Source organism: Vulpes lagopus, chromosome 2 (assembly GCF_018345385.1).
Source record: "Vulpes lagopus strain Blue_001 chromosome 2, ASM1834538v1, whole genome shotgun sequence".
Lineage (NCBI taxonomy): Eukaryota > Metazoa > Chordata > Mammalia > Carnivora > Canidae > Vulpes > Vulpes lagopus.
Window position 1 is genome coordinate 14206884 of NC_054825.1, and position 109382 is coordinate 14316265.

General features: G+C 35.7%; 1 protein-coding gene and 1 pseudogene across 2 annotated transcripts; both read right to left on the reverse strand.

Annotated features, from left to right (window-relative positions):
- Positions 1-43484: 43484 nt before the first annotated feature.
- Positions 43485-99791, reverse strand: CCDC172 (coiled-coil domain containing 172). Of its 2 annotated transcripts, XM_041744773.1 has the most exons (10): positions 99503-99791; positions 98283-98396; positions 97638-97723; positions 75651-75767; positions 74369-74534; positions 65089-65190; positions 64398-64500; positions 45936-46023; positions 45038-45103; positions 43485-44536 (listed from the first exon to the last, which is right to left on the reverse strand). In XM_041744773.1, the coding sequence occupies exons 1-9, from the start codon at positions 99615-99617 to the stop codon at positions 45068-45070; spliced, it is 927 nt and encodes a 308-aa protein (XP_041600707.1). In that variant the 5' UTR covers positions 99618-99791; the 3' UTR covers positions 43485-44536; positions 45038-45067. The 2 variants fall into 2 exon arrangements, with proteins under 2 accessions (XP_041600707.1, XP_041600708.1); XM_041744774.1 differs by lacking the exon at positions 75651-75767.
- On the reverse strand, positions 65245-65366 carry LOC121485998 (annotated as a pseudogene).
- Positions 99792-109382: the final 9591 nt, after the last annotated feature.

Sequence of the window (109382 nt, forward strand, 5' to 3'; positions counted from 1 at the left end):
TTTTATTTGTTAGTGTTCAACTATATTAATGGTTATGAGAACAAATTTACTATATCCACGTATAGCTAAATACACCACTTACATCATGGTACACGCACTTCACAATGAACTTTAATGTAATGAAAACCTGCTTGTTGGCTACTACATTAACTTAGAGCGACTGAATTCACAGATATCCTCAGTCAATTTCTCAATTTTTATATGTTCATCAAAGATGGCTGAAAGTCATTTCTTGATTTTTCTTAGGTCTTTTCCTCTTACCATAACAACATTAGGATTTTAAAGTATTTATGAAGCATTCAGCCCTTTCATACAAATCTTGTTACATTATGAAAGGATCAGACAAAGAAGAGATTATGACCAAGAGTAGTCACAAGTCTTGGGTGCTTTATTTGGTTAAAGTATTTCCTGGAACTGATAGCGGCCAGTCCACCCCAGCACGCAGGCATCCAGACAACCAGTAGTTAGAGAATGGGCCATTCAGCAGCTCTGAGCCGGTGCCTGGCACGCTGAGTGCCCAGCAACTACGCCATGGAAAAGGCATGTTCCAAAAACTTCACCAGTTGCAATTGGTCATTTCCCCAAGAATCAATGTTTTCAGCCACACGTGCAGGATCAGCATGAATAGCATAATCATCAGTAGGTCCTCTCAGAAGACAACCTCTTACTCATGTCTCCATCCCAAGGGTCAAGCATAATGCCTGGAATTTAGCAAGTGCTTAATGAACAGTTTTAAATGAAAAAAATACCAAGATCTACAATGATCACACAGGAACTTTTCCCAAACCACGCCTCTTCCGTGTTTCCACAGCACTTTTCAATGAATCTGCTATAGCAATTGGCATGTCATAGAATGGCTAGGCAGTTACCAATTTGTCTCCTCCCCTAGGCTGAACTGTTCAGAGACAAGGACTGGTTTTTGTAGCATTGATTTTCATTGATCTCACATCATTTGAGGAAATTCTTACTGTAGAGAGAAGATCATTCGGAGGGTGTAAGGCTCATTATACTTGAACAATTATATTTAACAATTGTCAGATAGCTGCTTGCTGAAATCATGGTCGTTCTGCCTGGAAAAAAAAAATGTCAGAGAGAGCAGTTAACAAGAGCGTTTAAAAGTTCATCATGAAACCAAAGCTCCGCTTGTAGGTGCCAGCACACCAAAATGAGGATAAACAGCCAATCAGTTGAATTCTTGATTCAAGAAGAGAGAATAATTCAATTAATTTTGCCCTTGAGATGATAAATTATTTTTAGGATTTTAGTAAGGCCGAGAACCTTTAAAGATGTCATGATGAATATTTCAATATTAATGTCAGAACCCCAAAGAATATGGCTGTAGTTTTAAAGATCACTTTTTCGGCTATTTCTTAATGGATGGCATTTTAAATTATCCAAGATTTCAAGGAGGCCAGGATTTCGTCATGGTCATTTTGGTGAAGCAAAGAAAGAATTTAGTACAAAGACAAATACCTGAGTAATCTCAGCAAACCAAATACTTGTACAGCTACTACATGCCAGGCACAATTCCAGTTTCTCATGCTATATCCATGAATAAAAGACAACAGAGACTCTGCCCTCTTGAATATGACACTTGGGAAGGCAGTCAATAAACACCATATACAAGTAAATTATAGAGTATGGCGGTTTAAGTACTATGGGGGAAAAAAAAGAAAGCAGAATTTGCGATTTGACTGGAGGAGAGGGTTGTTATTAAGTGTGGATGATCCAGGGAGGCCTCACCAAGAAGGTGATGTTTGAACAAAGACTACTGGCGGAGGCAAGGGAGGTAAACTTTGTTACTCTCCAGAAAACAGGTGGTCCCAGGCCTTGAGGTAGGAGTGTGCCTCCTGTTTTTGTGAAAGAGCAAAATGGTCAGTATGACAGGAGCAGAGGAAGGGGAGCAGGAGATGAAGCCACAGTGGCACCTGGGGGCCCGAGTGAGTAAGGTTTAATTGGTCATTGTAACAGCTTCAGCTTTCCCTCTCAGGGAAAAGAGAGCCATTGGAGGGCTCTGAGCAGAGGAGATCTGGTCTGCCTGTGGTTGTAACAGGGTCTTTCTGGCTGCCCTGCTGCCAAGAGACTGAAGTAGGGCAAAGAGAAAAGCAGAGAAACCAGGTAGGAGGCTTTTTCAGTAATTCAGGTGAGAGATGATGGTGGTTTGGACCAAGAAGGTGCCAACAGAGGTGGTGGGAAGTGGACTGGCTCAGGGTAGAGTCTGAAGGTGGAGCCAATAGGGTTTCCTTTCTTACTATGTCTATTCTTCAACTTAGCTCTTGAAGTTGAAGCTCAATGACACAGGGAAGCCCCCAGTGTGTTTTGCAGAGATACAAAAATCTACTCACGTTTTTTTCCCATTTTATTTTTGAGTAACAGATTTTTCTCTCATGAGTATCGTCAGAATAATTCTTATGATGTCTGAAAGGACAAAAAGATTTTAATGAATTTGTTCACAGCTTGATTGGTTTAAGGAATGTAGTTTTTCTGCAAATTTTTAGAAATGTATCCCTGAAACAGATTATGCTTCTGGAGTCTGTCTCTGTAGTAAGACTTTATTTGTATGCACAATTTGTAGTACTTATGCCACTTGTAGGCAGACATAAAACAAGCATCTCATGTGAAAAAATAACCTCTACCAAGGAAATATTATTGTAAACTATTACTCGGTGAACTATAGACTGTAATTAGATAGTCATCACATACTTGTTAAATTATACACAGTAAAAATATACATTGCATCAACACAATTCATTATAATTACAAGTTACTCTAGAAGGCTACTTGAAGTTTCCAAGTAGTACACTTTTCATAATAGTAATGTACTATATTAGAATGGGTATTAAAATTACACTTGAAAAAAAATAACTTAAATTCTCCCACGTTCAGGAAAGAAATTGGAACATATAGAAAAAAATATCACAGTCAAAGAGGCAAGGGAAGGAGAGGTTACAAGGATTTATGTTGGCAGTTCATGTAGGAGACTTCAACACAGTTTGAAAAGGCCTAAATTCTAGAAGTGGATTCTCATAGGATGAATATAGTAGCATGGTGATTTGGGGCCTGGACTTCAGAGCTGGATCTGGGTTCATGGCCAGTCAGGACCTCTTTAGCTGTGCAATTGCTGGCAACTTAACCTCTCTGAGCCTCAGATTCCCTATGCACACTGGTTAAATAGATAAGCCCCATGATCTTACCTGCACTAATTTTATTTTTAATATCAGTAAGTTGGCCTTTTCTCCTTTATCCAACTATTCATTTCCTTCCTTCCCACCCCCCAGCTTCATTAAGGTAAAATTGGCAAATAAAATTGTATATGTTTAAAGTGTACAATGTGATGATATCTGCTATACATACATTGTGGAGTCATTATCACAGTCAAGGGATGTCAGTGTTCTTGGGAAGATGCAGTGAGCATGCTCACAGAGAGCCTGGCCTCCACGAGGCACAGGGCAAACCATAAATAGGAGCTGTAAGAACAATTACTATTTTCTTAAGTCCAACCCAGTCTCCTGTTACGTGCGAGGTGGTACAGGACGAATGTTACTAAGAGAGGCTGGGCGACTTGTCCAAACAAGCCCAGGAGAAAGGCAGGGCTAGAAGGGAGGGTCATTCACAGGTAAGTCTTCCTTCCATGGATGCACAGTGCCAACAGGAAAATCTGTACGTGGACAGCTTGTGTAATTACGAAGGAAGTGTGGGCGCAATAGAAATGAACCACTGGGAGAGAGAGAGTCATGGAAAACAAGCTCATTAGGAAGCATGATGAAGTAGCTGGATACAGTGAGGAGAGGGATGATTGTAGGGTGAGGAAGTCAGGAAGAGGAACAAGTGTGCTCAAGGACAGAGAACAAGAAGGTGACTTGTAGATTAGAGAGCAGAGGGAGGGGACGTGATTTGCTTCACCAGGGAATGAACGTGTTCCTGTGAGGTGCTGGTTCCACGGTCAACAGCATTCCTAACTTTGGTTGCTCTGTCATGGACTCCCACCCAAGGAAAACCAGAGCTTAAGTAGATTAGTGTAAATCCTGCCAAACACATTTTAAAACCAGTCAGATGCTCATTGGTGAAAGGACTTACCATGAGTTTCAGGGCTCCCTACTAACAGTACAGGTGCTTCCCCAGCAGGGGGACTCAGGGCTGTTTCCCCCCTGCAAAGTATTGAGACCACATTTACCTATGTCTCTTTCTACTCTGGCTCCCCTTCCATGACATTTCCCCTTGGGTGGGTGGTGCTGGAGTGGCCGTGGGCATTTCTGGGGCCCGGCTAAGGGAGATTTAGGGAAACACCTTGTAAGTGCCTGACTCTACTGTTTGGTGCTTGACTACTGACAGCTTTCAAGCCTCACCCTAACCTCCTTCCTTTCTGCGCCCCATCTGGTAACCTGATAAGAAAGCCTGAGTCCTCCCTTTTTCTGCTTGAGTGGGAAGTCCAAACAGGGAATCCATGCGCATGCGTGTGGGAACCCTCACCTTGAGCCCTGCCTCCTAAGCCCCATAAACTCCCCCAAGCTGGTGTCCTCTCTCTGGTCCTTTATAGACCAGCGTGGGGGCCTGCCCTGCTTTCCCAGAGATGCATGAAGTAAGTAATATTAGCTCATTTTGTTCTCACAAATACCCTACAAGGTTGATATTTTATTCTGGTAAGAAAGTTGAAGTTACAGAGGTTAAAGAAATAAACCCCAAGGCAATAATGAACATTGAGCTAGGATTTGAATGCAGTAAAACCCCTAAACACCTCACTGTCTCACAGGAGCCTCCCAAATGGTTGAGCCTCCCTGTTCCTCTGTTGTATTTACTTCTTCCTGGCTCTGGCGACACACATCCCATTTTCTAGGTCCCTGAAATAACCTGTTTTGCTTATCTATTTCTATAGATTCCCTGGTTCCATTGCTGGTGGATTTTTCAATGATTTTCCTTATTCTTTAACTACAATTATTCCCCAACATTCTCCTTCTCTCACACACCATAGATTCCTAGATATTTCCACTTGAGAAAAGAGCCTTCCCTCCTATGATGTCACCTTTTGTCTCTATGTGTGAAACTTCCATCCATGCTCATCCTGAAGCTTCTGGTCCCACCATTACCAGCTTTCTTCCGGACCTTCCTAGCTAGGTGTTTTTTTTTTTTTTTTTTTTTTTAATTTTTTTTTTTTTTAACTTTATTTATGATAGTCAGAGAGAGAGAGGCAGAGACACAGGCAGAGGGAGAAACAGGCTCCAAGCACCGGGAGCCCGACGTGGGACTCGATCCCGGGTCTCCCCAGGATGGCGCCCTGGGCCAAAGACAGGCGCCAAACCACTGCGCCACCCAGGGATCCCCTAGCTAGGTGTTTTAAACGAATCATAAAGCCATCCCATCCATGTTCTAAGAAACTCTTCTCTCCTTGGAGCTTTTCTTCTCACCTTCCCTGTTTCTATTGTAGGAACCACTCTTCTTTGATGCTCTCAAGAGCCCTACTGATTCTTCCTCTATGGTGTCTCCTTTGTTCATTTCCTGTGAAACTCACTGTCATGATCCCTGCTCAGGACTTCATCTCTTGCCTGAAATACTGCTCCTCTTTCCCCAGCCATGTGTCCTAGACGTTATTTATAGACCAACCATCTTGAATCCTATCTCTGATCACATTCTCCTCAAATGTCTCTGTCAAATAAAGCTCAAGCTATTTAACTTGGATAAAGGACCTCCTTGTCCTCTCCTGACTTTAGCTTTTGAGCCTTCAAGTCCACGCCCCTCCACACCCATTGCTCCTGTCAATTTCTCTCATCAACTTGCTGAGGTTTTGGTTACTGCTGGTTCTTCCAGCTAGATGGCCCTTCTCCACCCTTCTCTACATGTTAAACACTCCTCACAATTCAAGGCCCAGTAGTGTGACACTATCTTTCCTGAATATTTCTCCTGATTCCCCTCAGTCATGTAAGTTTTCTCCAGTTTCTGAATACCCACCTAACTTGTATTATTTTTATTCTTTGTATAACTTTTAATTTTATTATTCCATTTTTAATTTTTTTCTGTTCACCTTTGTTCCTCCTTTCATCCATTTTCCCACCCTCCACCTCCATAACAACCAAGCTGTTCTGTTATCTATGAACTTGATTTTTTCTTTTTTTCTTGATTCCACATATAAAATAGATCATATGGTATTTGTCTTTCTCTGTAGGTTATTTCACTTAAGCATAATGCCCTCAAGGTCAATCCATGCTGTTGTAAATGGCAAGGTTTCATTCTTTTTTTATGGCTAAAAAGTATGCCACTGTGTGTGTGTGTGTGTGTGTGTGTGTGTGTGTGTGTGTGTGTATGGTGGATATACCACAATTTCTTTATTCATTTATCCACTGGTGGATACTTAGGTTGTTTCCATATCTGGGCTGTTGCAAAAAAATGTAAATAATTATTTTTATCCTTCTTATAACTTAAAAAAATCTCATCTCATGTTATTTTTTCATCCCCATTATTAAATTGTAATGAACTACATTGTAATGTATTAAATTCAAGGCCAAGGATATATTTATATGCTTGTTTTGATACCTGATTAGTACAGTTTTTTCCTAACACACAAATCCGATTGATTTTTTTCCTCTGATTTATCTATGAGATATAGTCCAAACTCATCAGCATGCAATGTGTGGCTTTTTTCACACCACCTCCTTGGGCTTCTCCCACTCCTAGCTCTAAGTGCCCATCAAACAGAACCACTTAGAGCACTGCAACCAGCTCATGGTGCCCATGCTTCTGTACCTTTATTTGAGCAATTTTTGCAACACTGTTACCTTCCCTACTCTGTGGGGTAAAATCCTAAGCTTTCATTCAGATCCACGTAAAGTATTACTCATTCTGTGAAATCATTCTCATCTTTAAATTAGAAATTATCACTTACTCTGGGCTCCCCCATACTTAGACACATCTCTAATTCTTATGATATTACATTTTAATTAGTGACATGTTGGACTGTCTCACCTGACCCCTCATCAAAATTAAGGAAATCAGTACCTCATAATCATCTTTGTGTTCCTCAGTAGCAAGTATAAGGGGGCTGTCACTTGGTGAACACTCAGTACTTCTAGAACAAATACTTGGACAGATGAGTGAAAAATGAAGGAAGGAAGGAAAGAAGCAGTCTCAATATTGAATGGAGTCATCCTGATTTTGCTAAATATATAAAAAATAGAATTCTTGTCAATATTCTAAATTTCTAATATAACTTTAACAACTTATGGAAAAGGAAGCAGCTCTATGAGTGTATTCACTCTATTCTTCATGTTTTCTAGTACATGTAGACTCTTAAATAAGTTAACTACAGGCCTGGTTGTCCATACTCTGAAAGCAAGGATCACCATTATGTATTATTCTCTTTGATATACCAAAATAGGTAGATGCATCCTAATACAACAAATGTATGTATTCCCACAACAAATAGTTCCAAGAATTCAACTTTGGTACTGATGATCATTTATCTCTTATCAGGCTAAATCTTTATTATCTCATTAATTTGCTCAATATTATTTATTTCTGCTTCCATATATCCACAATGTCTAGTTGCCATCTTAATGAATTTAAGTTTTCTGCGGAAAAGATGACCTGGGGGTAACTTGAAGACAATTGGGTTTTCTAGAGACCCAGTACTGGGGCTGTTATAGACGGAATGGTATGGTGCTATTTGAGGTTTATTGAATACATATTCTTAAGCTCCTTATGTGATAAATCACAAAACACATTTTAACTAAAGCACATATTTCCCTCTGGCAGATTTTATATTTAAGCTTTACACGACAGCACATGATATCAAAAAGACAATTCAATTTGACATCTGAAGACAGTTGTGTGAGAAGGCTCTCTGGACACAGAGGGATACATAGAAATAAAGGCTCTGCTTCTGATATGACTGGCCACTATGATCTAGGCCAATAGACACTTTCTGAGTTTAATTTCCTTGTCAATAAATTGAGGAAGTTGAACTTTGTGATCTAAGGTCCTTTGCAGCACTAAAGCAGTCTAAGCTTTGAATTTTAAGGATCACATTCATAGATCATTGAGTAAGCTCATCTTGCGAGGAAAAAAAAAAACAACCTCGTCAAATTTGTCTTCCTCTCTCACAGTAATGCTTTGATCATAAAACTATCCTAAAGTGTGGTTATTCCTTGCCATCTACGCTGACTCAGTTTTTATCATAGTCAGGTGGCATGACTTTTTGGCACCACCTGGAAAGGAGCTCCTCTCTCTTGGAGCAGGACATCATTAAATAATTTTAAGAATGAAGAACGAATGACTTGAATGTCAACTAAAAAAACTCCAAAGACAGCATGTCCTGACGAATAAAGGGATTGATTCAGGTTCAGTCAAACCTGAGACCTTTCGGTGGCATAAGGAAAATTGACACCACTGTTATTTTAAAAGAACAGGGACTAAAATCCGCCCCCCCCCCCCCCCCCCCCCCGCCACTTCCCCAATTGTGAAGAGGATAACAGGAAGCATTAATAGCAAGTGAAATACTTTTAAGCTTCACAATAAGGATGACTCCTGGGCTGGGTCTCTGGAGAAAGAAATAGGACCAGTTGAAAGAACAGGAGAGCTCAATTTAAGGGGGAATTTTCTAATAAGTAGAATGTCCCCAAATAGGAACTCCGTAATTGATGACTTCAATAATATAATTGAGAACCTTATTACAGGGAAAGCACTTTTATCAACAGGATATTAGGGATTTAAATATTGAATCTGCCCTCAAGGAGACTATAGTCTAGTAGAAATCATATGACATGTACATAAAAAAACCCTAAAACCAGGTAGAAGGTAAAATTTATGAACTGAGTAGAAAGGTAATAAATCCAATGTCAGTGGTAATGTTCAAGGAGAGGCTGCATGACTGTTTGGGGTGACGTAAGAGAGATTTATACATCTGGCAGGAAGTTAAACTACGCGACCTTCAAGATCCTTTCCAACAAACACTTTGTGGTTTTATTAGACTGTCACCATAGTAAGGATTTTTTAAAAAACAGGATTGTCTGATTTTTCTGTTTCACTCACATCTCAGATGTTTTTCTTATAGAAATATATCTCTATTGTATGGTATCTTTCCCCAACATTAGTTCTTAAAACAAACATTTTTAATTAATTTACCTAAAATATGTCTGAGAATTCAATCAGCTAGAAAAAGTCATACTTAAAACTATTTCTAAAAGGCAAATACCAACAACTTTTTTTCCAATATAATCATGATGGATTTTTTAAAGGGAAACTTAAGTATTTTATATAATACAAACCAGAAAAATAGGACTAAAGTAAAAATCTTATATGCATTTTAAAATATCCATTCACTCTTCATACTATCTTAGCCTTAAGATTAATTGTTCAGAATCTTATTTCACAGTCACTCAACTTTTATTGACTTCGATATTGACAGACTTGGTACAAGTTATAAAGCCTTATGTGGCGTGATATATAATTAAAATACTTTGTCTCATAACTTATATTAATGGGTGCATGTCAGAGAATGCCAATTTGCCTCTGAGAAGAATGTAAACCCACATTAATTAATTTATTGTGGAAAAGCCTAACAGGGCCATTAACCACTTTGTCTTTGCCTTACATAGTGAAGCACTTGCCGCTACAGGCTGTGGTTAGGAGCCCTGGAGGCTCAGCCAACTCTTCCTTAATGTGACTTCTGTTAATGGTAAATTCATATTCAACTAGCTTACTGGTAAATTTTTCAAAATGTAAGGCCACTGGATCAGATTAATTTTTTTTTAAAAAAAGCATTAGTAAAAGAGTAATTTGATTTCAAAATGATTTTGGTAAGGAAGATTCTCACTGTTGTTCCTAAACACTCATACATAGTTGAATGTTAATGGGTATGGTCCAACCATTTTTAGAGCACTGAGTTATAAATAATTAAGTAGCAGGATCTGGTGTGTTATTTATAGGTCAACGTGCACATACTCTGTTCTTATGCCCAAGGGTGATAAGGCTCTAACAACTAATTTAGCTCCCCAAACTGACAACGAGGCTGCTATACAAACTGGAAAGCAAATTTATTAATGTGTAGGAGAAACATTCACTTTTGAAGAGGAAAGATATTCTGGTGCTTGGTCTCTCCCCCAGGCCAGATCAACAGTGTTGCTGTTGCTTAGTGAACACAACACCTGATCAAGGATAGGCAGTTGAAGGATATTTATGGCTACTTTTACCCGTCTAGAAAATGACGGGTGCTTCTATCTCCACAGTAACAATATCCTTGAGGCCCCTGGTTGGGTACATTTTTTCCCCTAGCTAGTGCTGGACACTCTCTGGCAAATTCTTGCTATTTGGAATCTCTGTGTTTATAGATACCATAAAGATTATTTTCTTTAATATAGCCTTCCATCAAAAGATGATTGAGCATCAATAGAGGTTTAGGTCAATGCAGGGGGTGCTCATTCTAATGCCTACGTGGGCCAGCTAGTCCCATAAACAAGTGAGGTTGATGAGAAGTGAGAGAAGTATTGGAAAATAACCAAATTTACTTTATTTTTTTCTGTATATAGTATGAGCAGGTATATGTGTTATTTTTAGAGATATTTGAAACCTTAAAATAAAAAACATTGAAAAATAGAAATATTTCTTTCTTTTTTAAAAAAATATTTTATTTATTTATTCATGAAAGACACAGGTAGAGAGAGAGGCAGAGACACAGGCAGGGGGAGAAGCAGGCTCTATGCAGGGAGCCCGATGCGGGACTCCATCCCGGGTCTCCCAGAACATGCCCTGGGCTGAAGGTGGCACCGAACCGCTGAGCCACTCGGGCTGCCCGAGAAATAGAAATATTTCATTACTTAGTTCTCTTTCATAATTTGTTACTTCTGGACTTTAAATGAAAACATAATATGTCACCATCAGACCGTGTAAACCTAAACCACAAATCCTTCAACTAGTTGCAATAATTTGATTTACTCGGTTTCATATGCAAAAATGGAGTTTACAAACATTGGTGCTACTTAACATGTATAGATTCTCTTTACACGGTGCTTGGGTCTGGAGATGTGTTTGTTCAGTTCTGGCATCGCAGAACCATTGTATTTAACTTTCAGTTATTGGTTTGCAGTTCAACAGTTTCCGTTTATAGCTCTTGTTTTCATATTATCAATCTCCAATTATAAAGGAAAACTTTCTAATGTTTCAATGTTACTTTATTTTCATAAAGTTTAAAATCAGAGAACCTTTTTGGAATTCCATTTTCAACTCTACAGCTTTGGTAATGTAGCTCAAGCCATGACTTTTCATTTCAGGGAACTGATTTCAGTGCAGGATAATGGGCCAGATTATTCCTTGCAAATTAGTTTCCTAAAGACACAATTTTACTTCAAGTGAGCAAATTGAATCATACATTTGTGTAGCTGATTGTGAATGTCTTTGCAGAGAACTATTCAAAATCGATGGATTCTAGCATCAAAAGGCCAAGATTTTGATCCACTTTTCATTGTTAGAAACTGAGTAGAGTGACAAATGACAGGGAAGTGTCCAAAAATATTAGCGCTCAGCCACATAAGTCCACGTACTGCAACAGGCCACAATAGTATCCATCTAATTTATAAAAAGAAGCCCTGGGATATCTGGATTTTATGCTATGTAACATTATCCAGTTCGCAGTATTAATTATGGCACATTCATGGTATATTACGTTTTAAATTCTTTGGCATAAAGCAATTCCTAGAAATGATGTAATCAGGAGACCTAAATTCTATGTCGTGGGGAATATTCCCTTCTTAAATTTAAATTTTCACATTAACACTGTCCATTTTAAGAGTTGAATCACACTGACTGATTTTGACCAACTGCCCTGCATTTTGCACATTTTCTTACAGACAAAGATCAGTCATTTGCTGAGTCCAATCACAGCCTGTCATCATCTGACACATACAGATTCTTGGCAGTATCACCATTTCAGGGTAGCTGATGATGTTATATTATTTAGATCTGTGCTCTCATCATCTGCAATAAAAAATGCTGCAACCAATTTTACATTTTTTTATACAACTTTTCTGTAAGGGCTAAAATAAAACTTCAAAATTCTGGTCAACAGTAGTTCCAGTAAGATTTCAGTGTACAAATGCTTGTCTCTGTGCAGAACACATAATTTGTGCTTTATTCTGTGATGCTCTTTTATAAACTTGCCATCATTTATAAAGCTTTTGCTGTCTGGGTAATTTTTTCACTTAATATATAACCTCATTTTAGGAGCAATATCAGATATTTTATTGATATTCAAAACAAAAAAAAATTCAAAACAAAAAAAAATTCAAAACAATCGTTGATATTTTGATCCGAGTCTCAGGTTAAGTTTTTCATTTCTCATCTTCTCCATATACCAGTCGTAAATCTTATGATTGTTTCATAATGGTTTCAGATGGTTCATTTCATATTTCACAACCTCTTAAGTTGTGGTTCTTTCAATAGGGACATCTTTTATTTGCAATGTTATATATGGAAGAATCATCTTCATTTCATCAAAGAAAGATGATCTCTTCTATCATATCTGAATCAGGCATCTTTTCCCCACATTCAGTGGAGATAGGCATATAGACAAACAATTCTTTGTTCTAGAAGAAACAGACACATGTGGCAACTGAAATCAACTTCAACATTAGAGAAGCAATAGGCAGTGATGGTGATTTTGGCTAACAAAAGACCAAATGTTCCATCTAACAGAATAGTTGCTGATGCTCCATATAAAAAAGGTAGCTAATTATTTGCATGCAGGAATTATTTGCATGCTGGTATTGCTGTATTGCCAAAATTGATTTTTTTATAGGAGAAGCTGAAAATGATTGACTCAATTAAAAAAAAAAAAAAAGAAACTACAGATCACTGATTGCCAAATCAGTCCCATAGGCAATCAGTATGCAATCTCTGTAATAAAGTATTAAGATATTTCCATAGAATTTTACTTTTCTGAGACTATACCCATCACTGTGATTGGAATGCTATATATTCCCCAACATCTCAAAGATTTGCAAAAAAAAAATATGGATGTCAGCTTTTAGTGTGAATCTCTTATTTTTGTTATCCCAGCAGGTTCTTTCTACTCGTAGGGATGTCAATCACATGGAACTGCATCCCCTGCATCTTCTATCATTGAGAGGATGTCATGTGATGCAGCCTAGCCACAGTTCTGAGATTTATGAATGGGCACATGACCCAAGTCAGTCCAGTCAGAATCCTCTCTGGGTTTTTATTTAAATGTTGAGAAACTCACTTTTCTTGGGGCTCATCACCAGAAAGTACATGAAGTCTGGAATTATATATGATCACTTTTGCTACAATACAAAAAGCATCTACCTCAAAATGATGCCAACATGGAGAAAGATATCAGAGTCAAAAACCTGAAGAAAAGAGATAAATAAATTGGGCATAATATCATTTGAACTGCTGAAGCCAGCCATTTTAAAGCCAGAATTTTCCTTGGTCTTCCTAGTTCACATAAATCAGTATATTTTCTTTTTGGCATAGGCTGGTTTAGGGTGGGAAGGAGTACTGACTATAACAAGCAAGGAGTATTGACTACATCTGACTAGTACAGATAATTAATATTACCCACTATGTCTGAGTTGTTTGGCAAGCTATATGGTCCATATAATCCTAAATTTTCTCCATAATAATGTACTATACTTAATTGTAATCTCTTATTTAGCATCAATTTTATGTACTACATTTGGAAAATTTTATTTGTAAAGAGTGAGAGAGTAAATATTGTAGACATTTTGGGTCAGCTGTACTCTGTAACAACTAACTTAACTCTGCTTTTTTGTGCAAAATCAGCCATAAACCATCCATAAACAAATGAGCCCAGTTATGTTACAATAAAACTTTATTAATGGTACTGAAATGTAAAATTCATGTAAGTTTCACATGTCATGAAATTTTACTCTTCTTTTGATTCTTTTCAGTTGCTTAAAAAATAATTCTTAACTTGTGAGCCATACTTGGCCAGCAGTCTATGGATTGCTGACCTTGTAGTAGACCATAGACTCCATAAAGGTGAGGAGGGAGAGCCTCATCATCAATATGTCCCCAGCACTCAGGGGCAGTGCTCTAACATAGCAACATATCACTAAATATTGAATTTGGGTAAATGAGTACTCAAAGAAAGTCAAGATTATGGAAGATTCAGTTTTCACCAAAAATAATTACACTAAGGCATTTTAAAAACTTAGTAGAAATTATTAAAGACTGAAAGAACCCAAGGAAGGTCAATACTTCTTCCCATTTCTCTGGCCCCTTTTTTGCCCCTCCCTCATCTGTTTACACCCTCCCTCCCAAATTGTCCCAGGAACTCCAACTTTTTCTTCTTCTATTATGTGGACTAATATTTTTTCTTTGCAACTACTCTCCCCAAACTTGCATATTGAAACCAATCAAAATATTCGAATGGACAGAGAGATTTGCCCCACAAGTCAGGGAACAAACCTGCCAGTTCTATTAGTGACATCCTCAACAGGTCATTGGTCTCAGGCAACGCGCTTAAAAACTGATTTTTTTTCACATATAAAATGGAGACAAGTATCACTTATAGAACTAACTCCATACATTTTCTTGAAAGTTTCACATGAATTAGTAAACATATTACTTTGATGTAAACATGTATTTCAAATTCCTAAAAAAAATTTAACAGTTACCAATAAAGATTTTAGTGATTGTTATGATGATCAGTGTTTATAAGGAATTTTATCCTGCCTGCTTAACAAATCAAATTTGTTTTAAAAGGGTCATCATTGGGGATCCCTGGATGGCTCAGCAGTTTGGTGCCTGCCTTCGGCCCAGGGCGTGCTCCTGGAGTTCCAGGATCAAGTCCCACATTGGGCTCCCTGCGTGGGGCCTGCTTCCCTCTCTGCCTGTGTCTCTGCCTCTCTCTCTATCTCTGTCTCTCATGAATAAATAAATAAAATCTTTTTAAAAATAAAATAAAGGGTCGTCATTATAACGAAATTTCTCATCTTAAAATAAAAATAAATTAGGCTTCGCAGGCTTTCTAAGGAAAAATATCAACTACAACAAGGATAACTTTCATACTATATTTTTTAACTGAGAATCTTGTATTCACTGATTTTAAACTATTAATACATGAAAATGAAAAATGACAACATCTGAATTTTAATTGTATTAAAAATAAAAACTCAGCCAGCCTAATCTAAAAAAATATGAAAATTTACACCTTTAGGATGTTATGCTCTTGAAAAATGTGGCTATTTCTAAAGATATTTAATTTTTTTTATTTAAAGATTTTATTTATTCATTCATGATAGACATAGAGTGCGAGAGAGAGAGAGGCAGAGACACAGGCAGAGGGAGAAGCAGGCTCCATGCCAGGAGCCCGATGCAGGACTGATCCCGGGACTCCAGGATTGCGCCCCGAGCCAAAGGCAGGTGCCAAACTGCTGAGCCACCCAGGGATACCCCTTAAAGATATTTTAAAATGATATTTTATGCTAGTGGAATCCTTTTCTCTTTCATTAACCTGAAAGATAAACTTGGACTTTTAGTTAAAGTAAGAATCAAATGAATGAAACAGCAATGTATTGTCAATATGTAACACATTGATCTTAAATAAAAGTATTGTAAAATTTTTTAGTCTTTCATACAATAATAAACAAGTCTCTTTTCTTCAAAATCATCTTTAATGTGTTGCGTAGCTACGGTTGCTAAGATTCTTTCTTTTTGCTTTTTCTTGAAAAATAATATTATGTTACATAGCCTATGGGGCCCTCTTATCTTACCTTAACTTCTGCTATCATAACTACACAAAACTAAAAATCTACACAGACATATCTTTGTTTTAAATAAAGAATGACACATGGAAGTGGTTAGATTTTAAATTATTTTAAATATTTGCATTATCTTTCAAACCATAAATTCTCACAAATGAAACGTCTGGGTTTCTAGTCCAAACTATCCAGTTAATCTGTCCATTTTTGTACTTATTTGTTCATAAAATGTGAAAGTAAAATATAAAATAACTAATTCTAAGCAAATGTGCCTCCATCATTTCAGAACAGGATGAAAACATCTGGTTGCTTTAATACTAAATGGAGTTTAGTATTAACTGGTTTTCTCCCTTCGGCTCTACAAAATCAAGTGTGGACCTAGAATGGAATATTCTTTCTCCTTCTCTATTACTCTAGGAAGTAATATCATCTCCCACAACTGCCAGTGAGGGACTTTTCCAAAAAAGATTTTAGTCTCACTTTTTTTTTTCTCTTTGTAGGGATGGTGTGGGAAAAGAGGTAGTAGAGGAAGGCAGGGAATTAAACCAAGTCCAATCAATTTTTGAAAAAAGATAATGTGTTCTCACCACCTTTCAGCTGTAAGCTCTTAATTGGTAAAAACCAAAGTTTGCTCAAGTTTAGCTTCCCCATTACTTTGTGAGTTCAAAGACAGGACCGGGTTTTACTCATCTTTTTATCTCCAGCACCTCGCATACATGGTGCAAGAGAAGTAGGAAAAGTTTAGCAAGAGTGCTGAAACAATTAACAAATGGATGAAGGGTCAATGGTAAAGATTATCTGTGTAGTCATAGTGATACACTCCTTTGAAAGATAAGTGAAGACAATATTTAATTGGCTAGGACTATAGGGTAAGCCCCCCAAGAGAATAAGAGTACTCATTGTTATTGATTATTTTAAATACAAAAAATAATTATTGGAAGCCATGCAAAAATTTGCATTCATCTATTATGATCTAAAACATTGTGTAGTTCTATGATTGATCACAGGATAGCAGGGATGAAAACAAAATATGATTGAATTAGAAACTAACAAGAATTTTGTACATCAAAGACCATTTTAATCAATTGTTAGAATTTTTGTTCCTCTTGAATTCCTGTTTGCTTTTGACAATATTTTAGAATGAGGCAGGATTAGAATTGCTTTTCACCCAGTAAAGAGTTACATGGAAAAAAATGGCTCATCTTCTATTTTCTGGAGACAAAAGTGAGATTCTACTGAAAGGAGACAGGACAAGAAAAAGCATAATTAACTAACTCATTCTCAATATTCCTGCTCTCCATCCTGGTACTCAAATGGATCTTTTGTTTTAAAATGAACACTTTAGGACACACTGATGAGTTTGACGTTGATCAGTATATGTCCCAAGATTTCCTTGATGGCTTTCCTTTGCATTAAAGAAGTAGATGTCCCTGGGAGGTTTAGCAAATCTGCTCATGTATTTGAAAAAGGCCTTCCAGCATTACTGCTTCACTTAGAGTAATACCATTGATTATTACAGCCACAACATCTGACAATGCTCAGAGATTATCCTTTCAAAAAAGGATCAAGAACTATGTTGCTTAAAAAAAAAAAAAAAAACTATGTTGCTTATGGTAAAGACCAGTTTATCTATTTCACCATTAAATTTTTTTGTATTTCTTAGACAACACAGGACAAAAATCTAATGTGGAGTTACCAATAAAATCCTCACAAGTTAATTTCTCACTGAACTCAGCCCAATTAAAATCCCCAGCCAGTCAGACCACGTAACCAAACACCACAATGGGTAAAGAAACATATCCTGATAATGTTGTTCATATTATGCAGGCAGGAAGCTGCTGCCCACAGAGTCAACAGAATGTAGGAAATTCATGTGTCAGCATGCATGTGTCAGAATGCAAGGAGAGAACAAATCTGGCTTTGACTATGTAGCAACTAAAGCTTTATCTGACAAATTCAAGGATACAATATGTACATCTCAGGAAATGCAATATGGAGTTAACCTGACCTTAGTGAAGACTTAGTATTATTATAATAGTCTACAGTTGGATGTGAATATTCATGTGATCTTAACTATAAAAGGTTTTTACTTAGAGAGTCTACACTAGGGCATAGGCTTCAGAGCAGGGAAACATTAGCAGCAGCCCTTAGAAATGACTATGACTTGGTGATGTCCATTACAGTTCTTGGGAGTCAATCAACAGTGAATACTTCCTCACATGGTCTGTTGCATGATGAGCACTGTATCCGATCTAGTTGGAGACAGTGCAGAGAGGGGCAACAGCAACCCAGTCAGGGGGACAACTTACAAAAATGTCTTGGGAAAGAAGTGATTCACACCATTAAAAATCCAGGTACAATAAACTGATAACATGGCCTCAGTAGCTAACCAAGTTCCTAAAATATAGTCTGGGAGTTTATACAAAGAAACTATAATTCTTTCTGAATTCAGACATTACATGAATTTATTTAAAAACTAAAATGTAGGGGCACCTGGGTGGCTTGGTCAGTTAAGTGCCTCTCTTCAGCTCAGGTCATGATCTCGGGGTCTTGGGATTGAGCCCTGTATCAGACTCCCTGCTCAGGGGGGGAGTTGGCTTCTTCCTCTCCCTCTGCCCCTCCCCACTCTGGGTGAGTGCTCTCTTTCTCAAATAAATCCATAAAATCTTTTTAAAAACCCTAACTTGTATATCTTTTGTTTTTAAAGAAGAAAAGACAAAAACCAATTAAATAATTTTTTTAAAAATGTATCAGACCAGTGAGACAACCCCAGTAGGCTATACCATGTCCCTACAAAAGGGTTTCAAACCTAAAGCCACAGGAAAATTTTGAGAGGCCGCCAAAGAGTCATCAAATAAGAACTTAAGCACCCATATTTAGTGCTTACAAGGTACTCAATTTTTACCATATTTTTGTTCAATAAATGTGAATTACTACAGCATTATTTTATAGCCCACTAGAAAAATGTTGTTCCATGATATTAAATTCACCAGCACAGAGATGCTTTCTGGAATATCAAGCAAGTACTGAGTTCTGAATTTGTGCCAGAACATTACAAACAAAACCACAATTTCTTCAGCTTCACATTAAGAAATCAGATGGTGCCGAGGGAATAAATGTGCATTCTTAAGGGACAATGTCCTCCAAATAAAGGAAGCGCTTGATCCTAACTCAGAGTTAAGAAGTTCTAGAATTATGTCTGCGATTACGCCTATATAATTTACATTGATTACAAGCTGTTTTCTGGGCTACACTAAGGAAGCCTGGTGGGAGTAGGAGGAAACAGGTGGTTAGATAAATAGGACTTTAACTTTCTGACAGGAATCACAAAGAGAATCTCAGCTTTACTCACATGGAGTCAGATGTCAGTGCCTTGTAAAGGAAAAGTATCCAGAAGAGAACTCCCAGGCTCAGGAATATGTCTCTTAGTGGCCAGGACAGTGGCCAGTGATTTTTTTTTTTTCAAATAGAAAGGAGACCAGGAAATCTGGATGAGAACCCAGCACTAGAGATTTATTCACAAGGGGGAAAAAAACAGCTGACAGAAATACAACAATATAATCCACACTTCCCCAATTTGCACAATAGCCTATAGAAGAGTGCAATCCTAAGGTAGAAAAAATAAAATAATTATCTTTGGCTCAGAGCCACCAGCAACAAAACAGACCTCGATGACACAATTATAGTTACGTGCAAATGGCAGATCACCAGATAGGGCTAGCTTCTGACTCAGAGTCTGAGCGAATGAATCAGTTTGTCCTGGTTGGCATTAGGCAGGCAGTCTGTGAACAAAGGAGTTATTTGAACAGCCCTCACGGTTGCCTCCAGCAAATGATGAGGCGGAAAGAATGATGTAGATAACAAAGATTATCACACTGAAGAAGACTGCCATTAAGACTCACCAGGATTTGCATCACTCTAGGCTCACATGCTCCATATTAAAAATCAGAGCCTGTCCAGTGAAGGCAAGGGGACGGTGCCTCACCTGGCTTTAGCTGTGTCTGAGTAAACTCTGAGAATTCACAGCACAATCCTACAGGCTGTTCTATCTGTTGGACCTTTCATTTTTTAACAAGTCTTTTTTTTTTTTTAAACAAGTGAGTCTCTGTAAAGAACTGTGCAGGCACCAGGGTTGTTTTCTGCCAATGGGTATTAAGGAATCCAAATTTAAAATACACAGTACAGTGTACAGATGGGCTCTGGAATGGCCAACTGGAAAATGTTTTCTCCAAGGAACTAAACGATACCAGAACCATTAAAGTATTTCTCAGCCTTACTTGCATATTCAGTTCAGCTGAATTATTCAGAGAGCTTTAAAGCCTTGGCATTAGTTTTGGTTTGCTTATTCGTTTTGTTTGTTCAGCACTTTTTCTCTTTTTTAAAAATATTTTAAATTGAGGTCTATTTCGTGTGATTGGAAGTGGGTGTAATCTGGATTCTGCTAGATTTCACTAATTTATAGCTGAAAAACCAGGCATTCATCCCAGCAGCTGCCATGGATGGATTTGGGGGGAACATGGCAACTCAAGTGTTACTCTGTGGAGTAGAGTGAATGCAGCAGGCGTTTCCCTCAAGGAACTGAATCCAGAAACGGGAAGACAGTGACAGTGAAGATTGAAAGGAAGTGCCTAAGGTGGTGGTTGAAAGTGCCTACAAAGTCATCAAGCTAAAATGATTTACCAACTGGGCTATTGGATTAAGTGTGGCTGATCTCATTGAATCCACGTTGAAAAAAAATCTATCCAGGATTCCTTCAGTGTCAAAGATGGTGAAGGGAATGCATGGCATTGACAACAAAATCTTCCTGAGCCTTCTGTGTATCCTGAGTGCTCAGGGATTAACCACTGTTACCAACTAGAAGCTGAAGGATAATGAGGTTGCTCAGCTCAGAAGTGTAGACAACTTGTGAGATGATGAAAACACCTGCTTCGGGCTTTTAGGCTGTAGAAATTTTAAACTACAATGTGATTAACCATGAGCCTTTAGTCTTTCATCCATTTATATGGATCAAAGGTTGCTTTTATCTTCCTAAATATGTAAATTGGGCTCACAGAATCGAAGCTATACTTGGTTTAATGCTTGCAATAAGAGCCCTTAACAAATAAAATTAATTAAATAGAGGTATATTTAACATTCAATAAAATATACAAGTCTTTGGTGTTCAATGAGGTTTTTTTAAATTGTGATGAAGTGTAAATAACATAAAATCTACCATTTTAACCATTATTGAGTACAGTTCAGTGGCATTAAATACATTCATACTGTTGTGCAGCCATCACCGCTATCCACCCAAAGAACTTCTTAATAAAATAAGGTAAAATAAAACTCTATATACATTAAGCACTAACTACTCTATGGGTGCATGGGTGGTGCAGCTGGTTGAGCATCCAACTTTTTGTTTGTTTCCGTTCATGTTTTGATCTCAGGGCCCTGATTTCAGGGTCATGGGATCAAGCCCCAGACAGAGCCTCATGTCATGCTCATGTCGTGTTCAGTGTGGAGTCTGCTTAAGACTTTCTCCCTCTCCCTGTGCCCCTCCCCACCTCTCTCTCTCTTTCATAAATGAATAAATCTTTAAATACTAACTGCTCTATGTTGTGAAGCATCTTTTTATATGCTCACTTGCCATCTGTATATCTTTTTTGGTGAGACACCTCTTAAGGTTTGACCTATTTTTTGGGGGGGGTTGTTTTCTTATTGTTGAGATATAAGAGTTCTTTGCATATTTTATATATTTATTAGATGTCTTTTGCAAATATTTTCTCCCAGTCTGTGGCCTGCCTTCTCATTCTCTTGACATTGTCTTTTGCAGAGCGGAAGTTTGTAATTTCAGTGAAGTCTAGCTTATCAATTTTTTTCTTGGTTCATTTTTAATATTAATCTACAGGAACTCTTTTTATATTCTAGATACAAGTTCTTTCAGAGTTATGAGCTACAAGTATCTTTCCCAGTCTGTAGCATGTCTTTGTATTTTTTAAATAATTCCTTTTGATGGCAGAAATTTTAAATTTTGATGAAAATCTATTTTTTTTAATGGTTAGAACTTTTCATGCCCTATCCAAAAAATTCTGCCTATCCCAAAATGGCTAAGATATTCACTTATGTTTTCTTTCTATAAGGTTCCATGTTCTCGGTTTAACATTTAGTTCTATAATCTATCTCAAATTAAGTTTTATGTATGTAGTGAGAGAAGGGTGTATTTTTTATATATGGATATCTATTTTTTCCAGCAATATCTGTTTGAAAAGTCTTTCCTTTCTCCCACTGGATTGCTTTGGTACCATGGTAAAAAATCCACAGATCATATATACGTAAGACTCTATTCTGTTCTCTTGATCTATATGTTTATCTTTTTGCCAATACCACAGTGTCTTGATCTAAGCTTTAAGGAGTAAGTCTTGAAATCAGGCATTGTAATTTTACCTGTTGTGCTTATTTTTCAAGATAGTTTCAGATATTCTGGGTCCTTTGTATCTCTATGTAAATTTTAGAATTAGGTTGTGTATTTCTTCACAAAATCCTCCTGGTGTTTTAACAGGGATTTCATTAAGTATATGGACTTATTTGGAATGAACTGACATCCAGATGTTAATAAGCCTTCTAATCCAGGAACATTATCTCTTAGGCATTCTGTAATTTCTCTAAGTAACATTTCATACTTTTCAATATAGAAGTCTTGCATATCTTTTGTAAGATATCTGTATTTTCCAAAGTATTTGATGTTTTTTGATGCATTCATATTTAGTATCATTTGATATTTAATTTAAATTTCTCATTGTTGTATACAGAATACAATTAATTTTTGAATATTGCCTGTGTATCTTATGTTCATGCTAAATTCATTTGTTCTATTATACTTTTGGAAGATTCCATAGTATTTTTTAAATACTCACTGTTATTGTCTGTGAATAATGAGAATTTTACAACTTTTTCCCAACTTAGATATCTTTTGTTTCTTCTTCTTGCCTCAGTGCAGCAGCAAGAACCTTTAGTACACTGTTGAATACAAATGATGAAAACAAACATGCTTGGCCTGTTTCCAATCTCAGGGGAAAGGATTTAACAATTGACCATTAACTATGATGTGAGCTGTAGGTTGTTTTGTAATGCCCTTTACCAAACTGAGGAGGCTGTCATCTATTCCTGGTTTGCCTAGAGGTTTCATCATGATGGAGTATTAAACTTTGCCAAATTCCTTTTCTGCATCCATAATGAGTTTTTCCTTTACTCTGTTAAGTGGTGTATACCATCAGCTTGGTTTTCAAGCGTTATTATTTTTTACGATTTTATTTATTCATGAGAGACACAGAAAGAGAGGCAGAGACATAGGCAGAAGGAGAAGCAGGGTCCCTGCAGGGAGCCTGATGTGGGACTTCATCCCAGGACCCCTGAACTGAAGGCAGACACTCAACCAATGAGCCACCCGGGCATCCCAGGTTTCTTTCTTTCTTTCTTTCTTTTTTTTTTTAAGATTTTATTTTATTTATTCATGAGGCACACACACACACACACACACACAGAGCAGAGACACAGGCAGATGGATAAGCAGGGTCCCTGCAGGGATTCGATCCCCGGTCTCCAGGATTACACCCTGGGCCGAAGGCAGGCGCCAAACCGCTGAGTCACCCAGGGATCCCCTCATGCCGGTTTTCAAGCCTTAAATCAACCTTGTATTTGTGGAATAAGCCCCACTTCACCATGATAAATTATCCTTTGTGTATATTATAGGTTGTTAAAATTTTTGTGTTATGTTCATGAGAGTTATTGATCTATAATTAACTTTTCTTCTAATATCATCATTAGGTCTCAGAGTTATTCTAACCTCACAAAACGAAGTAAGAAGTATTTGTCTCCTGCTTATGAAAGAGTATTGTCTCCACCTTATGAAAGAATTTGTGTAGATTGGTTTTATTTCTTCCTCCAGTGTTCGGCAGAATTCATTAATAAAGATACCTGGGGCTGTAGTTTTCTTTGTAGTAAGACTTTCTTTGTAGTTTTCTTTGTTGATTACAATTTCAACTTATTTAATAGATACAGGGCTATTTAGAATCTTATATAAGTTTTGGTAATTTGTGTTTTTACAAGAAATTTGTCTATGTTGCAAATTAATTGGCATAAAGAAGTTTATAATATTTGCATTATTCTTATAATGTCTACAGAATCTGTAGTGGTGTCCCCTTTTTTATTGCAGATATCAGTAATATTTCCTCTCATTCTTGATTACATTTGTTGGGGTGTATCAATTCTATTTGTCTCTGAAAGTATCAGATTACAGTATCTTTTAAATGTTATTGTACTGTACTGTCTAGATTGCTTTTTTTTTTGCTTAATAGATCATTGAGATTTTCCAAAATTGATGATATAAATATTCCTCAATTTTTAATAGTTGCATAATATGTCCTGGATTCCACCCATATTTAAATCATTTCCAGATTTTTCAAAACTACAAACAATGTTGTATTCTTGTTTAAAGTCATCACACAACTCATGCTATAACCTAGTAGTACTTGCTAGATCATAAACCATGAAATTAAAATGTTCATAGAGTCTCCAAAAACATTGCAATGTAAGAGTATGCCTTTTCATCCTAAATTCACCAATACTGGTAGCATCTTTTTGTTTAATTTTTGCCAATTTCTTAATGAAATTTATCTTATTTTTATTTGCATTATAAATGAGTCTAAGCATCTTTTTTATATGAATAGCAGCCTTTGTATCTTTTTCTATTAATTATTGATATCCCTTGCCCATTTTTCTTTTTTAATTAATTTTTTGAGGTTCTCTCCATGTTATTCATGTTAACACTCCACTTACCACCCATTGCAAACTCATTCTCCCAGTTTTGTGTGTGTAGGTGTCTGTGCATGTGTGTGTTGGGTATTTTTTTTGTGTGTGTGTTGGGTATTTTTTGTGATAAGTGTTAGAAATAGATGAATGTTTATAAGGCATTTGGCACAGTGCAGAGCACATATCCAATGCACAGAACTGTTATTAATCCTGTCATGTGAATGGCTGATGCTAGGAGCCTCCTTTGTTGCTTGTACTACTGACATCCATTAGGAAGCTAAATGCTTCATTTTCTCTACACTTCTGAACTTACATCAGACTCCACCCCCACACACCAGTCATGAAGAACTACTGCTTTCCCACTCCCACATTCTGTAATGAACTAGCTAAATTTAAATCTTCTACAGGAAATTGAGTTTTAATTAATATAATCCAACTCGCACTAAAAACACTGATGCCATTTTTCATGACATGCATCAGAAAATAATTCAAATTCTTATGACTCATCCTTGAGAACGAAATGTCCTCGGACAGTGGAACACAGGTGTAACAGGTGTCGTCAGCCTTGTAGTCTCTGTCTTGTGCTCCCAGATGAGAAATAACATATCCTGGATAAGAAATGAAGAAATGTTGATGTAATTTGCTACATTCCCTGTGCACCTTCTGCCACAGGAAAAGATTTCAATGGACTGTCTTGCTCAGCTTGACCTGACAGGCTTCAATGATATAAACAATTTCTGCAGGTGTTATTTGATAAGACGGGCCCTTTTAAAAAAGAATCACAGGCTCCATGTGAACCTAGATGAAAAAAGTGGTCATGAGGAATGGAGAGAGTGTGAGAACTGACAGTTAAGTACACTTGGAAATAAAGCTTTTCAAGTGAAAGACTCTAATTACTGCTGGATGCTCTAAGAAGTCCTTTACCTTCCTTTGGCCCAGATTAATTAAGCCCAAACCAATTTTCTGTCAGTAGGAAAAGTAGAAAGCTGGGTGAATATTAGCCTTACAGTGATGTGTGCCCTCATGTATTTTATCCCATCTTCAAGCAACTTCATCTGAATTTTTAACAAAAATAATTCATTTGATGACTCATTTATTTGAAAGAGCATCTATTAACCACTTATTAGAAGTTTTTCCCCCACTCTTGTATGTTTTAGCACCTAGCACTGAACCTGGCATAATCACCAATGTTTTTTTAAAAGATCTTTTATTTATTCATTTGAGAGAGAGAGAGAAACAGAGAGACAGACAGAGAGAGCAAGAGCACAAGCAGGGAGGAGTGTCATAGGGAACTCGGAGACAGGAGCAGGAAGCCCGATGCGGGGCTCTATCCCAGGACTCCAGGATCATGAACTGAGCTGAAGGTAGACGCTTAACTGACTAAGCCACCCAGGTGCCCCAAACATTGATGTTTAATAAACATTTAGTTGACAAATAAATTAATGAATGAAACTAGGTGTTGTGCTAGGCAGTATGGATATGTTTTAATCACTGCCTTTCTTGGCAGCATTTGAAACAGATACCCGGGATCCCTGGGTGGCGCAGTGGTTTAGCGCCTGCCTTTGGCCCAGGGCGCGATCCTGGAGACCCGGGATCGAATCCCACACCGGGCTCCCAGTGCATGGAGCCTGTTTCTCCCTCTGCCTATGTCTCTGTCTCTGTCTCTCTCTCTCTGTGACTATCATAAATAAAAAAAAAAAATTTGAGACAGATACCCTTCCTTTCTTCCTTGAAGTTCTGTTCTTATGCTTCCTCAATGTCACAGTCACCTGTTTCTGCTCCTAACTCTGGGCAATCCTTGCTGTTCTTTGTTAGTTCCTCCTCTACTTGCCCGTTACATTTTGGTAGTTCTTCCAGAGTCTGTCATAGGCCTTCTTCTAAGTCTGCTCATTCTCCCCAGATCATTTTATTCATCTCTAAGACTTTAGTTATTGTTTATATGTGGACAAAAAAATCTTTATTTTGAACCCAGGTATCTCTCTTGAGTGACAGATCATATATCTAGTTATCCCTTGGTTTCTCCCCTTAGGTATCATACAGATACCTCATATTCATCAGCATCAAACTGGAACTCATCATTTCCCCTTTACCTCCCTTCCACATGCTTCTGCCTCACAACACACTATCTCAATAAACAGCACTCCCACGCAACCTAGATTTCAAGCCAGAAACCTGGAAGTCATGTTTGAATCTTCTGTCTTCTTCACTTCTTTCTCTCTGTTCTGTGCAACCAATCACAAAGTCCTCTTAATTCTAGGGCTTACATTTCCCCCGAATCTATCTCCTCCTCCCAATCTTCTTTACAATGATTTTGGTCCAAGCTGCTATCAATTTTTACCTTCTCCTACTACAGTAGTCTCCGATCTCCCTGCCTTCAGTCTTATTCCTCTTCAATTTCTTACTCATTCTGTAGTAGAAAAGAATGATTCAGTGTAAATATGGTCAGATTCTTCCCCTTCTTGAAACTTTGTCTTTTGTCCTTAAAATACAATCCAAGCATCTGAAATAGCTTAATAATGCATTCTAGGATCTGGCCTATGCTGTTTCTATACCATATGAGATTCAGTTCCTTGAACACTCATAGTATCACCTTTTACCTGAAGGCTTTCATATAGGCCCTTCCTTCTTCCTGAAACAGTCACCTCCCATCTCCACACCACCCTTCATCATGCTAACTCATTCATTCCTCCATGTCTATTACCATTGTGCTCTTAACACTTGTACCACAAAATTCAACACATACTTTGTAGTTTTTTTTCTTCCTCATTAAAAATAAGCTTTGTTAGTGTGGAGACAATGTGTACTGAACTCTATCATCTTGCTAGCATTAGTGTCATGTCTGGTACATCGTACTCATATATTTGCTGACTAAATGAATGGGATGGGATTCAAACAAAAATAAAACATAGCTCTACCCTCAAAGAGCCAGGAGGAAGAAGGCAAAATGATTAGTTATAACTGAGCCAAAATTATGTGTCATAACATAGGTATATGTAAAAGTTAAATGAGAGTTAAAAGACATCATTTTTGCCTAATAGAGAAGGGTCCAGAAAAGGCTTTATAGAGAAAATGACACTTGAACCAAACCTTGAAGAAAAAGTGGACATTCAGAGTGTTTAGAATATGCAAATCTATTGCTTTAGCTGGTAATGTCCGACATTCATTCTTCCTCCTTGTGCTAACACTCCCACTTTCTTCTGGAGAAATATGCTTCTCTTTTCTCAGTGCATGAGCTTTGCATTCGGTGGACCTCATCCCCTGCCCCACCCCTCAGCCTGGCCTGGCCAATTAGAATCGGAGAGAGTGGTTCAGACCCTCGCACCTTGTCCATGCAGGCCAATGAGAGCCACTTCAGAGACTTGCTAGAACTAGCCGAGGAGGAGCGCACTTTCCAGGGGTATAGATACACGGGCACTAAAAGCCTGAAGCTGCTAGTAGCCGTCTCCGCCAGCATGTGGCCAGAGTTTACCTGAAGATGAAGCTGGAAGAGTGAAAAACAGGCCTAGGGGTGGAGAGAGAGCCAGGTCTAATTATTTTGTTAAAGCCCTTGGGTCCAGCTGTGCGGAAGACCAATACTGGTCTTCCAATTAGTATTCCAGCACTTAACTTACTTAAGAGAGACAGCACACTCCTTTGTTTTGGGGGGGGGGGTTGTTTGTTTGTTTGTTTTTAAGTGAATTTGGGTTGGGTATCTGATCTTTGACAAGTAAAAGTGTCCCAACTTACTCAGCACTTAATAAGTAACTATTAAAATGTGTACAAAAGTAATAGAAAACACAAGACAAGGTTTCAGGTCAAGGGAATAAATAGTAAGTGAAGGAGGAAATTAAGTTTTAGACAGCTTAAAAATGGGGAGAGATCTATATCTATATATCTATATCTGTATCTATATCTATATCTATATCTATATTCATAGATATGTAGATATAGATATATCCAGCATTCATTCTTCCTCCATTACCAGCTAAAGATATATATATCTATATATCTATATATCTATATATCTTTATATAGGCAAGAATTTCATGCCTTTTAAGGCACCTATCTGACGGCTCCTCTTCATCGCTCAAATTGTTATACATAAGAATCATGGCACATAGGAGCACCTGGGTGGCTCAGTGGTTAATCATCTGCCTTTGGCTCAGGGCGTGATCCCAGGATCCTGGGTTCCAGTCCTGCATTGGGCTCCCCTTAGGGAGCCTGCTTCTCCCTCTGCCTATGTCTCTGCCTCTCTCTGTGTGTCTCTCATGAATAAATAAATAAAATCTTTTTAAAAAAGAATCATGGCACATAATATAGGAATGATTCGTCCAGTTTTGTTCAAAGATGGCTATTTATTTTGTTCATGTTGAACAAAAAGATTCAAGGAAGTGGTAAAGAGCTCATTTATTATATCTGTGTTCAGCTATTAGAATCAGTCCTTTAACCAGCCATTATGATGTCATTCTTCTTGACAGGCGCCAGGAAACAATTCCTACTCTTAATGTATAACCAAAAGATTTGCATAATCTGTACTACATTCAAACGGCATACATTATGACTAGAGCGCTGCCAGCTTATGATGACGTGACTTCACTACGTTTTCTGCATGATCAAATTACACATCTGTTGCAGTAGATCTTCTCAACATGTCTTGTATAATTTTAATTTTCCTATACACATGAAACCTCATTTCTGTTTCCTAACAACTCAAACATAGTTCTGTCTTAGACAGACTACTATTGGCACACCATTCTTTTTCTTAATTGGAAATCAAAAACTTATATGCTAAACAATTTATATAAAAAGTATTAGTAGAGTACCAATAGGCTTTTATCTCTCTATAACCCAGGCTCTAAATTAACTTCAGCATTTGCTGAAATGTTCTAATTGAGGTTTATAGGCTTATTGGTAGTGCTCAAAATTGTACTTATATGTGGAGATCCCACTAAATTTAAACCTCATGCTCCATATAATCTTCAGAAGGTAAATAATTATAATATAAGGAAAAAATAGGTATGCCTCACTTTAACTGTTGCCTTGCCTAAATTTCCTATAGTTAGAGTACCCATTGCCCTAAAATATCCCATATTGGGTATAGAAGCTTTAACATAGTGAAAAATAAAGGAAAATTGAAATAAGTTTTTGGCATTTATAAATTGGCTTGATAGATGAGACCTCATGAATTCCCAGTTAAAACAGTTAACTTGCTCCAATGTACATTAAAACAGAGCTTCCAAAGATAAAAACTTATTATATAAAACTTAATAAAGGACTGATCATCTCACTGTTTCTCCATTTCATAGCCCCCAAATTTTTGCCGGTTACTAAATTTTTGCCTGGAAAAAAATAAAGGATATCTCATGATGGAATACCATAGCCTGAATCCTGTAGTCCCATCCATTAAGGCCCCATACCCAATATCCAATATTACTAAAATTACTGATTCCAGCCAGTCAATAATTATAAATGAAATTATTCCTTTTTCTAAAAAAAAGATTTTATTTATCTATTCATGAGACACACACACACACACAAAGAGAGAGAGAAAGAAAGAGAGAGAGAGAGAGAGAGAGAGAGAGAGAGGAGAAGCAGGCTCCACTCGGGAAGCCCAATGTGGGACTCGATCCCGGGACTCTAGGATCACACCCTGGGCTGAAGGTGGGAGCCAAACCGCTGAGCCACCCATATATTAGATTTTTTTAAAGATTTATTTATTTAAGGCAGAGACAGAGATATCAACAGAGAGCATGAGCAGGGAGAAGAGGGAACAGGGAGCCTGACTCAGGGCTCAGTCCCAAGATGCTGAGATCATGACCTGAGCTGAAGGCAGATGCTTTAACCAGCTGAGTCACCCAGGTGCCCCTAAATGAAGTTGTTCCATCCCTTGCTTTGGGTAGTGATTACATGGGTGCTTACCTTTGTCAAAACTTATCAAAATCCACTCAAAATCTGTGCATTTTGAGATGAATTACATCTCAAAAAGTGATTTAAATTTAAAGAAGAAACAACTGCAAAGAAAATGTGTTTCACATAGCCACTATGCTTTTCATGCAAGCCAGAAAGGACTTTTTTTCCTTTAAAAAGAAAAATAAAAGCATGTACTTTTATTGAAGTCATTATAAGCTGATTTACGCGGTCTTGTATTAGCCGATTATTAAATTTTAGGAACTTTGTGAGCCAGCTGTTAAGCTATTGTTATCTTGAAATTTGCCATGGTAGAGGCCTTTACAACACATTACAAATCAGGGCTCCTTCCATCCCCGCAGCCTCAGTGAGCTGGTGTACTAGCACACCACTGTATTTATGATATATATTACAATAAAGGCCTACTTTGCATGCTATGTTTAGAGTTATGGTCAGTAAACAAAGCAAATTTTCCAAAAATACAGTTCTATAAAAGTTATTTGTATTAATGTAGACTATCAATATCTCCTTGCCTGCTCCCCTTTGCTTTCCATCACCTGTGCTCCCAAGTAATAATTTCAATTATTTTGGCTGTTCATTTCTTAATTTGCCTTCATGTCACTAACATGCTTCTGTTGCTTATTTTTTTCAGTTTTGGCACTATCTACTGGTTTCCCACATGAAAGACATGAATTTAGTCTTCTTTCTCACATAACATCTGCCATCATCACAAACACACTTTTTCCTACCTCTATCCTTCCAACATTGTGTTATACTTTGTTATATCAATAGTCAATGTTTACACTAACATGATTATCAAAATATTCACAGCTGAGCTACCTAATATTATGATTAGTATTACTTATCCTTCCTTGCACAACTTTTTGTTTTCTCTGGAGTTAGTAATATTCTTGTGGTTTTATTTGCTTAGTTTTCTATGTGCTTATCACTGACCGAAACTCTATCCCAGTTGCTTAAAATTCCTCTCAATATTTCCAATATAATCAGGTATTGTAGCAATTCCATTTTGGGAACACTTTTCTGGAGGCTATTTTCACTTAGATTTGTTGCTCTTCAGGACTGGTGCACAGCTATGATCCTGGGATTTATCTTCCCCACATCTATAAGATTCTCATTACCTCTCTTGTGAATTGGTAAATCAATTGCTGGATCAGTCATCCAAGTATTGCTGTTGACAAGTTCAAAGCACTCTGACTCCTGATCCCTTAGAAATGACCTATTTTTCACTTTGCAACTTTATCCTTCATATTCTGAGATTTTGTGATGATGTCAGTTGGAGAGCAGGTCTAGTGATTCCACTAGGCCTTTAATGGGTTCTTTCCATCTCAGAACTTAGGTCCTTTAATTCTTGAAAAATTTCCTTGCTTTTTCTGCTCTCTTTCCAAACTCTTATTATACAGATATTGAACAAAATGAACTGATTCTTGATTCTTCTCTTTCTTTCCATTTTTTCTTTTCTTTTCTTTTCTTTTGCTCTGCTTTCTGAGAGATTTCCTCAACTTTAGCTTTTCACTCTTATTTTTTTTCAAAAAGCTCCTGCTAACATTTTAAATTTAATTTGTTTGCACCTCTCTGAAGATATCAATGATTTTTAAAATTTTTTCATCTCCCTACATAATCTCTTCCAAGTTGCTTTTCCCCATATTTATTCAGATAGGTCTTCTTGTTAAAAACATGTCTTGTGGATATTGACTGCTTCTATTTAAAAGTGAGGCTGTAAAACGTTTTAATATTTCTTTGGGGCCTTGCTAGCTCAGTCAATTAAGAGTCTGACTCCTGACTTCAGCTCAGGTCATGATCTCAGGGTTGAGAGATCCAGCCTTGCTTCGGGCTCTGGGCATGGAGCCTGTTTAGGATTCTCTATCTCCCTCTCCCTCTGTTCCTTCCCACCACTGCTCTCTCTCTCTCTCTCTCAAAAAAAAAATTAAATTAAATTAAATTAAATTTCTGGACACATGGGTGGCACGTGTCAACGTGAGTTTCATGCTACGGTTATCTGGCTGGACTGTTTCATTGAAAAATTTCTTTCCTTAAGTCATTTCTGTTGAACTTGTGAAATTCTTCAGAGAAGGATATCCCAGTCTTGTTTGGAGTGGTATGGTTCTCAAACTTGAATGTACATCAGAATCACCTAGACAGCCGGTTAAAACACAGATTGCTGGCTCCACCTATAGAGTTTTTGAGACAGAGCTCTAAAATTTACATTTCTATCAATTTGTATATGATATTGATGCTGCTGGTCTTGGGACCATACTTAAAGGCTTACAACATTTAGAATGTAAGCTTTTCTTAATCTCTCTGTTCATTAATTATACCTTATCCTCAACAGTGCCAGGTACCCTCTGTCCAGAGGCCTTTTATTTTATAGTTTCTAGAAAATAAATCTAAAATCTTCTGCCATAGCTGGGGAAGGGATGTTCCCAGCTTGACTAAGGAATAGGATCTGAGGATCTCAGTTTCCTAAACACATACCTAACCAATCCCTTTGTTTTTAATCCCACCTTCATTTCTACCTTTAGAGGTACATAGTATTTCCAGTTTCCAAGTGTTTTGAGAATTCTTTAGGGGTAAATAAAGATGGTTTTCATCTTTCTATCTGCCATTTTGGGATCCACTTTCTCAAGTTTGCTAAGTCATTTTCCAATCATCCCTCTACTTACAGCTTCCAAAATCATATTACTATCAACTCTTCTATATCATTTTCTCCTTGTCCTTTAGGTTTTCAAAAAAAATCATTTTACTATCATATTAGAGTTTGGGGGAAGAAGGAGAGGTAAAAGTTTGTATTTCATCTGCCACCCGCAATTTGAAGTTAGAAAAATCTTCAGTATCCAACAAATGATATCCCCAGGATAATATCTCAGAATATAAAAACAACAAAAGAAAATTGAATCATCCCCAAAAGTTCTGCTACACTGGTCAGTTCAGTTGTTTCAGACTTGGCAAAAGATGTAAACAATGTGCTTCACAGCCTTAGACTATATCCCTCCTATAGCCAAGTGTGTCATGGGTCTGGGATATAAGCCACACATATGAAATTCTGGTGACTCAAAGCAAGAAATCTAAGTGTATGAACCAGAAAGTTCATCTTTGCATAAAAAGAAAAACACTAAAAATATTAATACCACGCTAAGGTACACTATCTGTTCCATACTGTCTTCTACCCAACAACAGTTAAAATGACTAGGATTCACTGAACATATATACACATCAGAAATATGCTAGTTACTTTATATTCTTTGTCTCATAGAATCTTTATAATAACCTGACACAATGGGTATTATTTTATACTTTTATTACCAGTTAGGTAACTGAATTCCAAGAGAGTTAAGTAACTAGCCCAAGGCCACAAAGGAAGGGCAGAACCAGAATAGGACAGCATATCTGCCTTATTCTAAAGACACTGCATGACCGTCTTGAAATTGGGTGAGTTAAAAGCAAATAAAAATACTTTGAACACAAAACCCAAGTTGCCTTCATAAAGCAATACAGCAACTTAAATTTAAGATTTTTTAAATAGATTTTAACTATATCTTACTTTGTGTATGACCTACACAGCACCCACCAGAGCAAAACTTTAAGAAATAGTCACTAAATTGAAGATAGTTCTAAGTTATTTAATAGCTCTATAAATAATACACAAGAACAAGTTCATTCAAGATTATTATAGACATGTCTGGTAAGTCACTAGACAGATTTCTGCCAAGGTAAATCAACAGGACAGAACACCCTTCAGAAACACACAGAACTTGCTCCTAATCATTACTTTGGAATATTTTCTGTCTTCTTAAATAAAAACAGATTCTATACATTTGAAACAACAAGGTGGTTTTCCTAAAGGATACTTTGAGGGTGGATATTTTTGTTTTAGTTTATAAAGATCACTTTGAAGTTCCATGGTCTTTGGGGAGTCTTCCAAATGAAGATTTTTACCAGATAAGAGAGATTCAGTGAGGGGCTAATGATCACATTTTAAAATCTAAAAAATGGGCATTTATTATCCACAAGTGAAAGTAATCCAGTAAAACAAATAAACAAGATAAAAGTGGGCAACAAGAGTAGAAGTGAAAAACAAGAGAAAAAAATTATAAAAATGTGTTTGGGAGAAACTCAGAAAGGAAAGGCAGAGGCGTTAACAATTAGGATGAGAAGGAAATGAAGAAAAAAATGCTTAGAACTGCCCATGAAATGTCTTTGTTACAGGACTATGGGACCCACTTTGCTGGGAGGAGGAGAAATCACTCAACTACATTATGTTTTTACTTTATTGCAGGGCCAGGAGATGGGCTACAGAATCATAAAAAGCAAATGTCATTAACTAATACTGAATTTTTCATTCAATTTAAAAGGACTTGCTAGGAAACCAAACACAAAATGTGCTGCACAATTCAAAAGACAGCTTAGCTTAGAGAGCACAAATATTTCATTGATGTGCTATGCAGAATAATACCCCCTTCCAAAGAAATCCACCTCCTAATCTCCAAAACATGTGAATATGTAAGTCACATGGCAAAAAGAAACTAAGATTGTGGTTGGAGTGAAGCTGTTAATTAGCTGACTTTGAGATGGGGAGATAAGCCTGGATTGTCTAGGTGGGCCTCAACATTACAAGGCTCCTTATAAGTTGAAGAGGAGGGCAAAAGAGGGAAACCAGGGAGACTGAACAAGAACAACCTGGCTTTTAGTAGGCTGGTTGGAGTAAGATGCAGAAAGGGTCCACATGCCAAGCCCCCAGAAGCTAGAAAAGGCAAAAATCTATAGATTCTACTCTAGAGCCTCCAAAAGTAATGCAGCTCTGATGTCTTGCTTTCAGTCCAGTGAAACCCACACTACACTTCTGACCTTAGAATTGTAAGACAGCAAATGTGTGTTGTTTTAAGCCACCAAATTTGTGGTAATTTGTCAGAGCAACAATGGGAAACTAATGACAAGCCCATGTATATACACTCATCATTAGTCTTATCTTACTCTCTAAAGCAAGCCAGTCAATTGTCACTTAACAGTGTGCAGTGTAAAAATAAAACTGTCATTATTATTTTTGTTTGAAGAAAAATTGACTCCGTTTTTCAGTTTCAAATAAGTATATTCCCAGTTAAACTTAATTAATGAGGTTTAATGAAAACAGAAATCAGAACTGAATTATACATGTATAAGTAAGTAGTCTATTTCGTGCATCATCATCATTGCATAATACTGTTGCAATATGGCCAACTATGCTGTTTTCTACACTCACTGAATGGATTAACCAAACGTCCTCCTCAATGAAGAACTTCCTCCATGGGTTTGTATGTATACATTAATTATTTAATTCTGGTAGTCTGTGATCAGCTATTTTTTCTAGATGCTTTCTCCATTCCTTTTAAAATGTTCCCATAGTAGTGAGTATTCCCAACTTCCCTTTTAACAATATCAAAGTGTGACTGTGAATGGCAAATGGTTGTACTGAGAGCAAATTTGAATTTTGGGGGGGAAAATCACCAGAACAAGAATTTGAGAAAGAAAGAGTTGTGGGTATCTAGTGTTCAAAAGTTAGCATTAGGTTATTTATTTATTCATTTGTTTTGATTTTTATTTAAGTCCCAGTTAGTTAACATGTAGTGTAATATTAATTTCAGGAGAAGTAGGTTGTTTAAATCTTAGCAATCACCTTCTCTCACCAAGATTACTAAAATGATTAGGTGTCAGGCCAATCTATAAAACTTAACCCACTAAGTATGTGAAGTGGAAGTTAATCATATGCATGAAGTCTTCCACATTTACTGGGTACCTGCAATGTGCAAGGCACTTTGATAGAGTTCAAAATCCAAAGATAAATGAAAATTCTTGTCCTCATATAGTTCACAATCCAGAGAAGGCTAACAATTATACCACTGCCAGATACTATACTATAATGCACATTGAGTAAAGGTTCAGTGGGGCACAGATGGCACGCTCCATTTGCTTCATGGTACAAGGAGATACTTGACAGAGAAAGAGATACTTGTGCAATACCTGAAAGAAATGAATATCTGTATTCCAATTACCTCCAAACTTTCTGGGAAGGAGGAAGCAGGGGCCACCACTGGAGAGGTAGCTGAAACATCCCTAGTACCTAGTTAACTGCTTTCTTCATCTATGAAAAGAAAATCACTGTTGCATTTCTAAATCCAGGCAAATTGGTCCCTATGTATTCTGAATTGGGAAAGATGGCATTTATTAGAGAGGATTGAATTTAGGTAGTCCTGGGTTCAAATCTTCCTGGAAATTGTCACTGCATTATCTTGGTATTTTGCTTAGGCTTGCAGCCTCCGGTTTCTTGGCTGTGAAACAACTACCAACATTCCTGTTTTTTAAGATAGTGGTAAAGATTAGAGCTGGTTTATGTAAAGTACCTAGCATGAAAAATCAAAAATGGAATTTGAACTCTAACTCCAGAACACACACAAGTGTTCATGGATCAGGAAAAACACCAAACTCCTCAAGAATCACTGCCAAGTTTTACTGATGCCCCTCAGAAAAATCAGCAAAGTGCAACAAAAACAAAACCATCTCCTATTCATTGAAGAATAATTCTAGCAGCTCTGAGTCTGAATTTTTTTGTCATTCATCATAAACCTTTAACAATCCTCAGAGAGAAGTACAAGTTCTGTAAATAAAAGGGCCACATCTTAGTCACCTTTGGTCCCATATCACAATTATCATGATTTCTTGTTTAGTAGGTATTCATTTTTTACCTTAAAATGTAGTGATATATATATAGTCAATCTGCATGCATGTAAATGGCAGAGATTATATTACTTGGACATTATAATTTAAGAGTTGACAGAAGCACCAAGAATATATCCCTACTCAATAATTTATAAAATATTTTATTTGAGAAAGAGGAAAATATCTTAAAGTAAATCCATTCATTTAAGAAATAAGCTGCATGAGTATATATTATGTGTCAAACACCATTCTATGCAATGGGGAGATAGTGAAAAAGAGAATTTCATGAAGCTTATATTCTAGTCTGAAAGATAGTGAACATGACAACATTTATAAATAAGAAAAATAATAGGATAAGTGCTAAGAGACAAAGCATAAAACAAAGGCCGGAAGTGTCAGGGAAACTACGCGGGGGTGGTAGCCATGCTGTGATGACAAGAGCTCCCAGATTCTGCATATATTTTGCAGGTGGGAACAACAAGATTTGGTGATGGATTGAACACATGAAATACTGTCAAATATTCGACTATTAGGATATTCTTGGAGTCAACAGAGATTCATCCCAATTTCCCTTCATCAACAGCAATGTGCTAGATAATATTTCAATCACTTAATTAATGAAACAACATGAATTCTATAGATGATAAATGATAAAGAGATGGGAATTTTAAAGTAAAGCTCTAAAGAAAACACATATCTGGTGGTAAAGGTGCTTGGCAGATCAATTGCCAAAGATCTTAAGTAGAATGACTTCACTTCATTTGATGAACGAACAATTCACTTCACAATCTTTGAAGACTAATGACAAACTCTAAACAATCAGATTAAGACTCAGAAGTTGTATAAATAATCAGCAATTTGATTTTACACCAATTTTTCAGTGGTCTCAGAGCAAAAGTCTTCTATTTTTTTTAAACTCAAAAATAAAGAAAATGTCTTGATTAAACCAATTAGGTTCTTTTAACACTAGCAAAAGTAGAAACAGCAATATTACTAAAATTTCACTTTTAGAGCCCTAAAACTTTATATTTTCTCTTGGATATATATATATGTGATACTAATTTGAAAATTTGTATCATATTTGAAAATTATATATGGTTCAATTGGAATTTTATAGCTACATAAATGGGGAAGGAGGGAATAAAGGAAGGAAAGAAAAGAGAAAGGAAGGAAGGATCACTTGTTTACAAGGATTTGTCATTCTCAAACTTCCTCCAAGTTTTCTCATCTTGTTCAAAGTGGTACCAAAGAAATCCAGCAGATGGCACTCACACATTTTTCTAAATATGGTGCTGAATAAAAACAGGATTGCTTAAACTTTGTATTTCAGACCAGAAAGACTGAATAAATCATAGTCAGAAGCAAATGCATTTCAAAATTTTCTATTACCATGGAGAAATAATGCTTTTAAGCTACTCTAATGCACATTCATAGCTTGCAAGCAACTTACAATTTTCACTTCCTATTCTAGTAGCCGGTGGAAAGTAAGCATTCAAAGCCATTACCTGCCAATCAACAGCTTGATAATAGAAAGCTGTAAGTAAACATTGAGAGACCCACAAACTTTTTCCATGATGGGATATGGGATCATTATTTTCTTCTGGTTTCCTTTCAATGCTTTTATTGATTGTTCTATAAAGATAGGTTCTGAAATTAGCAAACATTATTACTGCCAATTTTTAGCTAAGTAAACAGGGTCTCAGAAAATAAAAAACAGGGTCTCAGAAAATAAAAAAAAAATGAATAATTCAACCAAGAAATAATCAACAATAAATGAAGTCAACTTCTTTAACTAGAGAAGCAATAATTTATACTTAAATTCTCAATTAATAAATATGAGTTAAATGAACAAGGTAATTCAAGCCATATTTTAGCATACATTTATTGAACACTTCCTAAATGCCAACATTGTTCCAGGCTTTGAGAAAAAAAGTGGTGCATAAGACTAACAATACCCTTGCTCTCATAGAACTTGTGTTTCACGTGGATGGAACTGGAGGGTATTATGCTGAGTGAAATGAGTCAATCAGAGAAGGACAAATATTATATGTTCTCATTCATTTGGGGAATATAAATAATAGTGAAAGGGAATAGAAGGGAAGGGAGAAGAAATGGGTAGGAAATATCAGAAAGGGAGACAGAACATAAAGACTCCTAACTCTGGGAAATGAACTAGGGGTGGTGGAAGGGGAGGAGGGCGTGGGGTGGGGGTGACAGGCACTGAGGGGGGCACTTGACGGAATGAGCACAGGGTGTTATTCTCTATGTTGGCAAATTGAACACCAATAAAAAATAAATTTATTATTTAAAAAAAAGAACTTGCGTTTCAGTGGTTAGAAATAGAAAAAAAAAAAACAACAAACAAGAAATGTATCAGAAATGACAAATAGTATGAAGAGCATTAAACTTGAGTGTGTGATAATGTGACCAAGTAACTACTTTAGATTGACTGCTTAAAGGAGGGCTTCTCAGAGGAAGTGACATCTCGGTTGACACTTGAATGACAGAGCAGGCAGTCTTACAGAGATCAGGAAGAGGAGCGTCCCACGCAGAAGAAACAGTTTCCAAAATGATCCCAAGGCCAGAGCAGAAAAACCAGTGTGGCTGGAGAGGAATTTTCAAGGAGGAGAGTGGCATGATATGAATTTAAGAGGTAGATAAGAACCAGGATAGAAGGAAGGAAGGAAGGAAGGAAGGAAGGAAGGGAGGAAGGAGGGATGGTGGATGGAATAGAAGGGGAACAGAAAGAAATGAACAAGAGCACTAATTTCAGGTAATCAGAGATTCTTTTATATGTTGATCTTTCTGGAAGTTTTCTATTCACAATCCTGTCTTATCAAGTACTGAAAAATGAATATAACTCTTATTATTTGGTATTTTAAGAAGGTGCCATCCCTTAGGTTATCACCTTAAATTATCAATGACCACAGGGTAACACTGAAAAAAATAAATCTGTACAAAATGTAACAAAGTGGGGTGAATTAATTAATTTCAAGAGATATCCAGGAGGTGAATTTTCAGTAACACTTGAGTCTGTTTTGTACCGATTTGCCCTTTACTCCTCATAGAGAGTAAAAGATGCTCTTAATGATTTACATGTACTGATTCATCAGTGTTTTCTGGTACCAAAAGGATGATTTAAATGATTCTCAAAGTTCTCTTATCTTCTAATATTTACCAGTTATATAAGACTTTATTATAAGCATTTTTTCAAAAGCAATGTATTTTTAACGTTGTTGGAAATGAAGCCCAAGGAATTAAACTGTAAATAAGGGGACCCATTGCCCTCTGTGACTTCACACAAAACAGATCATCAATCAAAATCTCAGTTCTTCCTACAAACACTGGAATATATGCTTAGGCTCCAACTAGAATCTCAATAAAGAGCTCTGGTTTTATTGGATAAAATTGATTTTATAAATATAACCTTGATATTTTACAAATTTTAATTGATGACAGATTTTAAAGCTGACATTATACTGACCTTAGGATTACTCCCATATCACCCATTCCCAACCAGAAGCTTCCTTGTCTAAAGTCCACAAAAACTATCAACAACCACCCCATTTGATGGTGATTTGAATTTGCAAATACTTTCTCTCAGCAATCACAAAGCCATATCCAGAAATATTCATTAGTAATTGTATTTGCATCTATTAAATGTAGATTAAGAGGATTTTATTTTAACAAGATTTTATTTACCAACTAATTAGGATGACAATTTATTACAAGTATGAAAATAATTAACTTAGAATTAATAGAGTAGTATAGCTTTTCTAGTTATAAGAAAGAAAATAATTTCTCTCTCCTCCATGGGCCTTGTTTTGCACAGCAACTTACATCAGTCATTGTTATTAATTTCACATTTTTACTTACTCTTTATTTTCCCAGACATTTGAATTCTGGTGCTGTCAATTTCATAAAGGTCTTTTAAAGATAAATGTGCTATGTATCAAAAGCAGTTGTTTAAATAAGCTTTCGGTTCTGACAGCTTTGCTCTTGATAGTTTTCACAGCAGCAGCTAGGAGAGCATTTTACCCTCAGTCATGGCTTTCTTTGTAATGCTTCCTTTCTTTTCCCTCCAGTCAAAGTAAATATGTTCTTACAACCAGCATTATCCTGCAAAAATGTTTCCTCATGTTAATGAATGTGACCATCAGTATAATGAACAACAACAAATAAATAAATGGAATCCCTGTACTCCCTTACAGAATGGGGAAAGTGATCACATTGTTTCCTTCATCTATTGGTCAGTGCTATCTCAGTAATATCTTTTGGTCAAGTGTCAGGAAGGTAAATAAAAAAATAAGGCTTCTTCAGCAGCATGATGATTAGATCATTAGCCAGCCAAGCAAAAACTTAACTTGAAAATATAATGTTTAGAAAGTATAAATGCAATTAACTGTACATTCCCACCTCTGACATTTTCAAGGATAATTTCATCTTCCCCGTTCTTCCATTAAGAAAAAAAAAATTGTTGTCTTAAGATAAAAGGGCCACAAAACTCCAAGACTTAATCCCTGCTTCAGGCTAATGACAAAAAATATTTTTCATTTTTTTTAGTTCACATCGTGAAAAAAATTCCCTTGACAGAAAATGTTCTGAACTAGACTCTGAAAGGCAAATGTATTTGCTTCATTTTGGTTTTTCAGAATGACAAAGGAGAGAAGAGGAGTCAAGAAGAAACATAAAAGTTGACCTAAAAAAGATCTGTTTCAAATATTAAAATATTTTTTAGAACATTGAACAACTTCACATTTCAAATGTTATGCTATAAATAAATATTTGAATGACAGTACACCTTACCCTTGTGCACCCAGGATTAAAAATCATATCCTATTTATTTCTAATCATGTCACTGAACTGCTCCTATCTTCTGGACTGCAGATAAACGACTTATTCATAATAACGTGACACAGTTATGTATGATTTATTGGTATGAAATAGAAAGGGACTTTGTCCTCAGTGTAAGCTGCCCAGTGCAAGGGCCTGACCAGTGCATGGTATCGGCCCATCTGCAGCCAGCCAACTGAATTATCCTTCTCGTAAGAGGGTAGATTTTTCACAGCATAATTTCTACTCTAACATAAATTACCAATAGCAATTGCCTCTGCTTTAAGACACTTCTATATTCTAGTTCATATAATTCTATGACTTCAACCTTATCTTGGACTTTTAACAATCTCATCATGGTTTTTTGGGGTTCAAGGAGAAAAAAGATAGGTAGACAAAATACTCCTCAGTTTTCGTTTCTTTTACAGGAGAAAACACTACTTTTGACAAGACAATGGGTAGCATAGAAATCTTCATAATTGTATATACCTAAAGCTTTTCCTTTTCTTTGATTTTTCCTTCCATTTCAATAATCAGGCCAGAGAAGGAAAAAAGGAATGTCTAGTCTAGTTGTCATGCTCCACATCCTATAATTTTGCTGCTGTTTTTTCCCTAGCCAAGTGGTGCCATTAATCAGCAGGAAAAATATGCAGCAAACTATCTATACATCCTCATATTATCCCCAACGGAGAGCTGAGAATTAGAAAGTTGCTTCTGGGGATCCCTGGGTGGCGCAGCGGTTTGGCGCCTGCCTTTGGCCCAGGGCGCGATCCTGGAGACCCGGGATCGAGTCCCACATCGGGCTCCCGGTGCATGGAGCCTGCTTCTCCCTCTGCCTGTGTCTCTGCCTCTCTCTCTCTCTCTGTGACTATCATAAGTAAATAAAAATTAAAAAAAAAAAAGATTTAGAAAGTTGCTTCTGAAAGAACTTCTGTCACACTAAAGACCTACAGTAGCATGCCTAGCACCTGCAGCATCACTATTACTCTGGGTTAGTTTGAGCCTTGGCTATAACTAAGTATAAGGAAAATTTAGTGAATTATTTGCTTACTGAATGAACATCCATTTAAAAACTGCCTTTCTGTATAGCCAAAGTCTTGCTTCCAGAATAATTATAGTCAGTCTGAGACACATTTTTTACCCAGAAATTTCAGTTATTTTTCCTACTTAAGAGGTTTATAAATACTGTCTTAAAAAAAAAAAAACTAAAAGTGGACCAAATCTACTGCTGATATATTACATTGACAGTGCAGTTTAGTTTAGCACACTGTGATTTCTATTGATTGTTATATTTCCTTTGTTCAGTGAACCTGTTCCTTTGATTACATTGATTCTAGTAGTCCCAGTTATTTTGACTTGTTATCTCATGGGTAGTGATTTAAACGACTCTACTATGTAGTGTTAAATTAATCATACATTTGATTGTTTGAAAGTTAGTTTAAATCTTAGAATATGCATTTTGAAACAATGAAAATACTGAATCTTCCATTTTTTTCTCAAATTCAGTTTATTTGGATCCTGATTCCATTACTGAATATTTAATCCAGATATCCTGTATGATACACATATAAAAAGATAGTTGTATCAATAAAAGTTTATTCTGCATATGTGTCATTATGTGTTATGCAAATATGTGGCAGATCTGTAATTCACATTAATGTTTAGCTACAAAACCAATATCGAACAAAAATTACTGGTAAGTGAAAAAGGCTTTATGTGTAAACTCAATCTGCATATTAATAATAATAATACAAATTTAATAAGTAGATAGTCATGAGACTTAGAATTTAGATAAATGGAATAAAATAAGACAGAACTGAAGTCATGACTAATCCCAATAACCATTTCCTACTCTATATTTGCATATAAAATAGAATGTAATTCCCTGGTACCATTAATTTTTTTCTTCTTAAGCAAAAGTAATTTACTATCAAATATTTAAGAAATCAAAATAAGAAATTACTTCTGAAAATGCAAATTATTTAAACAGATGGCAATTGCTACACATCTCAAAGGAGAGTTTTAAGTTTACTAATTTTTAAAAAATAAGAGTGTAAAACAACATACAAAGAAAGCTATGCCAAAGTAAGCACTGGTCTGGAACTAGACCACCTTACCATCAGTAGAGAGAAGACGTTTAAAACATTTCATAGTTGATGTTAAACTCATTCAACTATAACCACAAAAGAAAACACGATTCTAGCATTTGCACTCAGTACTTTGAAATATGTCCCCAAACAGGTTTTACTCCCCTCCCTAGTCCCAGCTCCCTTGAAAGGCCTTGTTGAACAGTTTCAATGCACTTTTTTAGAAACTAGTAAGAAGTATATACACCTTTCTTCCTAGACAGGATGGTCAATCACAGAAAGCTATATAACGTTGCAAATTTGGTGGGAATACCAAGTTTGATTCAAACATGAGTTGTAGTTGCCATGCTTCAGCGAAAATGAATCCTGAGAGCCCTCAGGAGATTATGTACATCCCCAAATAGATGACTTATTTCATTCCACCAACATCGGCATCAGGAAGAAAACCGGCAGGCACATACGCTGGCCAAGGCTGCAGGCACCTCAGACTTAACTCCACAGACACACCTAGAGAAAAGGGGAGAAAACTGGCTTTTGCAGATGAAAGGCTTCTTTCTGAGTACTTCTGTCAACAGACATCTTATGGTGAGAGAAGGATTAAAATGAAAGTGAACATCTTTTTGGTGGAAATGGCATCGACAAAATTGAGTCAATAATCTGATCATTTCTCCCTCCCAGTGTTTGATTGGACCCAAGGTAAACTGCAACAAAAAATGAACAACATCAGAAAGTACAGATCAGCTTAAGGGTCAGGGGAGATAAGTTGGAGAACACAGTATCTACCTGTGCTTTTTTCTGCCTTTAGAAATAAAATCAAATCCCCATAAGATGCTTTAAAGTTCCAGCAAATAACAAGACAAAAAATTACATTTTTAAAGTGCTAATCTACCAATTCTAGATATCAACAACTTTGAACATTCTGGACCTCAACGTTTTCCACAAAAATCTGTTGTAATGGGTATCGTTTGTCTATCACAAAGATTTGATTCTAAGATGTTTTGATCAAACCTTGGATAGCTTTGGTCAACTCTCCACAAGTTATTTGTTTTCCTGAAGATCTTTCTGTGCCAATGTCTGAAATGAAAAATATAATAATTATTTATGAGGAAAATGAAATTCTTAATGAAGGAGTTCCATAAGGTTTCTGTAAATTTAGCACAATAACTGGGCTTTTCTAAATTTTATTTTTGAAAATTTTAATAAAAAAATACAAATCCTGACATAAGCTATTGGAACATTTTAAACAAAAGATGTTTACAGAAAATAAATATGAAACAAAATGTAATGTACTAAATTAAAATTACATTTTAACATATTTTAAAGCTAGCTATATATGTCTTCCATTAGAATAGAGCATGGCAAATACTGCATTCATTTTATAAACAACCAAAGTAAGAGGTTAAAAGCAATTTAAAGTGCTCCCACACAATCTGAAAATAAGTTTCCAATAATTGAATCCAAAGTTCTTGAGATCATAAAAATCTGTAATAAGAAAGTTTTAGGATCAAATATAATAAAAGTATAATTTATGCCTATCAAAAACAAAAAAGCTTTTAAGCATTATGATAGTTAAACTCCTTCAGTGCATTAATCCTCTAATAACGGTTTCAGTCAAGGGAATGTTGTGAGGTCAGGTTGAATTTTTTTTAACTTAGTTTGAAATTGTACATATTCTCTTTGAATAGAATTTGCTTTATGTAGCACCTAACTCTCAAGGAACTCAAAACACTTCACAGATTTATATCTTGACCTTAGTTTTGTTCATTGTTGCTGTTTTATTTTTTTGTATCTAGTGAGAATCCGTGTGAAAGGCAAACCACTAGTTCAGTGATACATATCTTAGCAAACTCATTCTTGCTAGTAGAGAAAATAATGCTGAGAAATTAAAGAATGAGTGGTGGCTTACCAACTCTAAAACTTCTATTTCTGTTTGGAGAGCTTCACAAGCACTTTGCATGTCATCTTCCTTATAAAGTTGTAATTCTTTTTTAAGTCTATATTAAAGGAAAAATTCACCCTATGAGTTCAGCAATAAACTTTCATAATAATTTTTTAAATTATATGGATAGTGGCAGATTAGCAGATTCTGTCATCAGAATTTTAAGTTAATATTAAAGAACCTGGAAAGAAATTTTAATTCTCTATAATTCTAAAAAGACTGTAAAAATTCTGAAGAAGTACAAAGCTCCCATAAAGAAAATAAGGCAGAGTAAATAAATAATAGACAATTTTATGTTAATTAAAAGAGCAACATGGTTTAGTGGGAAAAATATAGTACTGTCTGAAGAGTTCTGTTTTAGTCCTGGCTCCTAACAAGCTTAAAAACCTTGGCTAAATCAGTTAGCCTCTCTGAACTTCACCTGAAAAATTTTAATTACAAGAAAAAATGACCTCTGAGATTTCTTCTTGAACTAAAATTAAACATCAACTTTACAGTACACATATGTAATTTTAATTTTGGAGTGAGAAAGCAATATCAATATTTCTTCCTTCCAGTTAAATCTTTAATCCTTTGAATATTCAGAAATTTAAATAAATTATGCCTATATTTAATGTAAATAATTGTGAAAAAAACAGTCTTCTATTTCTAGCATTATGACTAACATTCCTTCCAAAAAGAAAAACATAAGCAAAAGCCATGAGCTGTGGTTGGAGAGGTAGAGAGCTAGGGCAGCAAGGAGATGAGGCTGCCTTAAAGGCTAATATCAAGAGCAACATTGATCTCACAAACCTGGGCCAGCTGGGCCAGCCACAAGGTGAAGAGAATAGATTGAACTGGACCTCTGCAGACTCCAACTCTTAAGGAAAGTCTGAAAGGGGTTCTAGGCCACTGGCTTTCCCAGTATACTAGTAGAAACAAAAGAAAATCCTCTCCAAAAGAAAGGATTAACATATTCAGACCTACAGGCCTCTCAGATTAAGAAACCATGAGCTCACATCAGAGATCACCAAGCACCTAAGAAGGCAAGCCACCATAAGTAAAAGTCAGCAGAGACAATAAACAACAGATTATGTCCATAACACACGAAGAACTACAAGTCAATAAGAAAAAGTCAGCACAATGGAAAATGGTCATACACACACACACACACACACACACACACACGCATGCACAAACCTCTACCAGATTATTCACAAAAGATATACACAACTAACAAAAATATGAAAAGGTAGTCAGCTTCATTAATTATCAAGTAAATACAAAAGAAAAACATAATGAAATGATACTACACATCCAGAAGAATAGCTACAATGAAAAACAAGCATTTCCAAGTACTGACGAGGATGTGACTATATGCCCTAGAGGCTGTTCCTTCCCACTGGGTTGCAGAATGCAGATGAGAAGTGTGGCTAACTCCCAATGAACATGTATGTAGTGTGAGCAAGAAATAAACACTCATTGTAAATCACTGACATTTTAGGGTTGTTTGCTTCTAAAGCATAATTTAGTCTAGGCCACAGAACAAAATACAAAAACTAATTAGAGAGTCACCAGGAACTGAGCATTGATGGCCACTAAGCACACCAAAAACAAGAGGCAATAGCCTCCTGATGGAAAAACACCACCATTTATGATATAGCTTTGCCAAAAAATTACAGCCTAAATTTGATCAAACTTCAATTACCAATTCATAAAAAATATATAAAAGTCAAACAAATATTTTTAACCATACAATGGGAATATAATCAACTACATCCAAATCATGGGAAACTCTACAGGATAAAATATATCATTTCCTCACCAAATAAATTACAAGTAAAAAAAAGAAAGAAAGAAGGGGGATTTTCAAGATTTAAAACATTTATCAGTTGATTGTCATGTGTAGACCTTATTTGGAACTTAATTCATGCAAACAAAAAAATGACACCTATACATTGTAAATGTGAACATTGACTGGATATTTGATGATATAAGTTAATTGCTCTTAATTATTTTATTTTATTTTTTTCTTAATTATTTTATCTATAATAATAGATTCTAGGTATGTTTTTTGAAAGTTCTTATTTTTTAAGAGAAACAATAAGATAATGATATATATGATTAGCTTCAAGTAATACGGAGGAAAAACAAATAGAGATATAGATGAAACATGATTGGCCATAAACTAATAACTGTTAAAGTTGAGTGATGAGTACATACAATTCATTATATCTTTCTTTTTTACCTATGTATGTGCATTAAATCATCTATAATAATTCTTTTAAGAAATAGAGTTCAGCAAAGATAGTAGCCATAAAGTTAACATACAAAAACTTGTATTTTCATGCTCAGCAATGAACAATTATAACGTCATTTAAAATAAATACGTTATTTATGAGAGCATCTAAAACTACAAGGTACCTAAAATTAAAACTTACCAAAGATGTAGAATTAAAAAACCAGAAAATTATAAAGTTTTATTAAAAAGTATTTTAAAAGACAAATTGAGATATCCTAAGTTCATAGAGGGGAAGTCTCAGCTTCATGAAGATATAAAGTCTCTCAAAAGTAACTATAATACTAAGTGCAATTGTAACCAAAATCACAACAGATTTTCATGAATATGGTAAGTTGACTCATAGATGTATATAATAACCAAAAGGCCAAATATAGACTCTTGATGAAGACAAAAAAAAAAAAAAAAAAGACAAAGGGGAGTATCCAACCTTGTATCATGACTTATTACAAACTACCAGTAATTAAATAGTTAAAATGGAATAATATGCATTTAGTAGTAATTAAGGCAGTTCTGAGCAGAAATGAACAAATTGCCCAATAAAACAGAATAGATAATAACATATGAATTATATCCATAACATATTATTATTTTTGTTTTTAATAAAAGATGTGATATTTAGATTACTAGAGGAAGAAGAAACCATTCAATAAATGTTGCTGGGACAATTGGTTATCTATGTGCAAAAAAATGAAAATGGATCTTGTTGTACATATAAACGAAATCAATGCCACATAGACTACAGACAAATGTAAAAAGCAAACTTTACAAATTATTAGAGAAAATATAGGACATTATCCTTCTGATCTTAGGTAGGTAAAGAGTTCTTGAAAAAGACACAAAAATGCGAATCCTAATAAGAAATTATTGATAATTTCAACCATAGTAAAAGGAAGAACTCTACTAAAACAGTATAAAGAGTATAAGGAACTCTTAAAAAAAGAAAACAAAAACAAAAAGCTTCATAAATTGGGAGAAGATGTCTTCAACGTGTAACAAACAAAATCCAAAATTATTAAAAAACTAGAAATACAAAACTTCTAGAAATCAATAAAAGACAAATACCCAATCTCATTGCAATAATTACGAGGCATTTTACAAAAAAGGAAACACATGGCCTATTAACAGATGGAAAGAGGCTCAATCACATGGTAGCCAGGGCAATACAGATGAAGATCACAAAATGCCATCATATATCCCTGAGACTGGCAAGAGTTTTAGTAAGTCTAAAAATAGAGTACTGAAGAGGATGGAGTTCAACGGAAATTTTATAATGTACTAATATAAATATAAACTGGCTTAATCATTTTGGAAAAGAATTTATTACCTTGTAAAGTTCAACCATCATATACCTTATACACAGTAATTCTATCAGGCATATAACCTAAACTCTTACACATGTAGCTCAGGATAATCACAAAAGCACTGTTTGCTAAAACAAAAGCTAGAAACAACCCAAATGTACATTAAAAGGGGAAAAACTTGTGATATATTCACACTCAACAACATGGATGAAAACAAAACAAAACAAAACAAAAAAACAACATGGATGAGTTTAGAAACAATCCCAAACAGTATCATACCATTTTTACACAACTCAGAAGTAAACAAAAATAACCAATATGCAGACAGGTCATATACATAAATATATGGCATAAATTTAAATAAATCACAATGTAACAAAGAAAATTATATATAGGAAAATGGACTAAATGCCATATCACAAATGCACACACAAGAAAATGAAACACAACATAGGACAGGAATTACATGAGGAAGGAAGGGTATGGAATAAAAGAGTAGCCCATGTGCAAGTTATTGGTTATAATCTAGTTTAGTTCACAGGTGCTCATTATATTATTATACTTTACAACTTACACGTAGGGAAGAAAGACATAAATTGTAGGGATGGAAGGGGAAACAATACCCTATATATGTGAACTTCACTGTGTTCTGAACTCTTATGAATTTAATAGTAAATAGGAATTCTGAAGGAATGCTCAAGTATGAAAGATAGAACAAGTTATTAATTTTGAGCATTAGATGTTTACACAAGCATAAAAAGCTTTGTAATGGATATTTTTAAAGAGTAAGTGGAAAGTTAAACGGAGAATTACAATGTACTGTGGGGAGCTACACAATATACTTCAGGCTTCATTTGAATATATTTATCTTTTCAAATAAAATGGTAGTGATCTTTCTTCCTACCATACTTTCCATACTTGCTCCTCCCCTTCTCAGTTTAAATGAACTGAAGTTTCCCTAAGATTTTTCATGTCCATCAGAACTGGGCAGTTTACTTTTCCTTTTCAGTTAGCTATCTGTGAGAATGAGAGACTACTGAAATTAAGGAGGGCATTTAGACGGAATTATAGGAAGTATTTCACTATTCAGCATATAATCAAGCTGTAGAATTTAGATCTGCACTTAACGAAAAAATTGCTGTTGCTAGCTTTAAAAGAGGCTAGATAATAATGGTATGAATATTAATACATTTGCAGCTAGCCAAAGCTATATAATGGTAAGCAGATCTCATGCTTCAGTGCATAGACTGATTGCCTACAGGAGTCAAGAAGGACTTCCTTCACCTACTGCACAATAACTCAGGGCAGTTTGCATTGGTTATTGTCACCCTTCTCTGAATCATCAAATAATTACAAGGATGGGCCAATACTGCTAGTTAGTTTTGCAAAACTTATGTTCCATGTATTTTTATGATTTCCTGCACATTCTTTTCAGTTACTTCTAAGTGTTACAGAAAAGCCTTTACTAAAATAATACTCTTTTTAGCTATAGAACTGTATACAAGAACTATTTAAGTAGAAAGAAGGAAAAATTTCACCCAAAGGCCTACTATACATACTCAAATTATATTAAAATTTAGGAATATTCTACTAAAACAACTTACTAAAAGAATATTCTTTTTAGCTATAGAACTGTACACAAGTACTATACCAGTGGAAAGAAGGAAAAATTTCACCCAAAGTCCTAGTACACAAACTCAAATGATACTGAAATTTAGGTATATTTCACTGTGGTCTTTGTTTCCAAATGATGGTGATTATACAACTTTACTTCCCAGTTTTTTTCTTTTGCTTAACATTATCACTTATATTTTTCCCAGTTAATTACACATGCCAATTAATACCATATAAGATAAATACATAGTCCAAGTGGTTACACCAGAGTTAACTTAATCATTCATTTATGGTATAGCAATTAAGTTGTTCCTGTATTTTTCTACCACAAACAATACTTCTATGAATACCTTTGTACATAAAATTTCTTCTGTACTTAGAATTATTTTCCTTAGGATAGAGCTCATAAGTGTAAATTTTAGGTTAAATGGTATAAAAAATTTTTAAGATGCTTACACTGAATTATGTACATTCCAAATATATACAATGTATACTGCCTCAGCAATATATGAATTAACTCTGTACCACGCCCTTGCCAATTTTGGTATTTAAGAATGTCATTAAGAATTTAAGAATGTCTTTCAAAAAATATTTTTAAAGATTTTATTTACTCATTCATGAGAGAGAGAGCAGGGACATAAGCAGAAGGAGAAGCAGCCTCCCTGTGGGGAGCCCGATGAGGGACTCCATCCCAGGAGACTCCATGCCAGGACCCTGGATCATGACCTAAGCCAAAGGTAGATGCTCAACCACTAAGCCATCCAGGTGCCACTGTCTTTCAAAATTTGATAGAAAAATTATATTCAGTGGTTTTACTTTGCATTTAATTGATAAACAGTATAACTGATTTACCGTTTGACTTATTCATCCTCCTATCCCTACTAACTTGCATAGTGTGAGATACAAAGTATGCATTCAATACATGTTGGTTGGATAAATACATGAAATGAGAACTATTGATTTTGTATTTCCTGACTGATTTTTTTTATCAGTTGATTATTTGGTAAGCTGTTATCTTTTGTCATAACTACAATAAATTTCTATATTAATAACTACTATAAATTTCTCCCAGTTTATCATTCCATGATGCTGAACTTTTTTTGACAAGTGGAATTTTAAATCTTTTTTTATAATAAATTTATTTTTTATTGGTGTTCAATTTGCCAACATACAGAATAACACCCAGTGCTCATCCTGTCAAGTGCCCCCCTCAGTGCCTGTCACCCATTCACCCCCACCCCCCGTCCTCCTCCCCTTCCACCACCCCTAGTTCGTTTCCCAGATTTAGGAGTCTTTATGTTCTGTCTCCCTTTCTGATATTTCCCACACACTTCTTCTCCCTTTCCTTATATTCCCTTTCACTATTATTTATATTCCCCAAATGAATGAGAACATATAATGTTTGTCCTTCTCTGATTGACTTACTTCACTCAGCATAATACCCTCCAATTCCATCCACGTTGAAGCAAATGGTGGGTATTTGTCGTTTCTAATGGCTGAGTAATATTCCATTGGATACATAAACCGCATCTTCTTTATCCATTCATCTTTCGATGGACACCGAGGCTCCTTCCACAGTTTGGCTATTGTGGACATTGCTACTAGAAACATTGGGGTGCAGGTGTCCCGGCGTTTCATTGCATCTGAATCTTTGGGGTAAATCCCCAACAGTGCAATTGCTGGGTCATAGGGCAGGTCTATTTTTAACTCTTTGAGGAACCTCCACACTGTTTTCCAGAGTGGCTGCACCATTTCACATTCCCACCAACAGTGTAAGAGGGTTCCCTTTTCTCCGCATCCTCTCCAACATTTGTGGTTTCCTGCCTTGTTAATTTTCCCCATTCTCACTGGTGTGAGGTGGTATCTCATTGTGGTTTTGATTTGTATTTCCCTGATGGCAAGTGATGCAGAGCATTTTCTCATGTGCATGTTGGCCATGTCTATGTCTTCCTCTCTGAGATTTCTGTTCATGTCTTTTGCCCATTTCATGATTGGTTTGTTTGTTTCTTTGGTGTTGAGTTTAAGAAGTTATTTATAGATCTTGGAAACTAGCCCTTTATCTGATACGTTATTTGCAAATATCTTCTCTCATTCTGTAGGTTGTCTTTTAGTTTTGGTGACTGTATCCTTTACTGTGCAAAAGCTTCTTATCTTGATGAAGTCCCAATAGTTGCATTTTTGCTTTTGTTTCTTTTGCCTTCGTGGATGTATCTTGCAAGAAGTTACTGTGGAATTTTAAATCTTATATGTTAAGTGTATTAATTTTATCCTTTTTGGTTTTCTTAATCACACCAGAGGTTTGCTAAGTAGTTCTTTCTACTTTTCACCAGTGTTTTCAAGGCTTGACTTTTATATTCTTCTCTATATTATTTTCTATGAAAATTATTTTAGTGCCATTTAAACACAAATACACTCTTTTTGAAGACATAAAGGTCACTCTCTTTCATATACAATTTACTTTTGAAAGTAAGTTTAAAAGTTGAATGTGTGAAAGCAGAATTCAGTGTTCTAATTATGTCTTCCTTCAGTCCAGGCCACCAGCAGACAGGTCATCACCTTCACAGGTACGTCAGGCTGAATCAGAGAGATCTGCTTAGAAGGAGGTAAAAGAGGGATGGGTCCTGCCAGCATCTCTTTTATTTCAAATCCTGGGTGAGCTGAATTAGGCACCTTCTTTAACAATGTATTTCCTATCATCTCCCTACCCCCATACCAAAAGGGCTTGTTTGTAAAGGTAAACAGATGAAAATGGAAAAAAAATCTGTTTTCTATCAAAGACATGAGTGATTTTTGAAAATGATTACTTTAATATTATATAAAATTATAAAGTTTTAACATGGCCTGTACAATAACATTATTTTGAAGTTTAGGAACATCTACAGATAGTCACATTTACATCAGAATATAATGTTTAAAATAATCAATTGATTCTGTCATCAAAATTTCCCTTGTATTTACTTAGAAGCTTTGTATGTGCCAAAAATTCACAAAACAGGAGATCTCTATTAGCTTGAAGGCTACAAAATCAATGCTATAAAGACACTTCTGTTAGTGAATAAATGATGAAGTTTTACTAGAAAAGATGCAGAGTCAACAGAAATATTCAACAAAACACAGAGCTAAGAATAATGCTGGAATTAAATGGGGATTTCCATATTTTATAAATGTTAAAAAGAGAGAGAGATGGCCTGGATTGGCTACAGGTATATAATTATTTGGCTAGTATTTTCCAGAAACTTTAATGCTGAGGTCTTGCTACACTTACCCATTTTGAGTTCATTCTTGTTGATATACAGAGTGGCAAAATACCTGTGCATTATTTCCTCAGTGTAGCCTGGATAACAATTCCTGTTGCTCTACTAAATAATAATTATTCCAAATAATGTAATAAAAACACTGCCACAGCTATTTAAGGATACATGTATAAAAATGTTTTCAATTATGAAAGTTTAGAAACTCTTATACATCTATCAGCGGGAGAAAGGCTATATCAATATGGGATTTCCATATTATTGGCATTAAAAGAGGATGAAGTTGATCAGCACAAACATGAGAAATGTCTATAATATTTTTCTAGGTAATAAAGTAAATTACAGACCAGTAAGTGTGATCCCATTTTATGCTAAACACATATACAGTGGCATGTTTGTATGTACACACACACAAACACTGAAGAGATGCATGTTAAACACTGAAAAGATACATGTTAAACTTTTAACAATGGTTACACAGGGGGTTTCTGGAGTAAGGTGATAAGAGAGGAGACTTTGATGTTTTATATTTTCATATAGTGTTTGAATTTTGGATTCTGTCAGCATAGCCTAGTTTCATAATTTAAAAACACCTATAAACATTTGGTAAAATAAAAATTATAAATGTGTGTGTATATATATATATATATATATATATATATATATATATATATATATATATCTGTGTATCTTTTAGAGAGGTTGGGAGTGTTTCAATACCATCATGTGTTTATGCTTTCTTATGAATTGAAGGACCATCAATGTGACCTCTACAACCAACTTAACTGGATGACTTTCTCACTGAAAAGGCAACAGCACTGATTTACTACTTCATATTAATGCATTTAGAGTCTCTCAGTAGGAGGTGTGTATTAACTTTTGTGCAGTTTCCATTGCAAATATCTCTTCACAAAACCACACTATCTTCAAAAGTTCAGAAGGAAAATCCCATGTTATTGACTTTGCAGCTTCATTTCTGAAATAAACTTCCTATTGTATTAAACAGGCACAAATACTGGTTATAAAAAATGTAAAAGCATTCTACAAAGAAGTTTCACGGGTAAGGAAAATGCCTGAAATGTTTCAAGTTGTCTGGTATGTCACTATTTGGAGCCAATAAAAAGTCATGATTAAGAACTGTATTTTGGTGACCCTGGTGCTGGGCAATAATAAAAATAATAATAATAGGTGTTGAGAGTTTGAAAGGGTCCAATATATAACACTCTTCCTGAATTCTGCCCAATTGAGAAATAAGGAAAGCAGAAGATATCACATGTACTAGGAATATAAGAGATAGTGGAGAATGTGGCAAGCAAAGGGCTTACTAATATTGAACCCCAGGATTAGCCTAACTTAATACACACCATTACCAGCACAGTTGGATGCCACAGGCTTTCTCTTATGGGTTCCTACCACTGTAAAAGTTAAGGGATAGAGGAGTAGGGAGGAACATACACTCTCTGAGGCAGGCCAGCTTCCAAGGAAATAGGGCAAGGAAAGGGGCTGTGCTTGTCTACCCTTCTAAATTTACCAGTCAGATTGAATCACTTCTCCCCACCTTCCAAAAAGAAAGGAGGGTGTTAGGAAGAGTTGGGAGGGTTAAACGTATAAAGCTTTTTCCACATGGAAAAAAAAATCCGGAGTGGAAAAAGAATTCCATGGGGCTATCCCAGTGATGAAAATATACTACATTTTTGCAAATAACATTGAAAATATGTGAAGGATTTGTATCTTCTTTGTAGTGAAAATTAAATTATATAGAGACTCAATCTCCAGACCAAATATTTATTTGGTGTGCCCTTGACTGTGCTGGATGTGAGATTGATAGAAAAATGAAAAAGAAGTAGAGGGAATTCCCAGTTGAGTGATGCATGTAACTATCATAGAATATGATTACAGAATTATAAACATATGCTCTATGAATACAGAGAAAGGAACAATACAGGAAGCCATCCATAATTTATTACATTAATTTATTCATTTATTTATTTAACACCTACTATATGCCAAGCTCTGTACCAATGTCTTAGAACATGAGTATACAATGGTAAACTGAGTAGACAAGATCTCTTTTCTTGTTGAGCACATGACAGAGACAGACACTAACAAAATAAATCATGTAAGTATGTGATTACAAAATGGAATCTGTGCTATAAAGGAAAAATATGTAGGATGTTATTTTAAAAAATAGTACAATTTAGATCACAGGGTAAGAGAGAGCTTCTTGAGGAAACATTTCAACCAAGATCTAAAAGATAGTATATGTTCCACCTAGGTAGGAGATAGGAAGGCAGAGGGGCTAACAGATCATTTGAAGAGAAAGAAACAGAGACAGAGGTCCTTAAATGTAAAAAATCTTGAAGTTCTTGAGGGAGCAGAATGAAGAGGGGGTCACAGCTGAAAATAACACCAGGGAAGTGGTCAGAAGCCATATCGTGACAGGGCCATTCTAAGGACGTTAGATTTTATTATGTTCATTAGGAAGCCAGTGAATGACTTCAGTGACATGATTCAATTTACAATGGATTGACTGATCCAAGAGTACATGAACAGGGAGAAGAAGAGAGATTGTTACTGTGAGAGAGGTGGTAGCTAGAACTAGGATGTTAGCAATGGGGAGAGAGAATTGGAAGGATTCAAGAAATATTTTGCAGGCAAAAGCAACAAAACTTGGTAATGGATTAGGGTAGGGTGAGAATGACAATATTTGTAAATACATCAAAAATGCCCTCTACATTTTAGATTTGACCCATAAAAACCCATAAAAAATGGCATGTGAGTTGAGCTTTAAGACTAAGTTTTATTTTAGATCATGGAGAAGAAAATGGAGTGAAGTCCTGTGGCATGTTCAGAATTTCATAAATAGTATTCTGATGCACTAGTAGTATAGGATATATGAAAAAAATGCATGAAGATAATGGAAAGACACAGATTATGAAGATCTCTTGGAATTTTCCCATCCAAGTACTAACCAGGCCCAACCCTGCTTAAGTTCTGAGATCAGACAATATTGGGCATGTTCAGGGTGGTTTGGCCTAGAAAAGACCTTTGAACTTCTGATAAAATTTTTATTTTTACTTTTTTGTTTATTTAATCAGGGCAACATCACTTCAGATCTATGTTTATATTAATCTGTTGGGAATTCAGGATTGGAGCTTCTGAAAGAGGGATTTGGGACAAACATTTGAAAATTGTCTATATCTGATAACTAAAACCATTAGAGCATATGAGGTAGCCCATAAAAAAGTACAAAGAAAGAAGATAATCAACCTTTAGGGAGACCTTGCATTTAAAAGACAGGTGTAAAAAATAAATAAATAAAAGACAGGGGTAAGGAGTCCAAGATGGTAGAGGAGTAGAAGACCTTAGTTTTGTCTGGTCCCAGGAATTCAGCTAGATAACAATAAATCATTAAATCATTCTGAACACCTGTGAACTCAACTGGAGTTCTTAGAAAAGAATTGCTGCAACTCTACAAATAGAAAAGTTATCACTTTCTGCAAGTCTTTTAAAATTTTCATTTGTAAGATATAACTGTAAAGTTATATTCTATCCTTTCATTGCATTTAATTTTATTTTTGTATATATATATATAGGTGTATATATATATATATATATATATATATATATATATATATATATATATATATATAAAAGCTTTTCTTTCTTTACAATTTTGGGATTCAGTTTCTTCTAACAAACAGATCAAAATAAACCCAGAATTTAGTGTATTGCTCTGTTCTGTTCACCTGTCTGCTTATATTCCTTCATTTTTTTTTGTCTTTGATTTTAATTTTTACAGCTACATTCTATCCTTTCATTGTATTTATTTATTTTTCATTTGTTTTTATTAAAGCTCTATTTGCCAACATATAGTATAATACCCAGTGCTCATCCTATCAAGTGCCTTCCTCAGTGCCTGACTCCCAGTTACCCCAACCCTCTGCCTACCTCTCCTTCCACAACCCTTTGTTCATTTCCCAGAGTTAGGAGTCTCTCATGGTTTGTCTCCCTCTCTAATTTTCATTGTATTAAATTTTATTTTTGTACATATATAAGTTTTTCTTTCTTTACAATTTTGTGATCTAGTTTTCTAGCAAACAGACCAAATACACACGATCCAGTGTATTGCTCTGTTCTGTTCACCTGTCTTATTATATACTCTCTTTTATTTTTTAAAATTTTATTTTATTTATTTATATTTTAAATTTTTATTTAATTATGATAGTCACACACAGAGAGAGAGAGAGGCAGAGACACAGGCAGAGGGAGAAGCAGGCTCCATGCACCGGGAGCCCGACGTGGGACTCGATCCCGGGTCTCCAGGATTACGCCCTGGTCCAAAGGCAGGTGCCAAACCACTGCACTACCCAGGGATCCCCCTAAAAATTTTATTTAAAAAAATTATTTATTTTTTGCTTCAGGTTGCTTCTGATTTGTTTAGTGTATATTCCTCTGGGGTCATTGTTGCCATTTTAGTATTTTGTTCTCATGTTCATCTATTCTTCTCTGGACAGAATGAAAGATGGAAAAACTTGCCTCAAAAAAAGAGAACAGGCAGTACTGACTGCTAGGGACCTAATCAGTATAGGTACAAGTAAGATGTCAGAACTAGAGTTCAGAAAAAATGATTATAAACATAATACCTGAGCTTGAAAATAAGTATAGAAGACACCAGGGAATCCCATTCTGGAGAAATAAAAGAACTAAAATCTAATCAAATTGAAATTTTAAAAAGGCTATTAATGAGATGCAATAGGAAACAGAGGCTCTAACTGCTAGGATAAATGAGGCAGAAGAGAGAATTAGTAATATAGAAGGCAAAATTATGGAGAATAAAAACCTGAGAAAAAAAGATAAACAACTGCTGAGTCATGAGGGGTGGAATTCGAGAGATAAGTGAAACCATAAAGCAAAACAATATTTGAATGATTGGGATCCGAGAAGAAGAGGAAAGAGAGAGGGGGGCAGATGGTATATTGGAACAAATTATAGCAGAGAACTTCCCTAACTTAAGAAAGGAAACAGGCATTCAAGTTCAGGAGGTACAGAGAACTCCCCTCAAAAATCAATAAAAATAGGTCAACACCTCAACATATAATAGTGAAATGTGCAAATTTCAGAGACAAAGAGAAAAAATTCTGAAATTAGTTCTCATAAGAAGTCTGTAATCTACAAGGGTAGAAACATTAGACTGGCAGCAGACCTACCACAGAGACCTGGAAGGTCAGAAAGGACTGGCATGATATAGTCAGGGTGCTAAATGAGAAAAATATGCATCCAAGAATATTTTATCCAGCAAGGCTGTCATTCAAAATAGAAGGAGAGATAAAAACTTCCAGGACAAACAGAAACTAAAAGAATTTGTGATCACTAAACCAGTCCTTCAAGAAATGCTATAGGGGAAGCTTTAAGTGAAGAAAGATTCCCAAAGTAACATAAACCAGAAAGGAACAGAGACAATATACAGAAACAGTGACTTTATGGATAATACAATGGCACTAAATTCATATCTTTCAATAGTTACTCTGAGTGTAAATGGGCTAAAACCCCAATCAAAAGATAAAGAGTATTAGATAGGATAAAAAAGAAAGTCCCATTGATACGCTGTCTGCAAGAGACTCATTTTAGACCCAAAGACACCTCAAGATTGCAAGTGAGGTGGTGGAAAACCATTCATCATGCTAATAGACATCAAAAGAAAGCTGAGTTAGCAATACTTATATCAGGCAAATTAGATTTCAAACCAAAGACTATAAGAGATGAGGAAGGACACTAAATCATAATTAAAGGGTTATATCATAATCCAACAAGAAAATCTAACAACTGTAAATATTTATGCCCCTGACATGGGAACAGCCAATTATAAAAACCAATTAATAACAAAATTAAAGAAATACATTGATAATAATACAATAATAGGAGCAGACTTTAACACCACACTCACTGCAATAGACATATTATCTAAGCAGAAGATCAATAAGGAAACAAGGACCTTTCATGACACACTGGACCAGATGGATTTCATAGATATATTCAGAGCATTTCATCCTAAAGCAACAGAATATACAGTCTTCTCAAGTGCACATGGTATTCTCCAGAATAGAATCACACACTGGGTCACAAATCAGGTCTCAACTAGTACCAAAAAACTGGGATCATTCCTGCACATTTTCAAATGATAATGCTTTGAAACCTGAACTCAATCATAAGAGGAAATTTGGAAAGAACTCAAATACATGGATATTAAAGAGTATCCTACTAGAGAATGAATGGATCAACCAGGAAATTAAAGAAAAATTAAAGTAATTCATGAAAACAAATGAAAATAAAACACAGCTTTTCAAAACCTTTGGGATACAGCAAAGGTGGTCCTAAGAGGGAAGAATATAGCAATACAAGCCTTTCTCAAGAAACAAGAAAAATCTCAAATACACAAGCTAATGTTACACCTAAAGGAGCTGGAGAAAGAACAGCAAATAAAGCCTAAATCCAGCAAGAGAAGAGAATTAATAAAGATTAGAGCAGAAACCAATGAAATAGAAACCAAAAGAACAGTAGAACAGATCAAACAAACTAGGAGCTATTTCTTTGGAAGAATTAATAAGATCTTACACCAGTCAGAATGGCTAAAATTAACAAGTCAGGAAATAACACATTGGTAAGGATGCAGAAAAGGGGGAGTCTTCTTACACTGTTGGTGAAGATGCAAGCTGATGCAGGCACTCTGGAAAACAGGATAGAGGTTCCTTACAAAGTTGAGAATAGAGTTACCCTACAACCCAGCAATTGCACTATTAAGGATTTACCCCAAAGATACAATGAAGTGATCCGAAGGGACACCTGCACCCCAATATTCATAGCAGCAATGTCCACAATAGTCAAACTATGGAAAGAGCCACAATGTCAACCGACAGTGAATGGATAAAGAAAATGTGGTATATATATAATGGAATACTACTTAGCCATCAAAAAGGAAATCTTGCCATTTGCAATGATGTGAATGGAACTAAAAGGTATTATGCTAAGTGAAACAAGTCAGAGAAAGACAATTACCATACGCTCTCACTCATATGTGGAATTTAAGAAACAAATGAGGATCATAGGGGAAGAGAGGAAAATATAAAACAAGATGAAATCAGAGAAGGAAACAACCATAAGAAACTCTGAACTCTAGGAAACAAACTGAGGGGTTCTGGAAGGGAAGGGTGTTAAAGGATGTGATAACTGGGTATCTGGGTGATGGACATTAAGGAAGGCACTTAATATAATTAGCACTGCGCATTATGTAAGACTGATGAATCATTGAACTCTACCGCTGAAATTAATAATACATTATATGTTTATTAATTACATTTAAATTTTAAAAAAGGTGGAAGAAAAAATGAGAAGTCTGCAAGTCATGAAATGCTCATGGATAATATGAAATAAAAATGCAATCATAAATAATTATATAATTTAATTATATCTAATTATATAGCATTTACTATGTTCCAAGCACTGTTCTAAGGGCTTTATATATTTTAAGTCGTTTAATTTTTACTATACCCTTGTGAGGTAGGTACTATTGTGAACCTCCATTGACAGATGTACAGACTGAGGCATAGACAAGTTAAATTGCTTGTCCAAGGTTACTAACTACTAAATTAGCAGAGCAGGGTTTCAAGGGGTTTATAATCTTAACTTCTATGCTTACTGCCTCTCAAGAACCTGATGTTTATTATTTCTCTCCTCCCTGAACTATATGAAAAAAACTAGATCAGTCATAGTTATACAACTTTCTGGGAGCTTCTTATGAATTAATTCAATCTTTGACTTAAGTGTTAATCATAGCAATATTCTACAAGTTAGCTGTGTTAACATGTTAAGTAATGATCCCATACTCTTTGAAATAGAATCTTTTAAATAAATAAACATCTTGGTATTTATAAATAGGAAAAGATTACCTAAAGCAGAGACTATTAAACCACTGTGAATGTAAGTACTGGTTCTCTACATTAATGGATGGCATCAAGATAGAGTCCAACAAATAATCTGAACATGACAGATTAACTTAAAAAAAAAAAAGACCATAATCATTATGAAAGAATTCCAATAATATAGACAGAATAAAATATGCATAGAATTTTCTAATTATTAAAAGTAGGAACAATAAGCTCAGTGAAATAAACTAATATTAATTTTTTGTAATTGCTTTCTTACTGGTTAAACTTTAATAAAAATAGATGTACAATTATAATAACCTTAAAATAAAACTGGTTCTCAACTGGGGACAATTTTGCGCACCCCTCTCTTCCCAGGGGACATTTGGCAAAGTCTGGAGACATTTTTGGTTGTCAAAGCTGGGGGTGGTAGGTGCTACTGGCATCTAGTAGGTAGAGGCCAGAGATGATGCTAAACGTCTTAAATTGCATAGGACTGCTCTCTTGCAACCAAGAATAACCTGTACCAAAATGTCAAAGTGCCAAGTTTGAGAACTCTGCTATAAAATGGCACATATACCAATACCAGTTAAACCTGAAAATTTAAGAAAAAGGCAACAGATTTCAGTATACATTTGAACACACAGACAGAAAAGAACATTTCAAAACTTAAGGATAAAACCAATATAATTTTGGCCTTCATGATGTTGAATAAATGTCACATTGTTTCTTGCCATCATTAGTTTCTTGTTATTGCACTAATTATAAGGCTTATGGCCCTATTTCCAAAAATCTTTATACTTTGACGTGGTTCTTTATACTTGAAATAACGTCTATGGAACATATCAGTTAGCAAACTAATTTACACATACTAAATAATTTAACGTGGGAACTGGCAAAATACTGGCATTTTATTTGGCATCTGCTAAAATGCAAAAAATGGACAATGTATCTAAACTACTGTTTCTTTCTATTCAAATTTCCTCTGTCACCATCTGTGAAGGAAAAAAACACTCTATAACAGACTTTGTGTGTTTAATTTTAACCCAGGGCAAATTTTTATGACTGAGTGATAAACCCACAAAACTGGAGTTCACATCAGAAGCCCTTACACTACTAACCATAATGATACCAGTGGGCATTATCATTTTTAAAAGTGTAAAAAAATCAATGAGCAGATTGTCATTACAGAAACTCATTCTGCATCACACATATCACCCAAGAGATTGATATTTCATGCTTATAAAACTTAACATAAAATTAAATTGCAAATATTTTCTCACAATCTACTAAAATTATGGCCTAAGGCAATATACTGCTAATATGAAGCATTTGTTCAGCTCTAGTGGACATATTTCTATATGATTTATGTAAGAGAAGGCTTCATTTGCTTCTCATAGATTCAGTAATGAGGGTTCTTTCCTTATATTTAGCCTAGAAAGTGTATGAACTTCTTAGAAATTAAGCCAGCAAATATAGCATTGAATTATTAATAAATAATAGTAAAATTAACAAACTGAAGGTTTTCTCCTTGTGTGTATGACTATGCTGTTTCAAACATCAGCCATTCTTTCATTATCCAAATACATAAAGAGCAGGTCAATATTCTATACAGAAAATACATTTCATTCTTTCAGCACAAAAAGTAATAGATTTCAAGTAAAATAGTAGATTGTGATTCTTTTTCCCTGAAATCTAGAAAGATAAAAAAGAATTTCAATCATTAAAAAAAAAGTTAGGAATAACAGAAAGGAGAGTTGTGAAACCAATACTCTGTCTCAATCTCTTGAGATGTGAGGAACACTGAGTCCATGAGGTAAAACAAAAGATAAAATTGATTTCAGTATTATCAACCCCATGCATTGTGAAACTTACACGTAGCACTTTCTAGGTAGTGAAGCATTTTCTCATTAGCATATTTTGTAATGTACATAGAAGGAATTAATGTCTTTATCTGGAACTTAAAAAAAATCACTACACATTTAGCTTCATGCTGAAATCTGTTTGACAACTTGAAAAATTACCAGATTTTATACAAAAATATAGTAGGAAATACTTACCTTAAGCATTCTGCATCACTTTGAGGCTTTTCATTGATTTTTACTTTTTCTGCCTCTAGGTATTTGGTAGTACAAATGGCTTCATTCTTTTTATCTTCAAAAACTAAACAATTAAAAAAAGTGCTTACAATCTTTAAAAAAATAAACATAAGAGCTAATTAACTTTACTCATTCATAAGAACAATACTCTAATTTTTGATGCTTCATGTAAAATGCCTGCACTCATGATTTTTATTTTTCTACTTTAATATAGCAATTAAAGGCACAAAAAAGATTTTGACAAAATTTATGACATTAAAAATACCAGATCTAATTCTGTTCATTTTAGTGTTTTATCTATCTCTGTTTTTTTTTAAAGATTTTATTTATTCACTTGACAGAAAGATAGTGGGAGCATGAGCACATGCACCCACAGGAAGGGGGAGCAGCTGGCAGAGGGAAAGGGAGAAGCAGACACCTCACTGAGCAAGGAGCCTGATGCCTACTCCATACCAGAATCCTGGGATTCTGACCTGAGCTGAAGGCAGATGCTTAACCAACTGAGCCACCCAGGTGCCCTCCCATTCCTGTTTTACACCAATAATAACACTATATCCCAATAGGTTAGTACAGTTTGAAATAATAATATGATCCTGTTATGTGTATATAATTATATTCATCAGCAAAGTAAACTAGCTCATAAAGATAATACCTTTAAGTTTTCTCTGCACAGTAAGTAATTCTTGTTCTAATTCACTCTTTTGTTTTTGAAGTTCACTTAACTGGCCACTATCATGTTCCATTGACTTCATTTCTAGAAACAAATAGACAAAAAACCCCACATTTTAACCATTTAGGCTTTGCCTTAAATATGTCAGCAATTATTAACTTTTTTGTGTCTGTAATCAAAATTTAAGCAGCACGTGGTCAATTTTAAACTGACAAGAACAGATACTATACTTGATCTTAACCAAAAGGCCAAGAAGCAATTCATATGGTCAATTTTAAGCTCCAACAGGCTTCCCTTGGCCATCTAGAAACTGTCTCTAATGAACGGACCAGGGTTCATTAAACAACAATGGGGTACAAAAGAATGAGTTAATTGATGGTTAGACTACCAAGAGAGAATTCAAAATAATGTAACATCACCAAGTAAAACAAGCTTCCCAATGAGATAATAAGAAAACTATCATTCATAAGTAAAACATATTTAAAATATTTCATAGTACTCAACATATGGCTACAATTCTTCCATAACACTGCTAATATTGCTGCTTCTACCTAGAATATCTTTCCTCTCTTTATCCCCACAACAAACTCTAATTCGTCCTTTAAAGGTCATCTACTAATTTTTCAAAGGTAAACAATAAATTAGAACACAAAATTTATAATACACGACATTAAATAACTAGCTAACTTCCTTAAATTTACAAAGAGCTCATATAAATCAGTAAGAACAAAAATGTAGGAAGATGAACAAAGAATATGAATAGATTAGTCACAGGAAAATAAAAAGAAATTTAAGTGATCAATAAATTCAGAGAAGTAAATTCAATATCATGCAAAATCAAAGAAATATAAATTATATCAACATAACAATAATGTTTTTGCTTGTCAGATGGGCCAAGGTTAAAGTCAGTGATAATGCCCAGATTGTTAGTAGTTTAGGATATTAATTTAGGAAAGCAAGTTCTCTCCTATAGGTCGGTAGGTAAATTGATTAAGTCAGTGCTTTAAGGAGTATAATTTGGCATTAATTCTCTCGATATTTTTGTCGACCTAGCAGTTTCATTAGATTTTACCACGGAAATATAGTCACAAAAGTATAGGGAGATATATATTCGGATAATTAGAGGCCCCTATTGATGGTCATGTAGGTTGTTTCTGATTTTTATTTTGTTTTGTTTTCTTCTGAAATCACCACCAGTCCCTCCACCTGTGAACCATTTCCTATCTTCTCTGGAAACTTTACTTCTCTCTGGAATTTTCAACTCTATTTCTCCATGGGCTCCGACCCATCAGTATTTAATATGTTCAAAAATCTCCCATCTAAGAAACAGAAATGCAAAAAGGACAACACATTCCCCACTAAAAGTCTTCCCCTGACCTCATATTCCCTTGGGTTACTGGACTTTCCCATCCAGAGAAACTTTGTTTCAAGGGCTTCTGGGCACTAATGATCACCATTTCCTCTGCTCCCGCTGCTCAACCCATTACAACATGGCCTCTGTCTTCCTCTCTTCTTATCCCCATCTGTTCCTTCCCCTGAAGATCACCAGAGACCTCTCATGGCTGTGTCTTAGTATTTATGGTTGACAGTTTGGCAACATTTAACTTGCGCTGATCACTCCCTCAAACACGGTGGTGGTCTCCAAGGTGATCTCCATTTCACACAGGTGACCTCCTGCCTACCTTTTACATTCTTCCCTGGCCCTTTTCTTCTTCTTCCTTTGAAAATCCTGGTGTTCCTCAGGGTTCTATTATTTTCTTTCAATACATTTTTCCTGGGTGACTCCCAAATTTAACAGTTTCGGCCCAAATCTCCCTCAGCGCTCTTGACTTACTGATATTTACACTCAGATTTGTCATGTGGCTAATTCCTACCACCCTTAAGTCTGAAGGTCACTTGCTTGGGGAGATCTTCCCTAACTCCTAGTCCAGGTTAAGTTCTCTTATTATATGTTCTCACCTCATTTTACACATCTCCTTTTGAAGCGGTCATTGATTCATAACTCTCTCTCTCTCATACTATTGGAGACAGAGCATTAAACTAAACAAAGTCCTGCCATTACAGAGTTTAAAGTTTCATATGTAAATGTTATGATATACGTAGAGATGGGCTTTGTGAAAGTACAAAGACCAACAGTACCAGGACCATGGAAGTAAATCTATTAAAATAAATGCATATTTCTGGAAGAAAGGATACAAAACAGAGGGCTACAACAGTATTTGTGGTATCAAGAACTTTTTTCCTTATCACTTGTTTTAGAGGAATCATTTACATAAAGTACATGCACTTATAGCATATAATTCTTTGAATTTTGGCTGTCATATACACTCATGAAACCATCACCACAATCAAGAAACCATATATTTCTACCAATCCTGAAAAGTTCCTCAACTTTTTTTGCAATTTATTCATTCTGGTCCAGGCAACCACTGATCAGCTTGTTGTTACTTGCCTGCTTGTTGTCACGTACACTTTGTATTGTATATAATATGTGTTCTTTTGTGTCTAGCTTCTTTTACTTATCATATCATTTTGAGATGCATCCATGTTGTGTGTGAGTAGATTTGTTATTTTTTATCTCTGAGTATTCCACTGCATGGGTACACCAATTTTGTTTACCCATTTACCTCTTAATAGACATTTATGTTCTGTTCCGTTTTTGGCTACTGTGAATAAAGTTACTAAAAACTTAGTGTGGATGTATATTTCAGTTCTCTGGTGTATCTAGTTGTAGAATGGCTGGGTCACCTAGCAAATGTATGTTTAATGTTTTAAGAAACTGAAAAACAATTTCCAAAGTTGTTGTACCATTTATTTTACATTCCCATCATACCTTAAGAATTTCAGACGCTCCACTTTATTGCCAACACTTGATACGACCAGTCTTTTTAATTAAATGCATGTATAGTGATATAACATTGTGGTTTTAATTTGTATTTTCCTGATGACTAGAGATACTGAGTATCTTTTCATATGTTCATTGGTCATTAGTGTATGCCCCTTTGTGAAGTTCAAATCTTTTCCCCCTTTTTAAAAATTTTTTTAAAGATTATTTATTTATTTATTTATTTATTTATTATTTATTTATTTATTTATTTATGACAGACACATAGAGAGAGAGGCAGAGACACAGGCAGAGGGAGAAGCAGGCTCCATGCAGGGAGCCCAACGTGGGACTCGATCCTAGGTCTCCAGGATCACACCCCTGAAGGTGGCACTAAACCTCTGGGCCACCGGGGCTGTCCTTTTCCCCCTTTTAGAGTAAGTTTTGTTGCCTTATTATTAAGTTGTAAGAGTTCATTATAGTCTAGGTAAGAGTACACCAGCAGATATGTGCATGGCAAATATTTTCTCCAAGTTGTGGTTTGTCTTTTGATTTTCTTAATAGTTTTTAAAATTTATTTTAAATCCAATGTATTTTTTTTTTTTTTTTTTACTTTTATGGTTCATGTTTCTGTGTCCCATCTAAGAAATCATTGTGTATCCAAACCAAGATAGCAAATATTTCTTATTATGTTTTCTTCTAGGAGTTCCATGATGTTAGCTTTTATGTTTACATGTATGTCCATTCTGAGTTAATATTTAATATGGTGTGAAGTAAGATTTAGGAATCATTGTTTTGCAATGGATGTCCAATTGTTTTAGCACCATTTACTGAAAAGAATTTCCTTTCCTCACTGAATTGTCTTGTTACTGTTGTTGATAATCAATTGACTTTACATGAGTAAGGCTATTTCTGGACTCTTTCATTTGAATGGTACCTATCTGCCTATTTTTAAGCCAGTGACACATTATCTTGATTACTATAGCTTTTTAGCAAAATTTGAAATCAGGGAGTATAAATCCCTAAATTTTGTTCTTTAAAAAAATTGTTTTGGCTGTTCTAAGTGATTTACATTTCCAGACGAATATTAGAATCAGCTTGTTATGGCTTACTAAAACTTAGTAGGATTTTTACTGAGATTCTGTTAAACCTATGATTTGAAGAGAACTGATCTTCTAACAAAACTGAATTTTCTAATCATGAACTTGGTAGATCTATTTATGTAAGGTTTTCCTTGATTTCTCTCAGTAATTCTCCGTAGTTTGTAGTGTAGAAGTCCATTAGTCTTTTGCTAAATTTGTTTCTATTTTTTTTGATGCTGTTTAAATGGTATTTTTATTCCACTTTTCTATTGTTTGCTGTTAATATATAAAAATTCAACTGTTGTTTTTTTGTGTGGGGTGGGGAGAGAAGGAGAGAGTGGAGAGGGGTGTAAGGGAAAGGGAAAAAGAGAATCTTAAGCAAGCTTCACTCCCAGTGTGGAACCTGATTTCATGACCCTGAGATCAGGATCTGAGTCAAAATCAAGTTGGAGGCTTAACCAACTGAGCCATCCAGGTGCCCCTCAACTGATTTTTAAATATATACATTGTATTCTATAATCTTACTATATTGAATTAATTTTAGTAATTGTTTTATAAATTCCTTATAATTTTCTATGTAAATTATCATGTAACCTGTAAATAGAGGCAAATTTATTTTGTCTCCTTGAAATGTTTAAAATGACTAGGACATCCAGAGTTGTATTGAATGGAAGTGGTAAGAATGGGCATCCTTGGCTTATTCTCAATCCTTTTGGGGAATGCATTTAATATGTTACCATTACATATGATATTGCTATTCAATATTTCACCATTAAGTGTAATATTAGCTGTAAGCTTTTCAAACAGGTTCTTATCTGGTTTCTTATCCCCTCTATTCCTGGTTTCCTGAAAGTCACATAGGGCTGTTTAGATCCATTTGCCAGTCTCTTTTTCCAGTCCTTTATGTTATAGCTGTCATATATGCATACGGTATACATGTATACAAACTGCTTCTGCATACATTATAAATTCCACAAGACAATATATTATTTGCTTAAATTGTCACATGTAGTTTTTAAAGTTAAAAAAAGAGGTATTTATAATTATCTATATATTTGCCATTTCTGTTTAATTCATTCAGCATGATCTGAGTTTCTGTTGTCATTTTTGCTTCTATTTTGAGGACTTCTTTAGCATTTCTTGTCATTCAGGCATGATGGCAATGGATTCCCTTAATTTTTATTTATCTGAAAATGTCTTTATTTTTAACTTCATTTTTTTAAGGATATTTTCACTAGATATAGAAAAATTTTCTTTCAACACTTCCAAGATGTTATTCCACGGTCTTCTTGACTTTATCATTTCTAGTGACAGGTACATAATCATTAGAATTATTGTTCCCCGTTTTCAAAGTTTTCTCTTTCTCTTTGGATTTTTTTAACAGTTTGACTATTATTGAATAGCTAGGCATAGATCTATTTGAACGTATCTTATTTGGGTTTGCTGAACTTCTTGAATCTTCAAATTAATGTCTTTTCAAAAATTTAAGAAATTTTCTGCCATGATTTCTTCAAATATATTTTGACAATTCTCTTTCCTTTCCTTCAGAGATTCCAATTACTTGAATGTTAGACCTTTTAAAATTGTCCCATAGGTCCCTACATTTCTAATTTTTTGTTTCATTTTAACTTTTCTTTTTCAGATTGGACAATTTCTATCAATCTATCTTCATGTTCACTGGCTTTTCTATCAGTTCCATTCTGCTATCAAGCTTATTCAGTGACATTTTTATTTAAGATAATGGATTTTTCAGTTCTAATGTTTTCTTTTTTACGTTTTCTATTTCTCCACTGAGATGACCTATCTTTTCATCTGTTGCAAGTGCATTTTCCTTATCTCACTGAGCATAGCTCAAGAATAACTGCTATAAAGTATTTGATAATTCCAATATTCTAGATCATTAGGGGTTTGGCATCTCATGGTTTTCTTTTGACACTAAGTCACATTTCACTGATTCTTCAGAGGTCAAATAATTTTGGATTGCATCCTGAACCTTGTGAGAATATCATGTTGTGGAGACTTTGGATTTTTTTGATAATAGAATTCTAATGAGTGCTAAGTGGTATCTCATTATGGTTTTGATTTCCATTTCTCTAATGACTAGCATCTTTTCATATGCTTAATGACCATACCTTTGGGGAAATGTTTGTTCAATCCTTTGCCAACTTTTTAATTGAGTTGTTTATTTATTGGCTTTGAGTTATAATTCTTCATATATTCTGCACATTAGGAGCACCTGGCTGGCTCAGTTGGTAGAGCATATGACTCTTGATCTCAGGTTTGTGAGTTCAAGCCCTACTGGTTTAAAAATATTCTGGATATTAATCCCTTATCAAAGATAAGATTTGCAAATATTTTCTTCCATAAAAAACACAACTCATTCTTTTTTGTGATATACAGAAGATCTTAGTTTTAATGATATACAATTGGTCTACTTTTTCTTTTGTTGTCTGTTTTTGGTATCCAAGAAATCACATCTAAACTCAACATGATGAAATGTTTCCTGTATGATTTCTTGTAAGAGCTTTGTTGTTTTACTTCTTAAGACTTTCATCCATTTTTAGCTAATCTTTGTATATTGTGTAAGGTAAGGGCCCAACTTCATTCTTTTGTATGTGGTATTCAGTTTTCCCTGCTCCATTTGTTGAAAAGACTGTCCTTTCCCATTGAATAGTCTTGGGACGCTTATAAAAAAAATCATCTGACCATATACAAAAGGGTTTATATTTGAGCTCTCTGTTCTATCCTGTTTTTCTATATGTCTGTCCTTATCCTAGGACCACACTGTTTGATTACTGCAGCATTTTAGTAAGTTTTGAAATCAAGAAGTGTGAGTCCTCCAACTTTGTTCCACTTTTTCAAGATGGTTTTGGCTCTTTGGGATCCTTTAGGATTTCATATGAACTTTAGGATGGGTCTTTCAGTGCATGAAAAAATGCTGTTGGGATTTTGACAGGGATTACATTGAATCCATACATCATTTTGGGGTAATAATATCATCTTAACAGTACTAAATTTTCCAATCCATGAACATGGAATGTCTTTCCACTTATCTGAGTATTCCTTAATTTCTTTGAGTAATGTTTTATAGAGTTTTCAATGTACAAGTCTTTTACCTCCTCGGGTAAATTTATTCCTAAGTATTCTTTTTGATACTATTGTAAGTGGAATTTAATTTTTTTTTCCTTTTTGGATCACTTATTGCTCATACATAGAAATGCAACTTATTTTTGTGTGTTGATTTTGTATATTGCAACTCTGCTATGTTTATTTATTAGTTCTAGCATTTTTTTTGTGGTATCCTTAGGTGTTCTATATATAAGAGCATATCATATGGGCACAGAGATAATTCTACTTTTTCCTTTCCAATTTAGATGTCTTTATTTCTTTTTCTTGCCTAATTGATTTGGCTAAAATTTCTAACACTATGTGAATAGAAGTGGAAATATCCGTGACTTTTTTTTATAGAAAGTTAGTTACAGAGTATGTACCCATTTAACTTTGTATTCTAACTTGTTATTGAAAATACACATCAATATCACCTAAGGACAAAAAAGTTATGTTCCCTACCCGTCCCACAGAGATTCTGATTCAATAGGTCTTGAATGAGACTCAAGCATTCAATATTTTTTGAAGCTTTCCAGATGCGTGCCTCTGTCCTACACTGTCTACTCTAAGTAATTTATCTATGATAACCTTATTTCCATCATCTATAAAAAGAAACTAAAAATATAATTCCCATATTTTTGAGGGCTTAATTATGTGGCAGGCAGCATTCTATGTGCTTCAATATTATTTCATTGAATTCTCACAACAACCTTTGTTAAGGTCATTACTATTAACCCCTTTCTTTACAGATGGGGAAACTGGGCCAAAGAAAAGTCAAGCAACTTGCCCCAAATCACATAACTACCAAATGGTAAAATTAAGATTTAAATGAAATTAACATGACATTAGCATTTATAGTCTTTAGGATAGTGGTTGTTATATACTATAAGCCTGATAAATATTACTTAAAAGTTGTCATATGCAAAGCAAAACAATAAATTATTCATACTGATAGCTCCAAGTCAAAAAGTTAAATGCGTTTATTATTCTCCATTTACTAAAGGCATCAAAGTAATAAACAGTACATTTTAGAAAGGCTTCCATTAAAAACTAATTATCCATTTAATATCATTTATATTTTCATTCTCTACTTCCTTGACTCCCATTGATTCCAATCTATTACTACCAGTCTTCTACTGCTCTACTCTATGCTACTGCACTTGACATCTTCTGATTGTCAAATTAATAACCTATTTTGATTTCCACTAATTTAAGAAAAACATATTTTGCTTTTGGTTTCTAAAATATTACTATTACTTTCTGCTGGTTCTCCTCTTGCCTTCTTTGAATGCTTTGTCCCATTCTTTTTCTTTCTTTCCTTAAATGTTTCTGGCTTTGGTCTTTGTTCCTTATCTGTGTCCCCCCAATATGTTTTCTCAGAATGATATCACCGACTCCTCTGGATTCAGTTCCAAACTTAATGGTCTAGCTCTGATTTCTTTTACCAGCTTCACAAACAACTCTTCCCCTCCCACCTGGGAATTCCCCTCTGTGTATTTCATAGACATCTCCCGGCCTAAAAATACCTGAAACAAAAAACTTATTTTGTCCAGAAAAGGCTATATAGTTCCTACAGGCTTCTCTATCTCTGCTCTTCCTCCTGGTACCACATTCTACCCAAACTCTGATGTTTGAAAACTATAATTCATCCTTAACTTTCTCTATTTTTGTTCACATTAAAAAGTGATGAAGTCCTGTTATTATTTCTAAACATTTCTTTAATTCAACTTCTATTTGGCAATGTCTTTAATTCAGGATCTTTATCACAGATTACAATAACCTACATGCTAGGGTTCCTGAAATGAAATTCTCCCCACCCCACTGTGTAACCTTGTTTTCTAGTTTAAATTACATTGACGGTAAATGAGGTACATCCCACCAGTCCTACCCCTAATATGGCTTCTATCACACTGTACTATAAATATCTGCTTACATATTTGATTCTTCCACTTTTTAGTTTTATATCCCAAAGACCTAGAGCAATGCCTATCACATAAGAGAAGGAGCAATAGATATTTGTTATTGAATGAATGACTAAAATGCTCATGTCACACCTACGTCTAAAGAACTTGAGATTGCTCACAATAAAAGATACATTTCCATTAGGTTAATTAAGAGAAAGGTAAAAGAATAGCTATGCAATAACCCAATTTACTTATGAAAAAGTTAAATTTCTGGAACATCCATTGATTCAAATAAGTTATTTTCATTAATGATACAAAAATGAGGTGGTATTATATACTCATACCCCTCTTCAAAATGTTCGCCTGGTTTTCTAAGTCAGATATTTCAATCTTGACATTTTCTTTTATCCAAAGTTCTCTTTTCTTTGTTACTTCATACTCATTATTGAAATCTGTAATTTCCTTAATAAATTTTTCTTCCTCCTCTGTCACTTTTTTCTTCACAGCCTCCTGAAAAACAGAAACAAAAGATCAAATATAGATGGTAATTGTACTGTTATTCTTTAGTGATTCAAAATGCAATCATTTTGAATATTAACAACAAATATATAAAATTATAATTCCCATTATTATTACAAAAATGCTTTATTCCTCCAGCAATATGAAGCTATTACATACCAACTATTTCCACACGGAAGTTTTATCTTTAATATTTTGGGAGTATTATTGAGGTAGAATTTCTACTACTCATCATTGTATCTGTGTTTATATATTAAACTTATAGCCATTGGTGCCATTTTGTCATTGCAATATAAATTTGGGTAAAATAATTAAATGTCCAAACCTGAACATGAAAATGTACACTCAAGGGAATTACTTCTATAGAAAAAAAACAAGGAAATCGAAGGAAACCTTTTAAAATATAGCAAAGGAGGTAAAATTATATATTTATTTCCAAGTCAGTTCTACAAAATAGTTTACATTTTATGAAACATGAATATGAAAAAGAAATAAGAATTTCCAGAAACTCTAGAACCTAAACACTACTGAATTTTTCTATTTTTTTCTAAGAAATGTCAATTAGTTGTGAACTACATTGGGAACTGGCCATGTTAACATAAGCACCAAGTCTGTTGATTTTGACTTCAGATATTTTTAATATTTTTAAATGTATTTTCTTTAAAATGTCAATTAATTACAAGTCACATTCCTAAACTGGCCCTGTTGTTTAAAACTACTGAGTCTGTTGCTTCTGACTTAAGATAAAAAGATAAACAAAATCTTTTCACCAAGATCCATAAATATGCCTAAAGTGTGAACTCTCTGCCTTTCAAAAGCATTAAAACCAAGGTCTCAAAGCCTGAGCAATTCAAATCAGTTTCACTCATTTTTTTATGCTTATTACAATTGCAAATAATTTCTATATTGCATTCCTGCCAATAGAATTCTTTCAAACTATATTACTCTACCAACTGGTTTTAAATAGCACTTAATACTTTTCCATATCTGAACAGGAGTATCTGCCAATATGCATACAGATAATTTTCTAAAAGTACACCTAAGTATATTTAAATACTTTTCAATACTGTTAGTGAAATAGATATTTCTAAGTGGCTGTAGGCTTACAAAGGCTTGAAGAAGCATATTCCTCTGGTTTGTAATTTCACTACACTGTCTTTCTAAGGCATTTTCATGAATTTTCCAAAGCTGTAAGAGGAAGGCTTTTTCAGAAAACTGCTGAACCTTTAAAGTAAAAAAACAGAAATCAGAATGAAACAATTAGGGTGCCTTAGTTAAGAGAACAAATATTAACCTTAAATACAAAATAAATTTCACATTAAGCATCTTATTTTAAATGCACTATCATATATTATTTTAGAAGTGTTCTATAATTACAAGTTTTAAAATGTTTTCCCCCAATAAGACATAGGCCCCTTATGGGCAGAAAATGCATTTTCTTTTCTCTTTGCAATACCTAACACATTTCTTAGCTTAGGTACCAAAGCTTTTTAACTACACACATTGAAATCTGCTTCAAGACAGCTTGTGTTAAAGAGCAAGTTTCTATTCTCATCACTTATAAGGAAGATATGGATGAATTAAACATGTATACAGTATGACTAATAAAATGAGATAAGATCTACAAACCACAGGCAAAAACCCAGTCCCATGACTACAGTTATACTAAGAAAAACACAAATCTGCTAAAGTCCTCAAATGCTTTTGAGAACTCATTTTTTAATTTTAGTACCTCATTTGGTTCTAGTTAGCAAGAGACATAATAAACATTAATATTGGATATGTAACTATTATTTCACTTGGGCCATAAAGAATAGCATCTCTTGAGACCATGAATATTGAAATGGAAGTCAGGAAGCTTTAATATATAAAAGCTAAAATTGATGCCAGACTGGGAATAATCTTTCCTCTATATTCAGTACTGGCCCTCATAAGAAAGCATCACTTTTAGTTTGGGGCTGTTCCCATCTCCATAGTGAAAAGAAAAAGGAAATAAATTCAATTTAAATTGCAGAAAGCAAGATTTATGTTAGCCATAAGAACTTCCTGAAGGTGAGAGACAGAGTGTGAAATCTCTGTCCCAGAAGATATTGAATAGTAAAGAGCTTAGGAATAGTCTAGTCCAGAGGCAAAAGGCTGGCCTGAAAGAGATTTTGAAATGATATGGCTAAAAAGTCCTGGAAATACTGGCATTAAAAAAAGTAACAGAAAAAAAGGAACAGAAATAAAACATAAAATATGATCTTGCATGTATATTATGTCATGGCACATCTACTCACACCTTTAGTACTTGCTGCTGTTCTCATCAACTCTATCATCAAGACATCAATAGAGAACGAATAAAGAGATACAATTTTCATGACCAAAGAAACTCAGAAAAAGCTTTTAAAATGGGGGAAGCAGGACTGGGGCAGTTAGTTATTTTACTAAGAAGAAAGAAATCATAAAACATATGGCCAGATCTAAGAAATCACATAGAAAATGGTAACAATAGCAAACAGGAGTATGATCATGAATCTACCATATTTATTTAGAATAAGAAAACACTTCAGAGCTATTTACTATTTATTATATAAATGAGAATAAAATGAGTCCAGAAAAGTGAAATTCCTCAACAAAGGTAATGTAATTAATTACGGGCAAACCAAGGACTAAAATCCAGATCTTCCGATTTCCTTTCTCCTATGGGACTAGAACTATTTCAAAGTAATTGAGATACTTTTGGAACTAAAAGGAACTCCATTCTCTATAATAGTAGAAGGTTAAAGTATGTAAGTTTGAGAAACACAAAAAGTATCAGAACTTAATGAGAAAAGGTTGCTTGTAGTATACCCAACTCTCAGGATTGCTATTCTGGAGGGTAAGCATGAATGCATTCAAGATTGCTTTAAGACCAAATATTGGGCTGGATAAATTTTAATTCAATAAGGTATGTCACGTATGAATCAAAGTTCCTGAATTCTGATTGTTTCTGCCACAATCAGAATCTGTTGTGAAAGACCTATGATGAAACCCAAAAATGAAGAAAATATTAATCAGACTAAGAAATTTTTAAGTAAGACATAACTAAATTTATTATTCAGATTCAGAAGAGCCTTATGTTAAGAAATAAAAAATTAAGGTGTCCCATTCCAGCTATTACCAACTAAGATCTAAAATTACACTGAGCTCATGTCCTCTTTCCTAAAAAAGAAAATAAATATTAAAGAGAGCTATTAGACAAGCTGTCATTTAATTGGAATATTTTACCATAATCTGAAAAATGAAACCTATATAACCCAAATGAAAAGTAGACAGCTATTCAAAAGCTTTATAAGAAAGGTATAACTATAAATTTCCTCTTTCCCTAAACTTCTATGGAAATTATCATTTTGAGGTATTTTCTGCTTCTTTGTTGTTATTTTTATTATTACTTTATTATTATTATTGGCCTGCTTCTCATCATTATTCCCACTTTCTGTCTTATACTCTGCCTTTATCTTTTACTTCCACATTTTCCTCTGTAAAGCAACCTAAAGAAGTTCCAGAGTCAATAACTACAGAAAAATTACAGTAACACTAATTTTTAAATTCACTTAGGATCTGTGATGAGAACATTTAATACAAGAAGGAATTGGCAAGTAAAAGAAAAAGCATAATAGAAAAAAAGGCAGGAGTTTGGGAAAGCTCAAGTCAGTAAAATTATTGTCCACAATATGATGATTCACATGGTGAAGACAAAGGTAAGTTAGAGTTGCAGTAGCTACCCAGGTCTATTATTAATAGAGTTTTTTCATATTTTAATGAAAAATTAAAGGACAAAGACTTTTGGATTTTCCCAGTTCCTCTCTGCCAAGCAAACATTGTTACTCTTAAAAACTGAAATAGCTTTTCATGGCCCCCTACTTGCAGAATGTGTTTCTCATTATTTCTTTTGTTTTTGCTGTTATCACAACCAACTCCGTAAACTATTTTTCACACTCTTGTATTTGAAAACCAGACCCTCTGATGTATAAAATAGGTAAATAATTCCAAATATAACCCCAAACATATTGCTATGATCATAAGACAAGGTCATTTCACAGAATAAATTATCAGAAACATCTCTTGTTGTAAGAGTGATAGGTGGGGATCAGAATTGGAAAGATATTAGAAGAAATGAAAAACTGTGACTTAAAAATAATTTTAACTAGGGTATAATTGACATATAACATTATATTAGTTTTGAGTGTACAACAAAATGATTTGATGCTTATATACACTGTCAAATAATTACCACAGCCAAGTGTAGTTACCATTTGTCACCAAAGTTATAAAATCTTTTTTTTCTTGTTAGGAGAACTTTTTAAGATTTATCCTCTTAGGAACTTTCAATATCACTGACTATGGTCACCAGGCTGAGTACTATGACATGATGATTTATTTATAACCAGAAGACTGTACTTCTTGACCCTCTTCACTCACTTTGCCCATCACCCAAACTCCTCCCCACTGGTAACTACCAATATATTCTCTGTATCTGTTAGTTTGGTTTTTCTTTGTTAGTTTGTTTAAATTCCAAATACAAGTGAAATCATATAGTATTTGTCTTTATCTGATTTACCTCACTTAGCATAATACCTTCAAGGTCCATCCATGTTGTTGCAAATGGCAAGATTTCATTCTTTTTTATTGGCTGAGTAGTATTCCATTATGTACTTACCACATCTTCTTTATCCATTCATTCACTGATGGATACTTAGATTGTTTCCTTATCTTGGCTATTGTAAATAGTGCCACAATGATCATAGGGGTACACATATCTTTTCAAATTATTGTTCCTATTTTCTTTGGATAAATACCCAGAAGTGGAATTGCTGGATCATAATGGTAGTTGTTTTTAATTTTTTGAGGAACCTCCACACCATTTTCCATAGTAGTTGTACCAATTTATAATACTGCCAACAGTGTGAGGGGGTTCTGTTTTCACATCCTTGCCAACACTTGTTATTTCTTGTCTTTTGTTTATTTATCTTTTTTATTATAACGATCCTAACAGATATGAAGTGATATCTCATTATTATATTGATTTATATTTTACTGATGATCAGTAATGCTGAACATTTTCCATATGTCTGGTGCCCATTTGTATGTCTTCTTTGGAAAAATATTTATTTATATTCTCTGCTTATCTTTAAATCAGAGTGATTTTTTTTTTTTCCCATATGTTCACCAGTTTTAGCAAGGCAGCAGGAGAGGGCAGGGATAGGGCACATCCACTAGTGTTAGCAGGGAAATTGGAAAGTGCTATGACTGTGTGCACCTACCAGTACAAGGAAGGTAAAGGGAGAGTGCAAAAATGGCTCCCACCAACATTGGTGCTAGCAAGTCAGCAAAATGGTACAAGGTGGAGGAAGAGTGAAAAAATGGTGCACCGCCTGTGCTGCCATCTCTGGAGAGAGTCCCATAGGCCCATGTCCCTCTGACAGGGTGCTTTATGATTAAGAAATAAATTTCTCCTTTACACACATGCATGTGTGTGTGTGTGTGTACATGTATATACACATATATACTCTAGGTGCTTTTCACACTGCTGCTTTTGTACTAGTTCTGGGGCAAATGATTCTACATATGAGCCCTTTAAGAGCAGAATCTCAGTTCCATACAGTCCTTGGATCTCTTGGATGTAATAAGCACCACTGGTTTTCAAAGCCAAATGTTTTGAGGGCTCATCATTCCCATGTAGGTCCCAAGGATTGGTGTGCCTGACGTTGATGTGGTACTCAGGGAGAAGCTCCGTATTTGTAAGCTCCCTCCTGATCAAGGGTTGCTGTGCCAATGTAGGGAGGGAGGTCTGGTGAGACTATGTCTCTGTCTCCCCCACCCATTTCAGTGTGGCCCTGTCTGTTATCCTTTGTTGTGGAATAATTTTTCAGCTAGTTTCCAGAAGGAATTTTTCAATATGTAGCTGTAGATTTGGTGTGTGCATGGGAGATGAGTTCAGATATTCCTATGCTGCCATCTTGAACCACCTCCCAAAATATTTTTGAACATATCTTTCCCAGTCAGGTTTTAATTGAGGCACAATCTTATAATCTATGGTAGCTTGGACATCTTACCATAAACATTTAAGAGACACTAACTCTATCTCCTAACTAAGTTACCCAGGAATATCAAGGGGATATGACTAAAAAAAGAAAAGAGTAGAAGGTTCCTATACTAATATAAATTTCTCTTTCTCTTCTTTTTCCCCTGACTACAAATGAAGAGAAAATATTTGCATGCAGCCTTAAAGTTATATTCTAGAATCAAACAGCCAAGCTTTGTCAGAAAATATTGCTGTTTTGGAAAATTTTAATTTATAGCAGTGCCAACATTCCGGTTAATTCTGCTTCCCTCAGCAATAAAGATTTTTTTCTTTCCATTTTATTCCTCTTGGGATATTTGATTTTTCAACAGAGCTTATAGTTTTCCCAGTGAGCTGACTTATCTGGTCAACTAGGTCAGTTTTCAGCATAGCCATGATTTGTGACTCTTCACTACTCTTGCTGCCTGGGTGCCTTTAGGTATTTTTCTACCAGAAGAACTTGAAAATTGAAAATGACTGAGGATTCTAAATTAATGTTTAGGTCCAAGTAAGTAAAGTATAAAGCTTCTCTTTGTTGTGGTTGCTGTTGTTTAAAATAGTCTCAGACTTTAGGAACTGACATTTTGCTGATTAAATGGTCGGCCTCATAGTGTAAGGCAACTTTACATAAGAGTTACGTAGATTTCACATTTGTAAGCTCATAGCAATCGGGGAAAGACTGTGTTTGTTATGACTACAATAATAGACATTGTAAATTCTATCATCAATACATCAATGGATATTGTATTGATAGATTTAAGGTTTTGTAAAAAAAAAATATATATATATATATTTTATAAATGTATCTCTTAACCACAGATTTAGTACTTAAAATTCACTATGACACAGTGATCCAACGTCAGAAGTTTCAATATTAGGAAATATTATTCCTTACAATAGCTCATAAGACTTTTTGTGGTCTGCACTCCCTTATTCACTCTCCAACCTTATCTTCTATTATTCTCTTCATTCACTCTCTCTAGCTACATTGGCTTCCTCATTATTCCTTGGACATACCAGGCACACTCTCTCCGTATAGTCTTTGCACTGGCTGTTCTCTCTACTTGAAAATCTTTTCCCAGATTCCTCCTGGTTTGTTCCTTTACTTCAGTTGAGTCTTTGCTCATCTCTCATCTTCTCATTGAAGGTTATTAGGATGCCAGATAAGACCACTGCTATTTAAATCTGTTCGGGAAGTTCTTATTAGTACAATATGGTAAAAAAAAAAAAAAAAAAAAAAAGATATAATTATCAAAAAAGCTGGTATACAATTTTATTTGTTTATGCAAATGCCATTGTCACATACCTAACAAATCCAAATGAATCTACTGAGAAACTTAGAAATAAAAAAAGAATTAAATAAAAAGGTTAGTAACAAATATCAAAAACTAAGCATCTTCTATAGTTACCAACAATAAATAGAAAAAAGCATGGAAAATATCTCATTCATAACAGCAACCAAATAAAAAAAACACAAATAAGCTTAGAAAATATAAGACATATATTAGAAAAAAGAACCTCTACTGAAGAACATAAAAGATACAAATAAATGTGGAAAAACACATTGTTTAAAATCTTGGAGTGGGGTAGGCTTTCCCAAGTCTGAGATGGATTTCAGAACAAACAAACAAAAAAGATTAAAAATTCTAGCAACACAAACATTCTAAATTTTGACTAGATAAAATATGTCATAAAAATGCAAGCTTTGTACAAATAACATTTGCAACAAATGACAAAGAAGAGTAATTATCTGTAACATATAAAAAGCTAGATGTCAATAAGAAAAAAACAAGGAGAGGATATGACTAGGTATAACACATGGTAAATATTAGCAGTCAATGAACAAAATTAAAAATATAAGTAAACAAAAAATTCAAATTAAAACTATAAAAGGATGACATTTTTCTCTTATACTTACCAAAAGAATTGATCATTTCAATTATATGAGTAGTGAAATTATACAAAAATAAACTGGAAAAACTTCTGGAGGACAATTTAGAAATTATCAAAAGTCTTAAAAGTATACAATTACTGATAGAGAAACTTGATTTCTAGGACTTTATCCTAAAAAAATCTAAGTGCATCACGGTGCATGTGCAAGATTGTCATCCCACCCCGGTGATATTAATAATAATTTATTAATAATAATCATAAATATTTATCAATAGGAAAGTAGTTAACTAAAATATGGTATAGCCATTGAGTGGAATACTATGCAATTATTAAAAACTGTTTATTTAGATATAGATTTACTGAGATATGTGGGATATAGTAAATGGGAATAAAGCAAATCATTTAAGAAAATTATACATGGACTTAAATAATTTCGAAAGACCTGTGAAAATAGTATATACAGTAGAACTATGGATAGTTTTAACTGTGTTTTACATGTTCCTATTTTGGGGATAATTTGCAATAAACATATACTACTTTTATGAAGAATTAAAACAAAGCTCGTTCAATTCAGAAAAAAAAATGTCTGCTGTATGTTCATCAAATATAATGGTAGGAGGCCCTTATATTTCCTGAGAATTTAACCTTCTCCTAGTAGCAACATAAGCAAATGCTCCTCATAAAAGAGAAAGGAAAAGGAGCCTCATAATAAAGAGAAAAAGACAATTTTAGAGGAACAACCTAATCCTTTATCCTACTGTGGCAGTCACATATCTCCCATTCCTTCCTCTTTTCTGTCTTTTCTCAGAAGGAATTAATTAGAATTTTAACCAGGAAAAACTGGACTATATTTAAAGCCATGGAACTAGACTGAATCAAAGAAGCTGAGGTAGGCAACCTTTCAATTTATCTTGAGATATTAATTCAGGCAATAACAATTCATAAAACCACATTAAGTACCAAAGGCTATATGACATATTCTTCTTAGCAACCTCAAGATCACAGGCACAACTGTGGGTAGCCAGTTTGCTTTTAACCTCTTTCATTCTCCTTTTTTGATCCATCTGGTGTTACAAAATCCATAGCCAACCTAAGTCTAACCTTCTCAAAATAACTCCCATACTCCAAACATATTCTTCCCCTTTTCCTCAAATAAAACTCCTATTTCCAAAGAACTGCTGATTTTGCTAGATATTAATCTGATTAGGGAAAGAGCAGTAATGCACAAATACTAATAGGCCAAGAACATCTGTAATGATACTTCTTAATCTGAAAGACTCACTGTGGAGATAGTTTGAAATAAGGTAACTTCTATGCTATTTGACAATTCAGAGGGCAGTACCTTATCTTACCTATCACTACATCTTCCTATTCTGTCAGGATATAAAACAATGGAATGCTGCAGGTAGTGATTTTTCATGTACTGCTTTTAATGGAAAACTATAAAATTTCACAGATTCTTTAAAACATACATTTTCCTCCTCATAGTAAGAAAACTTGGCACATGAGCAAGAAGAGATCATACCTCAGTTAAGTATACTACAAGAAACTAGGTTGGGGATATTCACATCAACTTGTCAACCAGCAGTTCATTCTTTAAGAACTAGAGAAAACAAGGATGGGTAAGGAACAATGTATATACTGTATCTGTTGGCAAGCTGTAAGTCTGGACAGTTCTCACATAATAACAGCATAAACCCCACCAAAAAAATACTGTAATGGTAGATAAAAGGTGAATTGCCCAAAAGCTTACAGAACTTTAAGTCTCTAAAATATATCACTGCTATAGGGTGCAAAAAGATAAATTTTGTCAGTCAATTATGTAATGTCCTCAAGAGGATGCAAAGGTATGTCCCCTAAAAAACAAGAGCAAGTAAGGACATAAAAGATTTAGATAAAAACACAAGCTGAGATAAAAAGGAAGATAGGAAATGAAAGACATATAAAAAAGAAGAGCCCAACAGAGCTTTTAAATTTACACAGTATTAAATAATACAGCCAACACTGCAAAAGATGGAATCAGTAATGTAAAGTATAAGGAGTTCTCCAAGGCTGCTGAGTAGATGATGGGTTCAGAGAAGAGAGAGCAAAGATCTAATCTTATAAGCAATAGGAATACTTGAAAAAGAAATCACAGTTAATAGTTGAGGTTAAAATGGGAGACTCATCTATGGTCTAGACAAAACTAATAGATACATATGTGAACAAATTTGGAATGATAAGGATAAAAAAAAATCTGTACAATCAATCAGGAAAGAAAAATTAAAACAGGTTACCTGAAAAGGACTTTTAAAAACCAGGCTGATTTCAGTATATCTCTTCTGCATTAATAAATTTCAAAAATCAGTAGTGCTACTTGTTGTGATGAGCACTGAGTGTTATATGTAAGTACTGAATCACTAAATTATACACCTGAAAGTAATATTACATTGTATGTTAACTAACTGGAATTTAAGTAAAAACTTAAAAAATCAGGAGCGCTAGATCTACATAATTTTCTAAAAACAGGTGTGAGCCAAGAATTCTGTATACAGACAAGCTTTCATTTAAGTGTGAAAACAACAGAAAGAAATTTAAAATCTTAATGGCTTAGAAAATCCATCATGCACATATTTTTCCCGAAGAATTACTTTAACAATTATACAGATTGACCAAAAGATAAAAAAGAAATAAGAACTCAAGAATGAGGAAGTTGAAGCATTAAGAAATTTTAAAGTGAAGAATTCTGGTTAATATGGCAGTCTAAGCAAAATGTGGGAAGGACACACTTTTTACTCAAATATAGAGAAATGCTATACAAACTAGAACTACGTTTAAAACAGATACTGTTTACACAGCCAACCTGAAAGCAAGAATGGGAAATCGTCATGCCAGAAACAAAGAGATGACTCAAGGTAAAGATGTTGTGCTAGAATTAAAGCCCAAGGGAAATCTTTGAGATCGGATACAGGTGTTAGGGGTTAAGGTTTTAAATGCTCACATAAGACCAAAAGTCAAGACCAGAAGGAGCTGGAACTAGGCTCACTGGATAAAGTCAGGAATTGAGAAGTGTCTAGCCAGTTGTGCATGTGGAATAACAAAACTCCATTCACTGTTTTAGAGAAGCAGCACATAAACAAGCTGCCACCATTGAGTCATGAGTGGAAGGAGTCATTCCCAAGAAGCTCCAACCCCAAGCTTGAACGGTTCATGGATAGGAAATTCATATGTCTCTTATTCATGTACTGCAGAAATCCTAAGCTCAGAAGTTAACATAAAAATGGTCCTGAACAAGTGAAACTTGTTAAGGCCCTGGCAATAGGGGTGAAACTGCTTCACAGCAGTCTTTTTTATCAAAAGAATATGTGATATTCCTAAGAAACATAAACCCCGTGAAAAATAAGTTCACAATAGAAATATTTAAAGCTCATAACAAAATACAACTACATAAGAAAGCCATCAGTTGAAACAGGCAGAATTCATAGAAAACAGAATTATATGAGAAAAGTTTTAATATAGTCATCCAGCAATATTTATTTAACACCACTGCAACCCAAGCACCGTTCTAGATACTGGAAATAACAGTTGTGAACAAATTAAATAAATTTGTATTCCTTGTGGAGCGTACATTCCATTGGTGGGGGAGACAAGTAATAAACAGATCAATATAAGATATGTCAAGATGCAGTAAGTGTTACAAAATAAAGGACTGTGAATAGACAGAGATGGGATGGTATGATACTATTTTATATACTGGAGGTCAGGGAGGATCCTCTTCAGTAGTCATAACCAAACTTTCTGGTCTCATGACTTTTCTGTCTTTTAAGACTTTATAGTCTTAAAAAATTATTGATATTTTTTATTATTTTTGTAAGCTAGACCTATCAATATTTTCTATATCAAATATTAAAACAGAGAAATTTTAATAAACATTTAATTCATTAAGAACTACCAATAAATTTATTGCATATTTAAAAACATATATTTATGAAAAATAATATTCCCCCCAAAATAGTAAGAAGAGTTGCATTTACATTTTTTGTGAATCTTTTTTAATGTCTGGCTTAATAGGAGACAACTGGATTCTCGTATCTGCTTCTTTATTCAATCTTTCAAAATAAGTTTTTTTGGTTGAAGTATATGAAGAAAATCTGGCCTCACACAACGTATTTTAATACCCTTTTCAAATGATTGTGGGTATGCTTGATAGTGCACCCAAATTAAACTAGTGGTAGTTCCTTAAAGGTTAGTTGCAATGTAGAATCTGAAACTATTTCAATAAACTTTTCACCGTCTGTTACAATAAAATCAATTGGTCTATCTTGTGCTTTCAGAGAATCTTTTATCCATGAGTGGTTTTGTAACATTATGTGTTGGCCATTTGGGAAATGCTGCTTCACTGAAGTATTCAGATCCTCCAAATGTTGATGCATGTCATAATATGATACTAAAAAATAACATTCATTAATATCATCAACAAACTCATCAGAAAAATCTTAAGTATTGGGAAAAATGCTGTCAAGTTTATAGTGACAGATATGAGTCTTCCAAAATTCTAATTTTTGTTTGAAAGGCTGAATATTATCACTGGCAAGATACTACTACTACTATCAGTTGTTTGCCTTAAAATGTCAGGGTCACTTCATTTTTGAGAAAATTTTGCCAAGTATTCAAGTTTAAATAACTACAGTCTGTCAGTTATTCAAGTAAAAATGGTGTTCCAGAAAAAAAGAGCTAGTTCATTTTGTAACTGAATCACGTAAGTGCTCACCCTTGAGACAATCATTGTACTTTGGAATACAGTAGTACTTTATGTGAACCTATCATTTCATCACACGCAATATTAAAAACTCATACTCAACAGTCAGCTTCAAAACAAGGCATTTAGTGAAACTGGCGGGTTTTGTCCTTTACTGTGAGTTTATGTCAGTGAAGAGTACAATAACTACTAGTACAGTTTGGTGCTACTGCCTTGATTTGTGCTAGGACACCAACAGATTTACTCATCATTGCCTTTCCTTAGCATCAATGTGCATGTGCGCACAGCGAAAATGGCAAAAAATGCCTCTGCATTGTTAAGAAAAAAGTCTGACCTCCCAGACCTCCTGAAGGAGTCTTGGGGATGCCTATGGTTGCAGATCATACAAAAACCATAGGTCTAAAGTGGCAACTGCAACCTCAGGTAACCAACCATCAAGATTTGCATGCAACTGTCTTGATGTAAAGTCTCATATTCCAGTGGAATGGTTGGTCACCCTACTGAAAAAGACCTCAAAGAAATGAGTGTACACAAAACCCCACTAGCTGATGGAAAAAGCATTTAGGCAGAAGAGACAGCAGGTAAAAAAGCCCTGAAGTAAAAAAATGGCTGGCATATCCAAGAACAAAAGAACCCACTACAAAGGTAAACACCCTTAGAAAATTAGATTATCCCCACAAAAATGCCAAATGCTATTCTCTAAGGACATCCAGTGACCTCATCTATTTTTATGCTTTAATTACTCATGACAAAAGTGAAGTTTTTCCTTACAGAACCACACAGAAAACATCAGAAGTTATTACAGATTTTTTTTAGAAAGGAGAACATCAAGAATTTTGCATTCATAGTTAAGTTTATGCACTTGAAGCTATCTGATGTCAACTCCCAAATTAAGGTAGAAAGTCGTTATGTAATTTATTTCCAGTTATTCATGGTGCAATGTAGATGTTGCTTAATGAATGTTTGTTAAATGAATAATTACCCAATGTGTGATTGGAGGTATTTAGAAATGAGGAAAACAGTTAATTGATTTTCTAAAAATCACAAAAGGCAAAAAAGCAAACTTTTGAAAGGGCATTCTTTTGTGCTGTATAGTCCTAGGAGGTCAGCAAACTAAATGTAATCTCATGCTTTCTGCACACTGAGCCACAAACGTAGTGTTCTTTAATTAGAGAACCCTTCTCTCAGTTCCTGGAAAGGAAGTTTTATTTTTGGTTTTTTTTTTTTTTTTTTCTGTTGAGAACATTTCTAACATTTTAGCCTAAAATCTGTGAGTAGCTCTTTAAATCTTAGAGTAGCTCTTTAAAGAGAAAAGAAAAGAAGAAAGAAATAGGCACATTGGTGGTAGATTTTATACAATTAGAAGCAGTGCAGTAGATTTTCCACTTTGTGGGCCCAAGCCAGGAAGTGTGCAACTTTTCTGATTTATAAGCACTTGCAAATAGAAAGGCTATCTAGCATACTGTTATAGAATTTGCTCTAAACTGCTATTACCATGAAATATTCTTTGGATTTTCTTAAGATCATGAAAACAAAGTTGAGAAAAAGGAGTTCAATAAATGCTATATATAATATTTTTCACTTCATTTAGAAATATAATCATTTCAGTTCTGTCAAAATGAAGAGAGATCACTACTTCTCAGAGACCAGCCCCCTCATAAAAGAATTGGAACCATGGACATAACCATTAATCAAGCAGCTCATCTTAAGAATGAGTGTGTCAAATGGCCAATAAGCACCTGAAAAGATGTTCAGCATTAATGTCATTAAGGAACTTGACATATAAACCAAAACCAAAGTATAAAGCAGATACTGCCCTACTCCCACTAAGATGACTATAACACAAAAACAAAACGAATAAAAAAAACCCAGAAAATAACAAGTGTTGGCAAGGATATAGAGAAACTGGAGCCATGGTATACTGCTGGTGGAAAGTAAGAAGGTGCTGCTGCTATGCACAGAGTCTGGCAGTTCCTCAAAAAGTTAAATCCATCCTTACCATGTGAACCAGAAATACCACTCCTGGATGGAATACCCAAGAGAACTGATATTATATGTTCATACACAAACTTGTAGACAAATATTCACAGTGACATTATTCATTATAGCTAAAAAGTGGAAACAACCATATGTCTATTAACTGATGAATGGATAAACTAATTTGGTATAACCATGTGATGGAATATAGTATTCAGCCATAAAAAGGAATGAAGTAGTGATATATGCTACAATATGGATGAACCATGAAAATATTCTCAGTGAGAGAAGCCAGTCAGAAAAGGCCATCTATCAAAGGATTCTACTTATATGCAATATCTGGAGACAGAAGTAGATTAGTGGTGACTTAGGGCCGGTGGGGTTTGAAGGGATGGAGCGGGGAGTGCTAAGTGCTTAGGGTTTCTTTTTGGAGTGATGAAAATATTCTCTATTAGGGATGATTGCATAACTTTTTGAATAGACTAAAAAACACTGCTTTGTAATTTTTAAAACGTATTTTTAAAAGTCACATAGCAGCTATGCCCTCACCCTCAACTTAAGAAATTAAACCGTATGTGTATAAAGTGCCCTGTATACCCTTCCCTGATTACATTTATCATCTACCCCATCAGAGATAATCACTACTTGATATTGCTACTTATCATTCCAGCATGTCATTATACTTCCACTATTTATTTATAATCCCTCATAGATGTTCTGTGTGTTTTTAAATGGTATCATACTTATGTACCCCCTTTTTAAATTACATTATTATATTTTAGAGATTTTTGGATTTTTTTTTTGTCATTATTTAGTGGCTTTTTCACAATGAAATTTAGCATTTAGAATTTTGAGGTCATACTCCCAGGAATAGTAACTAAATGGGTTAAATGTCTGTCTACTTTTAAAAATCAATTCAATCAGGTGATTCCTTCAAGTATTTCAAACTATCATTCAGTTCTTCTTCAAAATAAAATAAAGGAATTTTAAGTGCATGTAGTAACATTAAGACTTTATAACGAGGGGCAGCCCGGGTGGCTCAGCGGTTTAGCGCTGCCTTTAGCCCAGGGCGTGATCCTGGAGACCCAGGATCGAGTCCCACATAGGGCTCCCTGCATGGAGCTTGCTTCTCTCTCTGCCTCTCTCTTTCTCTCTCTGTCTCTCTCTCTCTTTCTCTCTGTTGTGTCTCTCATGAATAAATAAATAAAATCTTAAAAAAAAAAAGACTTTATAACGACTTGAACATAAAAGACCTCTTGCTTGACTGAGGGATAACTTACGAGGGAAAACTTTGCATTATATTCTTTCATATATGATAAATCATACTAAGATTAAATGTTAAATATAATCAATTAATCTTACATATTTCAACCTACTATAGGGACTCTTTACATGGCCATTCTGGCTTTAACCACCACCAAAATATTTGTTGTAGACACTGTGGTTGCCTCCAAAATATGCATTCTTCCTTTCCTTGGTTAACTATTAGTTTTTAGAAACCTGTGCCATCCCTAGACAGCCCCCTGAATTTGGGAGAATTTACTACACTTCGCCACAATTTGTGGATATGAGATGCAAGAAAGTATCTGATGAGGATAATTTCTTGCTTTTCAGAGAAAGTTTCTACAAACTTCCTTTTCCCTCTCTTCCTGATTTAGAAGGAGAAAGTATGACTCTAGGACTTGTTAGTCATTTTTAGGGGAACACAAGAACAACCAGCATTCTGCCATTATTCTTTATTAATAAAATTCCGATTTTATTCAGAGCAGTAACATATCCAGTTAAAAGTATTTACATTCCCAGTCTCCATTTTCCAGGGTTGACCATGTGGCAAAATTCTAATCCTTAAGATTCAGGACTAAGTCCTTAGAGAGGAGTTCCCTTCCACCAAAACAATGAAAAAGCCACATGAGGAGAAGTCTTTTGATTTTCATGCTCTCCTCTTCTTCCAGCTGGAATTCAGATATGATGCCTGGGGATAGAGCAGTACTAGGACTATAAGGACTAAAGCCACAGGCTAAGGAGAGTGGAACAGAAAGAATATGCTGGGGTCTTTCAGGAATTCCTTGAGCAGTTTTAATAAATGGCCCCGGGTTTCCAACTTCAGACTTCCTGGAGCAAATAACCCCTTATGAGGTTATTTGAGCCACCATGGTTACTTTTTTTTTATAAGCAACCTGATGCAATTCCAACTGATATAACCACTGAATCAAATGTTGGGTTTTCAAATATATGTCAATAGTTTCTCAATATTGTTTAAGTTGTTTTGATCTTAATTTATGTTGTTTGCAAACGAAAGCATCCTAACCTGATGAAGCCTTCTCTCTAAGGAAGGGGTGGTACTTCTGACTAAACCCTCAGGGGCTAACACACTGCCTGACTGAAATAGATCTTTCCTGATGAGTAGCCCCTACAATTACAGGGAAACTTCTGCAAACTCACGCTATTACCTTGCTTGCATATGGCCACCCAACTGGAAAAGCACAGGAAGAAACGACACATTCTTATTAATAATTTCATTAAACGCATATGACACATACATCAAAATTGTTGAACTAACAAAGCTAAGGTTTTTAGTGAACTATGCCTTTAGTTCCCTAGCACTGTCTCCAAACTTTCCTATATCCTCATCTTTTCCTCATTCCATTCTTTGCACTATACTACAGGGTTTAAGAGTAAGGGCTCTCTAGTTAACCCTATATATCTTCAAATCTTACATCTATTGCTTGCCACTTACATGACCTCACGCAAGGTACTTGGTTTCCATGTCTCAGTTTTCTCAAATGAATAATGGGAGAATAATTCTACCAACCTCACAGGATTCTTGTGAGAATTAATTGAGATCAGGTTTGTAAAATGCTTAGCATAAGACCTGATATATAATAATGATTTATTTAATACTATCTATTACTTTTAAGGCTTTTTAAAAACATTTTATTTATTTATTGGGGAGAGCAAGGGAGAGAGAGCATGAACAAAAGGAAGAGGGAGAAGCAGACTCCCCGCTGAGCAGGGAGCTTGAAGCTGGCCTGGATCCCAGGACCCTGGTATTATGACCTGAGCCAAAGGAAGATGCTTAATGGACTGAGCCACCCAGGCAGCTTTACAACAGAAGAGGTATCCCTCGTCTCATCAAAGGCTAATTCTTACCTTATGATCTGGATCCCACCCATCCTCCTTCTACCTTTTTAGGGACTTTTAGGGATGATTATCTTTTCTCTCTAGTCTTTATCTTCAACCTGTCTCTCTATAGGTCCCTTCCCATTAATATGCATAATAACAATGATAATGATGATACAGGAGATGATGAGATTTGAAACATAGATAGAATTGTCCTTTGTCAGGAGGAAGGGCATATCCTTCATAACAGGAAGAAAAGGGGAGAAGATGATCTTCACCATGGGTTTGGAGAACACCAGGTAGGAAAATAAAGAATTTCCTGGTGGATGGTCTATTTTCCCTGAAACAAAATGCAAAGTTATCTCCTGAGAGTTAAGTAGTTCAGAAGAGAGAATAATATGTATGAGAAGAGTGAAGGTTTAAACAGTTATTACAGAGTGAAAAAGGAATGTAGTAGTATTTCCAGGCAGTATGGAGATCTCAGTTGAACTGAAGGTAACATTCATGAATACTGGATCCAATCTCCCCTGGAACTGAGTGCTGACACAGACAATTGGTTCACATGGAGTTGGAGTCTTGCCAGGGTTTGAAAAAAAATGAGAGGAGTCAGGAGGAAGAGTGGAATGACCAACCATAAAATCTAAGAATAAAGAAGGAAATGAATACACAGACAAGTACTAGTGGAGAAAGACAGAAATGGACACAAGGTCCTGATGAAATTAGAGAACAAAGAGTGTGGAAGAAAAGTGAAATGTTTTATTGATTTTGAAAGTGAAATGGTTTTAGGTGATGGCACAGTATGATTATGGAAATAGGTGGCTGCGGTGGAAAAGAGAAAAAGGTTACTGAAACCGTGGCGAGCAAAGAACAGGCCAGATTGGTAGCTGAATGGTCCCTACAGACAACGTTATTCACAATGATGGCAAGAGTTGAGACAAAGGGGAAGCCTGGGACCAGGTACCAAATCCTAAGAGCAAAAGAGAGTATCACTGAATTAGCAGGATAACAGAAAAAAGAAGCTGGGAAAAGTTGGTAGAACATAGCAAGAGCTATCGTAAGTGGGTAGAGAAATGTTCTGGAAGTAGCACTGGGGAGTAAAGAAAACATCCACCAAACCTTTATCAAGTATCCTGAATGTAAAAGAAAAATACTTTGTAGAATGGACTCCAGACTCTGAAATACATCCACTGTCTATGGAATTGTACATATGACCAAAGTGAATGTACAAGAGACAGAATACCTAAAGTTCTAGACCATATTTTTTTTTTAAAAATCAGCTATACATGCTTAGGACAAGGAGGGATTTTGCTTAAAGGACTTTCACGTGAAAAAGTCAGAGAGAATGCAAGCAACTAAGTATAACTACCCTCAAAAGTGTCTTGGTCACAATGAACAAAATTATATATAGAAAAGTATTAAATTGTGATAAACAGAATTTTCATGTTATCTTCTAAAATTGAGGTTAAATAATTCACTTTATTGCTTATGTTTTTTTAACTTTTTTTAGGATTTTATTTATTTATTCATGAGAGACACAGACAGAGAGAGAGAGAGAGAGAGGCAAAGACACAGGCAGAGGGAGAAGCAGGCTCCATGCAGGGAGACTGAAACGGGACGCGACTCGATCACGCCCTGGGCCGACGGCGGGGCTAAATTGCTGAGCCACTCAGACTGCCTTTTACTTATGTTTTTAAGTAACTTCTAATCAATAAAATTAAAAAGGCTATAAATTTTTGTCACAATTTTTACAAAAGGAAAAATCTCCATAACAAAACTCCGTTTCAGTATTATACATGATAACAATTTGTGATTTTGTTCTTTCCCTCTTTAGGTAGTAGAGTAATAGAGTACTAACAGATATGACTTTTTCTGCTGTTCTAAGAGGGTCTCCTACTGGGAGGGTTTTTACCAACTAAAAAAAAGTAATGTGTGCATTTTGAAGAAAAGTAAATGAAGCCACCTTAAGTTACTTGTTTATTTCAATATAATTAATTTTCTTTAAAAAATTCATGACATATTATTTTAGTATTGCTTTAATGTTTACATAGTAAGTTAAAATTGGGAAAAGAAAAATTAAAGTAGTCAGCCTCAGACTTTCCTCTCTTTACTTTCTCTTGAGACAGTATGGCATTATTTTTGTTTTTTTTATAATATGTTTATACATATTAAATGCCTAAATTTTAACTATATACTACTTTTAAAACAGAAAAAAATGCTTAGGAGAAATTACAAATGTTCTATAAGTCCTTAATTTTGATTTGCTCTGTCATCAATACTAAAAAAAACCTTTCCTTGACTATCAGGAGCTTTAGGTATGTTATATTGGTAAGCATTAATGCAATCCAGGGCATGCATGTTCCTGTCTTTCTGTTTTCATATTACCAAACCTAACCACCCATACTGTAGCTCTCCAATTCACAAAGTACTCATACTATATAATCTGAGACTTTTGCAACCATATATTTTAAAGGACTCATTGAGCCCTGAAAGGCAAATGCTATCATTCAAGTTCTAATTACATGCTACCAGGGTTTTACAGAACAGAAAGAAAAAAAAAAAAAAAAACCCACGAGTACTGTACTTCCTAAATACATTTTTTGACCACAAGCAACTTCCAAAATAAATGCCCCAAATATTGTCTGAATGTATCACTGTACAAATAGCTCAAGCACTGGCCTATTCAAATTATGTTCTAGTTTCTCCCAATGCTGCTTCTACTTGATAAATTGGTCAATAAATGCCAAATCAAATATTCAAGTAAATATATTTTCATTGTTATTGGCAGGCATATAATTAACTCTGAGAATAAAATATACAAGAAATCAATTTATGATTACTTCTTTAGTTCTTCCCATTAGTCATTTACATTATAATTGTGATTCCACTTTTAAAATCTTTATCCATACACATATACACACACACACACACAAGCCGTTTTGACTATATTATAAATCAAATTATTTCAATTACAAATTAGTATTGTATGCACTGTGAACCTCATGTTAATTTTATTAGTAAGATACAATTGTACTATAACCCCTATATATGAGCTGATTAAAAAACAATGCACACTTAAGTGCCTATATTAATTAGTAATCTCAGCAGATGTTTCTAAACAATGTTAAGGATTTGCTCTGTCTTTTCTCAATTATAAATATTTGAGTCAACATTTTTTATGTATGTGTATTTAGCAACAAATTCATCTCCATTTTCAACAAAATAGGCTGCTAAAAGAGAAAACAGTATAAAGAGTAAGCCTTTTTTTTTTTTTTTTCAAAGAAGACACATAAAGAGCAAATTTTTTTTAAACATTTGTTATCTGTTAGGTCAATATCTTCACCAATCTGGGAAAAATACATTTTGTATAAAAACTTACGTAAGTGACCTTTTAAAAAACTGCCCTAAATTAACTGCAAAAGCATCAGATACATTATTATATGTGGATTTCATGAAGAAAAAAAAAATGTAAGATGAGCTCAAGAAATGTTTTAATAAAATATGCTATCATTACTTGTTATTTTCATTATGGTAGCTTACTTGTTTTCAATTATGTATCATGGGAAGGTCATTTAACCTCTGTGTTTCCTCATCCATAAAGGGAAATTAATAATGGTGCCATGTCACAGGATTCCTGACAGGGTTAAAGGAGTTAATATGGGTGAAGCATTTAGAACAGTGCCCAGCATACAGTAAGTGCTCAGTAAGCATCAGCTAAGCATTACCTAATTGTATGTGTTGCCTATTGCTTCGATTAGCTTCCAGTTACCAATCCTGAAAGTATCTTAATTCTTTTGGAAGAAAAAGAAAGCTACATCATGACATTCTTAATTCTCTGCCCTTCCCATCAGCTTATAGTGTTGTTAGTAGCTACTTTATCTGCTACTCATAAGCAAACAGGACCTACAGTCTGAGTTAACAGTCCAAATCCTATTTTAAAAGATAGCACACTCCTATTATCTTACTATTAGTACCCATTAATCCATCCAAACACCAAAGTAAACTTTGTGCTAGGCATTGGATACAAACTGTGGAAGCAGAAGATGGTTAAGAGAAAAAAAAAAAAAAAATCCAGGTATCTTGCTCCCAAAATAGTGAGGGATATAAACATGCAAGTACTGTTGTTTAATTGAAACAGGGTACACTGAACTATAATTCAAAAAAATGTCCCAACCTGGCCAAGGGCAGGGTTCACAGCTGACATTTGAGTAAGCCTTGAAGGAAGATCTCACCAGGTAGAGAAGGGATAGGGATCTATGAATACTTTTGTTCACAAAGAAAACTAGTAAGTTTTCTTACTAGTTACTACTTAACAGGTAAGTTAAAACAGACATATTTTAAGCAAACAGACTTCCTCAAACAGATTTCCCATTGCACATAGCTGGCTTAGTTTATTTCTAGGTGTTGAATAAATATTTTTGAATGACTGTCGCCTCCCCTCCCCTATAGGCCAGGCCTTCCTTAGGGCATACTTGGATGATGTTCTTAGTTCCCTTCCTCCCAGGGCTCAAGGAAATCTTTCTAAAACCACTTTTATCACGCCACTCCCTGATCAAAAGCCTGGAATGGTTTCCTCCTATTCCCAGATAGCTCTCTGCTTTGACTAGATTTCTCTCCCAATATGCCTTGGGCATGTTTCCCTTTTGTTCATATATCCTCTCTCTGCCCCAAATGCTTTTCTCCTATTACTTATTCCTGCCTTTCCAAAACTCTACCCATCCTTCAAAATCCTCCTTCAAGAAGCCATCAGATTGCCTTGCTTCTATTTAAAATAACAGAACTTTTCAAATGATGCAGAAAAGAGAAATGCCAGTGAAAAAATTATCCTTTTGGATGAAAGAAATGTCCAAAATGTGGTAGAGAATTGAAAAACAAAAGGCAGAGACTCTTTGGAAAGTTACATTCAATGGTGCATCAACACAGCACACTTCTTAAATTATTTACTACTCAAAATTTACACACTGCACCAACTACTTATTGAACAATTTTTTTTTTTTTTTCAGGGACACTGGGCTGTTTGAAAAAGTTAACCATCCCACGTAGACCATCAATTCTTCATTACTTAAACTGGCTTCTTTAGGACAAGTGCCTATTAGGATGAGTGTCCCTGGACTGAGAGCTTGAAATATTACCCAGAAACACTGAACTGCACTAACCGGCCCAGTAGTGTGCTTCCTAATTGGGTGACAACTAGTTGAATAGTAAAATAGCCTCAAAAAGTCAAGTTAGAATAGATTTTTTTTTCCCCCAAGGGAGAAGGAGCATGCTCTACAGGTCAAGGTACCTTCAATTCCAACTTGATTTTCTCTTCATTCAGCAACTCAGTTGCTTTCTTAATTTCTTCACGACATCTGTTTATTTCCGACCTTACTGGAATACAAATGAAATCCTTAAACACCTCCACCTTTCTTTCTTTCTTTTCTTTTCTTTCTTTCTCTTTCTCTCTCTCTTTCTTTCTTCTTTCTTTTTCTTTCTCTCTTTCTCTCTCTTTCTTCTTTCTTTTTCTTTCTTTCTCTCTCTCTTTTTCCTTTCCTTTCCTTTCCTTTTTCCTTTCTCCTTTCCTTTCCTTTCCTTTCTTTCCTTTCCAGATTTTATATATTTATTCATGAAAGCCACCGAAAGAGAGGCCTCAGAGACAAAGGCAGAGAGAGAAGCAGGCTCCATGCAGGGAGCCCGATGTGGGACTCGATCCCAGGACCCCAAGATCACGCCCGGGCTAAAGGCAGGTGCTCAACCGCTGAGCCACCCAGGTGCCCTCTCCATCTTTCCAAAGTCCCCACTTCTGTGCACGTGGACAGTAGGGCCCCCCTCAGGGCTCGGACCGCACCTTCCGGGTTGCTTTTGGCTCCAGCCCCCCCCCCCGCCCCCCCCCCCACCACCAACCCCCCGCCCCAGGAGACAGGACCCAGCGAGAGACGGGTGCACCGACCTTCTCGGATCAAGCGGCGACTCTCCTCGGCCTGATGCTCCGAGAAGATGATGTGCTGGAACAGGGACTCTAAGCTCATCTCAGGCCCCGGACGCCCGCGGGTCGGTTCAGGATCTGCCGGCAGGAGTGTGAGGACCCCAGAGAGAACCGCGAAGGAGGAGAGGTATTCAGAGCTCCCGCACCCCTACCCGCACCCGCACCGCCACCCGCACTGCCAACTGCACCCCCATCCGCACCCGCACCCCGACCCGCACCCCCATCCGCACCCGCACCCCCCGACCCGCACTTCCATCCGCACCGCCACCTGCACCTCCACCCCGACCCGCACCCCCATCCGCACCGCCACCCGCACTGCCACCCACACCCGCACCGCCACCCGCACCCACACCCCCATCCGCACCTGCACCCCCATCCGCACCTCTACCCGCACCCACCGCCACCCGCACTCTCACCCCCATCGGCATCCGCATCCGCATCCGCACTGACACCTGCACCTCCACCTGCACCGCCACCTGCACCCCCATCCACACCCGCACTCCCACCTCCACCCGCACTCTCACCCCATCCGCATCCGCACCCGCACCGCCACCTGACCCCCATCACACCCGCACTCCCACCTCCACCCGCACCCACACCGCCACCCGCACTCTCACCCCATCTGCACCCGCACCGACACCCGCACCCCCCATCCACACCCGCACTCCCACCCGCACCTCCACCCGCACCGCCCACCCCACCCGCACTGCCACCCGGCACCCGCACCCCCATCCGCACCTGCCACCCCCATCCGCACCTGCACCCCCAATCCGCACCTCTACGCACCCACACCGCCACCGCACTCTACCCCATCCGCATCCGCACCGACCACCTGCACCCCCATCCACACCCGCACTCCCACCCGCACCTCCACCCGCACCCCCGCCTGCACCGCCACCCCACCGCACTTCCACCCGCACCCGCCCCCCCATCGCACCTGCACCCCCATCCGCACCTGCACCCCCATCCACACCCGCACTCCCACCCGCACCTCCACCCGCACCACCGCCTGCACCGCCACCCCACCCGCACCACCATCCCCACCCGCACCTTCACCCCCACCCGCACCCCCCCCCGCACCCTCACCCGCACCCCCCCCCCCCCCCCGCCTCAGCCTGGTCTCAGGACGCGCCAGGTGTGGCGCCAGGCCCCGGCCTCGCTTCCCCGCGCCTCTAAGGACCCACCACCGTCTCCCGCCGGGATGGAAGCTCCGCCCGGGTTCCCGTCTGGACGCGGCCCCCTCCACCGAGGCCCCGGCCTCCCGCGGGTTCCCTCTGCGTCCTGCTGCCCCGTCAACATGGAGGCCCCAGCCTGGCTTCTGAGCGCCCGGGCAGCAGCCCCCGCGGCTGGCCTCTTCCTCCCACCGCCTCTTTTCCGGGAGCAGGTCCTCCTAATGCCCCCCTCCCCGGGCTGTGTGCGGGCGGACAACACCGTGCGGGACCCTCCGCAGCCGCCGCGGGTGCCCGGCCTGGTCCCGCGGGGGCCCCGAGCTACGGCGGCGCGTTGGGCCCAGCCCGCGCCTGCGGCTCCTTCGCTTTGGCCACGTGGCGGCCAAGGTCCGCGGGCCTCGCCTGCGCTGGCGGGATCTTCCTGCGCGGCGGGAACCCGGTGACCGAGAGCTAAGGACTCACGATTCTAAGTATAGACTGCGGCGCCTTATCCTTGACTGTGCCAAAGGCTGCTATAAATGTGCGATGCCTGACATTCCGCCTTAATCATTCCTTTGTAATCAGGGCATATCTTTTTAGCCTGCTTTAAAATTAATCATTGCCTTTTGTAATCAAGCTTCGGTAATATTAACACTTCAGCATCTGCACAATATGTGTCAGAGACCAAAGTGCTTGCTAATTAAAGCTTAAACATGAAAGGCACCTTTGGGACTTTTGCATGGGATTTTTAAATTAAAAAATAAAGCATTTTTAGTTTTAGCAGGCCAAAATTGTAAGATTATAATAAACATCTGACATCATTTCTGACTCTAGAATTGACATTGGCTAAACTTTAAAAAATGATTTTTAATTAGATTGGATTAGAATTGAAAGATGGTAAGTATGAATTCCTTCACATCATCTGTATAAAAGAATTGATATTTCATTAATGCTGTAGTATATTGGGCTATGAGTTTTTAACCTATTCCAAATTTCCACCTCAACTTCCATCAAGCCGTGTATGCATAATACTTCATTTAAAAAAAAAAAAGACTTCATTTATTTATTCATGAGAGACACAGAGAAAGAGAGAGGCAGAGACACAGGTGGAGAGAGAAGCAGGCTCCATGCAGGGAGCCCAACGTGGGACTTGATCCCGGGTCTCCAGGATCAGGCCCTGGGCCAAAGGCAGCGCTAAACCGCTGAGCCACCCGGGCTGCACAAAACTTCATTTTTAAACTGCTATTATAAAAGAATACATATGGAAAAGTGTAATGCTTAGAAAAGAATTATCTATAAACTTACCATTCAGATGCAAATATGAATAGCATTTTGGCTACTGCCTTCCAGCTAATCCTCCTCACCTTGCATTTTCTTTTACAAGCTTGAAAATATTGTGAATAAATAATAATATTAATTACTATTAGTATTATTTCTTATTTGCTGGGCACTATTCCAAACAATGATTTTTACTATTACCTTCATAGTATTTGATGAGAAAACTGAGAACAGAACAGTTAAGTATCTTGCCGAGGTGGCATACCTAGTATATGACAGGGCTAGAGCTGAAACCAAGAAATCTGAGATCAGAGGCCATGAATTTAATTTTGGATACTGCTGGGTTTTCCTTTGATTACATCATAAGCCTTTTACCATTTCATTGAAAACTCTTCATAAATACACTTTTATATCTTCATAATTCTCCATCATGTGATGCATGTGTAAAACTTAGATATACTGAAATAAATGTGACTCTTTTATCTGTTCGAGGATGGAAAACAAAACTGAAATTGTGGTTTGAACCATTTTCTTTGAGCACTCGTTTGGAAGCTTATGAACTGTGCCATGGCGCTATCAAAGGAAAGGGCTTCCAGAAGATAAATTATATTACTAATTAATATCACTCCCTTCAGAATTATTTCCCGTGGACTTGCACAGGGGGCATTCTTACAAGGAGGCTGCTTTTCAAAAGCATGCTGCTCTTTAACATTCCAATTTTATTAGTTACATTCAAACTCACATTTATTATTTAACATGTTCTTTCTGTACTGAAAACTTGGCAGAGTGGAATTTGGGCAGCCTTTGGGGAGCCCAGTTGCCTCCCTCACACAGGCGTATGCAAAGGAAGAACTGCTGGAAATTCTGGAATGGGATTATGGGGAGAAATGACTTCTTCCTCTTCTGCAGTCTTCATATCACAGAATATTGTGATGCTTTTAAATGCCAAGTTCAATTAGTCTTAGGGGTGCCACCACTATAGATATCAGCAGGGATTTTTATTTTCTTTTATTTGTTGAAACATGATTATACAAGCCCACAATTCCAATTTTAAGTCTTTTATAATAATGGGTAAAAGTAACATGTTAGGAAATTAAAATAGTATTATCATATACTAGATTTATTCAATCATGTACTAGCTTTGTTCAAATATTTTCTTCAGTAAGATATTTATTCTTTTAGATATACATGCTGATTACATTCTATAATATTCAGAGCAAGGGTAGCATTGCTTCAATTTATGCCAAATAAAAATGGTATATGGCATGGTAAAACTAGGGCATACCATTTTCTGAAAATGTTATCTTAGAAGTCTAAAAAAAAATGATTCATCCAACAACTGTTTAATGAGTCTCTGCTATTCATTCAACATTCATTCAACAAATATTATTGAGCATCTCCTATGTGCCATATTAGAGAAGCAACAACAGGATTTAATAAAAACAGAACTACATAAAAACTATTTTTCTTCCCCCGGATATTTCTAACCTCATAGGAGAATTATTATATTTTTCAGCATTTTGGCATCAGTATAAACAACTGCTTTCAGATGTTTCAACAGATGTTCTTTAGAAAGAAAGCCAATTATTTGCATTATGATACCCACATATGATTTTCAGATCTAAACCTTCCATCTGTACATGTTTCATTGAATTGCATACCTATGGAATATAAAAGTTGAGATCACTCATTGTCTCTCAACCTCAGACTTTTGTTCATAATAACTCTAGCACCTGGGTTATTGAGCCATTGATAATTGCTTTGCTAGAAGGCCTTACATAAGGCTATATTGCTCTTGTGATTTAAAATGCATTTCCTGTCCATTCTTAGATTGATGACTTCCCTAGGTTCTAAACCAGGCTTGCAAATACCCCTAGCCCAGGGCATATATATTGCAATGAAAAGACGAAAAGTAATTCATTTATTTTATGTTTTTCTCAGGGCATCTGCCAAAAAGAAAAACAAAATGTAGGTTCAACCAAGTTTAACAACCATTTATTGAGTATCTACTAAGTATAAAAAAACCTCTGCTAGGTACTACAGAGAAGACACAAAATTGAAAGGTACAAGCCCTGCCCTCCTGGAGGTCATCATCTATCAAATGGGACATAACATGCACAAATAACTCCTAAGCAGGCTGCGTACAAGAGCTTGTGCTAGGGGAATATGACAGAGGGAGAAAGACTAAGTCTGATATAGGTGACCTGAGAGAGTTACCAGTAGGGGTTGAGAATATGAGCTGCATTTTCAAGGAGGATGTGACTTCAATAGATAGCAAGTAAGGGAGAAAAAAAGCAGAGAGTTAGATGAAGCCAACTTTTAGATGGTCTTTAATATTTTCATATATGATGGGGGGTCATGTGATGTTTTCTAGCAGGTGAGTGGCCTGAGTTGCTCATGTAGTCAATCTGTGGCAGTGGGTTAGAAGCACTAAAAAGGAAGGGAATCAGAGCTAACATGTATCGATAACATACTATATGCCAACCACCATCTGAGACTTTGACACATCTTAATTCTTTTAATCAACCCAATAACCTTACAAGTTCAACACTTGTATGTTTTTCTACATTACAATTGGAGATGTGAGGCACAGAGAACTAAGTAACTTATCCACGGTCACATACAGTAGCAGAATCAGGATTTCAACCCCGATAATATCTTAAGACAGATCCTTAACTACTTCATTTCCTGCCTCCAAAAACTAGAGGCTGAATAAAATAAGACTATTTCAGTAGCTGTGTTTCATTTCAAAGCAGATACGTTTCCTAGAAAAAAAAATGCTTATCACCAACAAATTAATATCTTTTCAGAAGACATATTTTGACTTATGGAATTTGGATTAGTAATGCAATCCCTGCATAATCAATTAAAATCAAATATTATTTAAAGAAAAATAATTGAGAACGGATCATGCTTTGTAAATGCTTATCTAACTAGCTGTGTATCTGTGATGTAAAACTAAAAATGAAATTTGTGTACAAAGCATTATATTCAATTACTAATATTTATATTAGTTTCCCAGAGCTACTATAACAAAAATATCACAGTGATTTAGAACAACAGAAATTTATTCTCTTACAGTCTGGAGGCCAGAAGTCTGAAATCACGATGTCCACAGTGTTGGTTCCTTCCGGGCCCTCACATCTGGTCTTTGCCTCTTCTTAGCTGCTGGTCTTTGCTGGTAAATTTTTGGTGTTCCTTGATTTATAGATGCAACAGTCCAATCTCTACCTCTGTTGTCCCTTGACATTCTCCTAGTCTGTCTCTGCCTCTTTGTCTCTTTCTTCTTCTTATAAGGACACTGGTCATATTGGATAAAAGCCTACCATACACCAATGTGACCTCATCTTAAATAATTACATCTATAATAACCCTATTTACAAATAAGTTCATATTCTGAGTTACCACAGGTTTCGGACTTTAATGTATCTTTTTGGGGACATAATTCAATGCATATAACAGAACTTAAAAGTTAAATTGCAGGAAACAACTGCATAATAATCATAACTTAATAAGGATTTTTTTAACTTAAGAGACTGATTTATTTATATTTCAATCAAAGTATTTTTAGCATTTAAAGTGCTTATTTTAGACTTCAGAAAACATCTTGCACAATCCTTTTATGTTATAGATGTTAGTACTGAGGCCATGGAGGTTGATAGATTTCCCCAACATGGCACAATTAATGTCTGAGCTAGGTCTAGAACTCCTTCCTAATTCCTCCTGCTCCAATGAAAGATCTTTTTTGTTCACCAGTAGCTTTCAACTACTTCAGTTAAAAGAACTCCTCTTTTATCTTTTTTCTATATTGAACTTTCTAGTAAGAGTTTGAAGAAAGGGTATAACAGCTAAGGTTCAGAGCTGGCCTGGGGCAATTCACCTACTATAAGAGCCCTTCCCCATTTAGGAGATTAGATAGATAGATAGATAGATAGATAGATAGATAGATAGATAAAGAGAAAGGTAGATAATATAGGTACATATAGAGAAAACATACCTGCATACATACATATGTGCATATATATGTACACACATATATAGGATGAAGATATATATAAATATAAATTTTCAGTCTCACACTTCTATAATAGAAATGAAAGTAAACTGTCAATCCTTAATTATTGGTTTAGAAAAACAAACTTGTTTTGGTTGTGAAATATATTGCATGAAGAAATTCCAATAACACTAGGAGTCATGAAATATCAAAGTCTTTAGAATTAAAAAACTGTAGTGAAACTGATGAACTTGGATTTTCACTCTGTCAGAGTCAGGAGCGCAGCACAGAGTCCAGGAAGGCTGCCCCACGTGCTCCTTCCCAGGACATTAGCCTGTCATCTTCCCGAAACTAAAACAAAACAGGACTTGGAAACCACTCTTCTGCATCTTGTGATTCAAGTGGTTATTTTATAAGTATTTATTGGGTGGACACTATATGTAAGGGAAATAGGAATTTTCGATTACAAAGAATGAATAAACAAGAGCCTTGAAATCTGGTTGTATCAATTCGTAGTTACAATGACAATAAATTTAAGTGCTTTGGGATTACACAGAAAGAATTAAAAGAGAAATTTAAGGCTTTTAATTTCTTACCAGGTATTTATTTTAATCATTAATATAGTCTTTGCCTACCTGATAAGTACACGGTTACACAGCAAATAAATGACTCTAGTTGTTGAATATGTTCAAATTTAAGGCAACAATTACCATATTCTCTCATTAAAATTTCTATGAAGATTTCTATTAACTTCAAGAAAAAATTAGTCATAGCAGCTATTTGGAAATTTAGGATAAATTTTAATGTTTCTGTTATTTTCTGTGAATTATTCACAGCAACTCTTTAGAGAGTTTGAAAAAATGTAATGTTCGTATATACATATAGGCAGAGTGAACCATAAATCCTATTTCTTCTTAAAACAATTTGCTAAATTGCTCATTTATCAGGATAAAATTACTTTATGCTTCCAATATTTAAAATGACTTAGTGGCCTTAGTACAATAGTATTACGTTATAAAAGCCAGACACTCTCATTATTTTCCCTTCACGATGCCATAGACAGTTCAAAATGTTTTATCATAGTTTACATGGCTCATAAACCTTATCTTTTATTTGACATTGCAGGTGTGTTGATAATAGAATATGGAAACTTTGTAAGATGGTTATAGGAAACAATTAATTAGCATTTAAATAAAAGAGCTCGGTAAGAAACATTTTAGACAGAGAATAAGCTGATTATTTCATAGGTAATAGTAAGCAGTTGTGGAATAGAATTGAAGGGCATGCATACAGAGTGAAATGAATTTAAATATCTGAAAACAAAAAAGGAAATATTGCAAATATTAGAATTACTGAAGTTGTATATACATCATCATTTGAAATTTGATGGTCTTGTAATTCCGTTCCTGCTATATTTCATTATTCTACTTATGAAACGCGTGTGTGAATAGGTTTCTTAAACCATTTGATAATCTACCTTTATAATTTCCTTTTTCGAGATGTTAACGCAGAGAAAAGCAGGAAAGAACTGAGATCCTGCACTCTATTGTGCCTTAGCCTCAAGTGAATAAATTCAAAGATTGTGCACATAGGATCCAAACACTCGTAAAAAAGATTCATGGTAATATTCTTAGAAGAAATTAATAAACCCTAAGAGAACTTGTCAGAAGAATGTCCTAAAGATGATTTTATTTCAGTAATTGTTGTATTTTAAATGCTTTCATTTTCTTTTGTGATGTCTTTTATCTTACTTACAGATGCTATTACTCATAAAATATGATATTTCAGTCCAGAAGGCTGTAACTGTAAATGAGACATAATATTCTCATCTAGAAGTAGATAAGGGGATTCAAATCTCCTGCTTCATGGTGTAAGCTGATTACTGCAGAGGTCAGAAAGCTAGTTTCTACTTCCGTTAAGTGCCAGCTGTGATATTTTCCATAAATGACCAGACACCATGCGTTTCCTTTTATCCAGCCCCCACATCTGGTTGCCAGCCTGTGTTGGTGTCTTACAAGATCAACTAGGAATTCTGTGCCTTGAGAATGGTGAGATGATTTTAGGGTGAGGCCACGAGGAATGACCACAAACATCATCCATACAGTGTTCATTGAAGAACTACCATGTACAGGGCTCTGCTACAACAGCAAACAAGATGAATGAGCTCTCTGCATGCATGGGGCCTACAGGGCAACAAGAAACAAAGTGCATACATTCATTAACTCAAGGCACACAAAGTAAGTGTAAGTGTAAAATGTAACATCGTGGGGCAAGCACCTGCTGTGGACCTTGTAGACAACACATTAACCCTCTCACAAAGCCCCTATGGCAGGACAGTACTGGTATCGGAGAGTGGAGAGGACCAGGGGGGCCACCACACAGACAGGATTGGTGCAGTGGTCAGGGTTGCATCATGCCAGGCCCTGAGAGCCGTGGCAGCAGTTCAAATTTTATTCAGAATACGGTAGAAGGCCATAGACAGATCTGTAGGAGACTGAACACAATTTAAGTAAAGAGGATGACCACTGAGCATTGGTTCCCTTGGAGAGGTGCGACTTCACATCACTGGATGGGGTATTGACCCAGGTCCATGGCTCAGTGTGGCTGATAACTAACTAGGTGACTTTGAGCAAGTCACTGACTCTCTTTTCCTCTTATTTCACTTGTTTTCAAATGCGGAGAGGAGAAATAGGGTTAAAGAAAGGAGGAAACAGGAGAGATGAAAGGAAGAAAAAAAACCTCTCAAAATTTAGAGATGGAAATTTCTTACTTCAGGTAGTAAGTTGGAAAAACAATCAAACAATGAAGAATTTGGTTTTTTAAAGCTCCTGAGCAAGGAGTCATCCCAGGCCACACCCTGGAAAATCCCAGCATAAGACACATAGAAGTGAATATAGAATTCTATTAGAATCATTGCTTTGGCCACTTTGATTAAGAGTTAATATTAGGGCCTTAGGAAAGAAAAATTCAAGAGTCATGCCAGAATCCACTCTACATCCATCAGTTAGTTGTGTTCAAGGGTGTGCACAGCAGAAATCCACTAGTACACCACTTCTGACTGTAAAAATATTGAAATACTCCCAGAGTGGTTCGTAAATAACCAACACCTCAGCTCTCCATGGCCAACTCCCACCACCAGGCTGTCCCAACTCCATGACTATCCAACCAGCTCTCCCACAGCCTGGCAACTGAGAGGTTAACACTCAGCTTAGCAAAGAGCGTTAAGAAGTCTGGTTAGGGTCAATTGTGATTTCTCAATGCCTGGGCTTATCTGTGGATAGTCTTCTTGATGCTTTAACAAATCACCACAACTTTAGTGACTTAAAACAATACAAACTTGTTATCTTACAGTTCTGGAGGTTACAAGTCCAAAATGGGTCTTACTTGGCTAGAATCAAAGGATCCACAGTCTTTCTGGAAGCTGTAGAGGCCAATTTGTGTCCTTGCCTTTTCTGGCTTCTAGAAGTTACTTGCATCCCTTGGCTCCTGCCCCTTCCTCCATCTCCAAGCAAGCACTGTAGCCTCCTAAAATCTCTCTCCTTCTCTGACGTTCCTGCCCCTCTCTTATAAGGATACTTGTAATTCCATTGGGCCCACCTGGATAAGTCAAGATGCTCTCACCACCTCAAGATTCTTAACTTGATCACATCTTGAAAGTCCTTTTTGCCACATAAGTGACATACTTAAGGGTTTCAGGGATAAGGATGCAAATATCCTTGGAGGTCATTATTTTGTTTACCATGGTCATTATACATTTTAAATATCATACCTGAGTATATATAATACCCTCCCTAGACATCCCATAAATGAAACTGAGTGTATCATAGTCAAAACCTGAGATACAAGGGGGAAAAAATCTGAGTCATATCGAGAAAAATTATGGTAGGTCCATATCTCAAGAACTTTCTAGAATATGGCAGACTTTTAATTTCCATAACTAGTTTAGCAATGAGCTGTATCAAATAGATGAAATAGTTAAAAGGAGAAAAGAGTTGGGGCAGCACAGAAGGAGTGAAGAAGACAAAGAAAGAATGCAAATGCCACTCATCTGTCTGAATGTCTCATGAGAGCTCAGAGAAGGAGAAGGACAGAGCAAGGACCTTCAAGGGGATGGGTCCCAGTGAGACAAGAGAGGACGTTAGAAACTGATGGCAGGATGTCACTAAGTAATGTCCCACTCTCCCAGAGTCAATTGTCTCCCAACCTGGGATACTAAGGGACAGAGGAAGTGAAAATGAAAATTTAAATTTATTCTGTAGCTGAATGCTCATGAAATGACTTGGGATTGACTTGAGGAGGTTTGGGGAAATTTTAAGATGATTAGGGCACAACTAGCCTAGTACAGTTTAGCTGCTTTTGGAGGTGGGATCGTGTGTGATGGGTCTTTGTGTATCAGAGTGCCTTGTATGCAATGGGAGTAAATGTCCTGCCATCAAAGCCAGGAGCCACAATAGAATGTTGGCTTCATGAGGAAGCACCCGTTCCTTTTGTTCGCCATCAATCCCCAACTCCCGGAACAGTGCCAGGCTGGTAGCAGGTGCCCAGGAACTCTGCATTGAATAAATAAAGGAGAAAAATGAATGTATGCAAAACTTTGGTGTAAATGAAGTTTTTGGTGTGAACAACGAACCTTTGTTTTAATAA

What these genes read in the sequence shown, in the direction of transcription:
- CCDC172 (XM_041744773.1), bottom strand. Translation starts at nt 99,617, where the DNA reads ATGTTGACGGGGCAGCAGGACGCAGAGGGAACCCGCGGGAGGCCGGGG. An exon ending in CATCCCGGCGGGAGACGGTG is followed by an intron (nt 98,397 to 99,502) that starts GTGGGTCCTTAG and finishes TCCTGCCGGCAG; the next exon opens with ATCCTGAACCGACCCGCGGG. An exon ending in ATATGCTTCTTCAAGCCTTT is followed by an intron (nt 74,535 to 75,650) that starts GTAAGCCTACAG and finishes TCTGTTTTTCAG; the next exon opens with GAGGCTGTGAAGAAAAAAGT.